The sequence below is a fragment of the Diceros bicornis genome, chromosome 35 (genome assembly GCF_020826845.1).
Source record: "Diceros bicornis minor isolate mBicDic1 chromosome 35, mDicBic1.mat.cur, whole genome shotgun sequence".
Taxonomy (NCBI): domain Eukaryota; kingdom Metazoa; phylum Chordata; class Mammalia; order Perissodactyla; family Rhinocerotidae; genus Diceros; species Diceros bicornis.
Window position 1 is genome coordinate 32,387,473 of NC_080774.1, and position 121,896 is coordinate 32,509,368.

The window sequence follows — 121,896 nt, forward strand, 5'->3', positions numbered from 1 at the left end:
CCCTTAGCCTTCCCATTGTTCCACCCGCATGATCCCCTTCCACAGAGTCCATTCTCCAGTTTTGTTCAGTTGTGAATGCCTCATCCTGTCCTGGTGACAGGAGAACAATGTTGGTGAGCGTTGCAGCAGGCTTCCGAGTGCTCTGTGCGCCCCTGGGAGCAAGTGGGGCGGAAGCCGCCCCGGCCAGGAGGCCCAGCGATAGCCCTCTATCTGTGGCCTCAGCGCCTGTCCGTGCAGCCTCGGGGTTATTTCTGGCGGGGCGGTTGCGCTGTGGTCAGTGTGGCTGGTGCTGGGGCCTGGCAGGGGCGGGGCGGCCTTATGGCCTAGTTGTTCAGCCAACGCCTGGCGCTCCAGAGCCAGCAGGGCCACTGCCCTCTCGCCATGGGCTCTGGTGAGTCTAGGGTCTTGCCGAGCCCAGGCCACTCCTTGAGCACAGTCGCGTTGGGAGGCGCCCCAGTCGTTTTGGCTGCAATACCGAGAGATTTGGGTCGAACTTTGAGGGGAGTTCCACCCAGCGCGCAGGGTGGTGGGGGTGGAGAGGCTTTCGGGCAATGGGGGGTGCTGGGACCAGGCCCGGCGCTCTGGGGGCTCAGAGAGGCCGCCCGGCTCACCGCGCTTCCCTTCCAGGGCCGCACGGGGCGCTGAGCCTGCTGCTCCTGCTGGTCGCGCCACCGAGCCGCGCGGCCACAAGCTGCCCCGCGCCTTGTGTCTGCGCGGGGACGCGCGTGGACTGCGGGCGCCGCGGGCTGACGTGGGCCTCGCTGCCGACCGCCTTCCCGCCGGACACGACCGAACTGGTGCTGACCGGCAACAACCTGACGGCGCTGCCGCCGGGGCTGCTGGATGCGCTGCCCGTGCTGCGCGCCGCGCACCTGGGCGCTAACCCCTGGCGCTGCGACTGCCACCTGGTGCCGCTGCGCGCCTGGCTGGCCGGCCAGACCGAGCGCGCGCCCTACCGCGACCTGCGCTGCGCCGCGCCCCCCGCGCTGCGCGGCCGCCTGCTGCCCTACCTGGCCGAGCAGGAGCTGCGCGCCGCCTGCACGCTCGGCGCGCTCTGCTGGGGGGCGCTGGCGGCGCAGCTCCTGCTGCTCGGCCTCGGGCTGCTGCACGCCTTGCTGCTGCTGCTGCTGCTGTGCCGCCTGCGGAGGCTGCGCGCCCGCGCCCGCGCCCGCGCCGCGCACCGGCTATCACTGACCGCCCCCCTGGTGGCGGAGCCGGCCGGAGCCGGCGAGTCCTGAGAGGAATGGACTGGCGCTGAGCGACGCGGCCCGCCAACCCGACAGGACCCTGCCCCAGGAGCCCTCGCCCTAACCTGGAGCCGTTCCTCTCCGCCGCCCAGGCACCATCTCCCCGACCATGCCGCCTCCTGCAGGCCCCGTCCACGTGGGCTCCACTGCTTCCCGCCACCACTAGCGGGGCCAACTCACGCCTTGCGCGCCTAGGCAGGTCCAGGGGGCGAGCTGCAGCCCTGACCCCGCAGAGTCCCCACACGCCCAACTCCAGTGCGAATAAACCCTGCTCCAAATCCGACCGGGCTCTGCACCGCGCTACCTGGAAATCCTCCTCCCCAAACTGCGAGAAAAGCTCTGGGAGGCAGTTCAAGGGGACTTCTCAGGGTTTCATCACCCAAAATAGCCTCCTGGCAAACATGAGGTCAGGGAGTACACTCTCCACTGGCGCTCACAGAGGGTAAGTGGGAGGCGTGGTAGCTGGAGGACAGCAAGCACACAGAAGGGGAGTGACGCCACAGGACAGTGCAGGCGCTGTGGGGAGTGAGGACACCGGAGACAGTGAGGACTCTGTGGGGAGTGAGGACATGGGACAGTGAAGACGCCATGGGGACAGTGAGGATGCCGTGGGGACTGAGGACACTGGGGACAGTGAGGACTCTGTGGGGAGTGAGGACTCTGTGGGGAGTGAGGACTGTGGGGAGTGAGGACACTGGGGACAGTGAGGACTCTGTGGGGAGTGAGGACTGTGGGGAGTGAGGACTCTGGGGACAGTGAGGACTCTGGGGAGTGAGGACACTGGGGACAGTGAGGACTCTGGGGAGTGAGGACACTGGGGACAGTGAGGACTCTGTGGGGAGTGAGGACACTGGGGACAGTGAGGACTCTGGGGAGTGAGGACACTGTGGGGAGTGAGGACACTGGGGACAGTGAGGACTCTGTGGGGAGTGAGGACACTGGGGACCGTGAGGACACTGTGGGGAGTGAGGACACTGGGGACAGTGAGGACTCTGTTGGGAGTGAGGACTCTGTGGGGAGTGAGGACACTGGGGACAGTGAGGACTCTGTGGGGAGTGAGGACTCTGGGGACAGTGAGGACTCTGTGGGGAGTGAGGACTCTGTGGGGAGTGAGGACACTGTGGGGAGTGAGGACACTGGGGACAGTGAGGACTCTGGGGAGCGAGGACTCTGTGAGGAGTGAGGACGCCGTGGGGAGTGAGGACGCCGTGGGGACAGTGAGGACGCCGTGGGGACAGTGAGGACGCCGTGGGGACAGTGAGGATGCCGTGGGGAGTGAGGACGCCGTGGGGACAGTGAGGATGCCGTGGGGACAGTGAGGACAGTCTGGTGGCCCACCTGGAACTCCGTGGGCATGTGAGTGAGAAGCTTGGCCTCTGGAGGGCCGGTGGGGCCCGTGGAGTCCCTGCCGGGGTGAGTGGGCCCCAGGGGGTTGCCTGGTCTGGAGTCACATCCTCCACCCAGCTGCCGCTTCCTGCAGGAAGGCGCCTCTGACTGCCCAGAGCCAGGGGCTTCTCAGGGCGCTCAGTCCCTGGTCTCCCCCGTCCTGCCCCTGAACCCAGGTCGAGCAGCCAGGGCCTGGGGCTCTTTCCTGGGTGCCCCAGTGTGGTATAGGCTGCTAACAGTGTCCCGGGGTGCCCAGATGAGGGGGGGATGCTTTCCTCTCCATCAGGGTTCCGCTCCCACCCTAGGTGTGGCCCCCACCTGGCTGGCCCTGTGAACAGTGAAGGCTGCTCTCCATGGACCCCCAACAGGACTCTAATGAGGAGCCTCATGCCTGGGCCCCTGCCACCTGGCACAGGAAGACCCCCGGCCCCCACTGACCGGATGGGAGAGGCTGCCGTTGACACGGCCTTTGTCCTGTCCTTTGTGGGACAAGACGGATGGCTCTCTGGTTGGGCTGATGCTATCTCCTGGCTGCCGGTCGGACGTGAGGCAGGAGCCGGCCCCTCCTTTGTGGGCAGGTGTGGGGCATCCGGCCCATTGTGGGCTGTGGCCTACTGTCAGGTTGTCCATCTGGTCTTATCACCATGCTGGGGACAGTGGCCACCTTTGTACAAATGAACTGCCACCTTGCCTTCCCAGGGGGTAGCCCAGCACCCCCAGAGCCCCTGGTGGGGGTCAGAAGAATAGTCGTCGTACAAGGTACACAGGCAAACCCCTAAACTCAGTCACAACGTGGCACGGGGTGGGGGTGTCCCCCCCTACTTTCAGAGGAGGAAACCAGATCTCGGAGAGGGGTGTCCCTGCTGGGCTGCAGACCTTTCTCCACGGCTGCACTGGGGGCAGAGCTGAGACCAGGCCCCCAGGACACCGTCCCTCCTCATGGTAGCCTTCGGGGGCAAATTTAGGGCCCGGGAGAAAGTAGTCCAGGGGTCCTAGGTGACCCCAAGCTAAGAGAAGCGGCCCTCCTGTGGGACAAGGCCCCAGCAGGAGCTGTGGGGCGTGGTCAGCAGGAGCCCAGGTCCACTGCTCACTGTCCACAGGTTTGAGGGCTCCCAGGCCAGGTCCGGCTGAGAGGGTGGGCATGGGGGCCCTGCAGCAGCAGTTGGAGCTTCCCTGGTGGAAGAAAGAGGCTGGCATCACAACTAAGGAAGTGTGGTCAGAACTAAGGAAGAACTTCCCGCTCTCTCACTGGTGGATGGGACAGGTGAACCCCATGGTTCCTCCGGGATCCCCCTCCCCTCCTTCCAGTTCTCCACCATTTGGGCTGGCTCATGCCAAGGTACTGACTGTGGTGGGGTGGTGGCCTGGCCTTGCTGACTGACCTTCTCCAGGTTGCCTTGGAGCCCCCAGTCCCAACTCCTGACCCTGAGCTGACCCTCCACACGCTGGCCCTGGGCCTCAGCCTCCAAGTAGTGTGGAGAAATGGATGGTCCCAGCTCAGTGCCCCTGAATGGCCTGGTGCAGGGAGGGGACTGTACAGCCCTCCCCCAGCTCAGGAGCCTACCGTGCCCCTCCCGCAGCATTGTTCTCCATCTCATGGACAACACACCTGCCCCATGGCCCCTGCTGCACTGACAGGTTCCCTCTGTGGCCTCAAACTCCTTCCAAATGGGAACAGGTCAGGGTCCACTCAAGGCCCTGCCCGGTCCCCCATACCTCCGGTCCACAGGCTGGCTGGTTCAGGGCCCCTTGCCCAGCAGCCCAAGGGTCCTCTGACCATACCACTGCCCACTCAGCTTCCCTGGGCTCCCAGGACCCTCGGTCTTCAATCAAGGCTCAGCCATGGTGCCTCCTCTCCGACAGTCCAGGCCCTCCACACCTTTGCCATGCCAGTCCCCAGGCTGGGCATGCCCTTCCTGCTGGGACTCTGTCCTCACTACACAAGGCTCCACTCAAGCGTGTCCTCTGCAGGGCACTTCCCGGCCCTGCCCTGGACCAACACATGCCTCAGGACCCTGTGTCCAAGCTGGGCCCCTGAATTTGGCCTGGGGGGCTCAAGCGACGTCCGGGGCCTGGGCGCAGCCCAGAGAACGAGTGACTGACCAAGGGGTTGCATAGAGTGAGCCCAGCAGGGCCAGAAGGCATTCCCAGGGCAGACACAGCCGCGACCTCCCACTGGGAGCCTCCGTGTCCTGTCTGTGAAATGGGTGGGTGCTGCCCGCGCTGGGAACCTCCCGCCCCGACGCCCCGTCCAGTGGCCCCTCGCAGGCACCAGAGGGCGCGCGCGGACTGCGGAAAACGCCCGCATGGGCCAGGGCCGGCAGAGGCGGGCGCCGGGGGTGCAGACACCTGGGGTCCGCGGAGAAACAGAGGCCAGGAGAGGGGGACTTGCCCAGGCTGGCCGGGTGAATCGCCGAGAGGGGCGGGCCCGTCGCACCCCCATGGGGGCGGGGAGGAGTGCGCCGAGCGGCGCCGACAGACGGGGAGGGGTGAGCGCGACCCCGCCACCCCCTCCCCTCCCCCCCCCCCCCCCCCCCCGGGCGCGCTGACAACCCGTCAACCGGGAAGATAAGGGACCTCTTCCGCCGGGCCTGGGGGGGTGGTCAGCCCAGGTGCGCCCTCAGCCCTCTCGCCGCCTGTTTGCTCCGTAAACACTTATTGAGCCCCTGCTGTGTGCACCACGGTGGGGTGGGAACTATCGGCCGCCAGGCTGGCGTGGAGGGCGACAGTGAGGGACTGGCCTAAGCTGCTTCTGCCTGGGATGCCAGGTGGGGGGGCCCTGGAGCGGGCCCCGCCCCCCCCCGGGAGAGTGGAAGAGAGGCTCCACCACCTCCCCACCAACCTAGGGGTGGGGGTTGTGTATGGGTCCTCGGTGGGCCCCCTCCAGCCTGGGGACTTGAGTGGGGCCTGTGTCCTCGAGGCCCTGGGAAGGTCTGGGGGCTGAAGCCTTGGCCACGTTGCGTGCGGGGTGGGCGCACCCGCCGCCCAGACAGAGCAACAACATTGGCGTGGGTGGCGGGGCCCTGGGGGCCCATAGCTCAGCGCACCGTCTGCGCCCACCCCGAGTGTTTCCGATGGAAGACAGGCAGAGGGTGATAAATCACTGGCTCCCCCCCTACCCCACTGCCATGGGGAAGGGGGGCTGCAGGTGACAGAGACAGAGACAGCCCTAGAGACGGAGAGACAACCACAGAGAGAGACAATGGCGGCTATGGCTGGCCGGCTGACACTGGCCAGGTCCCTTAGCACAGAGTGTCTGGCCTCCCACCCCCAGGCACCCTCTCTGCCAGGCCCATCTGGAAACCAGCTGAGGGCCACCCCATCCCAGCCAACCCCCAACAGGGAGGAGGAGGAGGGAGGGAGCCCTGCCTCAGCAGCCATAACTCCCACCCCTGGAGGACCATAAATCAGCGGGGGGCTCTCGGCAAGCCCTCCCCCACTCCCCTCTGCGTTGAGGGGAGTCTTTGGGGTCACTGGGCCTGGTGACTGGGCCTGGCGTTAGCTATGCCCCTTCCTCCTTCAACAGCCCTTGGGGGCTCCCCAAGCCCCCACCTCTCCTTTTCCTCAGCATAGTCACATGCCCAGTTATCTACACCCAGTGCTGTCTACACTGCATGCACACTCACTGCCCTCATCTCCGTCCGCAGACAGGAAACGTGAGTGGGGAGTGACGTCCTGTCCCATCAGGAGACCCCGTAGGCTGGCCCTGCAGGAACTGGGGATCAGTGGTCCTCACAGTGAAGCCCTCCTGGGGGTCTGCTCTGCCCCAGGAGAAATGCTGTCTGTCCCTCTTTCAGTCCTGCCTTCCTGTCACTGCTGCCCCCCAGGGTGCTGAGGGCCAACTGGGTGCTGAGAGATGGGCCAGGTGGGCCCCCTCCGCAGGTGTGAGCATCCCCTGGGGGTGTCAGTACTCTGTGGGCAAGGCTTGAGAGAGCCCATGGGAGTGCTCCTGGGACCTGTGGGGTATGCTCAGCACTCCCACTGCCCAGACCCCCAATCACAGCCGGGCTGGCCTCAGCAATCCCTGCCCCAGGGGGCTGTCCTGCAGACAACTCCTCAGGGCTCACGTGGCAGAGATAAAGCCACGTATACACACGGAAATGCACAAACGTCCACCATGATATCTTTCATGGCTTGTCTCAAAGAGCACTGGAGACAAAGACGGGGGCTTCCTTGTGTCAAAAGACCCTCGGGGGTCTTGGAATTCTGTGTCTGGGAGAGTGTCCCGTGGCCTGGCCTGGGCCTCCTGTGACCCTCAGAACAAACCTCCTGAGCCTTCCTGGCCCTGGGACAGCAGAAGCACTGACCGAGTGTGTCAAGGGGGCCAGGAGGGCCTCAGGGGACTGGGCTCAGGGAGAGGGAGAGGCCAGGAGGGTGCCTGAGTGTGCAGGGGGCGCCGCCACCCAGTCATTCATTCCTTCTCAGTCCCCATTGTTCCCACCAGTGTGCAGCCCTGCCTGAGGCCACTGGCTGCGAGGGAGAGGGTGCAGGTCCCTTGGCCCCCAGAAGCTCACTCAGCAGAGGCCCCCACTCTCCCTCTCTACCCCTCCTGATGGGGCCGGCCTGAGGGAATTGGCCAGCTCCCTACTCCCCGGTGTCCCTGAGGGGCTCATCTCACCCTGTCTAAGCATGTCAGACAAATTGAGGGGCTCTGGGCCAGACAGAGCCTCACGTGACAAGGGGAGCACAGGGGAGGGCACCTTCAATGCCATGGGCCAGCCTGCCCCGCCCAGGTGCTGCTGTCTCTGCCTCTTTCTCAGTCACACAGGATCCTGGGGCCATCTCCTCAAGCTCACTACGACCCCAGTGGGGTAAAGAAACCCTCAGAGGTGGGAGGAGCTGGAAGGAGATCCTTCAAGCTTTGCGTGATAGACTCCCCCAGGGTGTGGAGGTACAGACCCCCAAGGAAGCAGAAGGTCCCCTGGCAGCCACTTCTCTCACCGAGGTGTGTGGACAGGCCTGGCGTGCCCACCCCCAAGAGGGAGGCTGCCACCTGGAAATGGGGTCCGGGGAGGTGGGGCTGAGGGTCCGGGGGCAGCATGGGCCCACACGGTTTGCCTGGACATCACCTGGGCATTTGTGCTCCTGGGCCTCTGAAGGGCTCCTGGGCTTGGGAGTCTTTGCAGAGGTGCCTGTGGGAGGCCGGAAGGCCGAGCTCTGCGTGGTCCGCGTGGAACTCTATTTTGATGTGATTTGGGTTTGGGAGTTTGCTTTTCTCTAGACTTTGTTTATTTAAAGATGCTCTTGAAGAATTCCAGCCAGTCTTTGCAGATACTGAGGAAAGGGCTTCTGTCTGGGCAGGGTTGGGGAGGGGCAGGGGCCCGTGGCAGCCACCTGTTCCAGCATGCCTGCCATGCCCCTGTGTGCCCACTAAAGGTGCCCCCACATTGGGCTGCCTCGCCTTCCTGCAGGAGCACAGCCTGGGGACCAGGCCCAGGAGAGCACCAGCAACACAGACTCAGAGCAAGGTGGGAGCCCATGGATGCTGCCATCCTGAGACAGCCACGCTGAGGGGGTGCAGGAGACCATCGGCTTCCTTTACAGGAAAGGTGGGGACAGACCTGCTCCTGGGAGCCCTGGGTCTCTCCTGGCACTAAATGCCTCACCTGGACACCCCCTGTTCTGGGGCTCCCTGGTGGGGGTCCCTATTTTGTGGATCTCTCTGCTGCAGTCCCTCATCTGGGGTCGCTGCTCTGCAGCTCTCTTCTCTGTGGGTCCCTGGTCTTGGGGTCTCTGCTCTGGGGATCCCTGGCCTGTTGTCCCTGTTCAGTGGGTGCCTAGTGTGAAGGTCTCTGGTCTTGGAGGTTCCTGCTGAACTCTGCAGGTCTCTTCTCTGTGGGTCCCTGGTGTGGGAGTCAGTGATGCTGCTCCTCCTTATTTGGGTTGCCATGGTTCTGCTACAGTGGACTCTTGGACATCCGTCAGCTCCTTCTCCCTGGGCTGGGGATCCAACACCACCAGAATCCTCCCAGGGGGCCACACTCTGGAGCCTCTTGTGGCAAGGCCAGCAAGAGGAATGGCTGGAGAATGAATGTGTCCCCAGATCGTCCATGGAAGGGTGTTGACAGCTAAGGTTGACCCACAGCCTCGACTCTACGAAGCTCCCAAGTCCTTGCCAGACTTCAGTGATGCTCCTGTGAGTCCACTGAGTCCTCCCCGAATCCTTCCCGAGTCCTCCCCGGATCCTCCCCCAAGTCCTTCCAGTCCTCTCTGGGTTCTCCCAGAGTCCTCCCCAGGTCATTTCCTTAATCCTCCCCAAATCCTTCCCGAGTCTTCCCCAGGTTCTCCCCCAAGTCCTCCCAGTCCTCCCTGAGCCCTCCCCACATCCTCACAGAGTGCTCCCTGAGGCTTCCTGGAACCCACCTGCAGTGCCCCCCACATTCTCAGGCTTGGGCTGCTGTACCTGGATTGGTTCCAGCAGGGAACTGAGGGTGGCGCCAGTGGAGCCGCAAGCCTGGAACTGCTCCACAGGGTCCTGGTAGACAAGGTGGGCGGGGGGCATGGCGGTCAGCAGGCCTGGCAGCAGGACTGTGAAGGGACGAGGCTGAGCTATGGCCTCTTGCCCTTAGTGCTGGTGTCTGAGGTGTGGTCAGTGGCTGGACTGGTGGGGCTGTGGCTGCCTGGCACCCCTGGGCCTCCAAGACAGTCAAGACTCAAAGCAGGTGGGACCCAAACAGGACGAGGCATCGCCACCCCGCCCTCGTGCCTGCACATCCTCGTCTCCCAACATGCTCACCCTGTGCCCTCCTGGGACTGGCTGGTCTCCTGCTCTACCTTTGCCTCCCCATGCAGTGGCCCGGGGTCCCTCCACCACGACCCTCCTCACGGACTGTCTGGGGATGGGGGAGACCCTGCAAACACAAACACACACACACACACACACAAACACACACACGCATGCACACACAAGCGTCCAGAGAGCCTTCCTGGCCTTCCCTTCCCTGGGTCTGACTCCTCTGGGGGTGTGGGCCAGAATACCTCCAGGGTGGGTCCAACATGAGGCTAAGCACACGTGCTTTTGATGTGTGCATGTGTGTAATCACCACTGTACGTGTCTGTGTTCATGGGTACGTCAGAGACGTACAGTCCCAGCTCCCTGTGTGAGTGTGTCTGTGTCCCCACAAATGCATTTGCATGTGTGTCCGCATACCCCCGTGTCCATGTCCCCACACCCCGTGAGTGTGTCCCTGTCCTCACACCTCCTGCGTGCGTGTGTGCTGCTGGCCTGCTGTGCCCTCGTGTGCCCCCCGGCAGCCGCCTGTCCCTGCCCGCCGCGCCATGTGTACACAGAGGCTTGTTTTCTCTGCCTTGCGGGCCAGGGGTACACTCATAAATCGTGCAGTCGATGACACATTTATCCCGAGGGTGGCTGGCAGTGTGAATTTATGGCAGCCCTTACCTCCCGGCTGAGGCAGGACAGGGGCCTGAACGCCCCACAATCAGGCACCTACAGGCCACTCTCCTGGCCAGGCTGTCATGGGGCCACCAGGGCCGGGGCTGGGCCGGGCGGGGCTCAGGAGCACTCCCAGGGTCTCGCTTGCTCAGAAACCCTGCAATTTCAGGGCACTCAGGGAAGATGGGAGGCCAAGAGGCTGGATCGGCTCTGCCTAGGTGAGGGCTGGGGTGCGGGGGCTTCTAACTTGCCAGATGCATGGAAGCTGAGAGCTCGGCCTGATGGCCATCCCTTCTATCTGCCCTCTCCACTCGGCCCCTCAGTCTTCCCACCTGTGAAATGGGGCAGTAGCTTCAATGTGCAGGACTGGATGGGCCGCTTCTCTCAGGTGTGGAGCCAGCCCACCCCCTGCTACTGGGCCTGCTGGAGGCGCGGAGGTTCCGGGGAGGGCTGTCTGGAAGGGTGGGGACCTTGAAGGCAGCTGGTATTACACCGAGGGAGGACAGAGAGGTGATGGTGGGAAGTCAGGGTCGTGAGGGCCCCTCAGAGCACGCCTGCCTTCCTCTACCCAGGGAGGGGCAGGGCCTCAACACGGCGGTTCCTGCTCCTTAGGATGCAATATGGGGGTCCCAGGCTCAGCCCCCATCCCTGGGCAGTCTCCTTTGTCCTGCAAAGTCTGCGGGTGGGGGAGGGGCGGCTGGGGAGATGATGGAGCAAGTCAGGTCCAGTTGGGGCCACAGCTGGGGATGGTAGCCAGCCAGGGGGTGGGGGGTCTGGCTGCCTCCCCTCTGTCCGTCTGTCTGTGTGCGGGGTCGGGTCTCCAGAGGACCCTCTGTCGGCTCTCATGCTCCCCCCCATCTCTGGTCCTCGGCCCCCCCTTGCCGCCCGCCTGTCAGGATGAGCGATAGCCGTGCCCCTCCCTGGGCCCTCGGCCCCAGGCCCGGTTCCCGCTCATTAGTAGCTGACACTGTTTGCTTTCCCGCCCGGGACACCCACCCCCGTCACAGGCCATTTCTGCCAGCGCCCCCCACGCCCGTGGGCCTGCCTGAGTGTCCAGGGTGCCAGGCAGGACCCACATTTGGCTCCCAGGGTGATGGCCAGATGGAGGCCAGCCCCACCCTCACCTGCACGCCCTAGAGGATGGCTGTGCTGCATCGTCGCACAGCCAGGCTACAGCAAGAGTGAGACTGGGCCATGCCACCAAGGCTCGGCTGGCTTTGTGGTGACACACAAGGTGGGTCTCTGGTGACTGGCACCAGGCTCACTCTCCCATCTTTGTCTCTCTTTATCACTTGCCCCTATTTCTGTCTTTGTCTCTCTGGGTCTTGCCCCCAGCCCCAGCCCATGGAATGACCATTGAGCCACCAGCCCCATGCAGAAGGCCCATCCCCCACGTGGAGCCCCTCGGTCCCCCCAAGCAGCCCTGACGCACAGCCTGGGGTCATTGGGGGACTCAGAGGATGAACCTGTGATGCCAAGGCTCTGCAAGGAAGGCAAGAGGCAGGGGTGCCCAGGGCAGAGCTGGGGGTGCTCCCTGGGCCCTGCACCCCAGTTCTGGAGGGTTCCAAGCAGGGGAGGCTGCAGATGTCAGTCAATGGGGGGCTTGGTGTTGGCTCAGGCTCCAGGGTAGCCTTGAGGGGCATGTTGGGGGCAGCAGGCACTCCTCCCTCAGGCCGGCCGCTTGCTGGTTCCCCCATACCCCCTTGTCACCCCCCTCCCCCAACCCCAAGCCCCGCCCATTGTGGCCACAGCTGGGCGGCATCAGGGCTTGCAGGCCAGTGGCAGCCAGTCCTTCACTTAAAAATGTGTTTGTGATTTTGGCGGCAGGGCAGATAACGGTGACGAATGGCCCGCATGCCCCACTGGGCCCCCAGCCCATCTGGTTTGACTTTGGCTTGTCATAGGGTGCCCTTGGGCCCCCGCCCCTGCCCTCAGGCAGTATCCTTGAAGTGAAGGCCTGGGACCAGTGTGGGCAGTACCTCTAACCTTTGCCGAGAATGCCCTCTAGTGAGTGTCCCCACCGCCATCATCATGGGCTTCTTGCAGCTGTGCCCACAAGGGCCACCCGACGGCACCCGGGCTGCAGGCACTGGGCACTGGGGGTTGTGCAGATGCCGTGCCCCCAGTGGCCCTCTCACCCGGTGGACGAGGAGCAGTGGGCACCTCACTCAAAGGGAAGGCAGGGCAGCGGGGGCGGGCCTGGCCGAGCCTGTCCCTGCCAGAGTGCATGTGGTCATCGTCAGGAGGAATTTCTGACAGGGCTCCCGACCCTCCCGCAGCCGCCGTGGCCCCCAGACCATCGATTATCCGGGAGAGCAGCTTCCGGGTCCAGCCGCAGGCGCAGCTCGGGGGCAGCGAGGTCGGGCCTGAGCCCCTGGTGTGGGGGTGCCCTCGGCTCCTCCCACACAGCCTAGGCCGGCCGCGCCCTGGGAAGTGGGAGGACACGTGGCCACCCCGCGGGGCGTGGTCGGGGGCCACGCGGCTTGTGTGACCCGAGGGGCACAGGCTCCTGCGTTCCCAGGCGAGCCTTCCGGAGCCCCGCCTGCCCAGGTCACAGACAGGGCTTGGGCCCCGCCCTCAGCAAGGAGATAAGGAAGGGGGATCGGCGTCCCAGCCCATCTCCGAGGCCTGGGAGGGCAGCCCAGCCTGGGAGCACCACGGGGCCCACAGGCCCCAGGAGACAGAGCTGGAGTGGGGGGCGCTGCGGGAGGAGCCACCTGAGCTGCTCTGTCCCCAGGCTGCATCTGCAGGGTGCCCAGTCCTTGCCAGGGCTGGGGACAGCTGGGGGCGGTGCGGAGGGGGACGGCGGCACCATGTCAGGACCCCAATCCCAGCCCTACCCCCGCGGCAAGAAAATCCCTCTCCCTCCGTATCACATTGTTGAGAATTAACTTTGTTGAAATAAAAATTGGTCTTGGTATTAACTCGGCCTTGAGGATTTTCTCCGGGATCCTGGAGGCCGCGGAGGGGTCAGACGCCCTTTCCCAGAGCCGGCCGCCTGCTCGAGTTTCAGGGGCGCCAATGACCTCCTAATCCTTCTCCTGGCTGTAACTCTCCGCATCTCAGGAACATGCACCCAGTTCCTTGGGGGAGCCACTCCGGCCCCTGCCTTCCCTGACCCTGGCCATGAAGTGGACAGCGTGGACAGTGTCCCTCCCCAGCACCCCAAGACTCTGCCCCAGTCCCTCCCTCACTTCTCCTTGTCACTTGACGTCTGTGGCTGAGGATCCACAGGACACCCCCTCCACCATCAGGGCTCTGCCACAGCCTTGGCCTCACAGTCTCTCTGGAACTTAATTTCCCCACCTGTAAACTGGGAGACTTGTCCTAGCCTGGTGTGAGAGGCCCTGAGAATAGACAGGGCAGCCAAGTGGTCAGACGCTCAGAGGCGGCCCTTCTGAGAGGCAAATGCCCCAATGTGTGGATGTGTGGCCGAGTCTGGAATCCTCCAGAGGGGAAGCGCTCTGCCCCCGGTCTCTCTAGAGGGCACTGCAGGCACACTGGCGTTCACCGCCTCAGCCACGGACAGAAATTGGCCCCCCAGACTGTGCACGGGGTGGGATGAGGACAGAAACGCCGGGTCTGTGGGCACTGCCCGGAGCTCTCTGAGACTGGCTCCTGGGGAGGTGAGTAGAGACACCACACTGGTGCCACCAAAAAGAGCAGCCACCCAACCATGTATTTCTGCACATACACATATCTGTGTACAACAGCCTCGAGAGCTGTTGGTGGGCTCGCCCCCCATTTGGACCCCTCTGGCTGACAGGGTCCCCCTGGGGTTCTCCACCTCTCTAGAGCATGTGTACTCCTGCAGGGAGACTGAGCCCATGAACATAAGCAGAGGAGCAAGGGGGCGCCAGGTGGGGCCAGGAGGGGCCAGGAGGGGCCAGGAGCGGCGGGTGGTGGGGCATCCTGGGCCTCCCCCACCCCATCCCCCCTTGAGGGCACGGTCCTGTGTCCTAGTAGGGAGGGGATAGGGGAGATTTCCCAGCAGGTGGTCCCTTCACAGCCTCATCTGACCACATCCCTAGAAGTGTTTTGGGGGTGGGGTGCAGCCTGGGAACGGGCTGGGATAGGGGCCTGGGAACGAAGGCGGTGGCCCCTGGGGGATGCTCGAGTGGGGCCAGCTGTTGCTGCCTGGCTCCAATTGCTGCTCTGCACCGAGGCTGGTCCCCAGGGCCGAGGCCGGTGGTCTGCCTGGGAGGGGGTGGGTGGGCCATGGGGGCTGTGCCTTCCTCCGAGTCTTGTCCCAGGGGCAGCAGAGGTAGGAGCCAGCCACCTTCGTGCTGAGTGGCAGAACGGCCCATCCAGGAGAGCTGTCCCGTCCCTCAAGCAGCAGATCCCAAAGTCTGCTCTGAGCACCAGAATCACCCAAGCCCCCATCCCACCCTCACCCGGCACCTGGGCCAACCACCTGCCTGGGCCTGGGTTTGAGGTCACTCTGGGCCTGCCCCCCAGAACCCTCCATTCTACACCATGAGGCTGGCACCATGGTGCCTGCACCCTCCAGGCCTTCACTCAGGCTGGTCCTTCTGTCCAGGGGGCCTCCCCACCAGGACCATCCTAAAACTCCTACTCATCCTTCAGGACTCCATGCAGGTGTACCTGTCCCTGGGAAGCCACCTTGAATGCTGGGCCCAGCACCAACCTGGTGTCATCACCTTTCCAGGACTTCTCCTGGTGACCCTGCATCTGCCACAGGGGTGGACCCCAGGGTGGTGTACAGCCACTGCCGTGAGGGAGAGGCTCACCGTGTGGCCTTAAGGAGGCCTGGCTCCCTCGTGCCTCATTTTCCCCGCGTGAACTACCCTTGGCTGAAGGCATCCACAGGTCCTACCAGAGCAGGTCTGAGCTCTGGGGGGAGACTGAGGCTGCCGGGACCTGCGCCTCCACCCTCCAGGGCTCTGAAGAGGCGAGGGGCTCTGAAGAGGTGAGGTTTGATGGGCAAGCTGGGGGCTCCCCCAGAGCAGGAGAGTGGGGGCCCAGCTGGCCACCCTCAGACACCCGGCTGGCTTCAGCTGAGGCCAGGGGGCCGGCGGAGCGGCTGTAGAGTGGGGCCAGAGGGAGAATCTTCTGACTCCTAAAATCCCACCCGCCTGCCCGGCGGTCCCCAGGGAAGCCCTGTGATGCAGGAACCTGATATTTTAAGACTTAAAGCAAATGTTTCTGGAGCCTGAGCTGCGCCTAGGCGCCTGCCCAGGCCTCGTGGGGGTAGGGCTGTCACACAAGAGAGGGATCCCCACCCCACCCCCAACCCAACCCTGACCCTCCCTGGGCCGCAGTTTCTGGTGACAAGAGGGGCAACGAGGCAGGAACCCCCTTGAAAGGTCAAAGCCAGGGCGGCTTCAGCACCGAGGGTGGGGCCTGGTGTCAGTGCCCCCTCTGCTGTGGGGAAAGTGGCCTCCAGCAGCATGTGAGGCCCCTCGGGAACCCTGAACCCCTCTGGAGCAGGCTTTCCCGGACCTGGGAGCCCAAGGATGCTACCAGACTGCCCTTCCCCACTTCAGGAAGGGCAAGTCAACTGCTTTGGACCCACTGGCAGAAGACATCTGGAGCTCAGAGCTGAGCAGCCTGAAGCTTCCAGGTCCATGGAGCAAGAGATCTAGGATGGATTGGCAATGTCCGCCTGGGTGGTGGGAGTGAGAATGGGGATTCATGTGCTGGAACTGGCTTGATGAAAAAGCAGTGCGACAGGGTTTCTTAGTCTCAACGTCAGAAGGGAACCCCCTATCACCTGGATGGCAGAGGGGCCTGAAGCTCAGCTCAGGCTGAACAGAGCTGGCCCAGGTGAGGCCCAGGCTCCAGGTCCCCCCAGGGAACTTAGTGGAGCCATCTTCCTTCTGGGAGCCACCAGGGCCTGAGGGCTAGAGCACCATGGGTGGAGGGGCCTGTGGGTGGGTGGACAGTGCAGGGAGGGCCCTGCTGGGGTGGCTGGGGACTAGGGCCTCATCTCTAAGAAGTGCTTCGGGGGCCTGGCCAGCCTAGGTCCAGCTGGGAATGTGGGAGTGGGAGGAGGAGATGTTCTGGAGATTTTTCCAGGGTGGGCCATCCTAATGACCCCAGTCAGCCGGGCCCCCAGCCTTCAAAGCACCTGTGCTGAGTCCCTGATGTGGTCTCGACTGGTATGGCTGGGCCACACTCCCACCCCCAAGCCAGCAAGCCTCCTCAGGGGCCATCGACCATTTTACAGATGGGGAAACTGAGGTCCAGAGAGGGGACAGCCCTTCGAGAGTCACACAGAGGGCCTACAGCCAGCCCTGCTGTGTAGACTCCTTCCCTGACTCTGCCCCAGCCCCTGAGGCCCTCTCTTCTGGCCCCCAGGAGGGATGGAGCTCTGGACAGCAGCGGGAACCCAGCAGCCTGCCTCAGGGGCCGGGGTGCTGCCTGCTCACCCTGAGCCCCAGCTTCCCCACAGGGGCTCTGTGGGTGTCACCACCTGACTGTGGTCTGTGCCTTGCTGGCCCTTCTGCCCTAGTGAACTCCTATGCACCCTCAAAACCCACTGGGGCCTGAACCATGAGCCCCGGAATGACCCACGCACCCCTAGCTCCATCCCCAGCTACTGATCCCCCTCCCCTGACAGGGGGAATTCTGTGCCTTGAGCTCTCCTGGGAGCCCACCAGCCCCCATCAGGCCTGGCCCTGCCCCCTCACCTCATGGGACAGGCCACCCTCACTGCCAGGCCTGAACTCACACTGTGAGGACAGACACACTATGTTGCTGTGCCTCAGTTTCCCCAGCTCTGAAATGGAGATAGTGAGTGTCAGATAGGTGATGAACCCTGGGTGCCCTAACTGAGTGCTCAGAGGGAGATCAGGGTGGGCTGCCTGGAAGAAGGGCAGCTGCTGGGAGCGGCACCCACAGCGGGCACCATTTCAGGGGCTCAGAAGCCATCCACAGTCCCCTCGTCGAGACAGCTGCTCAGGGCTTCAACCTCTTGCCAGTCCCCTGCTGTCTGCAGGCAACCCCCTACCGGCCCCGCCAGGCTGGGGGCCAGGCAACTGTGCCCACGGGGGGCTGAAGCCTGTAGAGCAGCCCCTCCCAGGAAGCCAGGCTACCCAGAAGCCACGGCCTCCCCAGGGGTCAGGGCCAGCACCCACCCACCACTGCCATCATGGCCCCATTAGAGCTCAGACCACGCCCCCCACCATGGCGTCATCCCAGCACTTCCTTCCACTCCTTGGGCCTCGGTTCCCCAGGTATAGCCGGGAGAAGGGCAGAATTTGATTGGAGGAGAGGAGAGGGCATCGCAGGCATTTGGGACAGCTGGGGTTAGAGGGCGGGTGGGGCTCGGGGGCCAGGAGGAAGGAGGAAGGCGTGGCGAGGCACAGGGCCCCACAGGAGGAAGCAGAGCCCGGATTTAAGCCAGGGGCAGGACCGATGCCTGGTGGGTAGTAGGCACGTCTCCTGAGAGCTCCACACGTCTGGGGCCTCGAGCCACTGCCTGCTGCCCACTGTCCCCCCCAGACCCTGTTACCCAGGCATCTCCGAGGAAGGCCAAGGGGAACAAGAGTCAGAGCCACCTACTTTCGGGGACCTGCTCCCACCCCTGATCCTCTGACCACAGAAGCCCTGTTTAAGCTGCACCCTGGGTCCCCTCCTCGGCCTGCGACTGGGCCAGAGGATTGAGGCAGGGGGCTCGGGACCAGGCCTCCTCCTTGAAGCCCATGCTGGTTACCTGGGCGGCTCAGGGCGGAGCTCACCCACCTGTCAGCAGGTAGGGCAGGCACGGACAGGAAGGTGGCAGCCAGGTAGGGGCCAGGGATGGCCTCTCACCCAGGCTCAATCCCTTTCCTCAACCATATCCCTGCCGGGCCCCCTCCCCCTCCATCCCCACCCCTGCCCACTCCCAGGCCCCCAGCCCTGCTTGGGCACCCAGGGCCCAAACCAGAAAAACGAGACGAAGAACAAACAAGTCCATGCCGCAGGATCAACCACGTCCAGCGTCCAGCGTGTCCAGCGAGGGCAGGGCCATGGAGCTGGGCCCTGCCCCTGCTGGGGTCCTGAGGGTCAGGGCCGAAGGGGCAGTGGGAGTGCAGAAGGTAGTCCACACTTTCCAGCCAGCACTCAGTCCCCCCGGTTGGCCTCTCCAGCCCAGCTCCTGCCGCACCAGGCACCCCGTGCACCCTCGCCGACCGTACTAGCCCTGCTCATTGCTCTCTGGGATGGGCCTTCTACCCACCAGCCTGCAAAGCAAGGACTGCACAGCCCATTGTCCTGGATGCCCGGGGCTGTTCTGGGGAGTGAGCCTCTCGTCACTAGCGGTATGCTAGTAGGGCTGTAAGACCACAGCTAGGGGGCTGCAGAGGGAAAGCACAGGCTGGCGGGCACAGCCGATTTCCCCGAGGTCTCAGAAGCACGAGAGTGTCCCCAGACCCAAGACTCCTTCCTAGAGCCTGAGGTTCCAGGATTCTGAGCTCTGGGACAGCAACATGTGTCATATGGTGAGCACAGTGCTGGGCACGTCGTAGGGGCTGGATAAACCTTCACTTATTCAATCAACAAACACCCCAGTGGGGTTCAGGGGCAGCTGGGTGTCTCAGACTCCTCAGCCTCCACTCTCTCCTCAGCCTGCTCCTACACCCTCCATGCCCCCTCCGAGGGTCAGGCCAGACCACCCCCTGCAGTACCTTGGACAGGCCTCCCCTCTCTGATGCCTGCCACTCCTGCCCCAAGGTCCGTGCATGTGACTCTAATCAAGTGAGGGAGAAACTGCTGGTTTGGATTCAAGAATCCAAGACGATCCCAGCGGAGAACTGGAAGGACCCATTTCTTCCAGGCTGCATGGCGGTTTTCAGTATATTTGCAGATTCTCTGCTTGAAGGCCTCCTTTCTATAGAAAGGCGTGGCAGAGAAGGGTGGTGCTTCAGGGGCCCAGGGGGACAGGCTGGCTGGGGAGAGCCACGGCCAAGGGCGGGCCAGCAGGTGTCAGGACATGCCCAGCACTGGGGGGGGCAGCACTGGGCTCAGGGACCTGGGGCCCAGGATGCTGCGTGGGGGGCACGGAGGGGCAGCTGAGGGGCGGGGGTGGCAGGGACTGCGCCGGAGCCCTGACCTCAGGGATGTGGGGCTCTAGGGGACCTGACCTGACTATTGGGCTGGGAGAGCTTGAGGCTAGGACAGGAGGTGAGGTGAACTGCAGAGGGGGCTCCAGAGGACACAGGTGTCAGCTCGGGACAGCCTGGAGTAGACAGGTCTTAGGGGGATGGCACAAGCATGGGCACACATGGCAGGGTGGGGCCTGAGGGTGGAGGGGACGGAAGAACCCTGCAGGGGCGAGGGGTAGAGGGACGCTGGACAGGACCAGACAGCGTTCTGAGTATCTGCTCAGTATCCCCACGTGGCCAGATGGACGGTCCGTTATGACATGGGGCCGCAGGCCTGGGGCTGAGCCTGTGGAGGCCAGAGGGTGCCCGGCCCAGAGTGGCAGGGCAGGCCTGTGCTGAGGGCTTGGCCACACAGCCAGTGCTGGGCAGGCCCGCCCTTCCTGGGGGCCTGGCAGCAGCCTCAGACATGGGCCTGCCCCGAACAGGGCGGGATGGGTACCGAGCTGTCCTGCAAGGACATGCCGCCCCACCCTTAGGCCTCACCATCGGACTTTCACATGACCCATGTCTGGCTGCCTGCCCGGCCGACACCTCTGCCAATCATGCTGACCTTCCTCCCACCAGCACCTGCTGGGGGCTGACAGAGGTCTCTATTCCCGGCCAGGCGCCTGCTCAGGTTATATTTAGGCTATCGGGGGTGCACTGGGCTGCTGACCCCCTCCCGGGGACTGGAGCAGGGGCAGCTGGGGCTGGGCCATCTGCCCAGGCCTGGCATGAAGGCTCGGGTTGAGCTCTGAGGTGCCTGTTGTCCATGGGGCCTCTCCCTGGACTCCATGCCCTCTGTCCGTCAGCTGCAGGCAGGCTAGGAGGCGTGGGCTCTGGCCATGGTTCATATGGGAAACTGAGGCTGGACTGGGGTCTGAGCTCCTGGCCACAGGAGGATAAGGCTGATAGTGCTGGAGACTCCAGGACCCCAGCCCAAGGAGGGTGCCGGGAGCTCCAGGTTGGGGTGGGGGAGGCCCTGCTGGCCTTTGAGCTCCAGAGGCTCAGACATCCGTGGAGTTATTCCCTCCTGGGCCTCCCTAGGGCCCTGCCCACGGTGATGCTGAGCCCCAGGCCCTTCCTGCCAGCCAGGACTCTTCTCTCCTGCTGCCCAGGCAGGATGTTCCCAGGGAGGAAACGGCCCCTTGGAGGCCACCCCATCCACGCTGGAGTCCAAGGCCACTTCCTGCCCCACGTGGGCCTTGGTCCTGCCCCCGATTCTGCCAGCCCAGGCCAGACCCCAGACTTCCTGCCCACAGCAGCGTGGAGGGGCAGGGACGTCTCGGCCTCACCGGGCTCGGCAGGCATAGTCCAAACTCACCAGACCTGAGGGCCTGAGAGCCTCCAGCTGGGACCCCAGGTCCCTGCCCACAGACACCACCTTCAGACACTGCTGCTCTGAGATTGCATGCTGCCCCCAGAGCCAGCCTCAATAGGGGACCTCAGGCATGCTGGTCTGGTTCCAGAAGCTGCTGGCTGCATCAAAGCATCACCTGGCTCTGGCAGAGGTGGGCCTGTCTCACACCCACGGGGCTTTCCTTGAACCAGGGGGCTAGCCGGGATCCAAAGGATCCTATGGCAGAGGTCATGACCCTGCTCTGTGGGCAGCCTCATCTCCAGGAGAGGGCCCTCCTCGGCCCAGGCCCCTCACCCCCCAGCTCCTCACACCCCATTCGATGGGCTTTCCTGCCCTGCTGACCCCATTTCAGGGCACGTCGCCTGGCTGCCCCCTCCACCCTTGGCCCCAGGAAACACGTAGCTGGGGGTTGTGGGGCTTTGGGACTGGGTTGGAGAAGTCGAGGGCAGGGCTGGGGACTCTGGAGGGAAGTGGGCGGGCCCCAGCCCAGCCTGCTCTGAGGTTCAGGAAGTGGGGGTCTCAGAAGCTTCCTCTTGGCCAGACATGCTCCCAGTGGGGCTGGGTGGCTGGGAGGTCAGAGGCCTGGCCACAGCTGCCCCTTCCTCTCCAGTCAGTCACCAGCTGGGTGGCCTGTACTGCCGCCAGCCTCAGCCTGGGTAGCTGGGTGTCCCTTGGGCCCTGCAGGTGGTGGCAGTCAGGGCCGGAAGGTCTCTGAGCCGGCTCAGGATGGAAGCATGTCAGCCGCGGCCTCTGTGGGGCCATCAGCACCATCAGCACGCCCAGCCCCAACGGGCGGGATTCACCAGCAGAAGGGTATGGCAGGGCTCAGGGGTGCCAGGTGGGGCCCACCCCACGCTAGGGCCCGTGGTCCCCCCAGCTGGAACTCCCCCAAGTCATGCTTTGCCCATCTGTACAACGAGGTGACAATCTTGCGCTGGCAGGCAGACAGAGGGGCTGCCAGTGAAGGCTGGAGCTAGGATGACTGGGGCAGAGGGGCCTTCTGGGGCCGTGCAGTGGGTCCAGGCCCTGTCAAAACCCCGAGACCCAGGCCTTTGTTCACACCTCAGCCCCTCCTGGTGTGGCCACCTGACCCCGCCCTGAGCTCAAGGACCTCCAGGGCCTTTTCTCCGTGACCAGCAGCGGGCTCTGCTGCCTGCTCAGACTCTGCTGGGGGTCCGCTACATGCACACGCAGGTGGTGGTAAAGGCTACAGAGGACACCAGCCCCACTAGGCCCAGAGTGCAGAGGGCCGAGGAGGGGCTCTTGCCCTCTGGGCGACAGGTGGGAGCCTGGGAGGCGCCGTGGAGGATGCCCCCCTCAGGTGGGCTCACCCCCACCCATGCTGGGGGCCTGGACTAGGATCCTCACTGCATTGACGGGGAGTCCGAGACTGGGGCCACTGCCTTGCCTGGGTCTCGGCTCACCCGGGTCTCTGGCCCAGGAAGGTCTGAGAGTGGGGTGCGGCCAGTGCCACAGCTCTCGAGTGTGTGTCTGAGCCTGTGTCCTGCCTCACCAGGCCCCCGCCCCCTGCCCACACATGATGGGCGGTCATCTGTCAGCGAGGCCAGCCCCTCTGGCCATCCATCACCGGCCAGCGGCCACAGGAGGAATGGCCTGTTTGTTTTGCCAGCTCCATGTTGCTCCCTGGGGCGGGGGCCAGAGGAAATGGCCATTTTCTGCCTGGGCGGGTGGGTGGACAACAGAAGTGTGCAGGGCACCAGGAGCAGGGCCAGGCTGGGATGTGTTGGCGCTCTGGCTGGATAAGGCCCCTCATAGATGCCCGAGGCCTCACCCTGCTCTGCCTTAGGCCCCCGCTGGCCAGGGCAAGTGAGATTAGGATTTTCTGACTGTTCCCAGAGAGCTGTCTCCAGCCAGGTCACTCACCCCTGCCCCTTGCCACTAGGTGGGGTGGGCTCAGGTGTCAGCTGCCCCCAGATGGGGGGTCCCTTTGTCAGAAATCCAAGATGCTTGATGCTGGCTGTACACACCAGCTTCAGGGAGCTGCTCTGGGGCTGAGACCAGTCTGCAGACCAACTGGTGGGGTGGGGGTGGGGCAACGAGGAGGTCTGGAAGGGCCTGGGCACCTATTTGGAGACCACCAGCCTCAAGATCAGAGCTAGGGACATTTGGGGCCACATTAAGAGAGACAGCACATATAGAATGGAGGAGGTGACACGCCATACCAAGAGGGTGGTATCCCTGGGGCAGTGTCCTCAGCACCTACACAATGACCACTGCTGTTTTGTGACCTGTACACATAACAGCACAATTTACCGACACGGTGCTGGGCACCCAACAACCACTTCTCACAACACCCCCAAGGCTCCTGTGGGCCAAGCTTGAACATGTCTTTCACCGCTGCAGCCCCAGACTTCTGCCCTTATCCCCTGACCCACAACACGGTCACTCCTCACTGCCCCGGTCCTGGGCTCCCAAGGAGGGCCCTGGGCTCCCACTGGGCCCATGGACGAGGAAAGCAAGCTCCCAAGTCCACAGTATCCAGGCCATGGTCGTCGGGCCCCTGCTCCCAGGGTAGATGCCTCACAGAGAACAGACTGGCGCTGAGTGTCCGAGGGGCTCATCCCCAGGAAGCACAGCAGAAAAACCTAAAGGTGGGGTCAGGAAAATGCCCTTCAGTGTCAGTGCCTGCAGCTCCGTGTCCCCCCACGGCTCTCCTCCCTTCCCCAGTGGCCACCTTGTTTGCCTACCTCCCAGGCAGCCCTGACAATTGCATAGCTCTTCTTCATCTGGGAGCAACAATCTCCTTCCAGAACTTTCTTCTCTTAGACCTGGGCTGCTTCCTCTGCAGACGTCTGCAGGGTATTGCCACTCTATCTTCCCAGACTGAAAGGTGTTCTCCCCTGAAGTAAGACTCTTGCTGGTTTTAGCGGATGTTAGGAAAGGATCTGCAAAAATTCCCTTGAAGGCGAGAGGGATGAATTGGCATCCTGTCTTGAATGTGCAGAGGTGGGAGGGAGGCGCTCAGGCGGAGTGGCATCGAGGCCACCTGAGGGAACTCTCTGGGTGCCAAGTTGAAGGTGCTCTGGGGAGAGCAAGGCTCAGGAACCAGGCCCACCTTCCCTGGCCAGTGCGGACGGACTCCCAGGGCCCAGCCCGAGCCCAGCTGACCAGGGCTGGCTCAGCCCACTCATGTGCCACCTCCTTGTGGACATTCGAGGCCACTCACCAAGACAGCGTGGTCCCACCTTGCTGCTCACTACTGCTCACTGCTCACTCCCAGCCCCTGACACCCAGCCTGGAAGGGAGCAGCTGCAGGACAGGCAAATGCCCTGGGGCAAGCGCCCCCCAGGCTCCAGGAACAGGCTGCAGCAGCGCGCAGAGCCCAGCAGGGGCTGAGGGGTGCAGTCCTGAGATGGCTTTAGTTTTTGGTGGGGCAGACTCACGGCACAGAGCCAGGAAGGAGGGGACACATGGACCGGAGCCAGGACCCAGGCAGGCAGGCAATTTGGAGTGGGCCTGCCATGGAGTGGGAAGGAGAGCCAGGCCAGCCCGGCTGACCCGGGGACACCCTGGGTGCTCCCACTCCACGTTGGCTTTGTCCGGGTTGGGGGGGATGCAGGCTGCCTCGGTTTCTCCAATGGGCACCTCAGACACTCAGATGGGTCCCAGGGCCTAGCTGTTCCCAGCAAGGCCTGAGACAGCCCGCCACCCGCCCACAACCCGCCCAGCATGGGGCGGCCCGGGGACTTTCAGTCCCGGCAAACACCCTGGAAGGAGGGGCTGGGTTGGCTTTGGGGCACCAATGAAAGCTAGCATCCGTCTGTCTGTCCGCCCAGCACAGCTGGTGCCAAGCACCCACTTAGCAGGATGGGGCAGTCAGTGTCTCCACACAGCCCACACCCCACTCCTGTCCCTGCTGCCTAGCGGCCAAGGCCAGCCTCACCCACACTTTAGTTTCACCATCTCTGGGAGGCCCCTTGGTGGGTAGAGGTGAAGACCAAGGCCTGAGTGTGAGGGGGGGATTCAGCCAGACCCTCCCCTCTGTCCTTCTGGTCCTGGTGCCCGCCTGGCCGGGGGAAGCTGAGGGCCCAGGCCCGGCCAGGGGCCCCTCCCTTGTCCTCCTTGGCCCCCATTGGCATTACCTCAGAGCCATGGACAGCTTAGCGGGTTAGTGGGGACCCAAGTGGGGGGCTTCAGTAGAGGTGAAATTGACCCAGCTCCTGCTTGGCCCTGTCACCAACAGCTGCTTAGACAGCAGGAAGGGCCAGGCCCCTACACTCACAGACTCAGGCCAGACCCTCTGGGCCATGAAGGCAGAAGAGACCAAGGGGGAGAGGTGGGTAGAAGAACCAGCTCCAAGTCTCGGCCCAGGAACCCATCTCCAAGTGACCGTGGGGAGTGGGCATGCGGGCAGGGGCTCCCGGGGCCTCAGGGCTGCCAGGCCCGTCCCCTCCCAGCAGCTGTCTCAAGCTCCCACCTCCCCCGCCTGCCCCCACCTCCAGGACTCCTATTTCACTGAGGAGATTAAGACCACCTGGCGAGAGCCCCCTCTGGCCCCTCCCCTTGCCCCAGCCCTCCCTCCTTGTGCCTGGGCCCCTGGATGTGCCCTCCCGCCCTGGGCCCGCCTCTCACCCCCACATTCCCACGCGGCCCCCACAGCCCTGCCTCTGCCCCCTGACAACATCACCACCGGCTCGCTCTGCAGCCGCCTGGGGTCACTCCCCAGCACATCGATCCTCTGAGGCACCGACCCCTCCAGTCCTCACCAGCCTGCTCCACCAGCCCTGCCTGCCGCACCTCACAGGGCACCGTCACCAGCCACTGTCCCCCCAGTGGATCCCTGTTCACGTCCCACCCTGCCCCACCAGGCCAGGTCCTTTCTGCTCTGCGCAGGCTGCAGCCTCCTGCCATCCTTGTGGGGTCTCTGGAGGGAACTGGGGTAGCCCCGTGCTGTCAGGGATGGCAGGCTCTGAGCCTGGGCGCCCCCACCCTGCTCAGGTCCAGCAGCCAGCAGCCCAGGGGGCTCCATCATGGCCCCCATTCAGCCTGCCGTGGACGGCAGCCTAGGCCTGACACTGGCCCAGACAGACGAGAGGAATCTGAGCCCTGAAAACCGCAGCTCTGAGCGCGCCTGTTTGTTTGCTTTTGAGAAATTCCAACCTGGTTCTGCAGAGCCTTGGAGGAGGGAAGGGATTTGGCTGGCTGGGGTGGGGCGTGGCTCTGCTTGTGGACGTGGGGAAACTGAGGCTGAGTCTGCGCCATGGCGGGAAGCCCGGCAGAGCCTACATAACTGGGTTTCCCAGGGGTATAGCCAGGACCCTCCCCTCGCAACCCAGGCCAGGCTTGGAGGCCCCACAGGAGCACAGAGGCAACAGCTGCCCTACCCACAGTCCTGGGGGACCAGCTGGACGGGGGGTGGCCCAAGGACGCCTGGGCAGCAGCAATGGTGACATTAGCTGAGGAGCTATGTTCAAGAGGCACACAAGCTCGCCTGATCCACACTGTGGGGCCTGGAGCATTCTCCCCACTTCTCAGACGAAAACACTGAGGCTTGCAGAGGCCAAGATGTGTCCCAGACACAGAGAACTGCAGGGTGAGGCTCACGCCTGGCCCAGCTAGTGATGACTGGGCTGCCCCACTACCCCTGGCTCTTCCCTGCTCCGAAGGGCCAAGGGACAGAGCCTTGCCTGCAGTCTTTCTCCTCTGAAATGTCATCCCCGCCTCCTTCCCAGCAGCCCCCCGGCCCCAGAAGGCAGGAGATCAGGCAGGGCTGGAAGCCCCACTGGGGAGGGGCGTCCACCAGGAAGGTCTGGCTGCCTCCCTCTGTCTCCCCAGGAGTTGGTCTCCCATCTGCCTGGCATGGGGGTGCCGGAGGGACCCCCATGCTGGAGCCTTGCTCATCAGGGCACTCTGCCCTCACACTGACTCTGCTGTGCGTGTGATGCTGCAGCAGCAGCCTGCCACTTGCCCTAGGCAGAGAGTCCACCTGCCTCCCGCCTTCAGCCCTAGGTCCACGGCAGAGGGGGAGAGCCAGGGGGCCTGCGAGGGCCGTGGGTGCAGAGGCCCGGGAGGCCAGGCCACGGCCCCGGGGGTAGTCCCGGGCTAGTGTGGACCATCTGGCAGCCCTGGGGCTCTGCCAGGGAGCAGAGTGGACGGAGAGGGGCAGCGGCTCAAAGCCAATCCTCCATGGCACCTGGGCCTGATCTCCACCCAGAGTTTCTGCAGAGAGTCACACTGGGCTGTCACGGGGACAACTTGAATTTAGTCGCTAACTTCAGCATTTAAGGAAAATTTCAAGCCTGATAGATTTGATTATCTTTAATGCTCTAAGCATCTTTAAGGGCAGACACAATATATCCAACAGTTATAAGAGCTGTTACCAGAGGTGCTGATGTCACTGGCCACTCTTCACCGCTTCTGCCCTGGCCCATTTCTTACTTCTCAGAGCTTCCTGGGGCCCGTCTGACCAGCGTGCCCAAGTCAGGGCTGGGGCCCGATACGGACAGTGAGCCCTGGTGACTCCAGCCGGAGGGCCCCCGTTGGGGAACCCCGTTATGAGACTCTTCTTGCACCCAGTGTCTGGGGGCTCGTCCCAGCCACCGGACCTTCCCCCCGGGACATCATCTGAGCACGTCACCTTCAGGAATGACCCGCCACGAGTGGACTGAAACGTGTCATTCCTCCTTCATCACGTGGCACCTCAGGCTCCACACGGACCTCGTCCAAGTCAGTAAATCTAAGGTCTACTTGAGTCGCTGAAACGAGTGTCGACCACGTGGATGATCTGCCACCATAGCCACTGTGAGGGACACACCTGCACAGGCAGGCACATCTGTGCGTGTGCTCTGCACGTGCCGGCATCTGTGTATGTGAACAGTGTGTGCATGTGTGTGCCCCTGCTAATGTGCGTGTGTGTACGGTGGGTGCATGTCTGTGTCCAGTGTGTGCCCATGTAGATGTGTACCCACGCTCACGGATGCATGATGTGCCCACATGCGTGTGTGCATGCACTCTTATCTGTGGGTGTGTTCATGTACGTGTGGGGTGTGTGGTGGTGTGGGTGCATGGCAGGTGGGTACTGGGACCCGGCCGGGCTCTCCTGCTGGCCAGAGGAACCTGAGAAGAGTGTCTGCAGGCATCCATCTTCTGGCCACTCACCCTCAGCCAACACAGCCCAGGGGCTTTGGGACAGGCCCTAAAAGTGTGGCTTCCCCTGCCCGAGCCACAGAGCAGCCCGAGCAGCTTTCCTCAGCCCCTCAGTGCAGGGATCAGCCACCCCACCAGGCCTACATCTAGGTCATCTGGGTCTCTGAGTCCCACCTCTGCCTGACAGCACCCAGGAGGAGGGGCTAGTGCGGTCGGGAGATGGACAGACAGATGGACAGCAGGCTCCCCATGTGGCTGGGTCCTCCCGCCAAGTGGGCAGCTAAATCAACAGGCCCAGAAATCGGAGAGGGGCCCAGGGCCTGGCTGTCCATCGGGTCTGTCTGTTTGTTTGTTTGTTCTGGAATTGTGGAAACTTCCAGCCTGCAGGGGGCCCTGGTCCCCAGCGGGGGGCAGAGGTGCTATGACCCAGCCCTAGCTGACAGCCCTAACCAGCCTGGCCATCCCTCTCACCTTCTCCCCCGATCTGTCCTGGGGGGCACTGGGCCCGGAAGACAGCACCCACAGTGAGGGGTGCAGCTAGGCCCCCGAGACAGACGGGAGGCTGGGACTCAGCTGTGGACAGCTGTGTAGACCCTAGCCCATCCCCTCCCAGCTCTGAGGGTGCTGGTGTCCCCAGGGTGTGTGCCCCACTGTCCTGCCTCCTCTTCTCCCAGCCCTGTCACCCCTTCCAGTGTCTGCCCTCTCAGTGTCTCAGTTTCCCTCTTTGTTCATCCTGCAGCCATCTGTCTCTCAGGGTTCAGGCACCAGCTGTGAGACACATCAGGCCCTGCCCTGGGACTGGGAGGCAGGTGGCGCTGGGGTCCAGGTGATGCCAGGGAGGGGTGAGGGGCCAGCCCCCTCCCAGGCCATGCCTTGGCTCACCCCAGCCGGCGCCCTCTCCAAGCCACCAGAGTGCACACCCCAGGCTGTCTGAAACTCCGGGCCTTGGCCAAGAACTCCATCAGGTCTGCCTGGCCGGGTTCACGGGCTTCTCCTCGGAACCCTCGGGCCCCTTCATGTGAACCCCACTGTGGGCCTGGGGTTCCAGGCGGGGCTCCTGCCTGCTGCCTGCCACATCCCCAGGGCTCGGGGCTGGTCATAAACCCTCCACCAGACCTTTGGGTGAGGGCTCAACACCGAGGGGAGGGCTGGGGTCGGCTCGCAGGGACTTCTGCTTCAGTAGGGGGCACCCGAAGGGAAGGGCCAGGGAACAGTCAGGGCCAGCGGAGCCACTGCTTTTCCAGGTGCATCGAGCCACCAAGCTGGGGAGAGGGGGTTGCCTCCTCCCACCCCACAGGACAGTGTCACAAGAGACCATGACCAGCAGACGTGTGCACCGTGGGGCAGGGAAACTGCTCCTGTCCCCGTTCCAGCCTCAGCCCCCCGGCCACAAGTTACCTCAAGCCCCCAGTCCGGGCCCAGCACCCGCCCAAGTGTCTGCAAACCCGCCAAGTATGCGCAGACGGTGCTGCAGCCAGCAGCCAGCAGCGGTGCTGCGTGCTGGGCACGGGCGGAATGTGGGGCCCTGGCTTTGATGCAGACCCCTCACAGATGGAGCCTGCTCCTCCTCCGCATCTCGGAGCCCGTGGTTCTTCTCCCCACTCCGAGGCTCAGCTGGGGACCAAAGGGAGGGAGGCCTCACCCCAGTGGCCCCACAGAGCCAGATCTCGCAAGCATGACGGCCACTCCCCACCCTCCCCCACCTGCCTCCACCCGTCCATGCCCACGAGGGCCACCCAGAAAGCCATGTTCATCAGTGTGGGGGGCCAAGCACGTTCGTTGGACGGGGAAACGATGGGACGCGGCTGCGGGGCCAGGGTCCTGCAGGAGGTGCCTGGGTGGGCCAGGAGCGGAGAGGTGCGGGCAGAGCCAGGAGGGGAGGACAGAACAGCCTGCTCGCCCGCCTCTCCCGGCTCCAGCGATGGTCGCCCCCGTCGCTGCCCCGCTGAGACTCAGCCCCAGAAGTCCCAGTCTCCCAGGTTGTGGGGCCCGGTGGAGCCACTGACAGCAGCAAAAAGGCAGGGCTCAGGCTACTCCTGGAGCAGGGCCTCCCAGAGACCCCTGAGGCCAAGTCCAGGCAGGGGCGCTGGAGGTGGTTCCCTGGCCAATCAACCGAAATGAATTAACGGGGTCAAGTAAAGCTGGGCCCCTCTCTGCCTGAGCCCTGGGGAATGCAGCCCAGTTCTGCCCCACTCCAGGCTCTGATTCCTGGGGGAGAGGTCTCCAGAGCCCCCTGCACTCATATCCCCATGGGCCACCTGCACGGGGTCACTTGTGTGCACGTTTGCCCCAGAGGGCCAGAGAGCACGCTGGGGGCACAGTGGTGTGCACCTCGACTCGAGGGGCACTTGAGCACGACGATCGCTGGGCACTGCATCCGCCAGAGATGCACGAGGGTGCGCAGGTGCTTCCAGGGCTGGGAACCGAGAGGGCAGAATGAATTCCGAGCTGGGGGGGGGGTGCGGTGCCTTTACGATGGATGGAGAACAAGGGGTGGGGTCCCGCCAAAAGCGTCAGTCTTGACGGCTCCTCTCAGGAAGCCACCGTGCTCTGGGCAGGTGGAGCTGGGCAGACATCGGGCAGCCAAGACTCTGCGGGAGCTGCCTTCTGTGCCCTGGGGAGAAATCCAAATTTGGGCTTGCTTAAGCTGAAACTCCAAAGATGCTGGGGCGGGGGGCGCAGTGTAGCAAGCAAGGCTCCCTGGGCAGTGCTGGGGTGCAGCTGTGCCCCCACGTGGGACTCTGTGCAGGACCCAGAGGGAGAAGCAAAGGCTGCGGCTGTGCCTGGGCAGAAGACGGGGCGCAGCCTCAGCTCCATCCCACCCCTGTCTCCGGCCCTCAGCCAGACTTCTGGTCCCCACCCAGTACCTACCCACAGCCTCCGTTTTAGGGCCTGTAAAATGGTCTCATCAAAGCCCCCACCTCGCAGCCAGCCGACGCGGCGAAATGCGCGTCCCATCTTCACTGTGCGTTCCAGGCAGGCGGGCGCACCGCACCCTGAAGGAGCACACTGCGCGGCTCACGACCCGCGGCGGGCCCAGCCCTCCTAGCCCGCAGGCCGGCGCCCAGCCGGGCCTCCTACCTGCGGTGGTGGAGGCGCGGCCGGCAGGGGGAGCGAGGCGGAAGGGAGCCGCGGCCGGTCCAGGTGAGGCAGGAAGACTTCCCGCAGGCGGCGGCGCGGGTGCGCTGGGGGCCGGGGGTGTGCGGGGCGCAGGGCGACCGGGCGGGCGCGCTCCCTGGGGGCTGCGGGCCGACACGAGGGTGGGGCGACGGCGGCGGCGGGCGGCGAGGAACGCGGGTGGGTTGCGGGGCGGCGGAGCGCGGCGCAGTGACGAGCGAGGGCGGCGCGGCGCCCCAGGAGGGACGGGGGAGAGTCCGAGGATCCCTGCCCCGGTGGGCGGTGGAGGCGCCGGCAGGGCTTTGCCCAGGTCCGGGTGGCCTCGCGCTTCCAGCGCTTGGGTCCCCTTTGGGCCCCTCCAGTCAAAGCTCCAGGAGGGCGGGGGGCGTTGAGCAGGGCGTCCGGGGTTCTGCAGTCGCGCGGGTGAGTGTGGGCAAAGGATCGAGCCGACTGGGTGGGGCCCCTCACCTCTTCCCAGAGACCCTCTCCTGGACCAGGTTTTGCTCACCCAGCAGAATTCTCTGCTCCGGCGCTTTTGCCGACGCAGCCAGGTCCCGCAGGTCCCAGCTCGGGCACCATAGGGTTAATGAGGTGCTGGGAGGACCGGGCCCTCCCCTCCACGACTTCAGACGTGGAGGGTCTCAGGAGGGTGCCCCTGAGGCTGATCTGGTGTCTTCAGGGAGCCCCGGGGTTTTTCACTTTCACTTCTGCCTTCTCAATACTGGCATCACCAGGGACCTAATGTCTGGCCACTGTCTTCAGGGGTTCACCCAAGTAATGAGGAAGGCTCCCCCAGGTGCATGGGTGCAGGTGTATGGGACACGACCACTGGCACCCCCACAGGCTGGGGCAGCGTGCATGCCAGATAACACACAAGCACATGCAGGAGCCCCACACCCCCGAACCCCCTCACAGGGACCCACACATAGCTGGCAGGGTGGGTGCAGACCACCTGCAATAGATACCCCTAGCGATACGGCCCTGCACGCCTCTCTGCATGTGGACTGCCAGCCCTGGGCTTGCCTCCTGCAGTGTTACCATGACCTGCCCCCACCCACGCCCCTCCCAGCTGGGCTCCCCCCTTCATCAGGAGCAGCTCTTCCTCGGGTCCCAGAGGCGGTGGGCTGGCCCTGCTCAGGGAGGAGGGACAGGGACCTCAAGCCTACTGGTCTTCTACACTCCTCCCTGGACCCACCCCTAGGCCCCACAAGTCTCTGTCACTGTCACAGCTCCAAGCAGCCACTTAGGGCCAGGGTGGGGGCCATGCCCTGGGCACAGCTTCCCTTTCCCTACACAGTCCACAAAGCCACAGCCACAGCCTGGGGTTCAGGGGGGAACACCCTGTCTATGGTCACACCACCACACCCCAGTCACACAGCGCTACCCACATGCTCACGCTGCACTCCCTGCCTCGTGCTCTGTCCTGGATTGCAAGCCCAGAGCCAGTCACTTCCCACTGGAGTCTCCTCCCTGGTCCCCAGTTCCTGGACCTTCCTGCCTCCCAGCCAGCACCCCTCCACCCTGGGGTCTGAGGCCTGGGATTGTCAAAACCCCGGAGAGGCTGCCTGCCTCCCACCCCCATCCAGGCAGGCAGAAGCGACGGCCTACAACATGGTTGCACACGGAGAGGCCTTGGAAATGAAGGCCCTGCCTGCCAGAGCCTTAGTGCAGGGCCAGAGAGACTCCTGGGAGGCAAGGATGCTGGGCGCCCTGCTGGAGAGACTCTGCACGGGAAGGCCAAGGATACCCCAAACTGGTCAGAGGAGGCCCCAGAGGCAGTAGGTGGGGGACGCCGCAGGCCAAGTCAGGCCTTAGTGTCCAGAATGCCTGGGCCTAGAGGCCTTGAATCCTTGCGGCGAGCCTTGCCTCTCTCTGCCGGGCCTAGCTGGGCACCGTGGCAGCAGGGCCTTCCCAGGCGGGCAGGCTGGCTGCCGGGTGGGTGGCAAGTGAGGGGCAGCACACTACCCGACCTGGTGGCCTGAACTCCTCCGATGTGTCCTCGGCTCCCTCGGCCAGTCCAGGCCCCGCCCCCGGCCCTCCCTGCGCCTGGCCGGGTGCGCGGGGAGGTCGGAGGAGCGGGCACTGCCCACCCTCCGGATGTATAAGCGTCCTGGCCAGAGGCGGGCGGTGCTCGAGGGTGCGCGTGACGCTCGGGCTCCCGAGCTGTGCGGCCTGGGCGGCGGCCCTCTGCTTGGGGTCCCCAGCCACGACAGTGAGCCGACCAAAGGGGTCTGAGGGGGGTGTTTGCTGGGCTGGGTCCTGTCTCGCTGCGCCGAGGAAAGGACGACGCCACGGCCCTGGGGTTGTCCGCCTGTGGCCAGTGCCGGAGCCCGAACTGCCCTCTTCTCACCCAGGTGCAGGGGCAGCCAGGGAGGAGGCAGCGGGAGGGGCCGAGGGCAGGGACAGGGCAGGGCCCAGGCGGCCTGGTGGTGCTTCATCGGTGCCCCACTGCTATGGGCTGGGGCTGGGCGCTCCCAGTGTTGTATCCGCCTCTCCTCCGGGGCTTTAGAAGCTGACGGTGGCTTCACCGTACAGAGGGAACCCTGGTCTCCTCTGGAGCGGCGGGATGTTGGAGGGGCGCTGGTCACAGAGGTCCCTGGAAGCAGAGGGAGCTTTGAAAATCAAGAGGGCCTGTACTCGCAGGGTGCTCCACCCGTCTGGGCCCCTCGGCTGCCACTGGCCCGGAGTGGGGGGCCGTGACGCCATAATCCCCTGGGCCTGGGGCCGACGGCTGTGAGTGGCACCACAGGCCCCCGCCCCCGGGTCCCGTGGGTTGGGCCGGCTTCAGTGCGGCTGGGTGCACTCAGTCGGAGGCGGTGTCGGCCAGGCCGCCGGGCGCCTATGGACGCGCGGAGCCCGCTGTCTCCCCGGGCCAGCGCGTTCAGCATCACCTCTCTGGTTGCAGTGGAGACCTCGGTGTGCACCGCTCGCCTGGGCCCCGGGTCCTCCAAGCGGGTGAAGCTCCGCCGGCTGCTGGGATCCCCGGCCGGGATGCACTTCAGCACCGTCACCAGGGACATGGAAGGTGAGCCACCCTGCTCCTTCTACACCGACCCGCCCGGCAGACCCCCTGCCGCGGCCGCCGTGGGGCCCAAGCAAAGAGGGTAGGCAGGGCCCAGATGCAGAGTGGGTGGAGGGAGCTCCGGCGGGCGGGCTCCAGGCTTCCAGCATTGACTGGGGGCAAAGAAGAAGGGAGGGCATCCTGCCCAAAGCCTGTGCACCCTCCAGCCTGGGGACCCAGCTGCAGACACCCGCACGCAGCTAGACACAGGCCAGAGAGGGCTGTGGAGCTGGGACGGAGAGGAGGGAAGGACCAGAGAGAGGCGGCAGAGGTGGCTGAGAGCTCGCCCGAGAGGAGACTTCGAGTCGGGGAACACGGGAAAAGGAGAGAGCAAGCGGTGAGGGCAGCGGGGAGGAAAAGGAGTGGGAAACGCAGAGCACCGGATGGGAAAACAGGAAAGAGGAGAAAGATAGAAAAGAAAGAAAGAGATCGAGAACGAAAGAGGAGAGCGAGCGAACAAGGAGAGAGCAAAGGAAAATTTAAGACAGAAAGTAAAGTCATTAAAGAAAGAAAAACTTAGAGAAAGGCTTCAGTTTTTATTTTTATTTTTAAATAAGAAAAAACCATGAATGAGAGAGACGGGCACACAGAAATCAAAGGGAAAAAGCAGACGGAAAAGAAAGACAAGAGAGTGATGAAAAATAAAGTGGAAAGGAAGGAGGGGGACAGGAAAAGAGGAAGAGACGGAAAATACAACAGAAATAAGGGAAACGAAGGAGGTAGTAGAAGGAGGAAACGTGATTGGGAGGGAAAGTTTAAACGAGGAAGACAAAGGTACAGAAATGACTCGGAGAAAGAGCCGGGGAGAGAGAGGAGCAGTGCAACGCGGGAGGGCGGCAGAGTGAGGGGCACGGGCGGCCGGGCGCTCCGGGGAGCCGGTCCGGGCAGTCGGGGGGCCCGGGCCCAGCGCGCCGCGGCGGGCGGGCGGGCAGGGGGCCTCGAGGGGGAGGGTAGGGACGAGGACGGGGGAGGGGAGGCAAGCCATTGTCTAGGCGGGGGGGGGGGGGCGCGGGGCGGGGCGGGGCGGGGCGCCTCCGCGGGGCCGCCCGCGGTGTGGGGCGGCGCGGCCCGGGGCGCAGCGCGGCGCAGCGCCCGCCACTCGGCCCGGGGCGCGGGGCAGCGCTCACCTCGGCGGCGGGGCGGCGCGGCGCCCGCGGGTCATGATCTCCGCCGTGTCCAGCCCGTGGCTCACGCAGCTCTCGCACTTCTGCGACGTTGCAGCCTTCACGGCCAGCAGCCTGAGCAGCCTGGGGGCCGCGGGGGCCTTCCCGGGCGCCGCGTCGCCGGGCACCGACCCGTACGGCCCGCGCGAGCCCCCGCCGCCGCCGCCGCCGCGCTACGACCCGTGCGCCGCCGCCGCCCCGGGCGCCCCGGGCCCGCCGCCGCCGCCGCACGCCTACTCGTTCGCGCGGGCCGCCGGGACCGCCACCAGCGCTGCCGCCGAGCCCGAGGGCCCCGGGGCCAGCTGCGCGGCCGCCGCCAAGGCGCCGGTGAAGAAGAACGCGAAGGTGGCCAGCGTGAGCGTGCAACTGGAGATGAAGGCGCTGTGGGACGAGTTCAATCAGCTGGGCACCGAGATGATCGTCACCAAGGCTGGCAGGTCAGGGCGCCCCCCCCCCCGCGACCCTCCCCACGTGTCGCCGGTCTCGGGCAGCGCGCCTCGGTCCGATCCCAGAGAGTGGGGCGGAGAAGCGGGGTGGGGGGCGCGGCCCGGCCACCTGCGGGCCCCTCTCGGCGCGGCCAGCTCTTTCACTCCGCGGTCCCGGCTCCAGCGACAGCCGACAGGCGCGCCAGGCGGGAGGGGACGGCGGGGCGGCCCAGGAAGGCCGGCGGAGAGAAGCCAAGCGGGACCGGCCCGCCTGACCCGTGGCCCAGGACGCCGTGGCGCGGGGAAGCAGATCCGACTCTGGCTCACCCGGCTGGGGGGAAGGCAGCCGTCTCCCAGGGGCCTCCCAACCAGCAGGCTCCCGCCGGATCCCACCTCCAAGGAAGCACTCCTCTTTGGTTCCCTAGTTCAGTCCATCCGGGCTGGATAAAGAGGGGCATCCCAGCAATTGTCTGCAAGTTTTAGGAAAGAATTAAGACCCTTAAAAACACTGTGGTCTGTTCGGTGGAAGCTGCTATTCAGTTTTCTGAGGCCTAAATTTCAGGCGATTGTGGGGCCTGGCTCTGCCGCTGGGACCCACCGCCTTCCGATTGGCCTGTATTTGTTTTAAGGGCGCAGAGAGAAGGTGAACAAGTTTTTCGATGCAACCAATTTGACCAGGAGACAAAGGCGGGTGCCGGGCTGTGTCTGATGTACACACGGAGACACCAGCTCCGTGTCTGCACAACCAACGGGGGCTCAGGGCCTGTTTGCAGAGCCTGTGTGAGGTTTCTGCTTCCCTGCCTTGGCTGTCCTCCCTGGGGACTCTGGGGCCTGTGCTCGGCTCCAGCTCGTTGGTCTTCTCCAGGCCCTCCTTGCTGTCCATGGGCACACGGCCCCCCCGAGGACTGCACCCCAGCCTCCAGCCCAGGCCAGCCCAGCAAGGGCCTTGGCAGTGGCCACGCTTCACCCCAGGAGGCAGCATACTGCAGCACCCTCCAGCCTTCAGAGGTGGGGAGGGGGGTGGCAGGCCTGTCCAGGAGGGCCGGCGCCGTGGCATCTGTGTTCTGCCCACTATCCACAGGGAGTTGTAGGAAGCAGTGGGTAGGGCAGGTGGGGGCCGAGCCTCCTGCTGTCCTCCAGGGCCCACTGCTGTGCCGTCAGGACAGTCAGGACAGGGCCGGCTCCCGCCAGCGGCCCACCGGAGCCGCAGAATGTCCTTTCAGGAGCCTAGATCGGTTACTGAGTCAGAGTCCAGGGAAGGGGAGAGTGAGGAGACCACGCGGGCACAAGCCAAGTCTGCCCTGAGCAGCTGCGTCTTGGGGTTATGGTGGGGAGTGTGGGAACTCGCCTGTGTCCCCAGGGAAGGTGGGGAGACTCAGCATTGGTCAGGAGGCAGGCAGAGAGCCCGGGCAGAGTCAGGGCAGGGGGTCAAAGGCCTCGGCCTCCCTGGAGGGATTGGGAAGCAGCTGCGGACCCCGCTGGGCCACTGGGACTCCTCGGAAGCACACAGACTGCCCCGGTTTCACTTTGCTCGCCGAGCAGGAGCTTAGGTGGATCGTTTAGACGGAGCTGGGGGAGGCCCTGCCGAGCGAGGGCTGAGCGTCTCTGGGCCCGGGAGTCCTGCTGCTCTGGTGTTGCCGGCCAGGACTAGCTCCGGACGGGACAGCCAGGAATCGGAATCGGCAGTTGCTAGGCTGGGTCTGCGCAGGCAAAAGTGGCGGCGGAAGAAGCTCCAGGCCGAGGTTGGGGCATGGAGGCGCGGCTGTAGCGCTGTGTTAGCCATTTTTTTGTTTCAGGAAAGGGGGCAGGGGGCTGCCCTGGCGCTCCACTTGCCTGTGGCCGGGTAGGGGCCCAGTTGGGTTAGAGCAGCTGAGTGAGGAGAGATGCGATGGAGGGGCCAGGCCACCGAATGGAGCAGCTGGCAGGGAGGCCGCCGTCCTGGCTGGTCAAGGTGGGGTGGCCCTGCCTTCCCCCGCCTGAGGTGACCCAAGGCCCACCGCCCACAGGCGCATGTTCCCCACGTTCCAAGTGAAGCTCTTCGGCATGGACCCCATGGCCGACTACATGCTTCTCATGGACTTCGTGCCGGTGGACGACAAGCGCTACCGGTGAGTGCCCAGCAGGACCTGGGGGTCCCTGCCTGGTGATGCCTCCCAGGGTGGCCCACAACAGCAGTGACCGGGTCGTCCCAGGCACCCTCACCTGCAAGACCTGCTCCCTCCCCACCCCCGTTGGACCCCATTGCTACACACCCCACTGGCTGCGGTTCTCCGGAACTCTCCTCAGGAGGCTGGGATCCCCCCGCCCCAGGTGTAGGCCTGAGACAGCTCCCATTCCCGCTGGGCCGGCTTGGCCTGAGGTGGGCAGGCCCCTCGCACACAGCCCCTGCCTTTCTTCGTGTCTCCCTCTCCCACGAGGTGAGCGTGGGCACCTTGTCCCCTTCCCCCATCCCCCAGGCGCGCTGGGCCCCGGCCGGGCAGGAAAGGTGGGGTGGCCGGGAGAGATTGTGCAGGGCGGGCCTCAGCCGCAGGGACAATTAACAGCAATTAATAAAGAAAACGTGGACCGCCCTGCGCCTGAGGCCGCCGGCGGCCAAACTCGGGCTCCCGCCGCGCCGGCAACACAGGAGGCCAGCGGGGAAGCCCAGAGTGGGTGGACCCGCATGCAGCGAAATGTGGCGCCAGAAGCCCAGCCTCCTCCCTCGGTGCAGGCTTCCTGCTTCTTGTATTTGGGACTGGAGAGAGTTTTCTGTTTTCTCCACGATCCCCTCTGAAAAGCTGCGAGCTCCCAGCCCATGTGACACCGATAGCGAAAAGCCGTCAGAGGCACTTGCGGGGTTTACTCGTTCACCCCAACGTGGCAGGACCCCTGCTCTGTGCCGCCCCAGGTACGCCTTCCACAGCTCCTCCTGGCTGGTGGCCGGGAAGGCGGACCCCCGCCACGCCAGGCCGCGTACACTACCACCCTGACTCGCCCGCCAAGGGTGCACAGTGGATGAAGCAAATTGTGTCCTTCGACAAGCTCAAGCTGACCAACAACCTGCTGGACGACAATGGCCACGTGAGCGACACCCCCTCCCCAGGCTGCAGCACTGTCGCGGTCCAGGCCCTCTGCGTCCTTGCTGGCCAGAGCCAGAGGCAGGGCTGGGGCGGCTCGGGGTGTGGATGAGGGACAGGCTGCCCCTCGGTCAGGGGCTCACAGGGACTGGTGGGCCTCGGGCCTGGGAGAGGGGGTCAGCCTGCTCCCCTCACCCCACTCCTGGACTTTTAGCTGGAAAGGATGGGGCCGTGTGTGGGGGTAGGGCAGGAGGCTTTGCGGAATCCGGCTTGGTGATGCTGCTTTCCTGCCGGCCTGAATTCTGCCTGCAGCCGCCTGCCCACTGCAGGCCCCACAGGAGTTCTCCAGGAACTAAGGAAAGAGTCTAAGCCCAGACCCTTTGCTCTTCAGAGCGTCTTTCCCAGAGGTCCCCAGTTGGTCGCAGCCTCTGCTGGGCCCCATAGCTGGGCTTCATTTCGGGAGTTAAGGGGGTTTGACGAGTTCTCTGGGAAGTTCACTGCCTGTGGCCACTACCTTGGCCCATTTGCCAGCTGCAACCTTGCCCCCTTGTCTTCCAGATTATTCTCAACTCCATGCACAGATACCAGCCCCGCTTCCACGTTGTCTATGTGGACCCCCGAAAAGATAGCGAGAAATACGCTGAGGAGAACTTCAAAACCTTTGTGTTTGAGGAGACGCGCTTCACCGCCGTCACTGCCTACCAGAACCACCGGGTGAGGCCCTGGGGACGGGCAAATGCAACACTTCTGGGAAGGGGTGCAATTTTCCGTCGCAGCCTGGGGGACAGGAGGTTTGGACCCGCAAGCTGTAGATCTGGGTGGAACACAACCTGGAGACAGCACCCCCCACACCCCCCCCACCCCCACCGCCCGGGCCTCCAGCAGTCGGCTCCCCTCTGCTGCAGGCCGGCCCAGCCTCCTATGAGATTGACCTCTCAAGCAGCAACTGTCACTTTGGCCTGAAAGTTTGTTTTCCAAACCATTCCGGAAACTCCCGTCAGGGGCCTGATCCGCGGTTTACCCAGATTCCTAGGGCGCCCCTCCGCTCCCGGCCGGCCACTGCGGGTGGGGGTGGAGGTGACCACATTCCCATCCCAGCCAGGCGCAGGGTCTCCATCCCAATCTCTTGGGGCCACCAAGAGAGTTCCTTAGCGAGAAAGAAGGCTCCCCAGACCCCTTGCGGCAGGAGAGAGGTCCCACCTCCGTGGGGAAGGGAGTAGTGGGGCTGGTTCTTGTCCACGGAGAGGAGAGGGGCCCTTCCTGGGAGAGTCCTCTGACGCCCACCTCCCCTCCCCGATGCCCGGTAGCCCCCAGCGCAGGGCTCGCGTGCGCGCGGCCTGCTCAATGCCCGCTTCTCCGCAGATCACGCAGCTCAAGATCGCCAGCAACCCTTTCGCCAAAGGCTTCCGAGACTGCGATCCTGAGGACTGGTGAGTGTCTTCCGAGGAGACCTGGAGCGCCCGGGGCCCTGGCCGCGCGCCCCCTTGACCCGCCGCCCGCTTCCCTCCCGCAGGCCCCGGAACCACCGGCCCCGGCGCGCTGCCGCTTATGAGCGCCTTCGCGCGCTCGCGAAACCCCGTGGCCTCCCCCACGCCGCCCAACGGTGCAGAGAAAGGTAGGGCTGGAGTCGTGGGATCCGGGCCGCGGCACTGCGCGCGCTCCGCCCCAGGCAGGCGGCCGCGCCCGGCCTCGCCTCGCCTCCGGAGCGCTCGCGGCCTTCCCGCCGGTTGCACAACGGCCGTGGCGGCGGGCAAGCGCGCACTCGCCCGCCCGGCCGACGGCTGCGCCCCGCCCGCCGCTGCCGCCCGCTGAGGGGCGCGGGCCTCTGGGGAGGGGCCCGGGTCTCGGGCAGGTTCCGAGAGAAGGGGCGGGAGCGCCCGAGCGCGGCCTGGCGCCTCCTCTCCTCCAGGGTTGGCGGGCCCTAGCGGGTCCCCTCTGCGGTCCCAGCGGGCCGCGCTCACCCCTCGGCCCTCCTTGCAGACGCGGCCGAGGCTCGCCGAGAATTCGAGCGCGACGCGGGCGGGCCAGCCGCGCTCGGGGACCCGGCGCACCCGCCGCAGCTGCTGGCGCGGGTGCTGAGCCCCGCGCTGCCCGGGGCCGGGGGCGCCGGCGGCCTCGTCCCGCTGCCCGGAGCTCCCGCAGGCCGCCCAGCTCTCCACACCCGGAGCTGCGCCTGGAGGCGCCCGGCGCGTCGGAGCCGCTGCACCCACCACCCCTACAAGTACCCGGCCGCTGCCTACGACCACTACCTCGGGCCAAGAGCCGGCCGGCGCCCTACCCGCTGCCCGGCCTGCGGGGCCACAGCTACCACCCGCACGCGCACCCGCACCACCACCACCACCACCCCCACCACCACCACCCCCGCCGTGAGCCCCGCCGCCGCCGCCGCCGCCGCCGCCGCCGCCCGCCGCGGCTGCGGCCGCCACCATGTACTCGTCGCCGGGGCCGCGCCGCCCGGCTCCTACGACTACTGCCCCAGATAACCGGGCCCGCGCCGCCCGGGGGCCGTCAGAGAACATGCTCCCCAGCCCTGGGGGCCACCGCGGGCTCCCCTTCCCCTGCCTCAAAGCTGTCGGGGTCTTGCGCCCTCCCAGCCCCGAGAGCCATCGAAGTGTCCGGCTCCCCAGTCCGGGAGCCACCGCGGGTCCCTCCCCGGGGCCCGGGGTTCTCCCGCCAGTGCCAAAGCGCCGGTCAGCGGCGGAAGGAAGTGTATTTATTGTTCTCCAAGAAACTGCGTCGCCCTGGCCCGCCGGCAGCTGCAGTGTAGACGACCCGAGAGCCCCGTCTGCAGGAGCCCCGTCTGCAGGCGGTGTAGATACGTGTAGATATTTGTAGATACTGGAGATACCAAGCCGGTGCCGACTTGATAAACGGTTTCGCCTCTTTTGGAAGCTGCCTGCGTGTCCATTTATTTGCGTCCAGTTAGGTCGGTGGGGGTCTCGGGGACAGTGCGTCCAGTTGGCTTGGCAACCCCAGCCCCAGTCCCCGAGGGGCCACAGGTCGGGTCCCTGCAGAGCAGGAGCACTGCAGGGCCCTCGGAGCGCTTCCTCCCGGGCCCCTCCTCGCTGCCCAGAGCAGGTTCCCACCAGGCCTCTCTCAGTTGCTCCCTGCCCCTGCAGCGCTCTGCACCCGGGTTCGCTCCCACTGCCCCCTCCAGCCCCTCCAAGCCCTGTCCCCGTGCCCGCCTCCCTAACTCCACCTGGCAGCTTCATCCCAGCCCCCCCCCGCCCCCCCCCCCCCCCCCCCCCGCGGTGGGGCCCTGGCTCTGCCCCAAGCCCCAGGTGTGCATCTGGCCATTTTGCTGCAGTTGTCCCTCATCTCTGACACGGCCCTGCGCCCCTGCCTGTTTTCAGGACTGATGCCTGTCCTGCGTGCTCTTCCGCAGAAGCTGGGAATGACAGTCACGCGGGCACTGTCAGGTGGGGGCCGGGTCGGGGAGAAGCCTGACTGATCAGAAAGACAGAAACAGGCAGTTCTGTCCTTCCAGCATTTCCCCTGGCTGGCCCTTGCCCAGGCCTGCGCTTTCCCCTGTTTATTGACTTTACCGCTATGAGTGTCCCCACAGAGTGACCTGCACAGGGGCACAATGACAGTGTCACGAGTCATCTGGAAACCTGTCTGGGAAGCACTTTCCCAGGCCAGGTGCTGAGGGACCTCTCCCCACCAGCTCAACACCAGGGTGGGGCCAGAGGAGGCCTCTGATCCCGCCCTTCCTGAGTCCAGGCGGAAAAAGCGGACAGCAGGTCAACATCAAGGCTGCGAACTTGGACGTGAGATGAACAGGAAATACAAGTGGCTGAGGTTCTGTCCCCCTTCCGTGCCTGTCCCTGTGGGTTAGTGGCAATCGCTGCCACACGGAGGCAGCAGCCTGGTGCCACCTCTCTGAGGGCACATTTCCATATGTCCACCCTGGACTGGACACTTTCTTCCCAGATATGTTCATCCTGGTGGCGTGAAGTGACTGAGGGCTTAGCAGTTGGACGGCAGGAACCATTCCCATGAGGCGGGTCTCGGAAGGGAGCAGGTGACCAAGGCTGCTGAAGGATGAGCTCTGGAGCCAGGGCCCCCTCAAAGCCTCAAACAGCACCTAGTGCCAGGGCATGAAGACTCTTGCAGCATCTGCCTGAGCGGCCAGCAGGCCCCGTGGACACAGCTTCAGGCACACTCTTCTAAGGGCCGCTCTGGCCACCCCATCCCAGATGGACACCATCCACCCCACACTGTAGCTCTCCTTCTGGGTGCACCACATGCGCCAGTGGGCTCCCTGCTTGGGGCAGCCTGTTTCTCATTTGCACCACAAATGCACCCGCAGCCCCCCTGTCCTGGGAGCTTGCAGCAGTGATGGCTCCCCTGCGGGCACTGGGCACCCCTCCAGGGCCCACTGTGACTCTCAGGCCTCCCTCTCCCTCTGCACACGTTCACCACCCAGGCCGTGGGGGCGGGGCACAGGGTGATAAGTGACCGCCGTGGGAGAGAGTTCTGTTTTGGTTTTGTTCAAAGCTAAGGTGAGGAGAAGCTCTCCTCTGAGCTAATGGTGGTGCAGACGAGAGGATGCAGCCGTGTGCACGGGCCTCTTATGCCCGTGTGCCCTCCCGCAGTCTTCTCCACGCGGGACGGGGGCCACGCTGCTGTCCCACATGACGGCCACTAGCCATAGAGGGCCACTTATGTGCTAATGCATGAAAATAGAATAAAATTAAACATTCATTTGCTCACTGGCTGCATCCCCAAGGTAGACGGTGCATGTGCTGCGGTCAGCCTGCTGGACGCTGCGGCTGAGGGCTCGCCCTGCGCTGGGCAACAGCCCCCCAAAACACGGTTTTCTCCCTTCCGCCCCCACAGATGACTTTGTCGAGCTAACGACTCCTCGCACGCTGGGTCGTGTGGCGGGGCACCTGGGCCAGCTGTTTCTGCTGCACGGTGTTCTGAGGCTGGCCTCTGCTGCTGCTCGCTGGTCAGTTCTCCTTAGTGCTGACCAGCGTCCAGTTCCCTGCGAGGGCCCGTGGTTGTTTAGGGTGGATGCTGCGATGCTCTGCTCCTCTGGGCAGCCTGCTGTGTGCGGGCCCTGCGTCTCCTCACTAGGCTGCTGTCACCCTGCCTTTCATCCTGGGGGGAGGCGAGCGAAGGGCTGTCTCAGGTCATCCAGCTTCTGCTGGGAGCTCCGCATTCAGAAAGGCACTGGGCCTTGTCATGGTCACTCGTTCCTGAAACAAGGGCTTGGTGAGCACTCCCAGCTGCAGGCGCTGTGTGGCCGCTGCCCCTGGATGGTCCCTCCTTCCCTGTGAGGCGGCTGTCCCGCCTTGCTGTGACCATTCTCTCCCTCCCGCTCCCAGTTCCCTCACTTTGGGCTCCTCTTGGAACACGCCTTGGCCTGCCCCTTCTGTGAGCCGCGGAGCGGTGCGGGGCTCAGTCCCGTCCGACCTTCCTTATCACGGGCTCACCCCCTCTGCTGCTCACCTCCCCCAGCGCCTTCCTCAGGTTCCCCAGTTGGCCCAGAGGCCCTGTTCTGCTCCCGTCGCCTGTCTCTGGGTGTCCAGCTGCCAGGACCTGGGAGGACAAGAGCTTGGACTAGAAGGGACTCAAAGATCTGGTCTAGGGGGCCAGACTCTTCAATCCTCGCTCTTCAAAAGACAATGGAGGGCCGGCCCCCTGGCTTAGCGGTTAAGTGCGTGTGCTCCACTGCTGGCGGCCCGGGGGAGCACCGACGCACCGCATCTCCGGCCATGCTGAGGCTGCGTCCCACATACAGCAACTAGAAGGATGTGCAACTATGACATACAACTATCTACTGGGGCTTTGGGGGGAAAAATAAATAAATAAAATCCTTAAAAAAAAAAGTGATAATCTTTAAAAAAAAAAAAAAAAGACAAGGGACACCCAACGTATGACTCAGTGGAGGAGGGGTGGGGCCTGTCCACTGCCTTCTTCATCCCTTTGGGTCCCACATCAGGGGTCTGGGAGCCCAAGGACCCTGGGGTGCGGTTCGATGATCCCCCGGCAGCCTGGCTCCCTGAGCCTGCCACACCCCTTCCTTAGCTCTGGACATGAAGGTCCAGTCCCAGGGATGCTGGGAACTCGGCACAGCCCTTTAAGTTCTCCCAACACAAACGACCCGCGTTTTTGGAGGACTTGCCAAGTGCTGCCTCTTCTTATCTGAGTGTCCCCAAAAGCCAAGACGTAGGAACTCTTAACTTCCCCACTGAACACAGGGTCTTTCTCAGTCTCATGGCTGGTGCTCTGGAACGGATCCTACCCTTGCACTGCTGCTGCAGTGGAGCTGGTGACACCGCATGCCTTTACGGGGACAAACAAGTACGTCTGCTGGGCTGTAGGGCTCAGGCAGACGTGGGCATGGCCTCTGGCGGCAGACACTTTTGAGAGGCTGGTTATTCAGCCTCCCAGGAAAGCGCTGGGGTGCAGAGGCCACGCGCTGAGACCCGGCTGTGGGATGGATGAGGGCAGTCTATTTGGTGGTGCCTCAAGCCTGGAGTTGCAGAGGGAGGGGGGCCCTGCTGGTGGTGGGCTCCAGCCCCGCTTCTCTCTTGCTGGGGAAGTCCACGGAGTGTGTGGGACCCGTCCGTCAGAGGGCGGGTGGGCAAGCGTGAGGTGCTGCTCTCCAGGTGTGCTGCAGATCCAAGTGCCCGCACACCGGAGGATCCCATGGGCACAGATGCCATGGGCAGAGCCAGTGGAGACGCCTGCGGGTGGAGGCAGGGAGGGTGGGGCCGAGGAGCTTCTTCTAGGACGAGAGGGGTGATTCCAGTGTTGGCAGGAGTGCGATCCAACTTGGAACTGGGCATGAGGGAAAGTACGCGCCCTGGATTTCACAGGCCCCATGCCTCAGTTTCCCATTAACACTGTGATTCAGACCCCTGTGGGCATCTGCATTTGGGCACATTTGATGCATGGGCACCATCCTGATGCCACATACCTCCCTCCTGACCTCCCTCAGCCCTCAGAGCCACCTCTGCATCCTGCCAAGGGCAGCCAAGGCACAGAGGCCTGGGAGGGAGCAGGGTGTCTCCTGCCCTACCTCGCACACTTTCTGCATTTAAAAAAACACAAATTGGGCCTTTGATTCGATTCCCTTTCCTGCTCGTTGTACTCCTTCAAACCAGATGGCTTCACAAGATGAGACTTTGGAGTCCCGGAGTCTCCATTTAACTGCTGCCAGGTCTGCGTGTGGGAAACAGCAGAACCAAAGGTATTTTGTTAAAAGCAGCTCACGAGGGGGAGAAGCTTAGGTTTAAATAGCAGTAATTAAATTATCTTCTTAATTATAAGGAGGAATGGCACCGTCGACATCCTTTACCTATCAGCTTTCGATTGTGCATAAAGTGCATTAAGTAGGCACTTAATCCTCTCCTTCCAGCGGCCGCCACCGCATCTCCCCTCGGCTCCTGCAGCTGCCTGGCCGGTCCTGCCACACAGACCTCCGTCAGGGATGCGGGAGGGGCGTCACCCGGTCAGCGATTCTGAGATGCCCGGGTTTTCCTCACATTTCAGCATCTCTGAAGTGGGGACACGTCTCAGTGGAAGGCCTCTGCCTGGGAGGCACGAGCAGGAGCTTGCACCTGCCATTAGATGGGGCCGGGCGTGAGGACACATCATTTTCTCAGCCACATGTCTATGTGTGCTTGCTGGGGCCCGGAGCCGCTCTGGGTGCTGGCGTCTTGCTGTGAAGACAGCCAAGCCCCCACCTGCCCTAGGAGTCCTTGCATATCAGGACCAGCTCCTCAGTCTCCAGTCCCCAAGCCCCTCTCCACAGCGGCCCTCCCCTTCCAGGATGGGTACCCCTCCCTTCTCTTTGCCACCTTCTCTTTGTAACCCTAGCCAAAATTCCTCTCTCCATTTTTTTTCCCATTTCTGAACCCACCCTTTATGCCAGAACGTGTTTTCTAGATTCTTCCCCAGGACAGCTTCTTTTGTGACATCCTCACACAGTGAAAGTGGTGCTGGAGAGCAGGGCCGTTGAAGGCCTTGCTGGGAGGAGGCCGTCCCTCTCAGGCTTCCCCAGGCTGCCCGCTGCACCAGGCAGTACATGCCCTGGAGGGCACAGCAGGCTCTTTGTTGCAGGGTCAACGCCCCTTGGCCCTCCCTCTGTGGTAAGGGACAGCCTGGTGGACTCAGGTCACTGGCTGGGACACAGGTCCCTTCCCTGTCGGCCTTAGTGTACTGGGACTCCTGTGTCCCTGCACCGTGGGCCACGGGTGGTGTCCATGTTCCTCTGAAAGGCCGCCCACCTCCTCCCTGCTCAGGTGGAGGTGGGAATTCGGAGCCCTGCGAGCGTGGCTGTTGGGCTGCAGCAAATATAGAGGCAGCCACTTCCATGCAAATAATCACTCTTCTGATAACAGCAAGTAAAGTCTTACAGGGACTAAGAAGAACAAGCAGCTTCCTCAAGGTGCAGCTGCCATTCTGAAAGCTCTCCCCCTCGGCCCTTCTCCTGGGAAAGCCTGCAGGGTGCAGAGCTGCAGAGGCAGGAGGGCATCTCAGCTGAGGTGGGAGTGGGCCACTGGAGTGCCGAGTGTGTCCACCTCCTTTGCTCTGACACCCCAGCTCTCCCTGCCTGTTCGTGGCCACAGCGGGCACCTAGACCACAGCGGGCACTTGGTCAGGAGAGCTGGACGGCCAGTCACTGTGCATGAAGCTATTGCAGGGCTGTCCCCAGAGCTGCTGCAGACGCCTCTGGTCTCGTCACTTGCCACTGTCATTTCCCTGCCACCACCTGCTCTCCTGACTCCTGCCCCTCTAGCAGGGGGTCTGTAGGCAGGAGCATCTGGGAACCCTCCTACAGCCGCCGCTAAGAAGGGGACTGGTCTCAGGTGGTCAGGACGGGTCTTCCTCGTGCTGGTGAGGCCACTTTGCTCCTCAGAGCCTGCCCCTCGCTGCGTGGTCCCCTCCAGTTTCAGCCACTTCCCATGGGTGTGTCTCATCCCAGGGAGAAATAGAGTTTCTGGAAAACAGAGATCCTATCACACAGACACCCAGAAAATACTTTATGATGAATAAAAACTCTGGATGAAACCACAATGAGAGACCACTTCACACCCATTAGGATGGCTATTATTGGGAAAAAAAAACCGAAACAGAAAATAACAAGTGTTGGCAAGGATGTAGGGAAATTGGAACCCGGTGCACTGTTGGTGGGGATGTAAAATTGTGCAGCTGCTGTGGAAAACAGTGTGTGGTTCCTCAAAAATTAAACATAGGATTACCATACGATCCAGCAATCCCACTTCTGGGTATTTGCCCAAAAGAATTGAAAGCAGGAATTAAACAGACACGTGTACACACCCACACTCATAGCAGCATTAGTCACAATCGCCAAAAGGTGGAAGCAGCCCAGTGTCATCAACTGATAAATGGATTAAAAAAATTGGTACCTCCATACAATAGAATATTATTGGGTCATAAAAAGGAAGGACATTCTGCCACATGCTACAACATGGATGAACCTTGAGGACACTACGCTAAGTGAAATAAACCAGTCATAAAAAGACAAATACTCTACAATTCTACTTATACGAGCTCCCTAGAGTCGTCACGTTCATAGAGACAGGAAGTAGAGTAGAGGTTGCCAGGAGCTGGGGGAGGGTGAATGGGGAGTTAGTGTTTAACGGGTGTGGACTTTCAGTTTGGGAAGATGAAGAAGTTCTGGAGATGCACAGTGGTGATGGTTGCACCACAATACGAACGTACTTAATGTCACTGAACTGTGCACTTAAAACGGCAAAGTTACATTTTTTATGTGTATTTAACAATTAAAAAATCCTGGATTACCCATAGTCTGCAAAAGCCACTCTGTTTATCTTGCGTTGACCGAGTCCTTATCTCTCTAAACCAGTGGTTTTTCACATGGCAGTTTGTCCTCCAGGGGACTGGGCCATGTCTGGAGATAGGGATGCTACTTAGCCAGTGCACAGGATGGCTCCCGACACGGAGTCATCGGGCCCAGATGTCACAGGGTTTGGATCAGCTAACGGCCGAAGCTGCAAGTACTTGGAGCCCCATGTCCGGCCTGGCACGTCGCTGGGTGGCAGCTGGATGAGCGAGCACCCCTCCCGGTGAGACCTGCTCTCCTGGCTCTACTGCAACCAGGCCGAGTCCACCTCAGGCCCTCTCCACACACATCCTTGGTGCCCAGGGCCCCAGACTGGCCAGCGAGGCAGGCCGTCCAGCCTCCAGCCTGAGCGGTGGGTCCTGCGCCCTGGGCATGGGGGTCAGAACCCCTAGGAGATGGCGCCTCCAGGCGCCAGTGCCCTGGCTAGTCCAGCTGGCTCCCGAGCAGAAGGTGCATGTGAGACAGGCGTGGATGGGCGTGAGTTTCCACTGCGGCTGTTGGCACCCTTGAAACCACCTGGGAAGTCCCTGTGGCTTTCACAGTGAAAGGCAGCCCTTGGGCCTGTGCTGACCCCCTGACCCCAATCCCTGAACCTGGGGAGCCAGGGCTCTTGCTGGTCCTTCCTTCTCACCACTCCTGGCCTGCCTGTGCATTCCCCTCACAGAGACTCTCTCTGTCCTCTGTGGGGCTCTCTAGCGTTAGTTAGGGACCCCGACTCTTCAGGAGGAGAGTGGGAGAAGTCACTTGGCTCTAGGAGGGCCCAGCCCTGCTGGTGCTCGCTCACGCTCTCTCTCTCTCTGAGGCAAAGGTGTGGTGTGAGCAGGGGCTGAGGAGTGAGCGGGGGGTGTGGAGTAAAACTCTCAGGGGCATTTCACACAACAAAGTGCCTGCCACACTGTATTTATTGAACAAGTGAAAGTGACAGTTTCTGCTCTAAAGGATCGCCCGTTCCCATAGGGAGGGACAGACGACACCTACCAAGGTGGGGTGAGGTGGCTGTGGTGTGCCCTGCGGAGTGGCTGAGGGGTTCGGGACAGGCCCTGCAGAGGCAAGACCACCGAAGGGGGTCCACCTGCCTGCCCTGCTCAGGAACCAGGTCTCCCAAGCCTGAGGGTCACTCTGGGAGACAGAAGCCGTTTCTCGGGGGCAGCCTCTTGGTCCAAAATGCAGACTTGTGTGTGGTCAGTTTGGTTGGGCCAGGCTGCAAGGGAGCCCGTCTACCCACAAGGAACAGAAGCACAGGGACTCACGCCCCAACGTCCACAGTGGCAGTGTCGCCAAAACCAGGATGCAGCCCAGATGTGCCCTGGCAGGTGGGCGGTGAACACTGTGGTCCCTCCACCCCGAGCAGGACCAGCAGTGGAGAGGAAGGAACAACCTGCGTGGATGGCGGGTGCGTCACATGAGCGAAAGAGCTGGGCTCGGGAGGCGCCACACTGGAAGATCACTGGGTGATCCGTGGGCGCGCATTCTGGAAGAGGCAGAGCTGCAGAGACAGGACAGACCACGGGGCCAGGCTTCAGGGGACGGGGGCGGGGGGCGACTGCAAAGGGGCAGAAGGGTGTTATTGGGCGATGGGACTTTGTCCCCACTCACACAGCCATCTCCTAAGGAGGGCGAAGGTCACGGAACGGAAGTCCTGCTTTCACATATAAGGACCCCACTCTGTTCTGACCCATCCTGGAGTGTCTCTTCTCTGCCCTCTAACAGCTGGACACTATGCTGGGAATAGCTTTCGGATTCTTAATTCACAAAACAGCATATTCTTTCTCTTGACTTCTCCAAGTAGGCAAGAGGGACGTCGCATTCCGGGGTTATGGAGGGGAAAGGTGGGGGCGCTTCGCCCCGCGTGGCTGCAGCCTCGGCCCAATCTCATGCTCCCGCGGTCTGTGGTCAGACACTCGACATGGGTCTCGTCCATGAGGAAAGAGACTTGTTTCAGAAGGTACTTGGTCCACTCTCATCTGACAGGGTTGTCCCATGTTCTGGGAGAGCAGTTGCAAGCTCGGATGCCCAGGAGCATCCCTCAGACGCCTGGAGCCTCCCGCCTGGGACAAAGGCAAGCAGCAACGACCTCCACCGCTGCGGGCCTGGGGCCACCAGCAAGGCCTCTGTTTAGCGTTGAAGCCGGGGGCTGGTTACATGGGGGTGGTTGTTTTTCCCTTCATTTTGGTCTATGTTTTAAATTTCCAAAAAAAAAGCCAAGTGTTTAATAAATTCTCAAGGTTAATAAATTACATGTTGTGTAATAAATAATTATATAGTAACATTCTAACTAGTTGATAAGTCAAAATGTATGGATATAACAAAGTAAAATTTCCCCAACATTTAAACATCGGTTGCAAACTCATTAAGAACACTTCTAAATATTGAACGAAAAATACAAGCCTAACGTTATCAGATCTAAAAATGTCTTAATATCTTAGGAAAGACACACACTACGTGAGACTCACTAACACTGGTTCTAAAAGCACTGAACTTTTTTAGGTTCTCTCTTGTTTGTTTCTTCTTCCTTCTTAGGTGTGTTCTCAGCACCCCCAGCGCTCAGCCACCGACCACCTGGCTCCCCGCCCCCGGCCCCGGCCCCCAGTTCTGGGGTCTTAGTGTCTGTGCTCACTTTTTCTTGCTACACAGAGAGAAACAAGGACGAGCCTTATTTTGTAAAGGCTGCAAACACTTTGATCCTCTTTCATCACCAGGTGGGGTCTGTGTCCCCTCCCTGATACCTGGGCTGACAAAGGCTCTGGGCTCCCGCCTGGCTCGCTGGACGGGCTCTTGTAACCCCGACCTAAGAAGCCCAACTCCCCTGAGACCGCCCGGCTGAGAGGCCACGAGAAGTCACTCACTGACCGTGCCCCTGGTGCCCAGTCCTCCCGGGCCCCGCTAGGTGGAGCAGAGACAAAGCGCCCCTCCGTGCCCCTCTGACCTCTTACCCACAGACTCCACATGCACAGAGCGCAGTTTGGGCTGGTTTATTAACGCAGCAATAGAGAACAGCAGCAGGATGAAACTAAACAACTGAATTTCTTAACATTCCACGTCTTAAAAAAGCAATGCAAATGGAAGCATCTTGTCTCAGTATGTTTGGGCTGCTATAACAAAACACCACAGACTGGGTGGCTTAGAAACAGAGATGCGTCTCTCCTGGTTCTGGAGGCTGGGAGTCCAAGATCAAGGCAGATTCAGGGTCGGGAGAGGCCCGCTGCCTGGTTCCCGTGTCCTCACCTGGTGGAAGGGGTGAGGGCTGTCTCTGGGGCCTCTTTCATAAGGCGCTCATCCCACCGATGACCTGATCAGCTGACACCATCCCCTCGGGTTAGGTTTCCACATATGAGTTTGGGGACACAGACACTCTCCAGGCACTGGGCCTATTTGAGCACTAGAATACCTTCCTGGTAGACTCCCTGCTAACTGCTCTTGTCTGAGTGTCAGGGAGATCTCTTGGCCTTATCAGAGTCTTGCCTGTTTGAACAGACGACGGTGACTATCATCTTGATGCCAGACGCCTCCCCCGCCCGTGTGGGAGGCCCCTTGACCTCAGCGCTGTTCCTGGCACCTGTGAAGGTATCCTGGCTTTGTGGCAGCTGCAAGACTCCCCCATGTGCCCTGTGCCATAGAAGCAGCGATCCTTTAGGGCGGGGGCCAGCAGACCTTCCCGGGAAGGGCTGGGCAGTGAACCCTCTTGGTGCGTGGGCCCGCGGTCCCAGACGCTGCAGCACGAGGCAGGTACTGAGACTCTTGGGGCGTACTTTCCCAACCCTGCTCGAAGGGTGTGAGAGCAGGTTGGTGCTGGGTGTGCTCCCCACTACCTTGTGCGGTTTAGCGCACCACGTGTCTACGCCCTTCTTCCCATGGTCCCCCCTGGCATCTTGCACTCAGACGCTGTCCCGAGCGGATTCCCCGAGCAGGGTTCTGGAACTTCTTCCGTAGAACTGGTGACTGTCTATCTGGTGGGCGTCTGTCTGCCGGGTCAGTGTGTCTGCCCCGCTCAGCAGCAGGCACCTGGCCCCCCGCAACTTGCTCAGCTCCGTCTGGCCCAGGTGCTTCCTTCCTGCCCGGCTCCTTCAGGGCCTCCCAGACGAGCCGGTGTGAGGGCAGTGCTGCTGCCCACTGGCCGAGGCAGCTGAGTCCAGCGTGGCTGAGCTGCCCCCACACACGTGGCAACCAGGGTGAGGGTGGGGCTGCCACAGGAGCCGTGGGGTGGGGGAGGCTCCGATGCGCCAGAGCACAGGTGCGTGGCAAGCTCAGCTTCAGGGCTCTCGTCCGAGCCAGCTCGTCTCTAACACCAGGCTTTCCCGTGAAGTTACAGCTAGTTGAGTATCAAGCGTTTCTAAAGAACCCCCTGAAGGAATGTTTTTCCTTTGTGCAAACACTCCTTTTGTGCAGAGGGTGTTGTGGCTTCTTGGCAGAGACACAGGTGGGAAACACCTGACTGAACATCACTCACTTGGGAGCGTAAAGACACGCACTGCACGTCAGCACAGAGCCGGTCTGCGAAGCGGGCGCTGCGAGGTCTCCCCAGACGCTGCACCCACCAGCCCTTCCTCGGGTGACCCTCAGCGCCCGAGGGCGGCGTCCAGCTCCCCGGGCTTCACACACCACCAGACGCTGGTCTGCACATTTCCAGAGCACACGACGGACATTATCCCATCTGTAAAACTCGCAGAGCACAGGAAAAGGTGGTAAATTCTCAACCACCACGGGCTGCGTCCCTGGTCACCTGCCTGGTCTGCCGCAGGCCTCCCGCTCATCCGAGTGGGAGCCGACCAGCCATGAGAAGCAAGATAAGTGCTGTCCACCTGCCTGGTGGGAATGACCGTGGGACCTGCCCTGCAGGGCGGCCATGGTGCTGGAAGAGGGTCAGCAGCAGGTTCCTCTGAGGCAAGCTCTCTCCAGGTGCACACTGGGCCACTCACCCATCTGTGCCGGCTGGCCAGGACTTGTCTGTCCCTGCACAGCTCTGTCCTTGCCTTCCAGAGGAGGCGCCTGGAGGTGGGACCTGCTCCAGCCCTGGCTGTCCCATTTGATCAGAGGTGCCCGTCACCCTGCACTGGAGGAGGTGGCGGACGATGCTCTGACTCCATGGCAGAAGGTCTGGATCCCACGCTGAGCCATGGAAGTCACCTCATGGAACACCCATGGCCACTCCTGCTGGCTGTGACAAGGCGGGTGCCTCTGGGAGCCGAGAGCCTCAGTCCTACAGGGCAAAGCTCTGGAGTCGGTCAACAACCACTAGGGCTGGGAGAGGTGCCCGCTGCTGACACTTGACTGCAGCCGTGAGGCCCTGAGCAGAGGCCCGGCCACACTGTGCCCAATGCTTGACCCACAGAGGCTCTTCCAGTAAGGACAAGACAGCAGAACACACTGACCAGAGCTGGAACCACACACAAGAAACGTCTGTCGTGTCCCCACACACAAGTCTTCTCAGGCTAGGGGCAGCCCCTGTCTGAATGGTGACTGAAGAGCACATTCAGAGCCTGATGAGCAGACTGTGCATCTCTCAGGCGATGGTAGGGCTGGAAAACGTCTTGCTGAGGGCGCGAGACTGCCCGAGGACACGTGACATGTGATGTTTGTCCAATGTGTCCCCAGGCCGTTGTCCTGGGGACCTCGGGCTCTGCCCCAGCCACGCTTCCTCTTCCCTTGGCACCCGCACGCAGCTGCATCAGCTCCTGCCAGCTCCGAGGATGCGGCTGACTGCTAGGAAGATGACGGCGATTTCCGGGGCATGGAATCACTGCGGGGTAGCCCTTGAGGACTGCGCAAAATCAGGATGCCTCCTGAATGAAACAGCGCTCGAGTCCTAAAGAAGGTGCTCGGTTAGTGGCAGGAGGGCCAGAACAGGCCCCTTGGAACCAGGGAGGAGATCACTGGGCTGATTCGCAATGCCACCCAGGTCCACGGACACACGTGGCCAGGGGTTCGAGGAGCTGCTGGGCCCGGGGAGGGTCTTGCTGAAAGCGCCTGACACGAAGGCACATGGGTGTGCAGGCTCGAGGTAGCTAGATGCGACCTCCCTGCCCTCAGCCAGCCCCTGAGCTCCCCATGGGGACAGGCGACACCACCTGTCAGCACGTGCACGGTCACACAGCCTCCAGGGTGTGCCCAGGAGGAGCAGGAGTCCCGCGGCCTGAGGCCATGGCCGGGAGGCTGGCGTGAGCCCTGCTCTCACTCCTTTGTCTGTCTACCACGTTGAGGAATACTACCGGCAACTGGACTTCCAAGGACAGGCTTTATGGACTGACATGGGGCGTGTGGAAGCATCTTTAAGGAAAAGCAGGCCTTCTGTACTGTGGTGGAACGGAGACGGGAGAAAGCCTGCGCGGCCCTGTGAGGCCTCCGCTCGTCCTCTGCCCGCCGTCAGGCTGCTCAGAGCATCGAGACACCCTCCCAGAGCAGCCTCTGCGAGGGCATCGCCCTGGGCTGCCTTGGGCAGCCCCACCCGCAGACACCCTGCGCCGCCTGGGGGTCTGGGGCTGCGCTGGACTCTGCATGCGAGGGCCTTAGCGGATGCTGCCCCGCGCCTTCCACCCCAAGTGTCATGGCGCCCATCTAGGCTCGTCTTCACGGATTGCGGACTCCAGCTCATGGATGGACCGCAGTGTGCTTCCCCGTTCATTTGTCAAGAGACATTCGGATTGTTCCTAGTTTGGGGCTATTACGAATAAAGCCGTTATAAGCATCCATGTAAAGGAAAAAAGCCCCCCCAGAACGTAAAGGGCCTAAGTTAATGTCAAAGGGACTGACGGGGAGGGCACACGCGGCCTTCTGGTGAGGAGCAACCTCAGAGCGTGGAGCAGACGTCCTCCCTGTGGAGCACTGGCCTGTCCTGTGAGCTGCAGGGACACGCTGTACCCTCTCTGCAGCCCACTCTGGGACAGCCAGGGAGGCTGGCTTGAGCCCTCCCAGCAAGGGGGTCGCATGGCTGCTGGGGGTCGGCAAGCACCCTCCACCCCTGGGTCCTGGAGCATGGTCCCCCACCAGGTCAGGTCCAGGGAAAGAGCCCTGGGGACGTGACAAAGACGGTCTGAGGCTCTGCGAACATGGAGCATCTTCCCCGGGCCTGGTGTCCAGAGCAGGGCCCCTGTTCTTATCATGCCGTGGGGAGTTTGAGACAGGTCAGGTTTGTGGTGATTGGCTAACGCCCCAGGTCCTGTGGACACAGAGGCAGTGCTGTGCAAAGCCGTGGGCCCTCATGGGTGCAGAGCGGGAACCCAGGGAATGGCCTGGAGAGCCCCGCTGGTTGGGACATCAGTGATCCAGTACAAGTGGTGCCACTGCTGATCCAGGTGGCTCAGCTCAGAGAACAGAAGTCTTGGCCACCAGTCTTTCCACGTGACAACCATAAGGCCTCGGACGCTGAGGAAGCCGTCCGCCTTGTCCGCCAGACCCAGGCACACAGCCCGGGCGTGCACAAGGGAGTGAGGGCCGCGTCAGGCAGGCAGGGCTCGCGGGGGCTGTCACGGCCCCACGCGGCCCCTGCACATCGAGATTCAGCCACAAGACGTCCCGGGACACTGCTCACCGACGCGACCTCAGCAGGGCAGCCCAGAGCCCAGCTTGAGGGCAGCTGCCCGTGACCCTCTGCGCACTGCTGCTTGTGCCTTCCACGTGGAGGCAAGGGCCCGCACGGACACCGGGTCTGCGTCTGCCAACACCTCCTCTTTACTATCACTAGGGGTAAGATGCTGGCAGCCAACATGCCCAGCTCTCCTCAGACATTCTGGAAGCATCTCCGGGCTTAGGGAACCTCACGCTGACTGGCAGCGCCTCATCCCTTTGTCTAGAACACACTCTTCCGTGGCTGTGTCAACACAGCGATGCTGCCAGAGGGCAGTCATGGGAATTGCGATGAGCTGAGGACACGGACGTGATCGGGCAGGGGGCACCCTCTCCTCAGCCGCAGCCCACAGAGCCTCTCGAGACTGCTCTGACCCCGTGCCGGCACCCCCGGGTGGGAGGAGAGGCAGGTGGACGCACCGCCACCGGGGGTTCCGCGGGGCTGCCGGAGGGCATGCAGGGTGAGTGCTGGGCGCCTCTCTCCTCCTGCCGAGGCGTGCCCCTTCCTCACTGCGGGCACCTGCACAGTGCAGCCCCCTCTCCTGAGGGCATCCCCGAGGGGAGTCGGCACCCCACACCCTGCGTGTGTTTACCGCTTTGCTTCCGCGGGGGGCCCAGCAGGTTTTGAGATTTGTCTGACAGAATTCTTTGCTGTTTGGCATCAGCCTGTGGCCACCATCACCTCTGGTTCAGTCTCCAGGACAGGCTCCCCCAGGAGGGGACACTGGCAGTGGGAGCTTTGCTGGAGGTCGGGGAGGTGTGTGCACGACACAAGAGCCTGGCCACGGGCAGGACCAGCAGAGGTTCACCTTCTGAGAGGACCACTCACAACCCAGTGCCCTGCCACCTTCGGCCATGTCAGCAAACGGCATGCTTTCTGAGAAGGTGGCAAGGAGCAGGCCACAGCCGCTGCCCTAGGAGGACCCCCTCGGCACATGGCCTCTTGTGGGAGCTGTGGCAGGCTGCTGCTCGGCGAGGCCACCCTCTGTCATCTCTGACCCAACAACCTCCCTGTGAGGAGCATCCAGAGCGTGGTCACGTGGTAGCTCCCTTCACGTCTGATGAGGTTCAAGTCGCTGCAGCCTAAACAGAGCTGATCCTCACTCTTTGTGACATGGAATCCCTCTGGATGCGCCCCCCAACATCCCAGTGACCCGGCTACAGGACACTCGGGGGCTGGCACGGTCCCTCCCAAAGGTGCTGGAGGACACCCGGCAGCACCCTGTCCAACGGGGCCAACGGGGGAGGCTAGTCCCCGAGCTGGGAGGTCTGTGATCTCGGACTCAGGGCCGCCGCAGGTCCTGGGGGAGGCTGGGTGGAGACCAGCAATACACACTGTTGGCAGTGTAGTGGGGTCCTTCCTCAAGGGGCCTGGTCTGAGGCTGAGGGACGTGCCTGTTTTGGTGGCCCAAGCCAGACGTCTCTTCGCTAGATTCAGAACACTTCTGCTCTTGTGGACCGAGTCAGACCTCAGCAGGCTGCCCGGTGGCTCCACTTTCAGGGAACTACGATCACTAGCCCGCACCTGCATCTCTGCTGGTCAGACTGCTGACTGCCGCTGTGACCTCACTGTCCCCCATGGCAACCACGCCAACCCTATCTTTGGCAATTAAGTGCCACCACTAGGCCCTGCTACCCCAGATCCCATGGTCCCACTGCATTTAAGGATCCTTGTTCTGTGGCAGCAGACCCCCCTGCAGCTTCTGACCTGCAGAGAAGAGCGATGGAGAGCTCTTCAGGATGCGGGGCTCCTCTCCTAGTCGTGGGGAAGGTGCATCCTCTGGACCCTCCTGCGCCGCTGAGCAGGTCTCACGGGTGAGTCCCCAGAACACCCCAATCTCCCCAAGCCCTCGGGTGCCTCTCTCTGTGGTGCGCCCAGGCGTTTCTGCCATCTCAACTCCACGCAGTGTACCCGCCTTGTGGTCCACGTTTCAACCAACCAACCAAACCCTGGAGACCCTTCTAACCCTTGAGCTGCAGCAGCGAGTCCAGACCCTCTGTCAGTGGTGGGCCTGTTTCAAGGGATTGGCCTCATGCGTCTCACATTCCTGCCACCTGGATCCCGCACGTGTTCTCCAGATTTCTGTCTACATGCAGCTCTTCTGGAGCGTGGCCACCTCATCACGGGGCACACTTTGTACCTCTTCCTTTGAGGCCCGCTGGCCCCTGAGGATGGTTATGAGCAAAGCAGGGTGGGAGTTGGGGCCTGAGTGTCCTGCAAGGCCCATGCCTCAGGGGGGCCATTCCAGGTCCTTCAGGTAAAGGAGGGCTGACCTCCTCAGGCAGGGACCGAAGGGGGCTCTTCTGGCAACGACGCTGGTGGAACAAAGGGGTTTGAGGCCCCCAGCTTCGTCAGGGCCTGCCCACAGGCCGCTCCCGGTTTTCATGGTCCCATTCCTTCCCAGTCAAACGCCCCGACAGCTGGGCTTGGTCACGCGACGGAGGGACCGGGTGTACCACCGGCTTCGCTGTGAGTCCCCAGTGGCCCTGTGTGCGTACTGCCAGCTGTGGACTGTGCCCTGGGTCTCTGAGAGCGCCAGGCCTGTCTCACTTCATACTGCTGCGCTTTACACCCAGAAGCTGCCCTGGAGGTGGTCCCTCGCCCCTCTCATCTCACTCTCTCTGGGGCAGCACTTCCTCCCACTGACCCTGCGCTCGGCCGGGCCCTGCACATGAGCTCTCTCTGCCCGGAGTTGCCTTGGCCGCCCCTCATTGGCACCTTCTTCCTCCCTTGCTCACTTTGGGAGTCCAGTCACCTCCTTCTGGTCCTGCCCTCAGCCCTGCGTGTCAGGGGCTCCTGGCCGTCCTGGGGTGAGGAACCACGTGGAATTGGCAGGACCTGGGGCAGGCCAACCACCCTGCCCAGTGGAGGGTCTGGGGACGGCTCTCAGCTCTGACCCTAAGTGGGAACCAGGGGAGTCGCCTGGAGAATGTGTACCTCGAGCCTGCAGGTTCGCAACTGGAAGTTTATTGGAAAGCACCCCTGGGTTGGCCTCTCCTGGGCTGCAGATGCCCAGGTCTCTGGCCCAGTTACTCCTTTCAACGCAGAGCCAGTCATACAGATGCTATATTTCACGAAAGGAAACACAAGCCACGTGCAGAAAGCAAGGACTCCACAAACTGGCCTCCTCTCTTAACTGGAAGAGAAGAACCCACGACTTGCCACCCTCAGGGTCCCCGCACACAGTTTCCACACACCGGGTCTGGCTGAAGCGCGGGCGCCCACCTCCCTGCCCTCCACGTGTCCCAACAAGGGAGCGCGGCAACTCATGCGCGTGGGTAGAGGGACCAGATACTGATGCGCTGATCCCTGGACCCTGCAGCCAGCAAGCCGTCGTCGGCAAAGGCCACACAGTGGACGGTAGCGCTGTGGAAGGCCAGCAGGGCCAGTGGCTTCATCGTCTGCCAGTGAAACACACGGACACGATGGTCCCAGCCTGCGGTGGCCAAGATCTTGCGGTCTGGCCGGATCTTGACGTCGGCGATGCCAGGATTGGTGAGTTCATGAGTTCCGCATACCTGCAGGACCGAGAGCAGCAGGGAGAACCATTAAGTGGCTTCTTAGACCTGTCACAGAGGCTCCCACCCATGGACGACCCTGGTCTGGCAGCTGGAACAAGGAGGGAAATGCAGGCCGCCGTGATAGCCCCATGCTCCTGCAAACTTACCCCCTATTCCCAGGAGCCGGCGCAGACCTGCCAAGGGGAGTGGCCTGACTTCTGCCCTTGGCCAAACCCTCCGGTTACGACAGAGGACTTCAGGCCCTTCCATCAGAGAGCCCCTGATTCTCTCCTCGTCAGACCCTCAGGGAAGACTTCAGTGGGCTGGGTCCTGGAGCCCCTCACCACAGAAATATACTGCACCCTAGAATCCAGGCAAGAGGCAACATTGCCAGCATGACGGCAGCATGAAGTCAGCATTTCTCCCTTCTGGAGAAAACTCACATCCACCCCAAAGCATGAGGAGTATAAGAAATGCAAACTCCATCTCCAGCAACACTGAGAGATAAGTGAAACCTCGAAATGCAGGGGGTGGAAGGGCCACCAAGAGTGGGAACCAGCAGGGTGTCAGCATGATGAGTGGGGTGACACTAAAGGTGCAGGCTGCAGGAGCAGCTCAGGGCACGCTGCCCCAGCTACGGGCACCTCAGTCCCCGGCCTGGCTCTGAGAAGCGGGCAGGCAACACAAAAGCAGGAGTTGCACGTGCAGAGCCACCGGGACCTGGCCCCTCTCTGGGGGCTGAGCACCCTCGCACTCAGTGCTGGGTGAGGATCCCTCCCCGACACGTGCGCCCTGCAGCAAGCAGGGCACCAGCGCTGCCTTTGTGGTCGCAGCCGTTCTCGGTTACACAGGACTGTTGCATGCCTTGCAGGGCAATCTGGCATCTCTGTCCCCACACACCAAATGACAGAGGCACTTTGCCATCACTGTGAGAACCCAAAATGGCCATTTCCTTCCACTGACCCTGTGTTTGGCCTAGCCCTGAGCACCACAGCCCTTGCTGCCCAGAAGTTGCCCTTGCCAGCCCTTACCTGCACCCTTTTCTCCTAATCAGCTCCTGTTGGGGCCATGGCGGCCTCAGTTGAGAATCACTCATTTCTACCAAGACACAAGGAAAAAGGAGGAAAGAAATGTGGAAAAACAGATGGCGACATTCCTCAGAAGCAAAGAGAAATTGTCACCATTTTTACCACAAATTAATAAACTAAAACTTCATGAAGCAATTACCTCTGTAAAACCAGAACCCAAAGCAGGAAACCTGAACTGGCAGAGCGCAGGGCAGAAGTGGAAGGAAAAACTCCAAGAAATGAAGGGGAACTGAGACAGCCGGAGGAGGCCTGTGACAGGATGGCAGGAGGAGGAACGATCCCATGTGAGCAAGACGGAAGGGACACACAGAGTCATGACAGCCTGCAGAGAAAGCAGATATGGAAGGCGGGCGGGGGTGCTCTACATTCACTGACCTAGAAAACCAACTTTAATTTGTAGAAGTTGAAGTCTTACGATCCAAGTCCAAAGAAAGGCTATAGAATGGTCAATGTTAAGAGACACCTTAGGGGCCGGCCTGGTGGCGCAGTGGCTAAGTGTGCGCACTCTGCTTCAGCAGCCCCGGGTTCGCCGGTTCGGATCCCAGGCGTGCACCAACGCACCGCTTGTCAAGCCATGCTGTGGTGGCGTCCCATATAAAGCAGAGGAAGATGGGCACAGATGTTAGCTCAGGGCCAATTTCCCTCAGCAAAAAAAAGAGGAAGATTGGCATCGGATGTTAGCTCAGGGCTGATCTTCCTCACAAAAAAAAAAGAGGCGCCTGAGTAAAATCACCAGACTTAATAGCTAAAAAAGTCTTTTCAAAGTCCTAAAAAAGTCAGGCAAAAAGATCAAGTTGATTATGAGGGTAAGGTTCAGGCTGTCCTCAGAATGTTCCACAGCCACATCTATGCCAGCAGACGGCGGAGTGATGCCTGCAAAAGCTGTGAAGGGAGACATGGTCCAAGAATTTTATATCCAGCCAAACTGTGGCTCAAGTATAAAGACAATGGACAAACATTTTTGAACATGTAAGAACTCAAAGAATATGCTTCCATAAGCTCTTCTTGAAGGACTAGAAGATTAACTCCAGTCTTGTAAGAGATAACTGGAGAACTATGGCAAATGGTCTGGCAGAGAGCACTGAATCTACTTACCTGTGGGATTAGGTCTAGAACAATATGGGGATTATGGACATAGAACCGGTTATGTAACTAACAGGAATATGGGAGGACAGCGAGAGAGACGGGCTGCTTGTTAAGTTCACTGGATTTGTTCAACTTTTGTCATTTGAGGCCAAAGACACAATAGTTAACCTCCTACTCGAGAGATTATCTGACACCCCAGTGTAAGTAATGACAAAACATGACTTCCTCCCCTGCCTGACAGCAGGCACGATGGTGGCCTAGTATTTGCCTTTGTATTTCTCCATGAAGGAATAAAAATATACTCAGTAGATTTATGATTAGATTCCAAAGTTAAATCCAAATCTGTACTATATATAAGAGATGCCAAAAGAATAACTGGCAAAGATATACCAGGAGTCTGCAGACAAGAGAAACAGGGGTCTAATCTTGGTAATAGGAAAGACTGACCTCAGAGCAGAAGCACTGAGACAGACTATACAGCATACTTGATGACAGAGGGTACAACACAATGCAGGATGCGAATATCTGCTCAACAAATCAACAGGCTTATCATTCATGAAGCAAGAACCATAGGAATGTGGCTATGACAGAGTAACTGGTAGCAGACATGTCCTCACGCTGTAAACAACCATCATACTGGACAAAATACACTAAGCAACTGAATGCAGGCACTGAACAGCAGGCAGGGAGGGGCGTGGACAAGGTGAGCCTCCCAAACGGCCCAGCAGCTCTCTGCCTGGGGAACTGCCCCACCACAAGGTCCAGGCAGAGCCCAGCAGCCATGTGAAGCTGAGGAGGAAGGAATGGGAGTGCAGGGCAGCTGGAACAGCTGGACTCTGTGGGGCAAGCAGCATTCAGGGAGCGGGGGGAGGGACTAAAGACCGTGTGTGGGTTCCCCATGAGTCCTTGTGTGAGGGCTGTGCATGCTCAGGGCCCCACAAAGAGTGCACCAGACGGTGGCTGCTGCAGGGTTAAACGGAATAGATACAAGAGATCAACAGTAATCTCGGGTCCAGCAGCCCAAGCGCAAAGACTGCGCGACAACCCAAGACCGGCTGAGACGCCACAATGGCCTCACTTCAGAACAAGGATCACACCTTCGGGCAGGGCCTATTCCAGACCCACTGAAACAGCTGGAAACCACGCCCAACCTGAAGTCTGAAGGGGAGGCAGAGTTTGGAAGCTGGGTCCCACCCACCACACTAGCGGAGCTGGGAAGGACCTGGGCTTTCCACAAACCTGCCCTGACAGAGCATGGAGCCAAGCCCACACAAGCTCAAGGTAACAGCCAGTAGCTGAACTCCTGTGAGAACAAAAAAAGTAAGCACTCTTCAGAGCAAAATACTAGAATTCAGGGTCTCCATCACACATCATTTATAATGTCCAGCACATAAACCATTATCAGACATGTAAAGAAGCAGGAATATATGACCCAGAGTTAAGGGAAAAAGCAGTTAATAGAAACTGGACCAGAATGGCACAGATGTTGGACATATCAGACAAAGACTTTAAAGCACTTCTTTAAATATGTTCAAAAAAATGAAAGGAAATGCATTCAAATAATTACCAAAAAAATTGTCTTGATGAATGAACAGATAGGAAGTATTAGCAGAGAAATGGAAATTATAAAAAAGAACCAACCCAGAAGAGTTAATATGATATTAAAGGTGAAGAACAAAGTTGGAAGACTGACACTACCCGACTCCAAGACCTTCTATAAAGACAAGATGGTGTGGTACTGGCAAGAGAATAGACAAACAGATCAATGGAACAGAATAGAGAGCCCAGAAGTAGACCCATACGAATAGAGTCAACTGAGCTTTGACAAAGGAACAGAGGCAGCACAACGGAGCAAAGACAGGCTTTCCAACACACAGTGCAAGAACAACTGACGTCCACAGGCAGAAATACGAATCCAGACACAGACCTTACACCCTTCATAAAAATTAACTCAAAATGAATCACAGACCTAAACATAAAACACAAAACTATAAAACTCCTAGAAGATAATATAGGAGAAAATCTAGATCACCTTGGAATTGGCAATGACATTTTAGATACAACATCAAAGCATAATCCACGAAAGAAAGAATTGATGAGCTAGACTTCATTAAAATTAAAATGTTCTGCTCTGCGGAAGACAGTGTCAAGAGAATGAGAAGACAAGCCACAGATGGGGATAAAATATTTGCAAAAGACATATTTGATAAAGGACTATTATCCAAAATATACAAAGAACTGTTAAAACTCAACAATAAGAAAACAAACAACCCAATTAAAAAATGGGCCAAAGACCTTAGTAGACACCTCACCAAAGAAGATATACAGCTGGCAAACAAGCCTATGGAAAGATGCTCCACGTCATATGTCATCAGGGAAGTGCAAACTAAAACAACGAGACACCACCACACGCTTGCCAGACAGGCACAAACCCAATTCGCTGACAGCACCACATGTTGCTGAGGATGGGGAGGAACAGGAACACTCACTCGTTGCTAGTGGGAATGCAACATGGCACAGCCATTTTGGGAGACAGTTCGGTGGTTCTTACAAAACTAAACATCTCTTACCATATGATCTAGCAATTGTAGTCTTTGCTATTTACCTAAAGGAGCTGAAAATTTATATCCACACAGAAAACTGCACCTGGGTGTTTATAGCAACTTTATTTTATTTTATTTTTTGTGAGGAAGATGAGCCCTGAGCTAACACCCATGCTAATCCTCCTCTTTTTGCTGAGGAAGACCGGCTCTGAGCTGACATCTATTGCCAATCCTCCTCCTTTTTCCCCCAAAGCCCCAGTAGACAGTTGTATGTCATAGTTGCACATCCTTCTAGTTGCTGCCTGTGAGATGCGGCCTCCGCATGGCTGCACGAGCAGTGCGTCAGTGCGCGCCCAGATCCAAACCCGGGCCGCCAGTAGCGGAACACGTGCACTTAACCGCTAAGCCATGGGGCCGGCCCTATAGCACCTTTATTCACAATTGCCAAAACTTGGAAGCAACCAAGATGCCCTTTAGGAGGCGAATGGATAAACTGTGGTCCATCCAGATAATGGAATATTATTCGGTGCTAAAAAGAGATGAGCTATCGAGCCATGAAAAGACACGGAGGAACCATAAATGCATATGACCAAGTGAAAGAAGCCAGTCTGAAAAGGCTACATCCTGTGTGATTCCAACTATACGACGTTCTGGAAAAGGCAAAACTATGGAGACAGTAAAAAGATCAGTGGTTGTCAGGGGTTGTGGGGAAAGAGGAAAGATTAGGCGGAGCACAGAGGATTTTAGGGCAGTGAAAATACTCCGTATGATACTATAGTGGTGGATACATGTCATTAGATGTTTGTCCAAACCCACGTAACATACAATACCAAGAGCTAACCCAATGTAAACTCTGGACTCTGGGTGATGACATGTCACTGTAGGTCCATCAGTGTAACAAATGTCCCACTCTGGTGGGGATGTTGATACCGGGGGAGGCTGTGCATGCATAGGGGCAGGGGTATATGGGATATATCTGTACCTTCCTCTCAATTTTGCTGTAAACCTAAAACTGCTCTAAAAAAATAAAGTCTTATATAAAAAAAGTTTTTAAGAAGAACCATAATAGAAAATGTAGAACTGAAAAGCCCAATAACTGAAGTGAAAGATTCGTAGGATGGATTAACAGCAGATTGGAAATTATTTAAAAAAAAAAAAAAAGTCAGTAAACTAGAGGACATATCAATTGGCATTATCCAACCTGAAGAAGAGAGAGAAAAGACTAAAGAAAACTGAGCAGCGCCTCAGGGACCAGAGGGCTGACGTCAAACCGTCTGCCTGAGAGAAGCTCCAGACAGTCAAACTGCTGAGTCCAGAGATGAAAAGGAGGTCCTGAGAGTGGCCACGGGGTGAGACGCGACAGGTGTGGGCATGACAGTAAGATGTGATGCGTTCTCAACAAAAACAGTGGAGCCCAGAAGACAAGGGAAGAGTGTCTTTAAAGTGCAGGAAGAAAAACAAAACTAACATCCCTGAATTCTATAAGCACAATTCTTGAAAAAGGAGCGTGAAATAAAGACATTTTTCAGATAAACAAAAGCGAGAGAATTTTTTGCCAGTAGAACTATACCATGAGAAATGCTAAAGGATCTTCCAGCTGAAGGGGAAATAAAACCAGACAGAAACTCAGATCTACACAAAGAGTGCCAGAAATGCTAACAGGTGGGTAAATAAAAAATATTACATTTTTTATCTCCTGTAAGTTTTAAGAAATAACAACTGATGATTTAATGCAAAACCAAAGGCATTATAAGGTGGAGTTTATAAGGTGTGTAGAAATAAAACACATAACAGTGGTAGCAGAAAGGGTGGGAGTGTGGGTGAGTGGGATCATACTGCTGTGGGGTTGTGGCGTGGGTGGGGAGTGTGACAACACTGAGTTAAGGACACGCATGCACTGTCAGTCCGCGAACAACCACTTAGCAAAAATGACAAGAGCTATACAGTAAAGAAGCCAAGAGAGAAAATTAAATGGAATACTAAAAACAATTTCTGATTCACACACAAGAAGGCAGGAAAGGAGTAAGAGAGGGTCAAAAACATAAGTGACAAGTGAAAACAAGCATCAAGATGGTGGACTTCACGCCAGACACATCAATAATTCTATTAAGTGCAAACAGAGTAAGTGCTCCAATTAAAAGGCAGAGATTGTCAGACAGGATCATAAAGCAAGACTACAAAAGATGCTTTTTAAGTATAAAGAAATCGAGATAGGTTGAAAGTAAGAGAAATGCACCACGGAAAGCGGCGGTGTTCAGAAAGCTCGTGCCGCGGTGTTGGTGTCAGACAAGGCCAGCTTCAGGACAAAGGACATCACGAGAGATACAGAGGACGCTTTACAGTGACCATTCAGCAGGATGTGGTAACCATCTCAAATGCTTCTACTACTAATGACAGAGCTTCAAAATTCATGAAGCAAAACCAACAGAACTAAAGGAGAAACAGAGACATTCACACCAACACTCAGAGACTGTCCGACCTTGCTCAATAACTGCAAGAAAACTAGACAAAAAGATGGGTAAGGATATTGAGGACCTGAACTACACTGCCAACCACCTCGACCTGAGTCTCACTGACAGAACTCTCCACCCAGCAACTGCAGACCACACGAGCCAGGCCACACACAAGCATCAAGAAATATCTGAATACTCACATTGCACAGGGCACCTTCCCTCACAGCAGAATTAAGCTAGGCTAAAGACATCTACAAAATCAACAAGCGTTTCAAAATTATGTAATGTACTTCTAAGGAACCACCGGCTCAAAGAAGAAATCACAAAGGAAAATAGACAGTATTCTGAACTGAATAAAAACGAAGACAGAGAAATCAAAATCTGTGGGACAGACTCACGAAGGTTGGTGACTAGGCTGGGAGTGGAATCCTCCACAGCCCAGCAGAGGGGTGGTATGAACTCAGAGAAGCACTAGAACTGTGGGCTCCATGAGCACATGACTCACACTCAGAGGCCCCACCAACGGCTTCCTAAAGGATGGCATTCTCGGCTTCTGGAAGGAGGGCCTGAGATGGAAGAACGCCCGGGTAACACCCACAGTACAGAAAAGTAAGAAGGAGATGGAATCTGTGTGCGAGTCGGCTCCTTGACAGACATACCTACGCCTGAAGGAAGGCTGAAGGCGAAAGGGAAGTAGTAACCAGAAGACACCTGGCCTGAGTTGGCAAAACAGGCTTTTAGGCAAAAATCCTTTCTAGAGATAATGAGGGTGACTGAAGCACAGGTCCAATCCTCCAGGAAGATTACTGTTCTAAACTTGCATGTTCCTCAGCTAGCTTCAAAATGCAGAAAGCAAAAATGCACAGGACACAGGAATAGATACCAAGATGCACGGCAGCAAGAAGTTCCACCTGCCCCTTCCAGAGGCCTCCAGGGCCCACGCTCAGTATTGGACCACACGGCCGACACGCCTGGCCCAGGGTGTCAGGTACAGCCGTGCATCTAGCAACGAGAAACGCTTCCTTTTCAAGCACATGTGGAATACCTATGATAACTGGACTGGCCTCCACATTTCAAAGAGCTGATATCATTCAGACCTTATTCTCCGACCACAATGGAATTAAATTAGAAATTGAAAAATAAAAAATAACTGAGGAAAAAAAAGTCAAACATTTGGAAACATAAAAACACTCTAATCAGCTCAGCAGTCAGAGAACAAATAAAAATTGGGTATGCGCAGAGTGAGCGCTGATGAAGATGGTGACAGCTCACAACGCGGGACGCAGCTGGCAGATCAGCTGAGCTGCTGTGGAGAAAGGAAGGCCGAGAACGAATGGGTCACGCACTCAACTCAAAGTCAGCAACAGATCGAGCCCAGAGAACGTGGGAGGATGGGAGGGAAAGATCAGAGCAGAAATGGTTAAACAGAAAGATTTTAAAGATCAACCAAAGAAAAACTGATCAGGAATAAAAAATAGAGCGTCCTGCAAATTTGGCAGAAATTTAAACAATTATTACAAACAATTAAAAAAAGGGCAGTATGAAAACCTCTTGAAGATTTTTATGCCTACAGACAAATTCCTAGAAAAATGCAAGTTACAAAAAAAGCAAGAAACCTAAATTAGTACAAGTAGAAAATCAGACCTTCCCTACAGAGAAAACGCCTGCCCCAGTGGTACAGGCAAAGACTGACCCTCGGCCACTCTGTAACAGACACCTGCCCACTTGTCAGAGATCAGGAGAGAGGGGCATGCTGCCTCTGGGTTCTGGGGCTCCTGAGGCGACGTGAGAGAGGGTGCAGCTCAGGCTACTGAGAGACAGACAGACAGACGGCCCTGAACAACTCTGACCAAGCTGCACAGAGTGTAGAAGAGGACATGCTATGTAGAGGGTTATTTTAGGACTATATGATTGTTTTAATGTTACAAAAATCGAACAAAGCAATTCACTAAATTAACAGATTTGAGAAGAAAAGCCATGAGTCTGATGGCCCAACACTCATTCATGATCCAGATTCTTTGCCCACTAGGTGTAGAAAAGAACCTAACCTGATAACAAGACTCTGCCAAAACCCCACAGCAAATGCAGCTCTCAGTCTATCCTCCAGCACGTAAGGACGCTCACTGCAGCCCTGCTCCCACCAGGGCATGTCCTGGTTCCCAGCCAGTGCAATCAGCACTTGGGCAGCGTCCCAGGCAGCGACCTGTCCAGCCACCTCCACACCCACCCCGTTTCTCACCGTCAAGGACACCCTCCCTGCCCAACCTCCTGCCCTTCCAGCAGGTTCTGTCCAGTGCCTGACTCCACCAATTCACGGACTTATGATGCCTCAGGCACCAGCCCAGATCACTTCTCACGGCCCCTCCTTCTCCACCATCCACTGCGACCCGCATCGTCTTCGCGTGTCCTGTACTCTCTGCCCTGCTTCAACTGCTCTCACTTGGCAGAATCCCGGCTCGGGGGCCTCCGTGTGCTTCCCACCACGTGCTTCCTACCTGTGCTTACACACAGCTTGTGTGCAGCACAAGCTTGTGGTTGGAGAACAGCACACAGCCATTGACTCGCATCAATAACCTAGGTGGGTTCTTGATGTGTGGCCCCTCACCTCCACACTGCCTCCCCATTTGGCTGTGGATTCCTGGGCTCCATGCATAGGCCACCGAGACGGGAACGTGCTGGAGCAGGGCCTCGGGGCGGACGCCACTGTGCACGCGTGAGAAGGCAAATCCCACTTGTGCCTGCGCGTGCGGATGCGCGTGTGCCTGAGCCCTCCCGACTCACACGCACCAGAGCAGGGCGGCTGGGAACGGGCATGAGAAGCTGACCATCACCGCCCCTCATCCTTTTCTCTCCTGTGAACTTTGCCCCCATGCCAGTGGTAGGGAGGGGACCCCAGGCTTGGAGCAATGGACTCGCTGGAATCCACTCAGGGCCCTGCTTCAGGGTCACCTCCTTGGGATTCCATCTTTATGTGAATTTGTTAGCAGTGGGGATGTTTCCCAGGGAGAAAAGGGCTGCTTCAAATCTGCTCTCTGCTGATGAACACCGAGAGCCCAAGCAAGCGGAAAAGGAATTTCAGTCAAGAGCTCTAAACTGTGGTCCCCACACAGCTGGAAGTCAGGAGCAGCGCGGAGAACGCCCTCCACGCCAGCGTCGCCACCTGGGAGGGGCCAAGATGCCCAGTACTGCCCATGGGGACAGGAGTGCCTGGCCTCACCTGCCACCCTCACAGGCCCTCCCAGAGACTTGGCGGCACGGAGGCAAAAGCACATGGCCCGGCTCCCCCCGGCAGGAAATGAGAAGTGGCAACAGAAGCTTCAGTCATATGGCGGATTGTGTGTGCCCACAATTCACTGGCCTCAGGGCCCTGTGGTCTCCCTCCTACCTGCCCCAGGCATCCTGCACCTGACACTTGAGAGGGAAGCCCCTGGCAGGGCCAGGGAGAGGGAAGGCAGCGGTCAGGCAGTGGGGACGGGGGGCACCTGGCTGACCAGCTGTGGGTGCAGTGTGGGGAGAGTGTGGTTGGTCTGATCCCCAGCCCAGGCTGGCTGGGGCAGGGGGGCCTCGTTATTACTTAAAGGCCTAAAAATACTGCTGGCCGTAAATCAGCCCCTGCTTCAAGGCCACGGGCCCTGCCCAAAGCGTGGGAGGAAGAAGAAGGTCTGCACACCACCTGTGTCTGATGACAGCCAAGGCCCAGACCCCCAGTGGCTGGAGGGAAAGCGGAAGGTGGGGAGTGGCCTGGCGCCACCATGTGCCCCTGAGGCTGCAGCTTCCTGATGAAGGCAGCTGAAGGCTCCCGGTCACTGCTGTGGCCCTTGGCTGAGCCCATCCTAGCCCAGGAGCCTCCCGGAAGGATCTTGGCCACCAAGAGCTCCTAGCGCATGACCTCAGGTGCTAGGAATGTGCAGTCAGCGCTGCTGCCATCTGGCTCCCATTACCCATGCTCTGCTGCGGGAAACCTCATCTGCGTCTCGGCTCCCAGCGCCCGTCTGGGAGATGTTGATTTGGGCTCATTAGAGACTTCAGCAGCCGGCAGCAAGGTGAGGCACATCTGCACCCACGCAGCTCGAGGGCAGGGCAAGCAACCGCACGGCGGGCCCGGCACGTGCACCGAGGGCCTCCGAGGAGGACGCCTGTGGAGGCCTGGGGATGCTGAGGGCCTCAAGGCCCCCGACACTTCCTCCTCGGAGGCCCGCACTTCACAGCTTGAACGTCCAGGGCCTCTGGGGCCAACTTTGAACGTGAAGTCCAGTTGTCTCAGGGCAAGGGAGGTGGCTGTGCCCTGCGGGAGGAGCACTCTCCCCCTGCTTTGATGTGCATGGCTGAGCGGGGCCCCTGGCCCGGGTGCCACCATCACACCAACTACGCCCATTCTGCAATGCCTGGCTCCCCTCTGCTTTAATTCTCCAATTCCTTAATAACACTCTCTTCTCTAACTTTCCAATTCATCAGGACAGTAAAAGTTCATCTGTGGACTGAAACATGCCCATAAATCTAAGTCTTAAGTTCCAGCAGCTGTTTCCCAAACAAGCCAGGAGAGATCAAGCAAATCTAGGCCAGGACGGCAGGAGGGGCCCCCTCCCGGACTCCTGGGTGCAGGGGGCCAGGGGGAGCTGCAGTCTGCAGTTGGGGGTGGGGGGTCTTAGGGAAGCAGCCTGGGTCTTCAGCCCTTTGCAAAGCCAGGCTGAAGTTCAAGCCACAGTGGGATGGAGCACCCCACGGTGCTGCCTGGTCCCCACCAGGAGTGGGGTGAGTGTGAGGGAAAACTCTGATGCCCGCCTGGCTGGCACCCAGTGAGGCGGCCTCGCCTGCTGAGGACAGGAAGACCCAGCACCAGAGTGGCTCCGCCTGTTTCTCAAAATGACCACCATCATCATGAATTTCAATACCCCCCTACCCACATCCACGATTCCCAGGCCTTGGAGACCTTCCTTCGGGATGGAGGCACGAGAAGCTCCACTCCCCGCAGCCAGGCCTGGCCACCTTGGGAGGCCTGTCTGACTCCCTTCCCGTGGGGTCTCTGTGGATTCCCTAGGACAACAGAAGGACAGAAGATGGACAGGCAGTTGGCTGTACTGCAAGTCAGCCATATACTGGCACACGCTGGTCTGCTGGGGAAGGGCAATGCCAAGGAAGCGTGCATGTGTGCCCTAACCCCAGACGTGACACGTGACCCACTCTCTCACTGGGCTCTGGCCGAGCTGCCCCCCAGGGCCCCAGAGGGCTTGCTCTCTACCCTCAGGTCCCTGTTCAGATCCCACCCACAGCAGCACAGGGCAGCCTCACCCCACGGCAGTTGGCATGGCCACTTGCCTTGGTTCTAACCTCGGTTCTCGACAGGACTGTTCTTTTTAGGATACCATGGCCCCTGCGGCTGCAACGTGACAGGTCTCACTCTGCCCGACCTCAGTGTCTGTCCGCGGGCCTCTACGTCAATGCTCTCTGGGGTGCACCCTCCTGCCCCACTCCTTCTCGGCCGCCCTCTTGCCCAGGACTCCTTGCCCACACCATGACACCCCTGCTCCCAGCTGTCCTCGCTCCGTCCCTCTCTTGGCATACCTGGTGACGATGCCCCACCCCCAGGCTGCACCTAGGGCGTGATGATGCCTGCTGGGCACCACAGCATGTCCTGGTTTTCAGCTGGGACCACCCCCTCAACCCATATGCCTCAGGAGCTTGGTGGTGCCCGCCTAGGGCCTCTCTCCTTGATTGTGGGGGCCTGTGCTGGGCAAGTGCGAGGCAAGGCAGGCTGGCTAGGCTGCTGGGGAAGCCCTCCTCATCTGGAGAGGGGCCTTGAGAGATGCCCTCTTCCTCGGCCTCCTGTCTGTGGTGGGAAGCCTGGACCACCACAGTCCTTGCAGAGGTGGGCAGCCCCCAGGCGCTGTCCTCCAGTGCCCACTGATGAGAGCCCAGGTGAGGCCGGAGCCGGGCCTGCTGCTGCTTCTGCTGGCAGTCACCCTGAGGGCCACACAGCTCCCACCTGGGCCCTGTTCTCCCCCGGACGTGGGTTCACAGAACTGCCTTTCCAAGGAGCTTCCACTCACTGGCTATGGTCAAGCCTCAGCCTTCCAAGGCTTCCGGGCTAACGGGAGCTCCTCACCCTCCCTGCCCCCAGAAGCCAGTGTGCACCCAGGCCACCCTCTGGGGGCTGACAGGACAGGGTGCACCCAGCACCTCACCCATGGCCTGCAACACCCAGGACCTGCACCAGAGAGAGGCCTGGACAGGACGCTCCTTGCCCCCAACTCCATCACCTCCATCCCAAACAGGGCTGAGTGTGCAGGCTGGGCCCCTCCATGCTAAGCACTGGGCACAAGCCCAGATGTGGCCGTCAGGAGCTCCGCGAGCCACACGGGATGGGAAAGTCCACCGAGACGTTATGGGAAGGTTCGCAGCAACACCCCGCTCTGCCCTGAGGCCTCACCCCTTCCCTGCTGCCCGTGAGGAATGGCCTCCCTGGGGCCAGCTTGCAGACTGCCGCAGGGGCGTGACTCCGTGGATTTTTCCACACTGGGTTTTTCTTTTTTTTTTGATTAATCAGTTCCTTACTGACCAAATTCCTCTGAGTTTTTGCAAATGGGCTTTGCATACTCCTGGACTCTGCATGCCTTTTCTCTAGATGGACAGGACGTGACTGCCGCTAACCCAAGGTCTGAGAGAAACCCAACCACGTGAGCAGCTCCCACACACCCACGCCCCCTTCTTCCTGCGCCGGCACCCGCCTCAGAGTGATTAATTAGCCAGGGATCCGCTACAACTCCTCTTCATGCCTAAATATTGTTTCAGCCTATCAGACTGTTAGTGCAAAGCAGGATAAATGACACTTTGGGTCTGGCACACTGACCTGCAGGGCCTGCTGCTCATCCAGGCTCCAGACAGCCAGCGCCTTCTCCGCGGAGCCTGAGATGCCCCTGGCCTTCTGGGAGTCAAAGTCAAGGCCCATGATGGGCTCTGTGTGGCACGCGACACGGCTGCACACCTTCCGCTCGGAGACGTCCCACAGAGCCACTGACCCGTCCTCGTAGCCAGCCAGGAGGAGCGGGCGGGGGCTGCAGTCGGCCTGCAGGGGACAGCACAGCAGTCAGCTCCTGAAAGGCCCTGGCACATTTTGGGGGAGAAGGGGCTGGAGAGGTGGGCGGCCCCGTCGAGGCCCCGTTTCCCATGTTCTCCACAGGGCAGTAACAGTTCACAGGCTCTGCACACCCCCTTGACGGCTGACACCATCAGCACAGGGCCAGCACGGGTGGTACCGGGGCCCCCCCAAGGACGGGGACTGGAGGGCACAGAGGCTGGGGGAGCCGGGTGCAGCCCTGCCTCAGACTGCCGGGCTACTGCTCCTAGCGGGCACTCACTGCGGCCGCCACATGGTGCTGCATCCTCCCCCCTCCTTTCTGCAGGCCTGAGACTTGCGGCCATCCCTTGGTGGGGCCGGTCACCTGTCTAGAACCGCCAACCAAAGAAAATCAAGAGCTCCATCTCAATGAAAAATGAACTTTCTGTGCTTTGTCAACGTCACTGCGGGAGCCTCCCACCCCCAAGCCTGGTGAGTGGCCGCAGCGATGACTGGTGAAAGACGCCCTCTCGCCGGCCTGCGCTATTGTGATGGATGAGGGAGCGGGTCAGAGGGCTCTGCACCCCAGGCAGGCGCCTCGTTTATCTGGGCTCTGCAACAACTCCTGAAGAAGAGCGCTGCAGGATTCTGTGTCACCCTGGCACCGAGAGTGGCGGCCCCAGGCACTGCCAACAGGAAACGCCTCCACGACAGGTGCCAGGTTGCTCCCGGGACAGAGCATGCGCCGCGGCCACCTGCTGCCCTTCACTCGTCTCTGTGTTCCCCACTGAGCTGCCTAGGGTGGGCGTCACTCCAATCTCAGGAATAACTGAGCAAGTCATCTCCTTGGTGAATTTTCAACTGAGTCTTGGGGAGCTCCAGCTGGGCCTGGCCCTCAGCCTCTGGATGGTCAACGATGGGAACTGGAGCCCGGGGGGCTGGTCAGCGAGGCTGTGTCCTTAGCCACCTGCAACCCCAAGGATGTCCCCTGCTGGCAGGCAAGGCTGGAGCTGAGCAGATCGCCTGGGCCTCACTGGACACAGGCCGACGGTGCCGCAGAGGCCTTCCCCGCCCCACCCACCTGCGGGAGCTCCTAGTATCATGTTGTGTGGGCGCTTCTGCCAGCGAGGGCTCCAGGCCCGCACCACAGCACACACTGCAGAGTGTCTCTCCACAGCCTTCTCGAGCACCCAGAAAGGACCCTCGCTCGGCTAGGTAAGGTGACCTGCTTTAGGCAGAAGGCCTAACACGAGTGGACCCCACATCCTCAAACAACCCAAGGAAGAAGGGCTTTCTCTGTGCATCAGAAGGGGAAACTGAGGCTGTGTGGTGCGGTGTATGTCACAGGGCCCCCAGCCAGTGATGGGAGCCAGGGGGAGCCTGATGCCGACCAGCTCTTTGATCTGGAGGAGGTGGCTGTACCAGGGGAGGGGGAGGACACAACCACCGAGACCTGCACACAGCTACAGTGAATTCTCCCAGGCCAGAGCTGGTCTGGAGGACCCCTCCTGCACGTCCCCGGAAATGGCTCATATGATCTTTTTTTTTTTTTTTTTGTAAGGAAGATCAGCCCTGAGCTAACATCTATTGCCAATCCTCCTCCTTTTTTTCCCTTTTTCTCCCCAAAGCTCCAGTAGATAGTTGTATGTCATAGTTGCACATCGTTCTAGTTGCATGTGGGATGCCACCTCAGCATGGTCGGACAAGCAGTGCGTCGGTGTGCGCCCGGGATCCAAACCCAGGTCGCCGGTAGTACAGCGCACGCACTCAACCGCTAAGCCACGGGGCCGGCCCCCAATCATTTTTTCTGCTGATAATACACGTTCACACAAACAAAAACGGAAAGGAGGAGTCTAAGGAAGGGAGTGAGGCTCCTAGGAGGAGGCCCGTGGCAGTCTGAGTGCCTTCCTGGGGCCTCCTGCACGCTGATTGCCCAGCGGGCCGACTGGATGAGCAGTCAGGAGAGCGGTCCAGTGACTGGGAACCCTGAGGGGTAGTGCAGTGCCCCCCACCCTGCCCATCCACAGCAGCTGGTGAGGCCCACCCCAGAGGGTCTGAGCGCACCAGTCCCTGCCTCCAGCAGGCCTCATGCAGAAGCCCCTCGTGCAGAGCACCAGTTGGTGCGCTCTCCCTGTAGTTTTGTAACAGGGAAGAGCTCCACTTGGGCATCTTTCAGATCATCTGATCAGGAAGTATTTGCGCAGGGTAAAATTATTTACAACTGTTTTCTCCAAAGACACACAGAGTACTCTAAAAAGTGGTCATGCCCTCTGCTCAGGCAGCTCCTTGTGGGCAGCCGTGCCTCCCCAGACAGGACCTTCCTCCAGGACCGTACCTGCACACCGGGCAGTGTGAGGGCCAGGTGAGAACGGCCCAGACGCTGTCTGCTCCCCAGCCAGGAACTCAAGCCGGCCCTGAGACCTGCCCTGCCAGGCCCACCCCACAGGCCGGCTGTGAGGAACTCTCCAGGGGCCCACTTGGGTCCATTTCCGCCAGAGCAGTGCTCTGCCGTGTCACCTGTTTCCCCTCCATGCTGCGCAGGCCCAGCCTGTCCCCGGCCCCATGGCACATCCCTCCTGTGTCCAGGGCTCCTCTCGTTGCTGACACTTTGGTTCTGGTCAGTCTCTGTAGCCCCAGTCCGTGTGATGCCTGTGGTCCTGGGCTCTGAGCGCCTCGGCTAGTTCAGGGGCTGCACACTACTGACCCACCTGTTGAGGTGCCATGGGCAGCCAGAGCAGGAGCCAGGCTGGCCTACAGGCGCTCACTCTGTGGTTGCCAAGGAGGCACAAATGCTGAGCTCCGGCCCGGGCTGGCCACTGCTCCCCACCTGCACTGTGGGTGCCTCCAGCTTCTCTCCTGGCATGTAGGGTCCCTGGGGCTCCCCAGTGACAGACAATTGCAGGCAGAACAGTGCTCCTGTGGCCTCGGGCCTTCGGTGGCCACGCCCTTGGTGCCAGGCTGACCTCCACAGGGCGAGGACCTGAAGTTGTCACAAGGACTCACTCTGCATCCCCTCCCATCTCTGGGCATGCTGGCCGGAGGGACCCCCAGCAGGCAGGCCCCGACCACAGCATCTCGGGTCATCAGCTTGGGTGGGGCCCATTAGAGGGGCCCCGAGGCCCAGGGGCTGGGAGCCTGCTCCAAGGGCTGGTGCAAATGATCTTCCTGACCTTTTATGTGATCATCACAACAATGCAGGTCAGCCACTTTGAGGAGCAAAACAAGAATACATCTGGGGCCGGCCTGGTGGCTTACCGGTTAAGTGCGCACGCTCTGCTACTGGCGGCCCAGGTTCGGATCCTGGGCGCGCACCGACGCACCGCTTGTCTGGCCATGCTGAGGCCCCGTCCCACATACAGCAACTAGAAGGATGTGCAGCTATGACATACAACTATCTACTGGGGCTTTGGGGAAAAAAAGGAGGAGGATTGGCAATAGATGTTAGCTCAGAGCCAGTCTTCCTCAGCAAAAAGAGGAGGATTGGCGTGGATGTTAGCTCAGGGCTGATCTTCCTCACACACACAAAAAAAGAATACATCTGAACGTTTCAGAAAAAAATACCATGTCAGGCCATTCTGCCACACTCAGATTACGAAGTTATAACCTACATCTTCAGGTTTGGAGAGAAAAAAAGGGACATCTGAAATTAACATAGACTTTTCTCAACAGGATGCTTTGCGCTGGATCTGTATCAACTAACAAAAACACGATCTGTCCTTCTGTCAACCATATTAATTACCTTAACAAGTTTGTACATCCCGGTTCCACACACTTTTCTGCTGGAATTTTTATGTGATTACACAACGACAGTGTTACCAGGGAACAGAGTACGAGCAGACGCAGCCGCCACCGCAGTCCTGCTCCGGGCCTATGACCCCCACACCATTGCCTACGACATCACGACCTTGGGGGTGTGCCCCATGAAGCGCCCGCCACAAACCCGATGGTGCCAGGAGCTTTGTCACTCAGGTGAGTTCTCGGAGCCCCCCTCCTCAACAACTCCCCCAGGCTTCTCTCTGAGAGGCTGCGGGACACCACAGGATCAGCTGATCAGAGGTTCCAAATTCCAGCTGGAATGTTCTTGGCTAAGAAACTGCAGGGGGAACCAACTGCAAGACAGGGCCAGTCCCTGGAGGGACAAAAGCTTGGGGCAGGGTCTCTGGGGGCGCCTGTCCCGTGGAGCCTGTCGCCCACACCTACGTCTCCATGCACATGAGCCTGGCTGGTCTAACTCTTAGGAAGGGCTCCCACAGGCAGCGAGGCACCCAGGCGCACAGGGTGGCTCTTGGAAAGCACTGGTGATCCGAACAGAGCTGGGTAGACAGCCTGTAAGCAGCGGTCCAAGGCCAGCACTGATTGGTAACCTGCTTGCCATGGTTTCTGCCACGGCAAAGACGCTGCCAGGGTCCTTCCAAGTGAAGACACCAGACCATCTGCTCTGCTGCCCCAGATACGAGCGCCCCAACAAGCGGAAACTGCACACTCTGAGCCAGTGCTGACCTCTGGGGGTGCGGGCCAGCCTCGAGGAGGGCCCGGCCTCTGGTGGAGGCTGGCAGCCCAAGAGGAACCCTCCCAGGCCTGGGGCCAAAACCCATCCTACCGGGACCCAGGCCTGTGACCCCCTCCCTGGCCCGCTGACTTCTGCTGCCAGCCCAGGAGATGCCTCTGTAATGAGATTAGACCCTCTCTAATCAGAAAGAACAGTTGAGAAAGAAGGAAATGGCTGTACTCAGAAATTCTGAGTACGGCCTCAGGGAAAGCCACATGTTGAGCCTACTTCTCCTCTACGAGGCAAAGAAGCAACAAAAATTAATCCCAAGCACAGCAGGGGCCGTGCAGGCCTGGAGAGTGAGTCAGCACTCCCCTCCCAGTCCCACACAGGGCCCCAGACTGGCGTGCGGAGAGGAGGGGAGCACGCGCCCTCCCCAGGACCCTGCCGTCCCTCCTCACCGCCCAGGCAGGGGTGCCGCTCAGAGCCGGTGGGGGATAGCACAAGCCAGGCCTGCCCTGTGCAGTTTGCAGCAGAGCCCTCACAGCCGCGGCGGGTGGCAGGGACTGGCAGGGGACATCGAGGCTGCAGAAGGCAGAATGCACATGTTCTCCCAAGGGGCTGATTGCCCCTTTGGTTTGAGATAAACCAAATCCTGAATGGGGCATGATTCAGGGCCCAGTGGGTGCGGCTGGCAGGGCATGGCTGGTACGCGCTGGGCCTTACCTGCCACAGTTCCAGGCACATGGGCATGCCCGGCTTGGCATCTGCCTCCGGCTTCAGGGTGCACACTGACGTCTTGGATGGCATCTCCAGAATCTGAACCTGACAGTAAGAAAACAAGTTGATCTGGGCCGGTGCCAAGGCGAGTCTGTGCTACACAAACAAGGGACTTTTAAGGCGGTGAGCCAAGGCTGCTGCGAGTTTCTGTCTGCTCCCGCAGGAACCGGGGGCCGAGACCCCTAATTAGGCCGCACAGGCTCATGGGCTTGGGCGCTTCTGGGCCTTGCGAAACGCACGCATCATTCCTGAGTGACTGGCACGTCCCTCTAACCAGCGTTACTGCCCGGCAGCCGCCTCCGGCCTCTCCAGATTTTACCTCTTTGCCGAGCAGGAGGCCTGACTCAGCTCACCGATCCTCCCAACCTCGGCCTGCTTCTCCTTCCTGGTGTGGGTTGTACATGTGAATGACTCTGAACTGTCTCAGGCATATCAAATGGTATAAAGAGTTGCACAGGGATGCCCGGGACCCAGCACCGTGCCTTGGAGAGGAACATGACAGGCACCAAAGGAGCTCTGTTTGGAACCACGTGTCCCTGCACCTTTATACCGCATCTCACAGCTGTATTTCGTGGCAACTGAGCACAGGTGCAGGGCCCTCCTGTGCCTAGGCTGGGAGACGTGCCTAGCGGCTCACACTCAGCCTGTCCCCCCAAGCTGGTCCAAGCTCTGCCCTGCACGGTCCACAGGGCACGGCAGAGGCCACAAGAAGCAGGCTCGGGCATGGAGACCCGCAGACTGGAATTGGGTCCCCAGCCACATGCACCCCTATCATCTCAGCCCCGTCATGTGCCGAGCGGGGACAAGGGTGACCCTCCTGCAGGGCTTGGAAAAGGAGAAGGGATCCCGTGCAAAGCAGGTCCACCACCCGGTGGTGGGAGGCTCGGCTGGTCCTTAGCTCCCCAAGGTACCGGTGAGAGCTGCTCTACCAATAATGTGACAACAACAACGTGCAGCCACCACGCAGCCGCACCTCACACCCACCGACATGGGGGCATCCTCCGGTTTGCAGACAAGGAGTCTGAGGTCCAGAGGGGTCATGGGTGTCAAGGGGACAGCAAGCCGGCCGTCTGACACCCAGAACACAGAAACCCCAGCAAGGAGAACCTCAGGGGAACTCGAGGCGTGCGGGTCTGAGCCACACTGCTCTCACTGACCCCCACAGGAGAACCCGCCCGGGGCCCTGAGTGGAGTCCCGGCTCTGATTTCAGATCAGCCACATGCATGCTGGGTGGCCGTGTCCAAGGGCGGCAGCAGGCAGGGCAGAAAGCCGCAGCACGGCCTGGTCCTCCCAGCTACGGGTCCTGTGACAGCCTGCCTCTGCGCCAGGCGTCACCTCCACGGTTGGGGCTGGGGGTACGCTCTGGGTGGGGCTCTTGCCAGAAGCCCCAAAGCATCCCAGCACCAGGGGAGGGCTCACTGCCGAGGAACAGCAAGTTCTGGGACCCTGCCGAGTGTGCACACGTGCACATGTACACACACGTGCACACGCCTAGGGGGGCGTGCAAGGTCACTCTGACACCCATGCCAGCCGTCTTGGCCCTCACTACCCACAAAGGAGACAGAAAAGAACCTAAGTGATGTGAGCAGGTGTTACTGTCACGAAATAAGAGGCTGCTAGAAGGAGCCCCAGAACAGCAAAACACTGAAGGAGGAGCGCCAACGAAACGATAAGAAATATAAGAGAGAGGGTGTGACAACCAAGAAGTGGCCAGGGAGCACGGCCCAGAAGTAACAAGAAAACCGAAGGCAGGGAGAGGGCCTCTCGGAGCCCTTCTGCTCGCTCTCTGTAGTGAGTAACATTGGTGTGTAACATTGGTGTGGCACAGGCTCATCACTGGTGAACCATGGCAGAGCTGGGGGGAGTGGGCGAGCGGGAGGGCAGCGGGCAGAGCACCCACGGGGCACGCTCACCCCGGGGCCACCACCCCCACAGAACAGAGAAAGATGTGCTCTTCTTGGTTCAACGCCTCGGGGACCCAAGCCTGTTCAAGGGCAAAGCAGCAGGCATTGGCTGCATGCATGCTGGCCTGCCCCTTTGCCGCTTCAGAGGCTGCAGGAGCCAGCCCATGTCTGTGCTGCTGAGGGGGACAGTGGTTTCCTACCTTCTAACTGCTCTAGTGCCATATTTCCTAAAATGAGATCTGTTCCTTTTGTCACCACATCAGGAGGATGGGCTGGTTTCAAGATGTTGACTGGGTGGCAGGAGGAGAAGCCACAGGGAGAGGGATGCCGGAGGACGCAGCAGTCACCAGACACATAGTCTGCACAGGCCTGCACCCTGGACAGCATGGCATGTAGGTCCATGGGTCAGCGAGGGACAGGCTCAGGAAGACCCCTCTGGGGGCAGTGAGGAGTGGCGGGAGGCTAAGTGGGTTGGACAGGGGCGAGTCGCCCAGCAAGTCTGCTCCAGCCGGGAAGAGAGAGTGAGAAGGGAAACCGAGGGGAGCCCCAAGCCCGAGCCAGGTGCTATGGGAGGGAGTATGGGGGCAGCATCCAGGGCCACGACCCAGGTGCAGGAAAGTGAGGAGCCCACGCACGGCCTGAGGACCAGAAGCAGGCCCACGGGCCTCTGTGGGTCTGAGGAGGAGCTCTGTGCTCTGGCAGGGCCTGGGCGCCTGCGCTGGGAGCCTCCTACAGACACCAGTATACTTTCCATCTGGCACTCAACTCCAACTTTTGTTTCCAGTAGGAAAAATGTTTGGTTTGGGCAAGTGTGGCCACCCAGACGGCCGATCGGGGCTGGAGCATGTTCTCCCTGGGCACTGTCTGGGCACAGGCCAGCGCTGCTTTTCTAGGGGCCAGTCCTGGCAGATTCCAGGTGGGAACATGGAAATCAGCTATTTTCCCAGGATGGGCAAGGTCCCCAGACTGGCTGCACCTGAACAACACAGTTGCTGCCTGAACTGGAAGAACTGGGAGCCAGGAAGTTGGTTACCAACAGCCTTGAGCAGAGGGGATGAGCGGGCTCAGGGGACAGGCCCCGGGAGTGGGAGCAGAGGGTGAAGGAGGGCCGAAGGGACACTCACAGCCGGGCAGGCCTGCGGTGGCCAAGATGTGGAGGGCAGTACGCAGCACCTGACCCCAGTGGTAAGAGCTAGCTGAACCCCAGGCCGGCGTATGTGGTGTGTGGTGAGGGAGGAAGGCTGGGCGCTGCCCAGCTCCTGCCATCCGGGAGGGAGCAAAGCCCTCTGTTTTTCACATTAATAAAACTTTTAACAGGTTTTTGGCAAATTGGCAAGAAAAGTGTATGTAGCTCCTAATTGGTGATTTAAACGCAATCATGAACAAATAAATGCCTGTTCTTTCTCATTATTTATGAACTGAGCTGCTTTAAGACAAACGACTCTTCTTGGGCGGGGGCCAAACCTCACCATGTGCACGGGCCAGGGCCCTGCCCAGCCCCGCCTGCTGCACAGGCTCTGGGGGCCAGCAGGGACACAAGAGAACACGGGAGTGGGCGGTAGGCAGGAGCCCGGCCCGTGTGCACCCCCAGCCCCCACCCCACTCTTGGAGCCCTGGCCCCCACACTTGCCAGGCCCCTGAGCAGCCGTGCCCCACACTCACCAGGCCCATCCCATAGCCTTTACAGGTTTCTTCTTCAATTTCCCTTCAGCTCCTCCAACAGCTGGTGCCTCCAGCCACTCCTCCTTCCTCTACCACACCCCGCAGTCCTGGGCACTGCTTCTCTTGGTGGACTCTGCCCCTTCTGCCCTTGGGGGTGTGGATGCCACTGTGCAGCCTAACCAGTCCCCTGCCACCAACCACTGCTGGCTGCTCTGGACTGAGCTCTGTGCGACGGCCACCTCCGAAGCTCGGTCATGCCCACCACCCCCAGAAGCCCCATTCTTTGATGTTCCCCTGCTCCCCTGTGCCCCTCTATACTGCAATTGCCACCCTGGTGCCAGCTCCTTATGCCCCGCATCCCAGCCCTGCCTGAGGTTTCTTACACCAGGACCCAGTTCTGTTCCCCAAAAGGCCGCCCTCCCCTGCTGCCCTGGCTCAGAGGCCCTCTCGACTTCACCAGTGCCTCTGTCTCTCCCAGACTACACCTCCTGCTGGCCTGCCTGGGACTTCTGTCTACACATGCCCACCCCTAAGTCCTCTGAGGATCTGTATGGGTGGTCCCTCCCCCAGTGTTCTTGATGGCCTTGGGCCTCAACACCTGTCGTCCATTGTGCACTGCTGTGCTGTGCCAGGTGCCAGGGCCTCACAGAGACACTAGCCCACTGCCCTGGGCCTCCTTGCTGACTCTCACCACCAGGGCACCTCACAGGCGACCAGGCCAAGACTCAGCCTGCAGCCCCCGGAACTGTGATCCAGCAGGCAGACCTAGACCTGCCCCGGCTCCTCGGGGTCCTGCGGTGGGCAGTGCATTCCTGTAACCAGGTGCTTAGAATGAGCATGCCTGTGTGAGGGAAACCAAGCACCCAGTGACTCGTGGAACAAGAGGTTGTGTGGGCTGGCGCTCACCTCATCACTGCCTCTCCCCGGCACGGCCAGCGTCCATCGCTGATGGCCCCCAGCCAGGATGGAGCCCCTGCAGAAGCCGATGCTCTCCAGGCGCACGGAGTCCACCACAGCATTTCTGCCCTCTGCCAGGTCCCACAGGCACAGCTTCAGGTCCCGGCCCTGACTGCCAAAACCAAGAGGAGACAGGCGTGAGGCCCTTGGTGAGCAGATGGTGCATCCAACCCACCCAGAAATCGGTGTGCTGTGGCCAGCCTGACGCCAAAAGAAGGCAGGGGACACTTTTGAAAGAGGCGCCACGGCTGGTGCCAGGTCATCAGGCGGGGGCACCTCGGCTGAGGAAGGGCTTTGCATCAAGACGCCCAATGCCAGGATACTGCTCATGGGCCATCCCAGGGGCACACGGCAGACTGAAGCCCAGGGCACTCCGTGGCGCATGCCCCGTGACCGCATCCTATGGTCTTCCCGCCGCTCTCTCTCCCTCTGTGAATTAACTTCGACACCTTGGCAATCCCAACTCTCAGGTATTTTCCCAAGTGAATTTAAAACCTACATTCACACAAAAACCTGTACGTGAATGTTTACAGCAACTCTGTTCATAACTGTACAAATCGGAAACAACTGTTGAACAGGAGACTGGATAACAAACGGTGAGGTGTCCATACCACGGAATTTCACTCAGTAACAGAGAGGAAGGAATACACCCCACGTAGCAACCTGTGGGAATCTCAGCGAAGGAAGCCAGATCCAAAAGGCCACAGTGCTGCACGATCCCATCTGTGTGACATTCTAGGAGAGGCACAATGGAGGGACAGAGGACTCCAGGGGCCCTGCCCACAGAGGGACGGCACAAGGGATCTGCAGGTTGCCAACTGCTCTGGATGGCCCTGGGGTGGAGCATACGTGACTGTGGGAATCCATCAAACCCACAGAACTAAGCCACAGAGCAAGCTTTACTGTGTGTACTTTAAAAAACCACACAACCAGGATGTCAGGATCCCAGGATGGACTGCAGACTGTGACAAATGCATGGCATACTGCGCCCAAGGGGAGGGCAGACAGAAGCCAACCCGAAGAATTTGGGAAAAGTACGTCGACTCGAAACTGCAAAGTTGAAGACAAAATAACCGTGCAGAAACACAGAACTCTAGTTGGTAAGTCTGTTTCTCACGGGGGTGCGGGTCAGCAATTCTGAAACCTCTTCATGTGGACAGCAGGGTTGAACAGAGAGGTACATAAGTAGTGGAGAGCAGGAGCCAGGTTTCTCCCTGTTACAGAAAGCGGTCACAAAGAAGCCTGGGAGAGGCAAGAATGGACCCCGTGGTGTTGGATTCAAATCGGAGACGTCAGTATGAAGGCATGTTTATCCAAATACCCAGACCGACACAGAGATGCCTATGGGTGTGTATGCAGCATGGCCCGTGCACACACAGCTATTCCCCAGGCTGCCCGCCGAGAAGACCTAGAAGCAACAATACCCCAGCAGTGACGAGCGCACCTAGTGCCAGGTCTAGTTTCTGATCACTCTCTCTAAAAACAGGAACCAGGTTTCTGGAGAAACGCCTGAGTCTAAGGCTGAAGTGGGAGAAAGAGAAGATGAGTTCTCAGCATCTTGTAGTACCAGGAAGTAAGGAAATACTTCAAAAAATAAAGAATGGGGGCATGTCCAAAGGACACAGGTGCCAACGCTGGCACAGCCTGAGCAATAAAATAAATGACAGTAGTATGAGATTATAACCCAAGAATACAGCAGGAGAGTGTGGGAAACAGAAAGTCCCAGAGAACCCCCAGTAGTAACTGCAGGGGGCAGACCCCACCACAGGAGGCTAAAGTCAGAGGGTGGGACCTAAGGAGAAACAGGACACACGGACAGCCTCAAAGATCCCCTAGATGCTTATTATCACTGCGGTGGCTCTAACACACAACCCTCCTTAATTCTTCATCCCTTGAGGAAAGTCCTTGCTGGACCCAACGACTCACAGCCAAGGAGCCCAGTAAGCAGAGGGAAAACATCCCTGATGGTGGGAAACACGCAGACACAGCCCACCCCAGGTGACCCTCACCAGAGATGAGTCCTGTGGACACCATGGACTTCTGGACAGGAAAGGCACTGCATCTCTGTGGGTTTCTTTCCGGAAGCCCATCATACTGTCTAATCCTGGGAAACTGTGAGGCAAACCCAGTGTGAGAGGCATTCTGTAAAACTCCTGACAGTACTCTTCCCAAGGGCGGAGGGCATGAGAAACGAGGGAAAGAGAAGCGATCACAGGCCAGAGGCGACTTGGGAGATGGGACAACTGGCTGGACCCTGGAGCAGAAAAGGACAGTGGTGGGAGACAGGAGAACCCACATGAGGCCCGGTGTCCAGTTGCCAGTGGTGCGCCAGTGTGGTGACAGACCCGCCCTGTCACGTGAGACGCTCAGGCCCCGAGGACTCGGTGCTGTGCAGATGGCCGCTCTCCCCGGGCCGACCCAGAGCAACTCAATCCCAATCCATTTTGGAGAACCCGCCAAGCTGATGTTAAAATGTGCCTGGTCAGGGGCTGGCCCTGTGGCATAGTGGTTAAGTTCGTGCACTTCGCTTTGGCAGCCCGGGGTTCACGAGTTGGGATCCTGGGCGCGGACCTGACACACAGTTCATCAAGCCATGCTGAGGCGGTGTCCCACATACAGCAACTAGAAGGATGTACAACAATGACATACAACTATCTATTGGGGCTTTGGGGAGAAAAAGGAAAAAAGGAGGAAGATTGCTAACAGATGTTAGCTCAGGGTCAATCTTCCTCAAAAAAAAAAAAAAAAAAAAGTGCCTGATCATCCAGAGAACTAGGAGATGCCGGCTCTCCCAAAGGACAGGGCTGACGCCGTGCTCTGCCAGATAGCAGGCCTTAGCCAGAAGGGCAGCAACAAAAGAGAGAGATGCGAGGGTGTCCTCGACACCGGGATGCACGGAGCCTAAGGAAGAGAAGAGGCAGCCAAGAGACGTGCTCACACAGGGAGGGCATCTGACTCACTGCCGAGATGGCAGCTAAACCGTGAGCAAAGAAACCAGCCTGTTTTAACTGTAACTTTTTATTTTGAATTTTTTTTAACTCACAGAACAGTTGCTTCCATGCCTCCTTCACCTGGTCCCCTAATTGGTTCCCTAATAGCTAACGTACACGTTCTCTCCTGCCCTGATGCCCAGCCACCCCAGAAGATCCAGCGTGTGCCTTGCCACCTCCACACTCCCCTCCAAGAGCAAGGCAACCCCAGAACAGCCAGCAGCCCGTCTGCGGTTTACCAGCGGTCCTACGGAGTGTCCTGGAGTGGCCTCCCCTAGACGGTCCAGGACCCACACCGTGCTTGTCGGTCCTCATTAGCCCCCTGGACCTGGACAGACCTCATCGTGCCATCTCTCGTGTCCCTGGCACTCTCAGAGAAAAGAGGCCTTCCGTTCCCTAGGGTGACGTTTCCATGTTCGGGAAGGACAGCACCCTCTCAGTGCATAATCAGGGCACATGATGCCAACCGCCCACCTTGATTGCCTGGTCAAGAGGTGCCTGCCAGGTGTGTCCACTGCAAAGCCACCACTCCCTGTTTGGTTAATACCTGTGGGAAGATATTCTGATATGATGCCAGTATCCCAACTCTCAAATGGCCCACTGCCTTGGCGCACACTGATACTGCCCACATGTCAACCAGGCCTTCACAGCCGCCGACAAGTGACTCCCACGTCCATCTTCTACATTCACGAGGGGCCATCCTACTGAAGAACGGGCTTTCCCTTCTCCTTCTGTTTCCTCTCTTTATATCGCTTTGGATGCATGCATTCCTGTGTTATTCAACACAAAATTCTCATTAATTATTTTTGTGCTCAAACCATCCCAGCCTGGCCAATAGGAGTCCCTTCAAGTTGGCTCAAAGTTCTTCTGACATGTGTCCGTCAGTAAGGTATTCCAGATCTAGAATAAGTCATTTCTGTAAGGAATCCTAGTTCCTTCTGGTGAAGACAGATGTTTAGAAACCAAGGTCTGGGTGCAGGTGTGCTCCCTGTTATAAGGTGCTGCCACTGCCAGCCCCTCTCGGCAGAGACAGCCAGGAAATACCTACACGCACACACACACACACCACATACCCTCACATTCACACACCTGACACAGACACACATCTCACACTCACAAATATTTCTGTACCTATCTTTGTGTATATATTTTCAAAACCCCACAAGTTCATGCTGATGGCCTGAGGGTTCTTTCTCCCCTTTCTCCTTCTCAGGCTATGACTCCCTTCTCTGACAGGGAAATATGTGGCTCCTCTTATCCTCAAGATATTTACTGACATGCTCAACCAACGAGCTCGCTTGTGTGGTGTAGCCAATCTCCCAACCTCCCCAGCCACCTCTGAGACCCTGTCCCCATCACTCTGCTTCTCCGGCCACATGCTCACTGCTCCAGCCACCTCTGCCTGGCAGCCACTGCCTTCCCTGTCCCACTTCCTCAGATGCCAATGTCACTAAACTTGGAAGGGAAATGAGAGCAGGGAAGATGGGACCATCGGGTATCCATATGGAAACAAAGACACCAAATCCACACCGACAGTGGATTCCAGACAAATGTGGATGAAAAGGAACAGCAGTGAAGCTCTGGGGAGATGAGCAAGGGGGCTTCACGACCTGGTGCCAGGACTCCTTCGCAAGACACAGAAACACAAGCCATTAGGGGAAGACCATGGATTTGCCTTCACTAAAATGACTAACTTAAAGACATTAAATGTCTTAATGTCATTAAAGACAACATTAAGAGAGGGAAAAATGCAAGCCACGTGTTAGAGAAATAGTTGATGATATAAAAATATCTACCATACCTAGAATATAAAAAGAACTCCTATAACTCAATTAGAAAAAGGCAGTCAATCCAGTGGAGAACAGGCATTTAAGCGAGTTTATCCACGTGGCCAACACACACAGACGAGGCTCACTCATCAAGTGGTCAGAAAAATGCAAACAAGGCCACAGGAGCTCCCAGGCCCCTGGCAGCAGCGGTGGGGGGGAGGCCCACACCAGGAGTGCAGCCTGGCACCTTCCAAGCTGTCCAGCATGCACACACTCTGCGGCCTGGACACCCACCTATGGGCACAGGGTCTAACCTGCAGGCATGTGCATGTGCACCTGGCACCAGGAAGCCCCACGGGAATTTTCTTAAGCTTCATCCTTCACAGCTCCAAGTGGACAACCCAGACCTCCACCGAGAGTAGATGGGAAGTAATATGGGCATATACATCCAGTAGATACCACACAGAAAAAGCCCACACAATGAGCTGAAGCTACAGACACCACAGGGGATCTCACCAAGACAGAGCTGAGTGACAGGAGTCAGATGCAAAGGAAGCTATTCCGCATGGCTCCATTTTTTTAAAATTTTTTTTACTGATGTCTTAACAGTTTATAATATTGTGAAATTTTCGTTGTACGTTGTTGTTTGTCAGTCACCATATAAATGCCTCCCTTCATCCCTTGTGCCCACTCCTCAAACCCCTTGCCCCTGGTAACCACCATGCAGTTCTGTCTGTCTGTGTGTTGGTTTATATTCCACATATGAGAGAGGTCATACGGTGTTTGTCTTTCTCTCTCTGGCTTATTTCACTTAACATAATACCCTCCAGGTCCATCCATGTTGTTGCAAATGGGATAATTTTGTCTTTTTTATGGCTGAGTACTATTCCATCGTATATATATACACCACATCTTCTTGATCCAATCTTCTGTAGAAGGACACTTGGGTTGCTTCCACTTCTTGGCTATAGTGAATAATGCTGCAATGAACATAGGGGTGCATAAGCCTCTTTGGATTGTTGATTTCAGGTTTGTTGGATAGATTCCCAGTAGTAGGATAGCTGGCTCATAGGGTATTTTCTATTTTTAGTTTTCTGAGGAATCTCCATACCATTTTCCATAGAGGCTGCACCAGTTTGCATTCCCACCAGGAGTAAATGAGGGTTCCCATTTCTCCACAGCCTCTCCAGCATTTGTTATTTTTTGTCTTGGTGATTACAGCCATTCTAACAGGTGTAAGGTGATGTCTTAGTGTAGTTTTGATTTGCATTTCCCTGATGATTAGTGATGTTGAACATCTTTTCATGCGCCTATTGGCCATCTGTATATCTTCTTTGGAGAAGTGTCTGCTCATTTCCTCTGCCCATTTTCTGATCAGATTGTTTTTTTTGTTGTTGTCCAGTTGTGTGAGTTCTTTATAGATTATGGAGATTAACCTCTTGTCAGATATATGATTTGCAAATATTTTATCCCAGCTGGTGGGTTGTCTATTCATTTTGATCCTGGTTTCATTTGCCTTGCAGAAGCTCTTTAATCTGATGAAGTCCCACTTGTTTATTTTTTCTTTAGTTTCCCTTGTCCAAGAAGACATGGCATCCAAAAAGATTCCTTTATGACCATTGTCAAATAGCATATTGCCTATATTTCCATTTTTTAAGTTAAGGAAAAAGTAAACAAAATGAGTCTATGCCTTTTGGAGATGGATTTTCAGAGAGTAAAGCAAGAAAAAGGCGCAAGGAACTGCCTCCGAAAGACGAGGACAGAGTGGCCAGGTGGGCGTGAGGGGCTCCTGGGGGCTGGCAGTGCTCTGCTTCCTGATGGGAGTGGGTGTGCAGGTGTCCACTCCGTGATAATACACCGGTCTACAGACTTGTTCTGTGCACTTTTCTGTAAGTACGTTACATCTCACAATAAAAGAGGTAGAGAACAGACCCACCCAGGTGGCTGTCGCAGGCACAGGTGCCTCCTCGGGTGCAGGTGGGGCTGAGGAGTGTCTGCAGAGCAGCCCTGGGCTTCCTGAAGCCCTGTGCACAGCCTGGGGAGGGCTGGGGCCCCTGGCTTCCTACTTTCTGTCCTCCAGCCTCCCCTTGACATGAAAGCACACCTTCCCTTCTCAAGGGCCACTTTGGAGAGACCTGACTTCCAAACACAGCTGGGCATGCGGCCTCTAGTGTAACGTAAACGCACCTGGGCATTCCAAGCACCTGCACGGTCTGCGCCGCAGACCTCCTGACCCACGGGCCCACCGCCTGGACTGGGGCCGCTCCTGGCTGGAAGGGAAGGTGCCATCAAACATTCGCTCATAGGTCGCCCCCAGAACTTGCCTCCCTGCACAGCATCAGGCCCGGCTCTCCGAAGAGTGAAGCCTGAGAGCCGGGCGTCAGGCGCCTGGGCACTTACGGCCAGGGGTTCCCAGAGCACAGCCCAAGGAGCCCGGACCCTAACGGAGAAGGAGGCCCCAACGGGTCTATACCTTGGGTGAAAATTCAGGAGGAACATTTTTACAAATAGTAACTCCCGAGGCAAGAGGCTTAGTGGGGTATTTGGACACGACCTCTACTTGACAATCAGGGAAAGACCAACACTGTATGAAGGGCCCTATGCACTAAGCAGGAAGGAGGCGAGCCCAGGCGAGGGCTCTACAAGCAAACACGTCCAGGGCCACCGCCCCTGGACACCTCCGGTCCCCTCCAGTCCCCCAGTCACCCGCGAGCCACCTTCAGGGTGGTGGGAGCTGCGTGAGTCTGGCACAAAAGTGTTCTGCAGACCAGTGGGGCCTAGCAGGCCTCTTCCTCCAGGAACTGGGCTCCCCAGTGCCCAGATGTGCAGGCTCTGAGTGCAGGGCAGGAGGAGGAGAGGTCAGTCTGCAGCTCTGGGGCAGAGGGTGTCAGGAAAGCAGCACTTTGACTTGGTGGACTCCTGGGCTGGTGCAGCAATCCTCACACGGGGAGCAGGGAGGGCCACCCAAGACAACGGCACACCCTGGCAGCCATGGGGGCCCCCAGCTTCCTGCATGCTCTCTAGTCTGTGCCTGCCCTGTCTCTCCCTCTCCCCAGGGAAGAGGGAAGCCCCTCCCAACGTGCTCTCTCACCCACCTGCCCCCTGCTGCTGCCTCCAGGCCCACACCCACCTGAAGTCCTCGGCCTGTCACCTCTACAAGGCCGCAGTGGCAGTGCCAGAATACAGTCCCTCCCCACTCTGCTGCCCAGCCTCCAGCCCCTCATGGCCCCTGTGATATTGACATTCACAGGCCGGCCCTATGTGGCCTCAGCACACGCATTCTTCTCTGCTGGGAGTACCAGGCCCCCTTGCTCCTGCCATCTCCTGCTGACCCTGTGCTGGCCAGCCCTGAGCCGCAGACCTGGACATGGGAGTGGCACTCCCGTGCCTCTGGAGGCAGCCATGCTGGGGCTGTGGAGCACAGCCTGGTGAGCTTTAAGATCAGGCTCTGCGCTGCCTTGGCAACCAGTCCTTGTCGTCTTGTGGGAAAGTGGCTCTACCACCAGGGAGAAGGCCACCCTGCAGAGTGGCTGTCATGACACCCAGGCCTAGAAGCCTGCGGGAGGGAAGCTGAGGCTCCTTCAAGGAGAGGCCTCGAGCCCCAGCTCTTGCCACTAGGGAGCTCTGGCAGGCCAGGGGGGGCTCTGCTCAGGCCACAGGTGGCATGAAGCCACAGACAGGGCTGTCCCGTGCGTTCATCAGGCTCTTCTCAGTGGGCACCCGCCTGGAGGGCACAGCGGTTACAGAGGCAGTGACCAGCACCCAGCACACCTGGGACACGTGGCACTGGGACGGGCTGAGGGCAGAGGTCACACCCTGTTCTGCTGTTGGAGGTGGGGCTGCCCTGGCAGCTAGGGGAGGCCATGAGGGCCTCCACTGGAGAGCTCCTGGACCCCACTGAAGGCTACAACTGGGCTCCTTTGAGACTGCGCTCACTGCCACTGAGACCCACCTGAGGAGCTGGTGCCCCTGGGGCAGTGTCTGCAGCCAGGTCACACAGTGGCCCCCGTGGCCATCCAGGGTGGCAAGCGCCCTCCGCGTCTGCAGGCTCCAGATGTGCACCAGCCCACTCAGGGACCTGTTCCAACACACGAGTGCAGGCTCAGGAGGAGGCATCGAGGCAGCTGGACTGGCCCTGCACACTCTGTGGGCCGGCCTGGAACACAGCTGGCAGACAAGGCGCTTCGGCCACTAGGGTTTTTAGTTTAGGTGACAGATCTAAAGATGAACTAAGGCTACAGTGGCACGTGTTCCTTTCCAAGGGGGTGGGCAGGGGCCTGTGGGAGCCTCTGAAGGCACCTCAGGCAGAGCCTGCTTCTCTGGAGAGGGAGGGCAGGCCGCCATTGACAGTGCAAACTGGATGGTGTCTCTAACGGAGAGGGGGCCAGGCCTAAGGGGACAATGTGTCGAGTGGGCTCTGAGAGGGCAGGGTGCCTGGACAACAGGCAGCCCGAGCCCCTCACTAGGATCCCCAAACAAGCACCAGGCTCATTGCTAGGCCACCACCCCCCCGACTTCACCCTGGGCCACCCCTGGGGTTGGGTTGGGGGCCACAGCTACTCACCCTGAGAGGAGGAGTGGGCGCCCCTGCCCCTGGGCTCCTCCGCAGAAATGCAGCGCGTGCACCGCTGACCGGGTGCCTCGGAGGACAAACTGGGGGTCTGGCGGCGGCGGCGGCAGGGCCGCCATGCTGGGCAGGGGTGCAGTCACCTCAGGACCAAAAGGGAGGGTGTGTGAGTGACCCAGCTGTCCTCTTTCTGAAAGACAGTAGGAGCCTCCCTTGATGCCACCCACCCCTTCTCCCCCTCTTCAATCTTGCCTATTGGCCTCTGCACCCAAGTGGTACCACCTTGGTCCCAATCTGTGCCATCCCCGGGCAGGCACGGCAGCGCCCACACCCTCCCGCGGCCACTCTTGCCCTCGGTGCCCAGCGCAGAGCCCTCCACTGGCCTCCAGTCCACCCCTAGCTGCACCCTCTGCCTCCCCGAATCCCACTGGCCACACCAGTGTCGTCCCACTCTGCCCAGGGCAGGGTCCTTCTCGCCTGGGCTGTGCACACGCCTGGAGTGCTCGTCCTCTCTCTGGGCCTGAATGAGTCCTGCCCTCTGTCCAGCCCTTGCTCCAGCTTCTCCCTCGGGGAGCCCTCCCCAACTAGCCCTCTCGGCAAATCCAAACACCCCTCCTTGAGCCCAGTCTCCTGTCTCCCCAGCAGTGTAGTAACAATGTGCCGGGACGTGCTGTCCACCTCTGCCTCGCAGCAAGCTCTGGAGCAGGGCCCGTGCTGGCTGCTCTCACAGATGAGAGGCACTTTCGCACACCACTGGTCCCGTGCTTAAGGCATGCTGGAGCCCACCCACCCCAAAGGAGAAACCTCCTAGTGTCCCCGCTGAGCGTCCCCCCACCATGCAACCCTGCAGGGTCCCCAGAAGGCCCATGCCTCCTCTCACACCCACCTCCAGCCCGCACACAGAGCAGGGAGGAGGCCGCCCGCCCGACTGCTGTGGCAGCCACAGCCACCAGAGGAACTGGGGTAAGTACAAGAACACAGCAAAAAAGATGGGAAAAATTCCTCCAGGAGGGAGCCTTGACCAGGAGGCTGCTGCCGGGGGCTGGAGGGGGTTCCAGGCCAAGAGCAGAGGCCCACGCACGAGGGGCTGCAGCCAAGGCCAGGCACACACACAGGCAGGCGCACCGCTTCAACCACACCCTCAAACGCAAGCCTTGTGCCTCCCATCCTTAAAAACATCCCAGGCCCTTTCCTTCTAGTCTCTCTATCTTCAGAAGAGAGCCAGGAGTGGCGTGACTGGAGCAAAAGGTTCAAAACACCTAAGGAATGCCACTGTTGAGGCAGCTGGGGGCCTTGCAAGCCCCCAAGGGGCTCCAGGTCACCAAGAGAGCAGAGGGCAGGCAGCGACTGGAGAGCACGGGGGCCTGAGGAGGGGGATGGGGAAGACCAGGCTGCAGAGACCCGGTGGGAGGCTGCTGCCAGCACCCAGGCCAACTGAGGCCTGGCCCACATGAGGGTAGTGGATGCAGGGCTGGCTCCTAGATCCTAACGACCTTGAGCAGACACTGCAGGGCCAGGCCCAGGAACGGGGTCCCCAGTCTCTTACTCCAGGGCAGATGGTCACCTGTACTGCAGAGAGACCACAGGTGACCACTTGACCACTAGATCTTGCCTCTAGGCTTCAAACAGAAGGAGGGGGTCCCTGGGAACACGCTTTAAAATGGTCAAGTCTTTGTTTCTCTCTCTCTTACTTTTAGGGTTTTCAGCCTAACAGTCTCTCTCATCTTTGACTAAAAGCCAACTGACTCTTTGTAAACTTAAGGATGGGCTCCTGCAGGGGTCAGAGGGACCCCTCCACACTGCTCCATGACCCATGGCCCTGCTCTGGCGTGGGACAGGAAAGCCCCCTGGAGACCCTGCCGGGCCAGGGCCATTAACCTTGCAGTGGCAGCCTTGGGCAGGCCGGCTTGCGGACGAGTTGAGAGGAGCAGCTCCTGGGCCCCCAGAAGCCACTGCCTGCCTGTGCAGTGCCTGTCCTGTAAGAAGAGCTGGTCAGTGATGGCATAGGGCTGCAGGGCCCCAGCTTCAGGAGATCCAAGAACGCAGACCCCGCTAAAGTACCTCAACCCAGCCTCAAAGCCCCACTCCAGGATAGGGGGCACCCCAACACTCAGTCCAGGCCGCCTCTGCACAGGCTCCCACTGTGCAGTCCTGACATGCACACGCATACCGCATTCACGCGCACAGGGCACACACTCACGCGTGTTCACACACACACACACACACACACACACACAGGCAGGACGCTGGCCTTGGGGAATGCCAGCCGAAGCCCAGCCCACACTTGCCACCTGCCTGCAGCCTGATGGGAGTTTCCAGAACCTGAGCAGCACAAGGCTCACTCTGAGTTGATGAAACCAAGTTCTCCTCTATTGTTTGCCCAGAACTGCTAGGAACAAACCCGTCACGTTGTTACGACAACCAAAATGCTCAGGCCAAGATGATGCATCGCCAATTAAGGGCTCCATCATTGCAAGCAATCAAAATAAACCCTTTGTTTGAAAACTAATTAATTCTAGCTACATATTTTTCCCATGACAATATCCCATGATTACTTGATTTATGACATCTAATTATTCTTTATTAATCTAATTGAGAATAATCGCATTATCCTATCTCCCCTGGCAGCGGGCCGCCTGGAGCGGAGGCCACAGCCCCTTGTGCAAGGCCGATGCGCAGTATCAGCCTCCCGCCGCTGCCTGGCTTCCTTGTCCTATTACTTGTTCCCTCCCAGAGGGCAAAGGAACATGAAACTTAATCCATAGAGCACAACTTCGTAATCTGCCTGCACTTCGAGATGTCAAAGCCAGACACACTCTTTTTTGTGTGTGTGTGAGGAAGATCAGCCCTGAGCTAACATCCATGCTAATCCTCCTCTTTTTGCTGAGGAAGACCGGCTCTGAGCTAACATCTATTGCCAATCCTCCTCCTTTTTCCCCCCAAAGCCCCAGTAGGTAGTTGTATGTCATAGTTGCACGTCCTGCTAGTGGCTGTACGTGGGACGTGGCCTCAGCATGGCCGGAGAAGCGGTGCGTTGGTGCGCACCCGGGATCCGAACCCAGGCCACCAGTAGCGGAGCGTGCGCACCTAACCGCTAAGCCACAGGGCCGGCCCCAGACACACTCTTTTCAAAATTAAAAAGAAAGACAATCTGACACAATTTGAGCAACTCTGACAGCCTCTCTAACTGGGTGCTGCAGATGCCCCAAAAACCCCGCAGGCCCTCAGCCCACAGACGGACGACAGTGTTGCCCTGCATCACGTCTCCACAGCAGCAGCCCGGCAGGCCTCAGGGTTGTCCCCACAGAGAGGGGACCCGAGCCTACCCCAGGCCTGGGAGCAGCGGGCAGCCAGGGCCCCCGGTGGCAAGGCACACAGGTGGCCAGGGCCAGGCTGCAGCTGGCACTCACCCTCCCACCAGGGCACACAGACCTCGGGCAGGCGCAGCAGCACAGGGATCTGAGGATGCCCCTCCCTGGGAGGCAGGAGTGTGTATCAAAGCACCAGGTGTGGGCAGAGACCTGCCACAGCGCATGGGACCTGCCACAGCAGCACAGACGGAACCATGCAATTCGAGCGGCACAGGAGGCAGGGCCAGGGGAGGGGCTGGTCTTGGGCTGCACATCCCACAGGCTGACCCCTCAACAGGTTGCAGGCCAGCCCAGGGCACCTGCCCTGACCTTAGTCATGGAGCCCTTTCCTTTCACCGCACCAGGACCACTGGGCCCTGAAGGAGCTTGGAACTCAACAAAGAGCATCAGAAGCTAGCCAAAGCAGGGGAGCCAAAGCACCCAGAGACGCCGGGCACTCCCCAGCCCACCGGGTCCTGCCTCACTGACTGTGCAGATGAGAGGGCAAGGATGGGCTGCACAGGGTGCTGGGAGCGCCTCAAACAAGACCCCAGCCCCCGCACGTGCCAGACGAGGGCACAGAACCAGCTCCCGCTGCCCGATGAGGCACCTGAGCACCCATAACCAGCACAGACAGGAAGGTGCTACTTTTCAGCAGGACGGATGCCCTGATTGACCCTACCCCCCAAACCCACTAAAAGTGCTGATAAAACTAGAAACTACCAAAATCTTCACTATACCACTAAGGTGGAAAAAAAAAAAGTCTGGAACCTTCAGAGGCCAAACACTACGTAAAAGTGAAACGTTGTGAGGTCTGCGGAGCTGCAGCTGGCTCTGGCCCTGAGGGCATCTGCTCCAGCGACCTGGAGTTCAGGCTCTCAAGGCCTCTGGGGGATGAAAGAAAAGCTTAGGGCCCTCCTGAGGCGGGTAATCTCCTGGGAGCACCCCATAAGGATAAGACCCCACAGGGTTACATGCTCAGTGTTAGACTGAACTGGAACTAAACCTGCACCCAGACGTGCCAAAATAATGCCAGCTCTCGAGTTAGCCCTAATTCCCACCTCCTTGGGAGCTCCCCAAAACTTCAGTCTGTGAACATCTCCTCAGCAAGAGCCCACCTTCCAGGCAGGCCTCAATGAATTCACAGATAAAACCCTACCAAATGCAGGCTCGTAGCCAAAACTCATAACAACAAACAAGGAAACAAGACACCAGGAGGGAGAGCCATCACAAACAATAGGAAGCAGACGCAAGGAGGAGACAGCCATCTGCACACCAGGAACCAGTTCTCACCAGACACCAGATCTGCTGGTGCCTGGATCTTGGACTTCCGGCCTCCAGAACTGTGAGAAATAAATGTCTGTTGTTCAAAAAAGAAAGAAACAAAAGGAAGCAGAACTAGACCCCCAGAGCAAGGCATCCAGGTATATAAAATAAGGATGCTTAATGGTTCTAAAGAAATTAACAGAGGGAGCCGAAACTACAAGTAGAGAGCGAGAGACTATAAAAGTCACCACTCAGATCTAGAAAAGGGCCCAACCAGTGAAATGTTGTTGGGGAACAGGAGATTTGCATTGTGCCAAGGCATTACTCTACAGATTATTTACTAATCACACAAGGAAGAGGTACCTGTACAGTGGAGATATCTGGCTGTCACCACCTTCACCATCTGAGGGAAGCTGGCACCACCAACAGTAAACAAACTGGCATCACTTATCTCCTGAGGTGATGCAAGAAGACAGTGCCATCCTTGTACATCCACGCCCACAACATGCAGGGAACCATCAGACACATCCAGAGCTTGGGACACGGGACAAGACAACTAGCTCGGACTTATCACAAAGGTCAAGGTCAAGAGAAACAAGAGCCAAAGCCAGGGCCACTCTTCTAAATTAAGAGACTCACACAGGCATCAGGACCACATGCAGTGTGTGAACCTGATTAGATCCTGCATCAGAAAACAGGGGCTGTAAAGGGCATTTTTGGGACAATTGGGGAAATCTGAATATGGACTACAAACAATATGGAATTACTGTTAATTTTGGGGGGGAAGCATAATGGTATTTTTTGTAGAAGAATGTCCATATTCCTAGGCTACAGTATTTTAGGGGTGAAAGGTCATGATGTCTGCAAGCTGTTTTCAAATGTTTCAGAAAAAGACATATTCTCTCAATCTACATCCATCTACATATAAGTATGTAGGCAGAGATGTAAAGCAAATGTGGCAGAACGCCAACAACTGGTGAACATAGCGAAGGGTACACAGGTGTGCATGACACTACACTTGCACCTCTCCTGTAAGTGTAACAATATGAAAGCTGCTCCAGGAGGGGGAGGAACACAACCCACACTGGACTCACTACAATACACTGTATCAATACAATAAAAAAGCAAACACCAGAAAGAAAAATCAGCAAAAGGCTTGAACAGACATTTCACAAGAAACATACATGTCCAATCAACATATGAAAGATGTTTATCCTAATTAATAATCTTGGAAATTCCTGTCAAAACCACAATGTGCTATAATTACTCTCCTAGCAGTCTAGTGAGAAATTAAACAGTCTGTCAAACGTTGACAAAGACGTGGGACAACTGGACCCCCCAACCCTGCTGGGGGAGCAGAAATGGAAACAATCACTTTGGAAAACAGTCTGCGACTATCTTGCACACCTTATGACCCAGCAACCCCACTCTTAAATAGACACCCTAAAGAAACTCGCACAGTGATTTGTACAAGAATGTCCATAGCAGGATTATGCATAATAACAAAACTAGAAACAACCCAAATGGCCATCAACTGCAGAATGGGATAAATTTGGTATATTCATACAATAGAATACTCCACAAAACTGAAAGTGAATTAACCCCAGTCTCATATGGATGAAGCTCAAAGCCATAATTCTCATCAAGAGACATTAAAGAAATCAAAAATGAGGTTGCAGACAGGGAGAAAATATTCACAACACACATATCTGTAAGGACTCATACTCAGAATATATAAATCAATATGAAAAGAAAGTTAAAGTGACTTCAAAAGGCTAAAATTAGAGACAGACAAAGGTCTATCAGGCAAAGGAAAACAATAAGAAAGCAGGAGTTGAAATACTGATATCATACAAAGTTGAACTCTAGCCAAAAAGCATTAGATTTGACAAAGCCAGATACTTTCTAATATTAAAAGCTCCAATTCACAATAAGTATATAACAGTGATGAATATCTATGTACTAAATAACAGAAACACCATCTTTATAAAGCAGAAACTATAGGAGATGCAAGGAGTCACAGGAAAAAACTCACTAATAGAGAATGTGATATACTACTTTTAGTCTAAGTCAGATCAGTGACAATAATAAGCAAAGAGATAGAAGACTCAACAAAGTAAATATTATGGATCTATACGGAACTTTACATTCTGATAACAGAGACTACAGCTTCTCAAGTGCACATGGAACATGTATAAAAATTAATGATATATTGGGTCACATAGAAAACATCAGTAAGTTTCATAAAGAAGAAATATTATAAACATATAATATTCTATGATCACAGTGCAATTAAACCAGAAAATAAACAAATAAAACCAAAAAGATCCTCCCAACCAAAAATTAAAAACCATCTATTAAACAACTTTTATTTTTTTATTTTTATAATTTTTATTTTATTTATTTTTCCCCCCAAAGCCCCAGTAGGTAGTTGTATGTCATAGCTGCACATCCTTCTAGTTGCTGTATGTGGGACATGGCCTCAGCATGGCCGGAGAAGCAGGGTGTCGGTGCGCGCCTGGGATCCAAACCCGGGCCGCCAGCAGCGGAGCACGCACACCTAACCGCTAAGCCACAGGGCCGGCCCTATTAAACAACTTTTAGATGAAAGAGGAAACACTTAAACCACAAATTTCAAAAAATGACCAGGAAAACACTACATAACAGAATTCATGAGATATATTTCAAGTTTTGATCAGAAGACAAGTAGAAACCAGTATCACATATAAATATCATATAAAAACAGTAAATAAAATATTAGTAAACAGAATACAACATCAAATCAAGAAAATAATACATGACAACTAAGTGGAATTTATCCTAGGAATGCAAGATTGGTTCAATTAGGAAATCCATTAATGTCATACACTATATTAATAGATCTATGGAGAAGAATCATATAATTATCTCCACAGATGCTGAGAAAGCCTTTGACAACATTCAATACCCATTTCTCATTAAAACACTTAAGCAAACAGAAACTGATAGGTTTCTTAAAAACGACTAAAATAGGCACAGACACATCCTCCTTACTTCTACAGCCAACATGTTATGTGTGAAGAAATATTGGAGGTATTTCCACTAAGATCAGAATATCCATTGTCTACACTACTATTCAACAATGTACTGGAGGTTTAAGCCAATGCAGTTAGACAAGAAAAATCAATTAGAGGCATATGAATTGGAAAAGATGTTAAACTATCTTCCAGATGATATGATGGTGTACATGAAATTCCTAGAACAGATTCAAACACTGAAAAAGAACTTCAGTATGGTAGCAGGAAATAAAACTAACAAAGAGAACTCAACAGTTTCCATATACAAAAACAATAATCCATTAGAGAAAAGCCCATTTACAACAGCAACTAAGAAGATAAAATACCTAATAAATTTTTGTATGTCAAAAGAGATAAAAATCTAGTATCTTTAAAAAATATAAAACTCTTCAAAATTAAGAAAGACTAAAGACCAAATAGAAAAATGGGCAAAAGATATGAATAGACAATTCATTAAAAATATGAAAGTGACTTCAAACATATGAAAAGATGCTTATCCTGACTCATGGAGAAACGTGAATTGAAACTACACTGAGGGCTTCCAGTTCTGGCCAGGATGAAGTAAGCTAACTGCAGTCTCTCTCTCTGGCTGATTGCAACTAAAAACTCCAGACAGAGTATAAAAAGCAATTACCTGAGAACTCTGAAAAGTGAACAATAGCAGACAGATTTTGGAAGCAAGCAAAAGCTTGGAGAAATGACCTGTATGGCAATGATTTCCTGTTTTTATTTTTGTCTTGGGGCATTGTCTTGAGGGTAGGCCCAGGTTTCATAGTTGCAAAGCAGCGGTGGCTAAAACTTGGCTAGAAACACCTAATTTCTAGATGGTGGTACACAGAAAAAGTCTAAAGAATGTCAGAGGAAATCCCTGATGGTTTTTTCTCTTCTCTATTGGCACTGCCCCAAGAATGGGCCCTAGACATGGAGCTGTGTGGAAGAAGTAACAGAGAAACCTCCGTCTTTCTGGCCAGAGGAACCAAGGAAAGGGGACTCTGCAGGATGCAGTGTGTGTGTGTGTGTGTGTGTGTGAGAAAGAGAATTACAGAGAAGAGAGAGCTAAAGAAAAAGGTCCCTTAATTCTGTGAATGAACCCACAAAAGCCCCAGGCTCATGCGTGAGTTGTATATGCATGGCACAGTGCCAAAGCAATACCAGCTTTACGAACTGGACTAAGAGCTAAACCACTGCCCTGAGTGACTGATGTGTGGGGCAGACCCAAAGCAGCATATCAAAAGCTTTGAAAATTGAAATGAAATTGAAACTATAGCCCACAGAGGGCGAGACAGAACTTGTGATGCAACTCTAACTGGGCTGACTACCTGCTAACACGAAACTCAACATTCTCTGGAAGACTCAACATAATACTCCAAGATATGTCTAGGATACAATACAAAATTATTCAACACACCAAGTACCAGGAAATGAGACCAATTCTCAAGGGAAAAGACAACTTACAGATGCCAACCTCATGATGATTCAGATGTTGGAAATATCAGATAAAGATGTTAAAAGAGTTTTTATAATTATGCTCCATGAGGCAAAGGTAAACACACGTGAAATGAATTGAAGGAAAGTTCTTAGGAGAGAAACAGAAATTAAAAAAAAAAAAAAAGGAAATTCCAAAACAGAATAATACAATATTGGAAACAAAAAAAATTCTTTTGGGCCAGCCTGGTGGCATAGTGGTTAAGTTTGCATGCTTCGCTTCAGCGGCCTGAGGTTCGCAGGTTCGGATCCCGGGCACAGACCTACATACCGCTCATCAAGCCATGCTGTGGAGGTGTCCCACATACAAAATAGAGGAAGACTGGCACAGATGTTAACTCAGGGACAATCTTCTTCACTCAAAAAAAAAAAAATTCAATAATGGAATGGGAGACGACAAAGAAAAGAGTCAATGAACATGAAGACAGATCAACAGAAATTATCCAATACAAAATCAGAAAGAAAAGGGGCTGGCCTGATGGCATAGTGGTTAAGTTCGGAAACTCCGCTTTGGCGGTCCGGGGCTCGCAGGTTCCGATCCCGGGCGCAGACCTATACACCGCTCATCAAGCCATGCTGAGGCAGCTGTCTCACATATAGAGTAGAGGAAGATGGGCACAATGTTAGCCCAGGGCCAATCTTCCTCAGCAAAAAGAGAAGGATTGGCAACAGATGTTAGCTCAAGGCTAATTTTCCTCACCAAAAAAAAAAAAAATCAGAAAGAAAAAAGATTGAAATAAATGATTAGAGCATCAAAGACGTGTGAAATAATAGTAAAAGGTCTAACATTCACGTCATTGAAGTCTGAGAAGGAGAAGAGAAAGAGATGGAGTAGGAAAATTACTTGAATAAATAATGCCTGAAATTTCACACATTTGGGAGAAGCCAAAAATTTACAGATTCAAGAACCCAACAAATCATAAGCAGGCTAAACTCAAGGAAAACGACACTCACATCATAATCAAACTGCTGAGGGGCCGGCCCGTGGCTTAGCGGTTAAGTGCGCACACTCCACAACTGGTGGCTCGGGTTCGGATCCCGGGTGCACACTGACCCACTGCTTGTTGGGCCATGCTGAGGCTGCGTCCCATATACAGCAACTAGCAGGATGTGCAACTATAACATACAACTATCTACTGGACTATCTACTGGGGCTTTGGGGAGAAAAAGGGAAAAAAACAAAGGAGGAGGATTGGCGATAGATGTTAGCTCAGGGCCGGTCTTCCTCAGCCAAAAGAGGAGGATTGCAGGGGTGATCTTCCTCTCACACACACACACACAAAACTGCTGAAAAATAACAATAGAGAAAAAAATCTTGACAGTAATGACATATTATAAACAGGGAAATAACTTGAATGAGTGTGGATTTCTCATCAGAAACTATGGAGGCCAGAAGACAGTGGAACATTTCTAAAGTACTGAAAGAAAAGAACTCTATATCCAGCAAATTACCCTTGGGAAATGAAGGCAAAATAAAGATATTCTCAGATGAAGGAAAACCAAGAGAATTTCTTGCTAGTAGATGTGCTCTAAAATAAATATTAAAGGAGGTTCTAGAGCTCAAAAGAAATGATTATCACAAAGAAATGTGGAACTTCAAGAAAGGAGAGGAAGAGAAATGGTAAATATCTGGGTAAATATAAAAGACAAATCTTCACCTCTTAAGTGAACAAGTGTATTGTTAAAATTATGGTATTCAATATAACAGCTGTAACACGAAGGTGGGAGGGTAAGGGGACCTATATGGTTGTAAGACTTCTGTATTTTACTTGAAATTAAAAAATAGTAACTCTAGAGCCAGCCCTGATGGCCTAGTGGTTAATGTTCGGCGCTCTCACCACTTCGGGGGCCTGGGTTTGTTTCCCAGTTGTGGAACCACACCATGCATCTGTCAGTAGCCATGCTGTGGTGGCAGCTCACACAGAAGAAATAAAAGGACTTACAACTAGGACATGCAACCATGCACTGGGAATTTGGTGAGGAAAAAAAAAAAAGAGTAAGATTGGCAACAGATGTTAGCTCAGGACAAATCCTTCCCTGCGGGGGGGGGGGGACGGGGACCCATTAACTCTAAGATGACTGTGAAAGGTTAAGTATGTACAATGTAATCCCTACAGCAACCATTAAAAACATAATATATAATACAAAGAGATATAGCCAAAAAGCCAATAGAAAAATTTAAACAGAGTATTTGAAAATATCCAAATAATCCAGAAGAAGGCAGGAAAGAGGAGACAGAGGAATAAAAAAATCAGAGAAGAAAAAGAGAAAACAACAAAACAGTAGATAGACCTAAATAGAACCATATCAATGATTACAATAAACATAAATGCTTTCAACATGTTAATCATAAGACCCAACAATTATAAGCTATTAAAAAAAAAGACCCAACTATAAGCTATCCAGAAGAAACCCACTTTAAATATAAAAACTTAGATAGATTAAAAGTAAAAAGATGAAAGAGCTATACTTTACAAATAATAAAAGAAAACTAGAATGAATATAGTAATGTTAGACAAATTAGACCTAAGAACAAGGACTATTATCAGGGATAAGAAGGATACATAATGATAAAAGGCATCAATTCATAAAGAAGATATAAAAGTCCTAAATAGGTATTCAGCTAACAACAGAACTATAAAATGCATGAAGGAAAAACTGATGGAACTGAGAGCAGAAATAGACAAATATGTAATTATAGCTGGTGACTTAAGCTCCTCCTGAGTAACTGACTGAACAAGTGGCCAGAGAGTCATACAGAAGACCTGACTAATACTATCTACCTACTTCACCTGGCTGACATTAAGAGAACACTCCGCCCAACAGAAAAACACATTCTTCTCAACTACGCATGGAACATTCATCAAGATAGACCACATCCTGGGTCATAAAATAAACCTTAAAAAAATGCAGAAGAAACAAAAGCATACAAAGTATGTTCTCTAACCTTATGGAACTAACTTGGAAATCAATAACAGAAAGATAATTGGAAAATCTCCAAATATTTGGAAAATAAACAACACACTTTTAAGTAATAAATGAGTCAAAGAAGAAGTCTCAAGAGAAATTAGAAAATATTTTTAACTGAATAAAAATGAAAAACAAAATATCAAAACTTGTAGGATGCAGCTAAAGCAGCATATAGAGGAAAATTTATAGCATTAAATGCCTACATTAGAAAAGAAGAAAAGTCTCAAATCAATGACCTAGCTTCCACCTTAAGAAACTAGAAAAAGAGGAGCAAAATAAGCCCAAAGTGGGCCAAAGGAAGGAAATAATAAGGTTAGAGCAGAAATAAATGAAATAGAGACTAAACAGTAGAGAAAAACCAACAAAACCAGAAATTAGTTCTGTAAAAAGATCAATAAAATTGATAAATTTCTAGCTAGACTGACAACAAAAAAAGAGAGAAGAAACAACCTATGAAAATGAAAAAAGGATTATCACTACAGACACCACAAACATTAAAGGATGAGAAGGAAATACTATAAACAACTCAATGCACATAAAGTTGACATCTTAGATGAAATGTAACTGAAGACCACAGACTATTAGAATGGCCAAAATAAAGAAGGAAAAAACCTGACAAAACCAAGTGCTGATAGGAACGTGAGGCAACTAGAATTCTCACACATCGTTGGTGAGAATGCAAGGACTCTCGAAAACGGCTGGGCAGCTTCTTATACGATGAAATATACACATATCATATTGCCCAGCAATCATACCCCTAGATATTTATTCTAGAGAAATGAAAACTTACGTGCAAACAAAAGCCTGTACATGAATGCTTAGAGCAGTTCTATTCAGATCACCCAAAATGGAAAATCACCCAAATGAGCATCCAAGAGTGAATGGGATACTCTTGAGCAATAAAAGAGAACAAACACTGGAAAAATGCAATAACGTGGATCAAGCTCTAGAGAATTATGGTGAGTAAAATGCTACATACTGTATGAATGTATTTATATGACATTCGGGAAAAGGCAACATGAGGGAGGGAGCACTGATGGGCAGTGCAGGGGTTAGGGGTGGGCAGCGTCTGACTACAAGGGGCAGCAGGAGGAAGGTTCTGAGGTCATACGGCAGCTGCTGTATCCGGATTTGGCAGTGCTGGTATGGACACGTGTTAAGACTCACAGTAAGTACATTTCATAATAATCATAATCATATTAATAATAGACGTTCATACTGATGTGAAGAAATAAATAAGTGGAGAGTAGACAAATCTCCCATGCAGAATAATTCCCAATAACTTATGTAGATACCCCGCGCGCGAGGAGGTAGACAGAACTCCCACTCCTATGGGTATATGGACTGCACACAGTGACTTCCTTCCTAAGAGGACAGGCCGGGAAAAAAAGTAACTTGACAGCGGAGACCAGACAACCACTACCTCAGCCAGACGATCAAGGTCAACATAACAGTGACGTCATGCAGATAGCACGTACCCTTGACACAGTGTATGAGATGGCACTTCATCTTTGAGGCCTTGCTCCCAGAAACCCACAACCTCAGTCTAATCATGAGAAAAACATGTGACGAATTCCAGCTGATGGGGCATTCTAGAAAGGACCTGACCAGCACTCCTCAAAACTGTCAAGGCCATAAAAACAAGGAAAGTCCACAAAAGTGTCACAGCGCAGAGGAGACTAAAGAGACATGACGACTAAGTGTAACGTGGTGTTCTGGATGGGACCCCGGAGCAGAGAAAGGACACTAGGTAAAAACTCAAGAAATGCAAATAGGTATGGACTTGAGTCAGCAACAATGTATCAATATTGGTTCACTGCTATGACCTCTAAAACATGCTAATGTAAGATGCCAATGACAAGGGACATAATACGTTACCACTAACGTATTATGAAAACCCAGTTTCCTGTTTAGATTTTTCTGGCTTTGGAGGCAATTTCTAATTCTACTTAAAACGACTTTAAACAGATTTAATACCAATTTTTAAGTACTTCTCCCATTTAAAATAATTCACCCTCCTATTTTTGCCCTAATATAAATAGATTTAAATTCATCAGTAGTGCCCCCAATACTGGGTAGTCAGTATTCAGTTAAGCAAATTAGCTGGTGACTTTTCTTTTCCTTTCTTTTTTTTTTTGGTGAAGATTGGCCCTGAGCTAACATTTGTGCCAGTCTTCCTCTTTTTGCTTGAGGAAGATTGTCCCTGAGCTAACATCTGTGCCAGTCTTCCTCTATTTTGTATGTGGGACGCCACCTCAGCATGGCTTGATGAGCAGTGTGTAGGTCTGCGCCCAGGATCCGAACCTGTGAACCCCGGACTGCCGAAATGGAGCATGTGAACTTAACCACTACACCACCAGGCTGGCCCCAGCTGGTGACTTTTCTCATCTTCATCATCATCGTTACTTCCAGAAGTAGAGCAGCGTGCCAGGAAAAGGAAGAATGCTGACCTAACCACACTGCTCTCCACAGCCTCCTCCATCAACTCATTTTCTCTCTAAAGTTAGCACAGCCACTCCAGCAGGAAGATTCTGAATTGGCTGGTCACCCAGGCCACAGGAACAGAGACCCACTCCCTCTGCACCTCCCAGGCTACACCTGGAACTGGACAGATGCTTTGGACAGGACCATCCTGAACGAGGCCTCGTTCCCCCCCGCCCCGGCCGCCCCTCGCCTTCCTGATCAGGACAGACCACAGCAAGGCCCAGAATCCCAGAACTGGCCCCTCAAAGCCACATCATATGCACAGCAGCCTGGGCAGTCCAAGCCAGCTCGCTGGGACACTTCTGGCTTCACACCAGGAAATGGAGGTCTGACCCTGCCCCCCATCATCTTTAAAAGGCAGGGAGATCCAAGGAGTCAGCAGGTGCACCTACAACATCAGAAACCAGCCCGCAACATAGGACAGCCCTTCTCTAAATTGTCACCCTCTCAGTCACCAAGGCCCCTGAGGGTCAGTGTCCCTGTCATCCATGGCGTCATGGGCTCACTGCCCAAAACAGGGGGGAGGACAGCCCAGTGATCCTGCCATAAATAAGGCCAAGGACACAGGCACCTCCCAGAGAGGCCAGGCCTGCTCATGACAGTGGCGGAAGAGCTGTGTCCAGCTAAGCCAAGGGAAGCAACAAGCCCGCCGGACGGCAAATCCCTACACAACCACCTGCAGCTCACTGCCACAGAGCACAGACACATGGGGGCCAAGGAAAATATGCGCACCTCCCTGCTCGCAGTTCCCAGCACGGGCCCAGACCAGGAAGGGCCTGGGCAGGGTGGACTGGCCTGACACCAGCCCACCCTTGCCCACAGCAGCCCCCTCCCCTGCCCCGAGCGCAGGAGGCAGGTTTGCCAGGGGTAACTTAAACTTCACAAAGAAACTATTTCTGGAACAGGGCTCCATTTGGTGATTTGGAGTCAAAGGCGCACTTCATAGCTGCTTTCCAAACCCCAGGCACAGCCAGGCCTGTTCCCCTTTGAAGCCTCGGTGAGTGATTGAAGCGTCTACTTTCCGAGGGGCAGATAGCACCGGCGGGTAATCTGACTCTAAGCCCCAGGATAAAGGTAGTTTGTTTCCTCTCAGCCTGTCTGTCAACACCTCCTCAGTAATTAGCCCTAATTATTACTAAGGGCCAGCCTCCCATTCGGTTATTAAATCAGAAATAGCATCGTGGCCGGGAATCTGTCAACGCCCGACTGGCGACCTTGGCTTCATTGAATCCTCTGTCAGTATAGTGGCTTCAAAGATGCAGATCGCGGGGAGGGGTTCCAGGGATGAAGCGTGGCCAGCCCCACCCCAGAGGAGGGAAGACAGTACCACAAGCAGCCCTGCATACGGCAGGCTCAGAATCCCCTGGGAAGGCAGGAGCCAGCACCGGCCCTGAACCCACTTCCCCAGGGCAGTGAGTGCACACCCCAATCACAGCCATTTCCAACCCCCAGGTGACTGATGTAATTGTGGAGGGGGTGGTGAGAAGGCACATCCCCCAACAGCCCTTCTCCCTGGAGGACCAGAGGCCAGTCCCAGCAGAGGCAGGCTGTGGCCTCTGTCACCACTGACCGAGCTCGGCCGGAGGCTTGCGAGGCCCTGTGCTGGCTGTTTTGTGAGTGCACAGGGAAAACCCCCGAGCCAGCGGCCGGGAGCCTCCTCTGAGCCTCGTGGAGAGCCTGGGCGCCCCTTGGAGCAGGGTACCTCCCTTCGAGCCGGCGAGCCTGCGAAGCAGAACTTAGGACGGCCGCAGACACAGGTTTCTCCTGAAGGCCCTGGGGGAAGGACAGCCACCCACCTCTGTCCTTGGCCTCCCAGCTCCTCAGAACGGGAAGCTGCCCCTCCAGCAAGAAGCACTGCCTCAGGCAGGAGCGCGCACTGACCTCACCTCCCTGGGGCAGTGTCCCAGGCCCCTTGGGGCTGGCTGCCAGTGCTTCCTATGAAGCTCCCAGGCTTCTCCGAAGGCCGAGGCCCCACGGTGGCTCCTGGCCTGCAGTGAGCTGGGCAGCGCCCCACACAGTACCTGGATGTTCACCCCACCAGGTCTGGGAGCGCCTCTTCCGGACAGGCCCCACTGTGTTTGGGGGAGAGAGCAACAGAGGCCAAGTTGCAGCCAAGTCCCCAGGACCAGACTCCTCTGCTGGAGTCAAGGCCCAAGTGGTGTGACGGGTGTCCAGGCAGAAGTGAGCACAGCCATGCCACCAGCCCACCACGGCCTGTTCTCCTCCCCCGCTGCACCACAGCCAAGTCCCTGCTGGGTGCTCCACCAACCTTTCTCAAGCTGGCAGGGCCAGGCTGGGGCAGCAAGAGTGAGTCTTGTGGAGACAAAGGCACCTCGCAGCTGGAGTGCATGAGGTGTGAACGGCCAGTCTGCCCTATAGCCAGCAGAGCTTCTTGCAGCTATTTGGCTGATGGTGCGAGTCACAGACTTCTCCCTAGGACTGGGGGACAGGCCACCCTTGCCAGGGTGAGGGGCCGCTGGGCTGCAGGGGCAGGCAGGATGGGCGAGCACAGCCTTTCCATCAACAGGTGTCTCAAGCTGCAGCTGAGGATGTCCATCACCCCCAGGAGCGGGTCCAAGGAGCCCAGTGAGATGGCAGGAAGGAAGCTCAACTCAGGGGCGTTTTTTTTGAGCCAGCCTGCCCCCAGGCACTTTCAGGCAGGGCTGGGAACCTGGCCAGTGAACGGAGAAGCTCGCTGTTTCACAGAAGTGTGACCATTCCTGTGCCCCAGTACTGGCCTCTGGGGCCCACTTTTGCCAGGAGGCCTGGCTCACAACGGTCAGTGCCCAACGCTGATGACAACGCTCGCCTAGGGCGCGGACCAGGGGCTGATCTCTGAGGGCTGGTGCCTGGCCTGAGGGTTGGGGATGCACCCAGGCAGCTCTGCCGCCTTCCAGGCACGTGTGAGGCAGAAATTCTCTCCAGTTTACAGGTGGCAAGGTGAGACCTGGAGAAGTTCAGTGACTTGCTGGGGATGTGGGGACGACGACAGGGACCAGGAGGCCGCGGTGGGCACTGGGGAGTGTGCACCTGGAGCAGGCCGGAGCACAGGGCCAGAACTGCCCCGGCCCTGCGTTACCCTTCCAGTTGCACCCTGATTTTCAGGGGAGGAACACAGGGTCTCGGGGGTGGGAGGCTGCTGTGCCCTAGGGGATGGAACACTGGACCAGGTGCCTGGCCACCCCCCCACCTCCTGGATACCCCACCCAGCAGACCCTTAGAGGCCACCCACCTCCCTACCTGTGGCCTTTAGAAAGCCTTGCCTATAGCGCGAAAGCGTCAAGGTGAACAAAGCTATGCACTCGGAGCCTCATGGAACACGAGATGCGGCACTCCCAGTGGCCGGCAGGCTTCCCTGCGTTGACCGCACAGCACCTGCACTTCAGCCATAAAGAATGGCCACCCAAGCTGGCCCTGACAGCCTAGTGGGTAAAGTTCAGCACTCTCACTGCTTTGGCAGCCTGGGTTCATTTCCCAGTTGTGGAACCACACCACCCGCCAATCAGCTCCCATGCTGTGGCGGCAGCTCACATAGAAGAACTAGAAGGACTTACAACTAGGAGATTGGCAACAGATATTAGCTCAGGGTGAATCTTCCCCAGCAAAAAAAAAAAAAAGAAGGGCCACCCGTGTGGCAGAGTGTGGGCTCACTCCCTGACCGTGGGCCCAGGCCCTGCACTGCTCAGACACACAGGTGGACAGCAGCCCAGGGATGTCCCTCTCCACCATCTGGTGGCTCCACCAATGGGGAGACAGAAGCACCTAGCAAGTAGATAAACCCACCACCCACAGGCCCCAGCCCTGGCTGTGTGCCCCAGGGCCAGCAGAGAAGGAACAGGCTGCTGAGGGCACTCTGTAGGCCAGGGGCTCCTCCCAGGCCCACCCTGGAGGCCCGTAGAACAGGGATCATGTCACCCACCTACAGACGAGGACACCAAAACACAAGAAGAAACAAGGCGACTCAGGGCTCCTGCTGTCTGGGGAGTGTGCTCAGCCAGGCAGCCCACGGACACAGGCCCCCCAGGGGGAGGAGCTGGGTGACAGGCATGCCCTGGTCCACTATGCCACCCTGTCCACTTCTGTGCGTGACAAAATGTGTTTTATTAATTTTTTTGTGTGAGGAAGATCAGCCCTGAGCTAACATCTGCCAATCATCCTCTCTTTGCTGAGGAAGACTGGCCCTGGGCTAACATCCACACCCATCTTCGTCCATTTTATATGGGACGCCACCACAGCATGGCTTGACAAGCAGTGCATAGGTGCACGCCCGGGATCCGAACCGGCGAACCCCGGGCCGCCGCATCAGAGCGTGTGCACTTAACCACTTGCGCCACCAGGCCGGCCCCTAAAATGTGTTTTAAAAACTAGCAAAAATGAATTGAAGGGGGGTGGGATTTGCCTACCAGATAATAAAGACTCACTATTAAGCTAGATAATGAGTGTGGAGAGACCAGACCAGAGGCTGGCGAGTAGGAAGGGCGGCACCAGGGCAGGCACAGCCAGTGTGGCATCCAGGACCTGATGCTGGCAGTCACGTGCCCTAAGGAAAAAGGTGAGACGGGGTCCTGTTGGTCAGGATGGAACAGGTCACGCTGCGGAAAACACAAGCCCCCAACTTGGCAGCTTCACACAATGAACATTCCCTCCCCGTGCCTGTGACATGCCCTGCGCAAGTGGGCTCTCTGATGATGACAGCAGACCCTTCCCTATACCACACAGTCAAGGTTATGAGGGGATTCAAGACTCAATGTAAAAGGCAAAACACTAAAACTTGGGAACACAGGGTCATGTCTTTGTCCCCTCCAGTAGGGGAAGATTTAAGAAGAGTCTTGCATGCAGAACCGGGCACTTCCTGCTCCAGGGGCCTGGAGGGGCTCTATGCACAGGCACTTGATGCCACACAGAAGGCCACTCGTGACAGCACTGCCCAAAACTGCAAAAATAAAAAAGAAATCATCTTGTGTGATATTATGTGCTAAATTGTGTCCCCCCCTCAAATTTATATGTTCGAGCTCTCAGAATGTGACTCTATTTGGACATAGGGCCTTTAAAGGGGTGATTAAGGTTAAATGAGGTCATATGGGTAGGCTCTAACCCAATCTGACTAGAGTCCATATAAGAGATTAGGACACAGACAAGCACAAAGGGACAACCATGAGAGGACACAGTGAGAAGATGGCCATCTACAAGCCAAGGACGCCTCAGAAGAAACCAATCCTGTGGACACCTTGATCTTGGACTTTCAGCCTCCAGAACTGTGAGAAACTACAATTCCATTGTCCAAGCCATGCAACCCCAGCAAATTCACTCCGGAATCGTCCCACAGGAATTGACTCAGGCCCACCCCCCACTTCCTCGATGGCTGTACTGTAGTGTCCCGTTGAGTGGATGCTCGGTCTTCTCAACGCTGAGTGCCCCACCCCACAGGAGGACTAGACGCTCTCGTCCCTTGGAACTCTGGTGTGGCTCGGTGGCTTCCTTTGGTCATGAGAACAGAAGGGGAGTGACACGTATCACTGGTGGATCACTGTGGTCTTTCCCATCTCTGTGGTCATGGAGAATTCCTGACATTCCAGTGCAACTCCTGTGGGCACAGGCCCCTGAGGGACTGCAGTAGGCAGAGGGTACCCTGACTGATCCGTGAGGACGAGTGGCTGAGATGTTGGTTTTTGTTACTGCACCACAGTCGGGCTCATCCTGACTGATACAGTGGGGTAACAGCTCTGCTGACCTTGCTCCTTACCCCTGGACCTTTGGGCTGTTGCCAGTTTTTCTGTTAATAATGCAGCGCCACCCACGAGGCAGTCATTAGGGCTCAGGCCACTCCATGCCTGTGACCTCATTTAACTCTCCCATGGCCATGAGGACAAACTTCTAACAGCTCAGAGAAGTCAGATGACACCAGGATGCACAGCTTTCAAGCGGAGGAGGCGAGGTGTGACCAAGCTCAAGTCCATGCTCTGAAGCCCACACCTTGGAACGAGCAGCAACCATCTGAACTTAGGCAAGGGGTCAGCGCCTGCTGCCTACAAACGCCGTGGGTGACTCGTAACACCTGATGCTCAACCAGTAGCAGGAGAAAGCTTATTTCTCCACGCCTTCAGCCAATCTGGGCAGCTAAAACTTTTCAAGTCCTGGAATCACAGGCAGAAAAAAAAATCCACCCACACTTCCTTGTAATGCTTTTGTTATTTTTTAATGTTGAACCCTTTAATCCATCTAGAGTACAGACTGGTATAAAGAGTGAGGTAGGTATTCAGTTTTACTATTTTTCAGATGGCTAACCAGCTGTCCCAACTCCTTTTACTGAATAATCCATCTTACTCTACTAATTTGAAACACCACCTTTAGCATAAACTAAATCCCTATATTTATTTGGCTCTATATCAAAATTCTCTACTCTCCTCTGTTCATCCGTCCACACCAATTTCCAAGTACGCTCATTACTGCCAGCTTTATAAAATGTTGACATTAACCTCAATACTTCCAGTGTCAGAACTTTCCTTGGAGACAGGTACTTTAAAAACTCTGCTATAGTGCCCACAGCATCTGATCTTTAGGAAATAAAGTCTCCGGGTATTTCCAAGGGAAGTGAAGGACAGACTCGACGGCCTAGAAGTTAGGCCCCAGCACCTCAGCTTGTCCCTGTGCACATCTGGCACACCCTGCCAGACCACCCTGCCAGACCGCTCCCAGGAGCACCCTCCTCTGTGCCGTCCACCTGTGTGCGGAGAGCCGGGAGTAACAAATGACCCAAGGGCCCTCCTCTGACAGCACGTGGCAGGGCCCCTTCTCCTGGCCCTCTGTTCCTTCTCCTCCAGCCTGGGAAAGCAGCTAGGTCGTCGCATAGACCTGAAGGCAGGGTACAGCGCCAGCAGGAGATGAAGCTGTCACTCTGCACAACACCGTAGGCTCTGCCTGTCTGGAAGGCCAAGCCAGAGCCCTCCCATCCTCTCCTGATCCCATCCATGCAAATAGGCATGAAAGGGCAACTTTGCCATTGCCACTGAGGCCCAGCCCTCCTTCCCCTTCCTTCATGATAAGAGCCCAACCACAATAGGACCCATTTTCCAAATTAAAAAACAGGTCATCTGGTCTCTCCCCAAATCCCCACAGGCCTGCCCTGCTCAGCTGGCCCTCGGAAGAGGTATGCCACACTACACTCCAAGCCTGCAGGAGCTGTCTGGGCCCGAGGGAGAAAAGGACCCAGTAGGACAAGGGGTTGGAAGGGAAGACAGGAACCTTGAGCTGCAGGAATTACTCCAGGTCCACTAAATGGAGAGGGGAAAGGCAGCCTGTGCCGAGGCCAGCAACACAGTGAGGGTGTCGACTGGGCCACCCATCTCAGAGAGCAGCTCTAGGTTCTACAGCCAGAGCTGTCTCGTCAGCTCAAATGAGGGCCCTTCTGATATTGCCAACGATACCAGACCCACCAGGCCAGGCCACAGCCGACTAGGGAAGGGGCAGTCCAACCTGAGCCTGCAGGAGGGCCCAGACTTGAGCAATAGCACAAAGGAGCAATAGTGCGACCCCGCACAGAAGCACTGGGGCTGGGCTAGGACATCCGAGGATAGCCCACATCTGATCAGAATCAAGACTGCACACTGATTTCATTTGTCGGCTTGCTTGTTTTGCTTTTGGGGTCATATTAGCTTCCCACCTATTTCCAAGATTTGCAACTGTTCTACTGGTAAGGTAAAATGTGTACCTTGAAATAACTCACCCACAAAACCATCTGAACCCAGAGACTTCTAAAGTGATAGTTACTAAATTAAATTATCCTAACAATGTCTATTTTCCTTAAAATTTTTTACCCATGTTTGCTTATTAGTTTTTCCTTAAAAAAAAAAATAGTTTTAGGAACTTATTACATTTCTCACTTTTTCTTCCTACTTTCTAGGAAGATGTTGTTTTGTTCCCACACTTATAAAACCGAAAGGGGCTTGAAGTTCTTGCCTAATGGCCCCTCTGAGTAGGTGCACTGTGCCCATCCTGCGTCACACTTGGCTTGAGGGAGCTTTGAGCTCAGCTCTCATTATTAGAAAACCCATCATTGTGCAGAACAGGTCTTTCTTCATTCCAATCCTCTAGCCCGAGGCCTCACAGCTCTGGTCTGCTGCCTGCTCCTCATGTCACCTCACCTCGGCTCTCTCGGAAGTAAACTCTCAAGGCCACCCTCCACCTGCCAAGCCTCCCACTCTCATCCATTCAGCCCAACTCCGTCAGCCAGACCCTTAGAGCCTCAAAGCCCTTACCAGAAACCACACCTCTGACGCTGACCTGAGTACTTGTGGCTGGGCCTAGCTCTTCCTGACAGCACCAGCACACTGATCCTGCCCACAGAACCAGGATGCTGCTTGTCTGCAGCCACCACAGCACAGGCTCAGGTGTGGATCCAACACACATTTAATGAGCACTGATTGTGCACCACGGACACAGAGCTACGAGAGAGCACCCTGCCCTAGAGGCTCACAGTCTACCCAGAGATATGAGTATTACAGGCTTTACAGTATTGGGTTTAAATGCTGAATCAGCAATATGCAAGAGTGAGAGGGGAGGCAGGGACTGCTAAAGAGCAGCAAGTAGGAGGGCAGCAGGGCAAAGGCACTGAGATGTAAAAATTCATGCCAACTTCTGAAGAAAACCAGGTGTGGCTAGATGTTACCATACAGAGCAGAAAATGCCTGGAACGGAGCTGAGACCAGCAAGAGGACTGCACCCCACCTTCCTGCACCTAAGCCTCCCCAGCCAGCCAGGGCTGCTGGGGGACCCACAGGGAAGCACCTTTCTCTGCCAAGACACCATCCTACTCATACCAAACACTGCAGGTGGCCACGTCCTCCATGCAGCCTTCCTTAAATTCCAGGACAGAGGTCACAGAAAACAGAGATGGGACGGGGGCCAAAGCAGAGACACCATCTAGGGACCAGATCCAAACAGGGCTGGCATGGCAGACCTAGTCCAGTCCCAGCCAGCACTGAAGGGGCGTTTTTGAGTGTGGGTGGTGTTTTACAAAGATGGTACAAATACCTGATGGGGACTATCTACAGAACCCTATCCAACTAGTAGGAACAGGCCCAGTGAGACGGTACTCCCCAGGGAGGTGTGGGCATGCAGCTGAGAGCCCAGCAGGAAACAACCTTTGGGCCACTGGGGGAGTCAGAGGATGAAGGGCACAGAGCAGAAGCCGAAGTTCTGCTGTCGTGGTGGGGACAGTGCATGGGGAGAGAGGACGAGGGGCTGTGCGTACTTGGATAGGGCACAGCCCAACAAGTGCACCTTGTGCCCAGCAACGGGGCGGTTGGACATGGCAACACCTCATGTGCTATGTCTAGAGTCATCCGGTAACGCCACTCTGTCCTGCCAGGGGGGCTGTGGGGCTCCTTGGCTACACAAGCCATTTCATCACAAGGGGCTCTGCTGCACCTGCCTGGGCCGTGTTCAGAATCCAGGGCTGCAGGATGGAGAGCAGGAGAAAATGGGTTCTCCTAGGGTCTCCACTGCTCCCCGTAGGGTACCAAAAGTTGCCTCCTGGTCTCCCTCTGCCTCAGAAACCTCCTCCTCTGTCTTCTGGATCCCCTGGGTGAGCTGGATCTGATTTCTGGGCAGGGGGACTAGCAGATTCTAAAAGTACAGGGACAGGTTTGGGGGCCATCTCCTCCGGCTGGGAGGAGGCTGGCCCCACAGGACCAGGATCCATGCTGCACACAGAACCGGACAAGGCAGGGGACTCTGTGGACCCAGGGCTTCTCTCCTTGGCCAGCCGTTGCTCAGGTAAAGCAATCCTGGATGGAGAGTTGGAATTAGAAATAGCCGGGGTGGCCAGAGTGGCTGGGACAGGTCTGGGGGGAGTGCCCATGTTGAGTGCCAGGGACTCTGAGAACCTGGCTAAGCACTTCCTCACCACAGGCAGCTGCAGGGCCACTGGTGACTGGCTTGAGGCTAGGGGCAGGGGGGCAGGGAACTGCAGCATGGTACTCAGCGAAGTTGTTCGGGTCTTGAAAAACTTCCTCGAGATCCTGGCAAAAGAGCTCATAATCGTCAGGCAGGGGCAGGTCCCCGTCGAGGTAGGGGGCTGCCCATGCCCGGGCTCGGCCCGTCAGGCGCCCAAGGATCTCGCAGACAGGGCTGAGGTTGTCCTGGTAGTGCTCGAAGCGGAAGGACATATAATCCCCCAGCTGGGCCAAAAAGTGGTCCAGCAACCATGGGGAGCCATCTAAGGTGCCCGGGTCCGAGCCTGGCACCCAGTGGAAGTCCACCCTGAGGGGCCATGGGCCAGGCATGCGCACAGCTGGGAACCCCTTTCTGTGGGCTTACCGCCAAGAGCACCACTCACTGTGCTCTCCCGCTCCATAGTCATGCGCACACACACGGGGTCCCCACAACAGGGCCGCTCAATCCAGGGATCCACTAGGGGGGTGTAAGTGACCCCAGGAGAGGCCTGGTCCACCTGCTGCCAAGGGTGCACACTGACGTAATTGGCTGCTGCCTGGATGGGATTGCGAGGACCCTGCCGACGGTGCTGGCCACGAGGCATGCTGGGAGCAGAGGGAGCTGCCGCGCCAACTACAAGAAGGAAGGGGAGAAAGGAGGAAGAGACGGCGCAAAGGGCGGGTGGGCAGAAACAACACATAAGATACAACAGGACAGAGATGGGCTGAAGAGGGGTGTGGCCAACCCCGGTGTTCCAGGCAAGTGCTGAGGGCCGGGGAGCTGACAGCTGCGGCCTCAGGAGAGCTGAGAAGAGGTGATGGGACTGTCAGTCGCAGGCCAGCATCCGAGGCAATCTGTCCAAAAACAAGGTGGGAAGAGCGGGAACTAGGCCCAACCATCACCACCAGGCTGGCAGGAGGAGGCAACAAGCCGGCAAATCCCTGGTTCCCCACTAAGAGCTCCGAGTGGAAGGAGGTCCAGGAGGCCAGCCTGGGAGGTTCAAGACGGCAGGCAAATGCCACCTGTGATGTCTCAAGGAAAAGGTGTGACGGCAGATGCTGTCAGTCTCAGGAGAAGGAAAGGGGGCCCGATGGGAACCCCCTGGACTTCCTTGGACAGCCTGGCTGTCAGGAAACTTCAGGAGGAGAATGACAGTAGCAACCTTCTAGGGAGTGCTCCACCTGTGCCGAGTACCTACCCCCTGATGCGGCTGGTACTCTTATCACCCCAAGGCAGAGTGGTGAGTGAAATCACTTGTCTGCAGCCACACACCAACCACTAAGTGGCCGAAGCAGCTGAACCCGGCTCTAGAGACCACACATTTAACCACTTCACCACACCGGTTATGAACTATACTTCACAATCTGCTGAGGAGGAGTCTCCTGGTTGCCCCAAACACTGTAACTGTTAAATACACAGACTGTGTCATAAGATTCTTTTAAAGCACAGCACCAGGAGCACGGTAGGTGCTACCTGCACAACTGACAGAAGCCTGGGGCCCCGCTATTCCACTCCAGCCTCCCCGCCAAGCTTTCCAGTCTCACCTCACCAGTCAGAGGGCAGCCTGCAGGCAATACCAGCCCCACCCCGAACACCACCTCCCTGCATCCCCGTCCGCCAACAGCCTCACATCTGACCCCCCAAGTTTAATCTCACTTGCTGTCTTCTCTCACCACCCCAAGGTCACTCCTGCAAAGGGCCTGGAAAGCAGTGGTCACCAACCCCGAGCAGCCTAAAGAGCCCTGAAGTGGAGAGGAGGCTGCAACCATCAGCAGATACAGTTCTCTTCCAGTACAAGGAGCCCTCTCCTGGGGCTCTCACACTCCACCTAGCCTGACTGGTGCCACCTTCCCAGTCTCTCCGCAAAGGGAGGTCCACTCATGGCCTCCACAGAACTTTCTCTGCTTCACTCCTCCTTGTGCAATTTTCCCAGTAACCCCTGCACACGTAACCCAATGCTACATCAGCTCACACTGAGGGGCACCACGGCCTGCACACACCCTCGTACACCAGTCCAGCCCCCTCACCAAGCTCTGAGAAAGTAATAACCATGAACACACCTCAGCTCCTACCAGCAATCTGAGGTTGCGGGTCAGGTTGCCGGCAAAGAGCACATTGCATGCCCAGAAACTAGTGTACTACGCAGGTCTCCGCCTTCCTTTCTCCCAGTCCCAACCGCCCACCTCCACTCAGAATGCTAGCTGTCACTCTGCCCATTCATCTTCAAGCCTCTGTGTCCCCTGCAGGCAAGGAGAAGGTTGCCCTGCGCCAACCACCCAGCCCTGCTTGGCCCTGAACCTCCCTAAGCCTGGTGTGACTCTCATCACTTTGATAACCTTGACCCTCCCATGCCTGTCAATCCGTTGGACGCTCCCGCTTCTCTCCCCACCCTGCCTGGCGCTGAGGAACTGGGGCCCTTCTCTTGGTCTGGACAGCTCCCCACGCGGCGCAGACGCATCGGCCTCCGCAAAACCTAAGGCAGCGCCTGGAACACGCGAGCGATCTCTGCTCCAGGGAGACCCGGGCCCCGGGAGTGGAAGAGCCTGCCCAAAGCTTCAAAGCGCGTGGAGGACAGCCCACTGTACCCCCTCCCACAGCCGGCATGCAGGGAACCGCGGGGAGACGCGCTCCCGGCCCCGCCGCGATAAGAAGCCGACCTACCTACGGCTCCGCGAGGCGCCCGCGAAGAAGGTCCAGGGATGTGCAGCCAGGCCGTGCGGACGGCTTCCCTCCGAGGGCGAGTCCCAGTGCCACCTAGAAAGTAGAGAACAAGACCGCCGCCGTGAGGCCAGAGGGCGCGACCCCCGGGGAGGGCGGGAGACCCCGATATGACTCCGGGCGGCCCGGCCCGCGGCGGGATCCAAGGCGGGGCTCCGAGCGCCTCTCCGCGGACAGGGAATCGGGAAGGGACGGAAGAGCGGGTCCCCGGCCGGCCGCCTGGATTCCTGCCGCCCACTGACCGTCCGGCCCAAGTCAGCAACACCCGCTTGGAGCAGCACGGCTCTCCGAAGCCGACCGCGTCGCGCAGCCACGCCCCCTGCGTGCGAGCGGCCGTCCCGTACGTCCCCACGCTGGCCTCCCAGCCGGACCGCGCCTGCGCCATGAGCAATGGCTCTGCGGCCGCGCAGGCGCTCCCAGGCCTTGCCAGCGCGGCGGCGGCGCGGCGGGTGATGGGAGTGCGCCCATGCCGGTGCCGAGCCAAGTGGTACCGGAGCAGGCGGGGCGCGTGCGCAGGCGCCGGGTGGCCGGGACGGGCGGCGTCCGGCGGGCAGGGGACGCGCTGGGACTGAGGAATGAAGAGCTGTCGGGCGGGATCGCCGCGCCCACCTGGCCCCGGCAGAGATGGAGAAACTGATGCCGCCACAGCCCGCGGTTATTGCATTCGAATCAGCTAGGCAGTGAGGGCTGCTCAGCGTCAGGAGAGATGCCGGGGGCAGAGGCATCAGGGAGAGTTTGGGCACAGAGGGGCTGCAGCGCTCACCGCAACGGCAGGCCCGTAAAGTGCCCCTTGCTGGAAACCGTTAGGGCCTGGTTCGACATACTGCAGCTGAGGAGCGAGAGAGCAGGGCAGGTTTGGCCGCCAGGGCCCTCCACCTGCGTGCCTAGTGGCTGGCAGGTGGGGCCTGTGGGTTTTCTCGTGATGGGTCAGTTTGTGCTACCCCACCCGAGGCTGGACCCAGAGAGGACAATGAGGGCAGGCTGCCGGGGTTGGTGTACCCAGTCAGCACCCGGAGACTTGGGAAGAGCAAGCGGAAGATGAGGTTGGGTGCTCCCAACCTCAACCAAGGCGAACACACACATGGCACACCAGCTCCCTTTCTGCCCTGGTCTAGTGACTCCTTTCATGAAATGATCTCTGAAATGTTATCTGCACCTACACCCAATCTCACTCTCTTTGATCTTTGAAACGCCAATCAAAGATCACATTGTACCTTCACTGGGTCTGTGGGGCTTTCAGTTGCCTGGGCCAAAAATAATAAAAGTGGCACCCAGCCAGGAAATGCCTCCTTGAAGTGTGAATGAAACTTGTATTTTTCGATTGTGTCTTTCCTAATTGACCTGATAATTTAAACTTCCTGCCTCAAAGGAGAGGAGGAGTTCCCCACAATTTGGTTTACCTCAGGCGCTAGGCAGCTCAGGCCAACTCAGGGCCAGTCAGCAAAGGGCAAGGCAGCACGCTGTGCAAAAGATTAATCCCTCTGAGCCAGGCCATCAGTAAAGGCCTTTTTTGGTCCAAATTGCTTTTTTTTCTTTCAGGTCATCTTCTATGTATGTATATTTTAAATTGTGGTAAAATATACGTGGTATATTTTAAAAATTTAAAAACTGTAGTAAAATATATACAAAAAATTATATAAAAATATATAATATAAAATTTACCATTTTAACCGTCTTTAGATGTACAATTCAGTGGCATTAAGTACATTCACGTTGTTATACAACCTTCGCCGCTATCCATCTCCAGCACTTTTTCATTACCCCAGAGACTGTCCCCGTTAAACACTAACTCCTTACCATCACCTGCCCCCCCCAGCCCCTGGTAAACTCTACTCTACTTTGTCTATATTAATTTGCCTCTTCTAGGCACCTCATGTAAATGGAATCATACATTATTTGTCATTTCACTTAGAATAATGTTTTAAAGTTTCATCCATGTTGTAGCATCAGAATTTTTGTTCTTTTTTAAGGCTGAATAATATTCC

General features: G+C 57.7%; 5 protein-coding genes across 7 annotated transcripts in view; 3 read left to right on the forward strand and 2 right to left on the reverse strand.

Moving 5' to 3' along the window:
• SEPTIN5 (septin 5) overlaps positions 1 to 539 on the forward strand; it is an 8,746-nt gene extending 8,207 nt beyond the window's left edge. The window contains exon 11 of one of the 3 annotated variants that reach the window (XM_058532163.1): positions 1 to 537. This exon is cut by the window's left edge and continues 896 nt beyond it. The gene's annotated coding sequence lies outside the window, so the exon portion shown is untranslated. The other 2 variants (XM_058532161.1, XM_058532160.1) reach the window with 2 other exon arrangements.
• Positions 382 to 1,524, forward strand: GP1BB (glycoprotein Ib platelet subunit beta). The gene is made up of 2 exons (XM_058532164.1): positions 382 to 391; positions 628 to 1,524. Exons 1-2 carry the CDS (start codon positions 382 to 384, stop codon positions 1,236 to 1,238), a joined length of 621 nt encoding a protein of 206 aa, XP_058388147.1. The 3' UTR covers positions 1,239 to 1,524.
• A 33,392-nt stretch (positions 1,525 to 34,916) lies between these two features.
• On the forward strand, positions 34,917 to 40,950 carry TBX1 (T-box transcription factor 1). The gene is given in 13 exon segments (XM_058532306.1): positions 34,917 to 35,357; positions 37,352 to 37,453; positions 38,233 to 38,278; positions 38,280 to 38,405; positions 38,960 to 39,115; positions 39,764 to 39,831; positions 39,915 to 39,930; positions 39,932 to 40,016; positions 40,382 to 40,552; positions 40,555 to 40,607; positions 40,609 to 40,654; positions 40,657 to 40,745; positions 40,747 to 40,950. Coding segments are annotated over 13 exon segments (1,536 nt in total). The 5' UTR covers position 34,917; the 3' UTR covers positions 40,885 to 40,950.
• Positions 40,951 to 58,751: 17,801 nt separating this feature from the next.
• GNB1L (G protein subunit beta 1 like) lies at positions 58,752 to 119,935 on the reverse strand. Its single transcript, XM_058532167.1, has 7 exons — positions 119,855 to 119,935; positions 92,647 to 92,839; positions 92,035 to 92,160; positions 83,273 to 83,435; positions 78,746 to 78,844; positions 73,324 to 73,539; positions 58,752 to 59,324 (listed from the first exon to the last, which is right to left on the reverse strand). The coding sequence occupies exons 2-7, from the start codon at positions 92,769 to 92,771 to the stop codon at positions 59,073 to 59,075; spliced, it is 981 nt and encodes a 326-aa protein (XP_058388150.1). The 5' UTR covers positions 92,772 to 92,839; positions 119,855 to 119,935; the 3' UTR covers positions 58,752 to 59,072.
• On the reverse strand, positions 112,932 to 119,937 carry RTL10 (retrotransposon Gag like 10). Its single transcript, XM_058532165.1, is given in 5 exon segments — positions 112,932 to 116,831; positions 116,833 to 117,215; positions 117,217 to 117,554; positions 117,557 to 118,047; positions 119,855 to 119,937. Coding segments are annotated over 4 exon segments (1,188 nt in total). The 5' UTR covers positions 117,894 to 118,047; positions 119,855 to 119,937; the 3' UTR covers positions 112,932 to 116,701.
• Between the last annotated feature and the right edge of the window lie 1,959 nt (positions 119,938 to 121,896).

What these genes read in the sequence shown, in the direction of transcription:
- GNB1L (XM_058532167.1), bottom strand. Translation starts at nt 92,771, where the DNA reads ATGGCGGCCCTGCCGCCGCCGCCGCCAGACCCCCAGTTTGTCCTCCGA. An exon ending in CGGGGAGAGGCAGTGATGAG is followed by an intron (nt 78,845 to 83,272) that starts GTGAGCGCCAGC and finishes TCTTACTGTCAG; the next exon opens with GTTCAGATTCTGGAGATGCC. An exon ending in ATGAGCAGCAGGCCCTGCAG is followed by an intron (nt 59,325 to 73,323) that starts GTCAGTGTGCCA and finishes TCGGTCCTGCAG; the next exon opens with GTATGCGGAACTCATGAACT.